The 144,179-nt window shown below is 35.1% G+C and overlaps 1 protein-coding gene across 6 annotated transcripts; it reads right to left on the reverse strand.

Moving 5' to 3' along the window:
- Positions 1–342: 342 nt before the first annotated feature.
- Positions 343–109,307, reverse strand: USP25 (ubiquitin specific peptidase 25). Of its 6 annotated transcripts, XM_037525084.2 has the most exons (26): positions 108,859–108,940; positions 89,618–89,695; positions 84,390–84,534; positions 66,969–67,092; positions 62,288–62,450; positions 60,088–60,174; positions 54,811–54,948; positions 51,540–51,616; positions 45,934–46,007; positions 41,549–41,697; positions 38,078–38,205; positions 37,589–37,684; positions 35,079–35,240; positions 34,227–34,453; positions 33,117–33,187; positions 32,116–32,344; positions 30,781–30,981; positions 24,909–25,048; positions 20,610–20,723; positions 18,563–18,658; positions 8,240–8,418; positions 6,444–6,522; positions 3,381–3,460; positions 2,118–2,241; positions 1,275–1,470; positions 343–959 (listed from the first exon to the last, which is right to left on the reverse strand). In XM_037525084.2, exons 1-26 carry the CDS (start codon positions 108,901–108,903, stop codon positions 787–789), a joined length of 3,375 nt encoding a protein of 1,124 aa, XP_037380981.1. In that variant the 5' UTR covers positions 108,904–108,940; the 3' UTR covers positions 343–786. The 6 variants fall into 6 exon arrangements, with proteins under 6 accessions (XP_037380981.1, XP_037380976.1, XP_037380977.1 ...); XM_037525079.2 differs by lacking the exons at positions 18,563–18,658; positions 20,610–20,723 and adding an exon at positions 79,625–79,708; XM_037525080.2 differs by lacking the exons at positions 18,563–18,658; positions 20,610–20,723 and having other exon boundaries at positions 108,859–109,307.
- Positions 109,308–144,179: the final 34,872 nt, after the last annotated feature.

Below are 144,179 nucleotides of genomic sequence, written 5' to 3' on the forward strand. Positions count from 1 at the left end.
ATATTGTTTGTAAATACATAAAAAAATAAAAGGTTAATCTAAGAAAAGGTTAAAAGTTTTCAGTGTGGTTTGACTTAAACATTAGCTGCTTATTTCAGTGAAAACCTGATTTGAATTCAAAACAGGTTTAGGTGCCATACTAAGTTTAGCAACTTAGTAAAAAATATACATATATTTAAGTGTCAAATACTTAGCAAATTACAATATGCTAACATTATAGCAAAATTAAAGGATTTTATTAATCTATTCATCACCCATCATATACAATCCCCAGACAAAATTCATTTTATATAGCTAAAATAATACACTCATATACAATATACCTACTTACAAACACATAGGTAGCCATAAATAAAACTTTATTCTTTAATTTCATTTACAAGCTACCAAATATTATCTATCGTACACAGTGCTGAACACTTAAATGGCTGTAGTCATGGAAGGATCCAGACTGAATGGAAAGCTCAGATAAAGATAAAAGCAAAGTAATACTGGAACAGAAAGGTGGCAAAACACTGTTTTGCCAGCCATGGTAAAATTAATCAGATTTGTGACTATACATCAGTTCTCTGGTTAAAACAAAGTCTGAGCGCCATGCGATTCTCAGCTTTATTGTTTGCAGTCTGGCCAAAGTCTGTATATTCATTTTGTTTTTTTGTTTTTTTGCAGTTATTAAAATAAAAAAGTTAAAAACTATAGCAGCAACAAGCAAACCCTGTGACAGGAAGGCAAGGGTTAAGAACTAAAAAAAGTTTATACAGTGTGTTTAGGGAAAGTATGTGCAGTTTATCTTCCATCAGCAGGAGTTCGACTGAGGGACAACATGATTCGGGCAAATCGTTCACAGAGTTCATGTGTGGAATAGGAAGGTAACTTTGGTGGCTCCTGGAAACCTTTTATCTCTGTAGAACAATCGAGCAGTTTTGGCAGAAAGTCTGTCAGCTTTTCTTGGAGATTAGCTGTAAGTAAAAACAATCAGATATAAGTAAAGAGAAAGAGAGGGAGACAAACTACCAGATGATTGTTCTCACTAGGATTTATTAATTTGGAGCAGTCAGTTGATGTTTCATTTCAAAATATGTAAAGTAATTGTGATGGGGGAAAGATTAAATAGAAATGGTAATGGCAATGTGCACAGCTAAGTTATATAAGAAAACTATAATGATGTAACTGTGCATCTATTACAGAAATAACAGATAGAAATAAGTAACATTTAATTCTAAATGCTTTCAATCCTAACATCTCAGATGTCCACTAACACTGTTTAAACTTACCTTCCATTTCTTGTCCCAAATAGGAACACCATCGATTTCTCATATCTTCCACAGCAACTATATCTTTCTCTTCCATTTCATCCACCAATAACAAGGGCAAAAATGGTACAATAAACTCATTCATGATAATCAGGCCATTGTTTACTTCTCGATCCTCACCAGATTCAAACAGTTCTGCAGCCTGCTCATTTAATTTCTTAATGCAAGGGGGAAAAATAAGAATTTTTTACTCCTTTTTAATTAAATAAAAATACCTGTGTTGATACTGAAGACAACATATGTATGTCCCTAAACATATTGAAACAAACAGCAATCACGAAAAAGAATCTCAACTATTGTAGCACGAAAAGTCTCTTAGGAAAAAGTTATGCACATAACAGAAATAAAATCAAAAATTGTTAAAATATGTACAGTGATATTTCAACATATAGTAGAAATACATGAGGAAAAAAACTACCAATGAGTAAGTGAAAAGATACTGTATGACAATGAAACCTTTGATGACATGCATATCAAATATACTGTTGTTTTTAAAACTCAGAAAAAATTTATTATTTTTCAGGAATAGCAATAATAGTTCCTCATGCTTTACCCAGCTCCTCCTCTTCTACCAAACGTGAGTGGTAGAAAACAAGAAATCTGAGTTACTGTATTTCATTTTAAGAACATTTCTGTTTTAATACCTGCAATAGTTAGGATCCATAAGGAAGGGATAATGAGATGCAGATTACAGACATCACCATGACTCTTACCTGAAAAGAGCTTATGAAGTCCATCATTTACATATGGGCATGGAAAATTTACCCAGTATAAGACTGATAAAATAATGTGCATTAAACTTACTAGTAAACACTCTCTTCTATAATGTGATAGCAACTCTTCATCATGTCCTCTGTATGGGCCTTTGGACAAGAGTTCTTTGTTGTTCTGATAAGCGCAGATAAGGAACAGCAAGGAATCTATATAACTTAAACATTAAAAGAAACATATAGCATTAGTATTTCATTTTCATAAAAGTCAACTACATTGACAAAACATTTTTAAGTATACACACACACACCTCTTTTCAGTTATCCAGAACATTACTGTAAAAATTATCATCTGAAAAATGTAAAAATGATAGCACTGTGTACCGATCAACAAACAGAGCAGCAATGTCTTACAAAACTTTGTGCAATGACGGAAGTGTTACATCTTTGCTGGCCAATATTATAGCCACTAGTCCCATGTGGCTACTGAACACTAGGAATGTGGCCAGTGTGACTGAGACACTAAATTTTAGCTCAATTTTTCATTGAAATTTAAATTGGCACATATGTTAGAAAACATGGTTCTAACAACAGAAAGAGGAAGAATTCAATATCCCTTTCACTGGGCTTCCTTATGACAAAACATGTAAAATACAGCAGTTTCTGGAAAGAGTCACTAGTCAAGAAATTTAATGTTAAAGAATATTAATTAATAAACACTTTGAAAAATAAGTAAATACAGACTGATGAATAATCTATAATGGTAAATAGATCAATATCAATTTGTTTTTAATAATAATTAAAATTATAATAGTTAAAAATATCAGTTAAAAATGCTAAGAAGAGAAGTGATCAAGTTTACTACAACTATATTTTTTACATGTTCAGAAAGACAAATTGGAAACACTGTCTCTGAGCTAAGGTCAGAATCAGACCCAGAAGGAATATGAAAAAGGCTGGTTCCTAAAGGTAAAGATATTAGCAAACGCAAGAAATTCCATGTGTTATGCTACAAGCTTCTTCATTGGTCCCCAGCAAACCCCTAGGTTTCAATCTAATCCTGTTTCATCCTAAGCATTAACTGTAGTCTTTGAGAGCTGATTAAAGTAGAGACACTAGTATTAGTTATATAGAATTAATTAAATTGGAAAATATATTGGATGTGGAGTATATAAAAAGTCACCATAATTAACTTCAATTTCTCTGTAAGCTCAACTGTTTTAAAATTAAAAGTTTACTGTAATATATAGTATAAATATAAAATAGAGGTCAAGTCATAGACAAATTTTTATTTTTTTACTTTTTAGTTAGAATTAAGTACAAAGATTAAGCTCTTTCATATGTCCACATGCCTTACCTTTCCCTCTGAAAATTTTCTAGCCCAATTATGAGATACATGGTTGTTTCCCTAAATTTCCTATAATCCTGATGCCAATCCTGTAGGTGAAAGAAAATTAAAAGAATAAAGAGTAAGATATTAAAACTACAATGCAAAATGTTCATAATAAAAAACAATATTGCCCTCATAATTATTTGAGTTAGCAGAAGCAGAGTTCAAAGTAAAGATTAACCAGACTTAATCATGATTTTAATGTTTGATACACAAAAGGCTATTTATTAGTATAATAATAAATGTAAAAATTATTGGACATTGATTAGGAATTAAACAAATATCTCACTAGAACAGAAGTACAAGCTATAATAATCAGGCTATCTCTCAAAAATTCTTTAGGATAAAAGTATTTTATTAAAATATTATTATAGATCTACGTCAAACTAAACTAAATCTGAGGGATGAATGAAGTTACAACTCTAGTATGAAACATAGCTTAGACAGTTATTTCATGCAAAATTTTAAGGAACTAAAAGAAAAAGAAAATGTGTAATAGATTCATTTAAACCTTTTAATTCTGCAAATCTGTATTACATTTTATTTTAAATACAGCTGCTCAACAGGCTATTGATCTGAGATACAGTGAAAAATTTACATTTTACTGCCCCTCCTTACATTAAATCCAGTTATTACAGCAGGTAATGAAGCTGTAACTAGGAAACAACATGATCAGCATGTTTTCTTAATTTTTTTTAAGATTTATTTTTTTATGCATACAAGAACTGGGCTGTAGGCCAGAGATGCAGGGAATGAGAGGATTCACCAGAGTTAGGGTAGGGAGCAGAACAGGTAGATCTTCTGCAATACACTGCTAAGGGGAGCAGCTGGCGAGACAGGAGAGGTCTGCTGTGCTATGTGGGTTGCTCTCTGGCCAGGATTGAACTAATGCCACAATGGCTGGCAATAGCTTGATAGCACTGAAACTTTTAATCCCTGTGCCACTGGGGAGGCCCAGAATTTTTTCTTAATTTAAAGAAAACTGATTCAGGGCCTCCCTGGTGGTGCAAGGGGTTAAGCAATGCACTATGAAGCAATCCGCAGACTATGCAGCATGAGTTCCATCCCCGGCCAGCCAGGGAGCAACCCATATGGCGCAGAAGACCTTTCCTGTCTCGCCCGCTGCTCCCCTCAGTGGTGTATTTCAGTAGATCTGCCTGTTCTGCTCCCTACTCTGTCTCTGGTGAATCCTCTCACCCCCCGCATCTCTGGCCTGTACCCCAGCTCTTGTATGTATAAATAAATAAATCTTTTAAAATAAACAAATAAAGGAAATTGATTCAAGGGAAACCATAACTGAAAATCAATACGGGATTAATCTAAAAGAAATATTGATGGATTTGTGTTAAAGCTTTTATATACACATTATCATAAGCAAATTAAAGTAGGAAACAACACATTTATTGGCCAACTATATTTCCCTTTAATATAAACAAAACCACTGTGTTTTTTATTTCAAAGTTTTAGTTGTAATGTTCATAATATTGCTAGGTATTAAAAAAGGTAAATTTTGTCTGCAAGTGTAAAGTGTTAAGTTTTCCTGGAGAAAGTACTCTAATTGCCACTCAACTGTTACTAGAACTGCCTTAGAAGTTGTGAGTAAACTTTTTCTGTAAAGGACAAGACAGTTTTAGCCTTTGTTTTAGCCTTTGCAGGCCATAAAGCTGCAATTTATAGTGTGAAAACACCTACATAAAATGTGTAAACAAATGGTTTGTGGACCAATAAAACTGTATAAAAACAGATGATGAGCTGGATTAAGTCTATAGGCCAAAGTAAGCTGACCCCTGACTAGAATCACAAATAAAAATAAATTCTTATGTAACACAAATCTTGAGGACATGGGTAGATTTAGCAACAAATTTACTTGCCAACTGTGAACTATATCATGTCCATTTATTTGCTATGATTTTGGGTTTTCTATTCTGCATTGTTCTAATTTATTCTTAACTATTCTTAACAATTATTATTGTGTCTTGATTTCTAGTAAATCTTGATCTTCTTCAAGAATGTCTGAGCTAGACTGAGACCTTTTGCATTTCCATAATACTTCAGGAAAATTTTTCCTGATAATTTGTTACAGGTATAATGAAATCAGTATTTGACATAGGCTTACATGTTGCAAAGCTCTAACAAATTTATCGATTATTATTTTTATAATTTTTAGTTATGAAGTTGCAAATAATAAATTTTTCCAATCTTTTATTTTGCTTATTTTTGTCCTCCTTGAACTTCCAGTACAATTCAGAATAGAAGTGGTTATAACAAACACCCTTGTTTTTTTCCTGATCATAAAAGGAAAGCGTTCAGTGTTCACAATTCTATACAATTAATTTGTTGTAGTTTTGTTTTCTTTCCCAGACTAAAGTTCTTAACCCACACTCCAGTTTAGGCAAGGGTGTTTTGTTTTGTTTTTTTAATCAGTAATGAGTTCTTTCTGTGTTTCTTTTATTTATAAATGTAGTAAATTACACTACTTGTCTAAGGAAATCTGAAGTAATTAAAGTTTGCAAATGGGAGCAAATATTAATCACATGCACTTATGAAAGCAACTTAAAATTTCCTAGATTTATAAATAAAAAAAGGCAGTATATAAAGTTAAATTTAAGTTTGAAGACATGCTAAGTATTTGAATTGTTAATTATTTAAAGCTAAGGTTAACACAAAGAGAGTTTTGTGTTCAAAAATCAATGTAAGTATGACCAAGTGCTCGTGTTTTCTTTCACATGCACAATAATGTTCAATAGTGGCAAATAAATATGGAATACAATGATTACACAAACTTCTATCTATCCCCCCAAAAAATAGGATGAAACAAAGAAAAAATACAGCATCGCTTCAGTGTAGAAAAACATAGAAGAATGCAGTTTCTATTAATGAAATCATAACTTTCTAACTGTAAAAATGTAAGACAGCTTATTTGATTCAGCCTTCTCTGCTTCATTTTCTCATGCATTTAGTATGCTGAAATAAAAGGAAGGTCAGTAAACTACATTATTCCTCAATCAACCTCTCAAAAGGGCACATTACCTCATATTCCTCCAAATTCACTTCTTCGGGTTTTATCATTTCAAGTTTGGCTTGAGCAACTTTCATTATATTGTGACACCTTCAAATAAAAGAAATGTATTCCCAAATCAAAGGCAAAATTCATAAAACTGAAAAATGTGTGTTACACAAAAGTAAACTACTCAACACGTGAAAATGAAATGCAATTGCACTGAGCAAAACTCTTAAGGAAACAACTCCAAAATACCAGTAAGGGAAAGATGTGTTTCTTAGTCCAGTGCCGGATTGTTATAATGTATACAAAGAAGCATCAGTAATTCTAATTCAAATATTGTATTTACATTTGGCTTTTAAATTACATTCTGTTAATAAAGACTACACAGGGGTAAAAATGAAGTAAGATTTTAAAATAACATGTACCTATTAAAGCTCAAGAGATACTACAGCTTATTTTTCCCCACAGTATAAAGAAAAATGACATCCACAATGTGCCTATCATTTCTGGTAAGAATGAAAATTTTTCCAATGGGTTTTTATGACCAGAATTGTTGGTTAAAAAATTCCTATAAAATTTATTTAGTTATCACACCCATCTTACTATCTTCCAAGCATAAGAGAAATTAGCTTATCAAACAATTGACTATTTGCAATTCCTAGGATAAATAATTGCAAAAGGTTGTAAAGTTAATGTGATTACTCCATAAAAACCTTCCCAAATTAAGCAGCATATGTGCGCCAGAAGACCACTGACACCCCAGACAATGGTGATTATAATTAGTAATATTTCTGGCGTCGCATTTCTATTTCTAGTCATGTACACAAAATAAGTGATGCTTATACTATTAATAAAAATAGTAATAGCCAACATTCATTGAGTCCTTACCATGTAGCACACATTGCTCAAAAACATTTATATTTATTATTTCACTTGACTCTACATTTCACAGCAATCTCGGTCTAAATGCTTTTTCCTCAGATTTTCCTCTGCTACACATACTTTGAATTACTTTTTAGACATTTATAAAAAGATAATCATTTATTGCAGAGTTAAGACATGATTACAATGAGTACAAAGATTGCATATAAATGTTTCTATATTCTAAAATAACTCTCACTAACTTGGATCTTTACCTAAGGCCTAAAATTTTTAAAATATTTTCTCTTAATTTTTAGCTTTTAATATTAGTAAATAATTTTATAGTCATTTCTAAGTAAAAACACTTGTTAAAATTAGTTTAATAATTTTGAGTCTTTTCTTTATGTCAGAGGATGATTTTATTTGTATATATGACTGACTACTTTTCTATAGTATTCTAAAACAGGGTTATTTTGCTCCCTCAGAAGGCACTGGGTGATATATGGAGACATTCTGGGTTGTTACCAATGGGGGCTGCTAATGGCATTTAGCAGGTAGAGTCTGCAAACAGCTAAATAGCCTTGAAATTATAAGTGAGCTTTCCATAACAGAGAATTATCTGACCTGAAATACCCATAGTGCAGAAGTGGAAAATTCTTTATTTCCTTAAAATCTTAAGTACCAAAAAGGTAGTATATTATATTATACTCATCTGCATATCCTTTTCTTGCTTAGTTCAGTATCTTGATTGACAATTGAAATTCAAACTTTTAAAGATAATGATTGTAAACTACAGAGAAAATGCAAAATATTCAAATCAAGTGAAGTAAAATAAAATTTTGTGGTTTATTCACTGTAGTAGTACTTTGTGTGTATATGAAATATTCACAAATTGCACAGGGAAAGCATAAAAAGACAATGACACATTTGAACACAAGAATATTTCATACTTTGAAAGTACCTTTCATCAAAACTCAAATTTCTATCTCCAAATTGTTCAAGCAATGTTTTCTCAATGATTTTCTTTGGAGCTTGGTTCTGGATAAAGTAGACCACTACATGATGTAAACGATAATCTGTTTCTGGGGGGGTATCTTCTTGGGCCAATTTTACCAACCTTGAATACTCCAACTTAATTGCCTAGAAAATGCAAAAAAATGACAGTCTTGGTTAATTAGAATTAACCAAATTAATTAACAATTAAAATCCATCAATAGTACAACTGATTATTCTTGCATTCAAATATATTTTCCTTTTGAAAGTATTACAAGTGAGATAGTACATTTAAGTTCCATTTGTTTTAATTAATTTTCTAAAAAACCCAACCACATGTGTCTCTTCCTTATCCCTTCACTATGTAAATGTTTATTTTGTTTTCACACTAGTAGTGGTAAATTAAACAATACATCTACACTTACTATGTGAGTAATTTTGTAAAAGTCAGAGCTCAATTTTAAATCTATTCAGAGGCATCATAAGACCCAGATACTAAAAATCCCCATCCTGTGTTCTCTAATACTTATTTGATGTATTTCTCTAACATCCAAATTCTACAATCAAAATGTAATTCCCTAGAATGCTCATATCTTAAAGAAAATGACTGGCTTATGAATACATAATCATTATAATTAATTTTCAGCTAAGAACCTACACTTAAAGGATGAAAAAGCAAGTCCTGTGACTGCAGCTCTCATAGAATGAATTCCTTATTGTTCAATAATATTTGAATTTTTAGTGTAATAATTTAATGAAAACCTACTGCTGCTTGAGCTTACTTTTTTTAAATAACTAGATATACCTCAGAAATAACAACTAATTTCTAGAATTTTTCAAATACAAAAAAACCCCACCTTTTACCAATTTAAATTCATTCCTATTTATGAATTTCCTTCTCATGAATTTTACGAACTTTTAAAATATAATGCAATCATACCTATTTCTTCACATTTTAACAAGACAGTCCATACTGCTATATCTAACAGAATTCTACACTATCTATTGTTATGAATAAAGTTAATATAGCTGAATTGTAAATCTGCTTCAAACTCTATGCTCAGAACCCTGTTCTAGAATTATGTTTGCCCTTTCCATAATTTTTGGCTGCCTATCAAGGTAAATATTTAAGTTAATTATCATAGATACTGCAATGAAACTACTGCACACTTATACAAAGTGAAATTTGATACTTGCCATCTTTAATATAACCCTACTAATCAGTTGCAATGTTACTGTTTCTCTTCAACAAAACTCCTTCCACTTATTGCAGGCTCATCTCCCCACAAATGTACACTTTCCTTTGTTTCTTGAGTTGTCCACATGCATGATGTCCTTTCTTGTTCATTACCCATCTATCTATAAATTTAATTTGACTAGTTTAACTCTCTCTTTTAAAGTCATATTCAGGTCTAAAGATTCAAATAATTTCTACCTAGACATTTTAGAATTTTCTAAGTCATGTTATATAGTCATATTTATATAACTTCTACAGACCTTATTTTGATAGAACTGTATTATACATTAGAAGATACCCATTAGAAGATACCAAATACACAAACATAAGTATACCATGGAGGCAATGATCTCTAAGACAAGGTTGACTAGAACCGATTCTGAAAGCTAGGTATACCATTTACTAATTGGAACATAAAACAAGTTAAATAATTCTCCAAGTCTTAATGGTCTTATCTCTAAAACAAGGTTGAGTTTAGAGAGAATATAAATAAGTATCTATATATACACACACACACAACAAACATACACATATACGTTTACGGGCTATTATTAAAAAATTGACAGTGAAAACCTACTTAAAAAAACTGACCAAGAAAACATACTTCAAATTCCAAAAGACCAGAGTCAAATAGGTTCTATTCTTTGACCATAATGTAAGCAAAAAATAGGAATTAAAAATAAAGATAACTCCCAAAATTATAAAGATAACTCCAAAATTATATTAACACTGAGAATATTAAGATATCAAAACATAGGTCACAGCTAGGCAGGAAGTCAAAGGAATATTCTGAGTTAACCATTAAACAGTAAAATTAATTTAAGAAATTAGGTAATAGTGTGTGTAAGGAACAAAGGTTATGACTACCCTTTACAAAAATGATAATTAACCAAAATAATAAGTAAAATGATGCAGCAGTTAGCTAAAGACTGAAAGACTATTTCTTTCCTAAAAGTTGGATAGAGTACCAAATAATGTGAGAAAACTCAACACCAGAAATAAGGAGGTAATACCAAAAATTCAGAAAAGCTAAAAAATTACTTAAAAAAAAAATAGGGCCTCCCCGGTGGCGCAGCAGTTGAGCGCTGGGTTGCGAAGCTGCCCGCAGCCTCTGCAGCGCCGGTTCGATCCCCGGCTGCTCCCCGGCAACCAGAGGAGAGTCCCACATGGCGCGCAGACCTCTCCTGCCACGCCCGCTGCTCCCCTCAGCAGTGTACTTCGGTCCTTCTGCCTACTCTACTCCCTGCTCTGGCTCTGGTGAATTCTCTCACCCTCCCGCGCTTCTGACTGTACCCAGTGCTTGTATAAATTAAATAAATATAAATAAATAAATAAATCTTAAAAAAAATACAACTTTATGCTAATATACTATAATATCTTAAGTAAATCATCACATAGGAAAATACAAATTATAAGGATTGCTTGAAGAGACAGAAAAACTGTAGGAAACCAGTAAACTACAGAAGAATTGAAAAGGCTGCCTAAGATCTGTGCCCAATAAAGGGTCTGGCCCACTTAGTTTAGAGCTGTGCTCCTATGTTAGATCTTGAAGGATGAGATGATTTCCATATCTAAACCTCTCCAGAGCCTGAAAAATGAAGACTCTGTAGTGATTACATAAGGTTGATATAATCTAAATAACAAAATTATAATCTAAATAACAAAGAAATAGACCATCCATGAATACATCAATTTATTTATAAAGTTAGATGCTATCATCCATAACCACTTTTACCAAACTACATGATATATATGAGCATAGTGTTGATAATAATTAATAAAAGACAGACCAATGTTATTATCTTTACATTAGGACTAAGGACAAAGTTGCTTAACATCTCAAATAGATGCTTTAAAAATAAACTCTAAATTCCAACAACAATCAACTAAAAAGAAAACTCTTAGTCATAAATATAAGGAATGATTTTCATTCATAAGGGGATCTATATAAAAATTCAGCACTGCACATCATACTTCATGGAACAAAAGAGAAATTCCTACTAAACTCAAGAACTAGATAAAGAGTTTGCTATCATTATTTTTATAATTAACTATATTCTGAAAAGTCTGGTACACAAATAAACTGAAATAGTATCAGGGAAACTATCCCCAAATTATTTGCATATAGTTTACTGAAATAATCAAGAGCACCAGTTGAAAGATTAGAAAACATAAACAGCTCAATAACAACTGGATGAAATGTAAGTAAAATGCATCAGCTTCCTATTATCTACCTTCCAATGACTTCTTAAAAAAAAAATACGAGTAATTAAACGGATAAAAATACACAGTTTTCATATATCTAGGAACAAATTAAAAAAGAAATCTGAAATAAAATTGTCAAATTGTACTAAAGGACACAACCAAAGAAGGCCAAACTAGTTAAGAAGTGTGAGCTAAAAGAAACTTGGAATTCTAAGCCCTGTCTCTGGAGAAAGTAAAGGGCTGTTAATGATTGAGCATAACTACTGACGAAGTGTCCATAAAAATCACACAAGTGTGGAGAGCTTCCAGGTGAGCAAAAACATCCACATACCATAAACATGACATATCTCAGCTCCACAGGGATAGAAGCTCCCACGCTTGGGACCTACGTGGAACTCACCCTAGGTCTCTCTTCATCTGGAGGTGCCTCTGTATCCCTTATCACAGCTTTAATAAACTGGTGAACACTAGTAAGTGTTTGAGTACTGTGAGCAACTCTAGAAAATTAGTAGAACCCAAGGTAGGGGTTATTGGAACTTCACCTACAAGCAGATGGTCAGAAGAGCAGATGAAAGAAAATCTGGGCTATGACTGGTGTCTGAAGCATGTGTGATGGGGAGGAGGGCAGTATGTCAAACTGAGAGCTTACCTTGTGGGATTGAAGCTATTTCCATGTAGAGTGGAACTGATTAAAATTATAGAATTGATTTAAATTACAGGACAGCTATCCAGTATCACTGAGAATTGCTTAGTGTGGGGGACACAGCCCTACAAATTCATTAACCAGTTAAGTGTTTTATGTGTGACACAGGAGGAAGAAAATTGGGTTTTCCTTATACAAGGAGGATAGACCAAATGTTTCTCCTTATTACTAGAGGCATACCATGTTCCTTTGGTGGAAGACTCAAAATACAAAAAAAATATGATTTTTTCATTTCATTTCAAACTGATGCATAAATATAAACATAATACAAGTACTACCAAATTTTGAAAGTCTTTGTGGAGAAAGATAACAATTGATTTTAAAAATCACAAAATACACTTTACAAAATACAGATAAATCAAATTTCTTAGACCAAATATTAAATTGGTCTAAACAAATTTTAAAAATATAAACAAATTTAAAAAAAAGACCTTTAAAAATTAAAAAAGAAAAAATACAGCAAAAACACTTTGACAGTTAACATGATAATACCAACTGCCAAAAAAGCTATGGTGATATTCACCCTCAGCCTAGATAAAAAGCAATACATAAAATAATGGAACTATATTTTTTATGTCATTATGTCAGATAACCACTAACAGAAATACAAACTATATAATCTTTTGAAAGCAATCAGACATCACTCTCAATATTTAAAATTTATACATTTGACCTGGAAATTTTACTTCACAATTTCCCTATGAGTTTTTAACTATATATATATATATATATATATATATATATATAAACAAACATATATATATATATATATATATATATATATATATATATATATATAAACAAACATACTTAAACACACACACACACACTGGCCACAAAAATATTGGAAATGACACAAATAGCCAGCAACAATAGTACTGATGAATTTAATAATAGCTAACAGTTTTTGAGTGTTCTTTATGTCCAATGATATACATGGATTATCTCATTAATTCTCAAGGTAACTTTTCATAAAATTGGCTCTGATAATGTAAACTGCATAAGATCACACAATTAAGTGATAAAAAGTTAGGATTTTAACCTAGGCATCTGGCATTACTGCTGCTACCAGCTATCCTTGGGCAGAAATTTCTAACCTTCACCATGAGTAAGTTATAGGCAGAGACAGTTATCCCATCAGCCTTATGGTGGCCCAGGTATCTTTATTCTATTACTGCTGCACAGGCATTATAATGTCTCCTGTTTGTCATAACAAGGAAAAAATATGCCTTGCTCTAAAAAATATTTAAAATGCATTTGGTATGCTCAATGAGAAAAAAGTAAAGTTATGAAAAATGAGAAAATCTTCAAAACTTTACAAGAACCATTCACATATTGCATAAAAACAGAACTAGAAACAAAAGAAGCTAACTGTGGAGTGAGAATTGGAAAATCTAAGAAAAAATGCTTTCAATCTATGTTGTGGTACATGAATATTTCACTAGTTTAAGTATCACTTTCTTCAAAAAGCCCTCCAGATAGTTCCAGATATATTCTCTAAGCAGCACTTTTGTTTCCCATTATATGTTCTAACCACTCAAGCTGCTGCTCCATCCATTGATTATAATTCTAGTTAGTTTGCTTTCCCACTAGAAAATAAACTTCATTAAGGCAAAAACCCCATCCATCATTTCCCCAGCTACAGCCATTGGATTTAGGAGAGTGCCTTGATATAAGTAGATAGCAAACACTGTTTGAATTTTCCCATCAAGAGTAGAATGCAAAAAGATATTATAGAGTAGTCATTCAATAGAATACTATGAGAATGAACAGCTACACCTATTACTTAACAACACGGATGAAGAGTTCAACATTTTCTGTGTAAAAAGCATCAAGACAAATAAGAACCAACAGAAGAAGATTCCAAGTATGTAAAGCTTAGCAAGAAAATGTATTTATGTTTTTTAGGAGTGCAAATAATGTCTACATTTGTTAGAAAGAGAATGTAGTGGTAAGAAGGAAAAACAAAGGTAGCTTCTGGAGTACAGTGATCCACTTCATGACTTGGTGAGCACTACACATGAGTGAGTTTACTGTGAAAAGTTTGTGAGGTACACATTCAGGAACTGCATGTTACAGCATGTTTTACATTTTAGTAAACTTTTCATCTATTAAAGAAACAAAAAAGTAGTAATAGTAGGCATTTCAAAAACAAAAAGAATGATAATTTTTTGTCACCTGGGAACAACTGTTTATGAAGCAATAAAAAACCTGGTAAGAAAGGTTTTAAAACATATGAGTGCTATTACTTCATTAAAATCCCAAGGGCATTTTAACAGATATAAACTTAAAATAAACAAAAAAGAAGAAACTTTAATGTCCTTCAAATTAAACAATATATGCTAACCCTATTGCTGCAATTACAACATGAGGCTCTCACTCCCAACCCTGTTCATACACAAACAAACAAAAAGTATTTAATATCATCTTATCTTTTATTTTTTGGGGTTTTTTGTTTGATTGTTTATTACAGTAGCCCTGTACTGCCTTTCCCTGAATTCCACTGCTATAAGACAGAGACTTCTCTCTTTAAGCCACTATTATCTGGGGTTCTGTTAAGAACAGAACTAATCTAACAAAGCCAACTTGAGAAAGTCTCTAGATAAGTGTAGCCCAGTGCCCTCCTCTCCCATTTATCCAGGTATCCTCCTATTAACTTTCCATTTAGTCTATAAGGGCTACTCCCATATGGGAGGGCCTGTGGTTGAAATAGTAATTCTTGATTACCTGAGCCTGAGTTGGTAACACTTCCTAGAGTTCAAATTAAACCAAAGTCAGTCTACTTATCCAGGTACAAATTTCATTTTCCAACTTATCTTTTAATCAGTAAAAAAGCAAAATTTTCATCACATGGCTTCTCCACTAATAAAGCATACGCAACTTTTTAAAAATAGGTCTAACAGTTATGTATAAGAAAAATCCAAACTTACAAACAGGAAGAGAGATGAAATGTTTCTTCTTATAGTCAAAAAAGCTAATGCAAAATAAACTCAATAAAGATATTTTTTGCTACTATGACAGGGCAGAAGAGATATTAAAAACTTCTTTCTCATTTATAATAAACTAAGCATTAAAAAAGAAAAGAAAAGCATTAAACTAAGCATTGAAAAAGTATACCATTATCTAATATGTAGGGAAAAAATGGACTGAAGCTGCCATTGTATAGATTCTATGCTATATAGATATTTTGCAAAAAAAAAGTAATTAATGTTGATAATAATTAAAATCATTGGCCAAAAAAATACAGAACATTTTAACAGAACAATGGCTGTAATGAACCAAAAATTTTGCTAAGAGATCTATCCATCCATAAGGGGCTAGGCTAATTTTTTGTCTTTGTGTTTTAAAAAAATACTCCAGAAAATTTATAGTATTTCAGGCTGAAGAGTTTTTATAGTAAATGTATAATGTTTTAACTTCACTATAGGAAAAGGTATTATAACAAATGCAAATAGAAATGGTAGAATAAAAAAATATATAGGACATATAACCATAAAGAGGGTAATATAAAATAAATGAGTGCATCTATGACCATGGAATAGTAAATGTAGATAGTAAAGATAATTTCATAAATACACTGGTTTTGCTTTAAGAATGTATATATGCATGATAGAGTTATAAAAGGATATGCTAGAAAAACTTATAGAAGAAAAAGAAAAATCCTCTACATAGGCAGGTTTGTCTAAACAAAAGGTAAAGACTTAAAAGGCTATACAAGGGCAATGGCAGAGATGTCACACTGATTTTATTTTAGATGACTCTATGTTGCCAAATATTGCAATTTGTATATTACTTTTGTTACAAATAGAAACAATTTGTTATATAAACAAATTTTCTAAAATTATTCATTATCAGCTAGAATTATCCAGATGCTATTTACCTATACCAAAATCACACATTAATTACAAACATCCAAGAATATTTACATATTACACACACACACACACACACACACACACAGTGTATTCCTCAACTATGGATGTGTGAAAATGTACATAGATACAAACTTTCAGAGATCTGATGCTGCATCAAAAGCAGAGGGTAAATCGAAACAAAAAAAAAATTCTTGAGATATGGAAAATAAGCAAGAGTCAGGTTGCAAAGAGAATTCTCAGGGTGATCATGAAGGAGCTTTCAAAATACTAGTTATATACCAAGAATAAAGGAAAGCCAGTGCAGATGGTGGCAGGGTAGAAAGCTCAAGAACAAACTTCCCCAAGAAGATGGAATGGGAAAAGAACAGAGTAAGAGATGTTTTAAGCAACTGATGGAGAATTTCAAAATGAATCAGTAATACACATAGAAAACTAAGCAAATCAAAAACAAACAAACAAACAAACAAAAAAAAAAAACCCACCAATCCAAGGAAAATGAAAGCTGAGAGAGCAAAAGTAAAAGTAGTAATATTTATGACTTAGCTCTATCCTGAGTCATACACAAAGTAATAATACAGAGGTATTTCTGGTTTAATAAACATAACAAAATTCTACACATACCTGCGTGTGTATGAGAGAGAGAGAGAGAAAGAGAGAGAAAAGGTACATCATTTAGATTACATAGTAGGAAAAAAACAATGTGGGTAATGTGTGAACTATGAATCTCAGAAACATAAGAAATGGAGTTACTTTAAGAAATGGAGCTAATGCAGAAGGATTACATAAAATAATTAAAAGCTGTTATGGGGGAAGAGAAAGGTTGATGGCTGTTGTCTGTAGTATGTACAATAGTTGGCTCTTTACACTGTATCCCGGCATTAATTTTTTTTTTTTTTTTTTGTGGGACCCTCGCTAGTGGCCGGGGATAGAACTGGTGCTGCAGAGGCTGCGGGCAGCCTAGCAACCCAGCGCTCAACCGCTGTGCCACCAGGGGAGGCCCCAGGCATTAATTTTAAAAAAGTGAGACTTCCTATTCAACAAAAAGATACCCAACTTCACAAAAAATAGCAATGGTACTATAAGCAATAAATAACTTTTCTAAAAAAAAAAAAAAAGGTGAAAATTTTTTAAGATAATAGATTCTGTGATTTTTAAGAAAATGCAGACTTCCTGAGAATAGGGATGCATTTTTAAACATAAAAGATATTCTTTTCTTTTTGATAAAAGTAGTTTTCAACATCTCTATGGAATTTTAACACGGAATTTTTTCAACTGATCCTAGGACCAGTCTGCTGGAGTTTCCAGTTTTAAGCACTTCCAGTGCCATATTGCAGTACCCCTCAGCACTGAGCACACTGGATAGTTGGTCACTCTAATCCAAAGAAGCTCAAAAATACTGATAGAAGATTCCTGTGCACAAACTTTTATACCACATACTAAAGGAAAACTGAAAATAAACAACCTTTTGGAGTATGAGTTGAATGAGAAAAGAAGCATTCATAGATTTTATTATCAAAAAAAAAAAGGAGCATGAAGCTTTTGTAGTGAGCTACAGCTCAATAAAACTATTCAAAAAAAACCAATAAAAATGGGAGAGGAGTAAAGAAAATATGAAGACTTTTGGTTAATCTAATGAAATAGCAAAATATATACAGTGCTTTCATCTTTAAAATATGTAAAAGTAAATAATACTATAATGAAAACACTGGAGAGATCTTATATTAGAGGGAAAACAAGCTGGTCATCGAATATGATGTCACCTTGTGGTCTCACAAGTTCTGAAATGACTGGGATACCAGGAATTAATCAAAGGGGAAACTAAGAGAACAAAAACATTAAAAGATAATAAAGGAACAAATAATTTTAGAAACAAAAGCATTTGATAATAATTTAGTAACCCTCCCCCAAAAAAATACTGTAACACTATTAGCCAATGAAGAAAAAATAAACTATTACCAGCAGGCATTCAGTTCCTATTTTTGCTCATCCATATCCTTTATTCCTTTCAAATTAAAACACAATTCAAATTTCTGCTAACAAACCAGAGGTGCATTATTAGGGCAACTCAGGCAAAATGATTTGTTTTTGCTTAATTATCTTAATTATAAAGAAAAAAAAATTTAGGCTTGAAATCCCCAGGAACATCAAGTGGCCAGAGTTAAGACAGGAAAGGGGAAATCATACAGGAAACCAAATTTAATTCAAGGAAAAAAAAAAAAAAACATTTTAACAAGTTTAATTTTAAAAATAAAATGAAAATGTTAATTGTACCTTAAAGAACCCTGCTTCAGGGCCACACCTGTCATATACATTCCTGGATTTACCTATTGCCATGATAATACCTTGCATGTTCGGTGTCATCATGATCTGCCACAGGGATTTAAAGTAAAAGTTTTTGAATGGTTAACATTTAAAAAAAAAAAATTAAGACCAAATAATTTCTTTACATGCAAATTTATAAAGTTCTTGTTCTCCACTATTGATAAATCAAACGTTGCACATTTCATAGCAAATGTGATCCAATGTGTATAGCTATTTCAAAATTATCCATACAGGGCTACAGCTAGCTAATATAGTGGTGCCTTTGTGCATACCTGCAAAAAGGCAACCTCTTTGAATAGAATAATTTAAAAGTGTACCCCTTTCTTGAGGAGCAAATTTGAAAAATGTTCTGCTCTCAAAGAACCATGTAGGAAAAATAACACTTATTTAAAAGGTATGTTTCTTCTTTAAGGTTTGGGAGCTCAGCAAGAGTTCAATTTCAACTCCACGTCCATCTGCTGGCTAGACGCGCCTGCAAAAAAGTACAACCTAAACATCCGTAAGCAGCAGCCCTGTATTCACATGACTGATTTTTAGAAGTTTCAAGGCACATGCACTGTTAAATTGTCACTCCAATAAAAATATAAAACACCACGCTGCCAATAGCATAAGCACCTGCATAAAAGTGTTACTTGATTAATCGCAATTCTAATTTTTTAAATGCCAGAATTCACCCTAAACAACGCATTTATTAAAAACATGCCAGTTTCCAAAATTTTCATGCACCAACATGGTAATAAAACAGTTAACTGGCACAATATACTACTATATAACATGAAATACTTAAGTGGCCATTTAGTTTTGTAATAGCTTATGACTCTTAGTAGTTTACATTTTTAAATATCTGCAAATTAAATAACTCGAGGACTATGAAGCTATTGTATGAGAACAATTTAGAGATTACATTAATTATCTCTGAGTCACTGAAACTACAGCTCTTTGTATTTATTCTACATCATACATGGAGAGCTGCAATATACCTAACATTGTCTACTTCCAAAAATCCTCTGACCAATTTCTATCTCACAAACTAGCTGCTTTATCTCTTTCTGGCCCATGAATTTTTACATTGTGGTGATAAACTTTTATATAATGATTTAATTAGAATCATGGAGTAAATCTTAAAGTGACTTGGAAAGTTATTTAATAAATTAACATATATTCAATGGGTAGTAAATATTTATCCACATAAATAAAAACAAGTGATAGAACCCAAGGTCTTCTATTGTTAATATTCAATAACAGTTTTACTGGTCCTCCCTCAAATATTAAAAATCAACTGTAAGAATCTTAAGAGAAGAATGAAAAAAGTAGGGGTCAAAGGGGAAGATAGATTTGATGGAACCAGAACAACAATGTATTTTCATCTAGATTTCCAAGAACCACATTATGAAAAGCAAAAATGCCTCAATACTGTTCGAAAACTACAAAGATGAGACTTAACAATGAAGATAAAGAATAAATAAGATGGAAGTGCCACAGTATTATAAAACACTGGAAGGCATTCAGAAATATTGATAAATCATTAATTCACAGTCACACAGAGATTTCAGAAGTAAAAATATCAATAATCGATTTGCAACCATGCTCCAGGTCTTCTGGTATGAAATGGCGGACAAAATATTATAAAATGTAATTCAGGTAAAACATAAAAGGAAAACAAAAACTATTTTTAAATACTCAAAACTTTACTATTTAAGCAAACCGTATAGCCTATCAACCTGAGAATAAACTGATACTATGTCTGCATGAAAGATTTAACTCTGTAAACACAAAATTATTTTGACAAATTCTTTCCATATTCTATTTAAATTTTCATTTGAAATTAAAAATCCTGTTAGCAATTGGTAGTGTAATTTCAGACCATGTGTGGCAAAGCTGTAAGTTATGCAACAATAGACAAAGGTGTGAGGGTGCAGACATGCCCAAGGTACTTGCTTGCTTTAAATAACAAAAAAATTAGTAGGAATAGTGCAGAGGGCTATAATAAAGGTACCTCGTCATCATAACCCCCCTCCTTTGACTCAATCATAAATTTCCCTACATGAGGAATCGCCACCTCTACAACTTGCTGGTTAGAAGGTGGTTGGCTTGTGGTATTTTCAGGTTTCTGCAGAAGAAAATCATTAGTATGAACATTAGAAAACAAGGGAAGCACCGAGTTTAAGTGTATACACTCAAGTCTTTTAAAAAATCTGCATTTGCTTAACTAAGAAATGAAGTCATCTAAAACAGAACATAAGAAGAAAATGCATTAACCAAGGAATAATACAAGACCTACGACTTCCCCTTTACATCTCAAATAGTAATTTTTTTTTTCTTTCCACAATGCACTCTGGGCTCCAAATCTTAAAAGGAATGAATACTGGTCTTCTATTCCTTATTGTTGCCTTTTTAGCAAAATTTTTTTAAAATATAAGTAACTCCATTAAACTTGATTTGGTATTTCCCTCAAAATAAGCTATGACTTAGTCTGAACCCAGATTTGTAAATTTTCTTACGTTTTTTAACTTTCTTTCCTGTCTAATAATCAACTGTATAGCCACTTATCCATACTCCATTATCTTTAGTTCACTCTGTACAGTTAAGAAAAGCTAGTAAAATATACAAGTGTTCAATGAATTCTTGTTTTGGGCAAAGCTGCTGGAAAATGTTATCAACTTTTGACAAGCTGATTTTTATTTTTCCTTGTTAACGGAAATCTACAATTTTCACCAATCCACTAACAGAATGGAAGACAGTGAGAAATTCAGAAAAGTCCACTCATTCAAAGCATTATTTGTATTTCACAATGACCTTATTTTACTGAATAGATTTATAACTGGCATTTTCACTAATAATCTATTAACAAATTTCAAGTCCTTAAGGTATATGGAGGTAGTCTGCTTAAGGAATTTCAGTTTGCGCCATACAAGTTCTCTTACGCAAATGCAGACTTTAGTTTTGACATAAAACAATCAGAAAATTCTAAAGAACATTAAGTGGTTTTATTTCAGTTTGAAATACAGGTAAATTCTGATGATGTGAACATTTTCTGACTTTCCAGAAGTAAATGTGCAAAAAGAATTTAAGCAATAAAACTAATTGCAAGACTGGCATTGTCACCCTTAAAATAACTGTACTTATTAACCATAACACTTTTAGAAATGGCTTTCTTATATCTGAGTCCTCAACTTTTCAGGAGGAAATAATGAAAATGCAAGTTTGTCATTCATCAGAGATAAAATTCACTAATCCCACCCTGGTATGAAATATTTATACCATTATGTTTATATATAACAGGTATTACAAATAATATTATAGTATCATTATGCTATTTTAAATTGCTTATATTAAATATAAGCAGTTTATTATCCCAATAAAACCCAGTTAAATGCTTATTAAAATTTCATTTTATGTCAAAACTGGAGCTTATCTTGCTTAGGAAGACTTGTACGTTACAAATTGAATTTGCTTTTAGCAAACTGATTTCAAGCACCTTAAATATTTTTTATTTCTTAACAGATAATTAGTGAACATAACTGTCATACATATCCTATAAAGACATGCTTAGTCCATGATATTAAGGATTTTTAATCCTTCTAGTATATAACAAGAATAATTTTGCTAGGTCTCCATGCAAATGAATGAAATATAAGCAGATAAATTAGAACACTGATCCTAACAAAAGGTGTTCCCTTTGACAAAAAAAACTACACTTAGGGAAAATTAATGTTTTCTAAATTTTTCTGGTTAGACAGAAGTTAACAGTAAAATACTGACAAATTATATGGGTCTCAGTTGAAAAAGGGGAAAAATGTTGATTGCATATAATTCTATTGTATTTATTCATCACCTTTAGGTATTCTAAAGTACTATCCAATTTTTTTCATATAAAGAATTTAAAGGTTTACTGAAGTTAAAGTACACATGTATTTTTCTTTTTCTATTATTGTCATGTTCTTCATAATGGCTAAACTTAAAAGGACATAAATATAAGATGTTCAATAAACTGAAAAAATGATTAAAATACAGGGTTTTTATCAATTGCCTGAGATCCGTTCAATATATTTTTTTTTTAAATGTGATCTCATAAAAGGGTAGAGTTCTATATAACTGTTGCCCTTTTTACCCCCCTTAAATTTTATATGCAACAGTAACTCAACTACAAAAATAAATCCCAAACCTGTAAATAAAAGAAAAAACACTGCATACTGTGTAGTGGAAGTAAGCAAGAGGTTTTTTTTGGAATTTTTTTTGTATTTTCAAATGTTCTAAATATTTCATTTAAAATTAAAGACATTCTTCTAAAAAGCATGTGGTCTAAACATTTAGAGTATCTGTCTCTAATTTCTGTAATTCTAAGTTTTCCTGGGAACTCTTTTTATACAAAGATTAGAATTTACAGCATTATATTACTTATGAAATTATAAGGATTTAAGTGACAGTAGAAAACCAACAGCTACTTGGTTTCGCTACATGTCAGGCACTTTAAACAAAAATGATCTTAATCCCACAATCACCTATATTTTTTTAAAACTGAGCTTTAGAGAAATTGAGCAATTTGTTCAAGTTTGCAAATCTAGAAAGAAGTAAAATACTCAAAACCTAGGCCACCTAACTCCAAAGTCTGAAGGTGCTTTTTATTTATGCAACTTAGTTCCTAAGGTATACATTTAAATGAGAAAACTTAATGAGAAAACCCAGTAAGTTTTCTCATTACCTAAGTAATCACGAGCCTAAGCAACTAATCATAGAATCACAGGCTACTTCAGATAGCCATAAAAACTTATTCTTTGATATGCTTCGAGAACGGGCCAGTACTGGTGCTAACCAGAAGCTAAGCAAAAGAGAAAAACAGTTGTACTTTTCTATCCTATTCCCTCAATATCATATTCCTTTCTAAAGTAAAGGTAAGCGACAGGTTGCTAGCTTTTCAAATGACATCCATATTAATAAAATAGGAAATCAAAATTTTAAGAGCTGATTTCTGCAAATTTAAATTATACATTAGCCACACTTAAAAAAAAAAAAAAACTTGATTCTATCTTACACAGTATTTTTGGTTTTCTAACACCAGTTAAAAGGATGATACCTGTTAACCATAATGGAGGTTTTAGAATTTAAAATCCTAATTAGTAATGGCCCTCACAAACTTTTTATATCAGACAAAAACTGTCTTTCTTGTATCTAATACTCTGCCCATTCTCTGTGCCCGGGCTTTTCTTTTCTATCAGCCAAAAGAAGTAGACTTCCCAGATCCATTAAAGGAAGCATTTTCAGCAAATTTTTAATAGCATGAGCAGATCTTCATGTGCGAGTCCTTCAGTCTTAGGTATTCACAAATTTTGAAACACTCAAAAAAACATATAGATATATTTATGATAACACATAATCAAAATTCAAACAGAATTAAATGAAAAAGTTTTTGAATATTATTTCATTCATTAAAACACATAGCTAACTGAACCCTAGTAACGGAACATTTTCATTAACTAAGGTCTTATATTAAAGATCTCATTGTAATTAACAGGTTATTGGTGGGATTAAGTTCACTTAGTAAGCAGACCATATTGAAAAATTTTATGTCCTGTTCAATGAAACACAAATACTAGGAGAGGAATCTTCAAATAAAATTAGCTATCATGAAACCTGCATAAGAAGCTGCTTGTGCTCACTTATAAAATAAAAAAAAAAAAAAAAGACTACAACAACTGAATGGTTTTGTAGTACCAAACTCTTGAAATAACATCTCTTCAAAGTCATATTCATTGAAACAGCACAATACCACTGTGCTTAACTTACTGTTGTAAAAAGACACACCTGAGAACTGTAATACAGGAGGATTATAAAAAACGACAATTTTTAGGACACCTACTAGTAATACTCTTAGAGTATCAAGTGTTTTATGGTTAAATGCATTCTATGGAACATGAAAATTATACCTTATAACCTTATATTCCCAGCCATTCCAGTGTAGTGGGACTAAAGATTGGGGGGGGGGGGTAGGACAGGAGGAATAATGCTAAGTTTTATACTTCTGTTTTTAAGTTCCAAACCAAATGACCAATTTAAACTAAGATTATGATTTTTCATAATGGTCTAACAGGAAGATACTTTAAAAAAAAAAAAAGAATTCTTAAAACTACAGCTGAGTAAACTATAGCCTGGGTGTTACATAGATACCCACAGATGCTGATCATGTTCTGCCCCCTGGCCACACCTCTCCTGACTTCCAGATGGTTTGCTCTCCATACACTGCTAGGAAAAGTTGTGAATGTGATTATGTTCTGAGAGCTAAAAGAAAAGTTCTTACCGACTGCAAAACTGTTTCAGGACTTTTATCTTCATGCTCATGTGATGCCTTGGTAATTACTCGAATAGTTTCTTCTTTCAAGTGCTTTGAGAAATCACTTCTTGATGGCTGCTCTAGATATTCTGGTTCTCCTGCTTGTGCTTCATGAGAAAAGAATCAATTGTATATCTAATATAAATCACAGAGTGTATACTAAGATGATTCTATTTATTTCTAATTTGAAGTTATAACAACCAATTTAACTCTTCTACTTAAAGTAATATCATCCTTCAACATAGAGCACTCCCCCCAGAATTTACCAAAAAAAAAAAAAAAAAAAAAATTCAGATCTAAGAAAAATAGTTATCAGTAATTACAGATGAAATATATTATAGTTTTTGACAAGGAATTAGAGAAAATTTTTCTGCTATGGTAATTACCAAAATCTCATTTTGGAATATCACTAGCATTTTACCAAAAAAAAAAAAAAAAGGTTTGTTCAACAATCCTGATCTGAGTTTCCAGAGTTTCCACAGAGCCAGTAGCTATTTTTCTGGCTTCATATTCTTTTTCACATCTACCTAAAACTCCTAACCCTAAATGAACTCAACCTTTTTTCTGAACTTTGCCCCTGCTAACTGAGTGTTGTCAGAGGGAAAACAATCATAGCTTGGCAAACTAGTACCAATATATAATTCAAAACTTCAAATTCATCCCTGTGAAGATCCCCCAAAGTTACGTCTAATGCAATGCTGTGATGGAACAATATATTCTGAATGTTTACTGGGTGCTTCACCCAGTAAAAATCCCTACACAAACTACAGGACTTTACATAACTGAGCCTTTCTCTCTCTCTCCAACATCAGCATGTGCGTGTTTTGTTGTTTGCTCAAAAGAGGAGGTATTTGACTTTATAAGGTTTCAGTTTGCCTAATACATCGAAGACAAGGATTACCTTTAAACATTCAGACCTTGAACATTCCAATTGTTCCTTGTTCTTCCCTCTATTAATACATTCACCTATTCTCACTGCCCCCCCAACACACATCTAGTAACTCCTACATATCTTATGTATCCAAATACCATTTCCTAGAAGTATTCTTATTATAAATCCTTCCAAAGTAGGGTTTCTCTGTCTCAGCACAATTGACATTTTGAATTATTCTTTGATATGGAGGGCTGTTCTGTGTACCTTCGTCTACTCACTAGATGCAAATAACACTGTTTCTTCAGATGTGACAGAAAAAATGCTGTTAGTATTCTTAAATGTTCTCTGCAGGATCAAAGTGAGATGAGAAGCACTGTGCCAGAGTAACTTAACACTTTCTTCTTCTTAGCATTTACCACACCTAAGACTTAATTACTGTTCTATTTGTTAAATCCTAGATCCCTTGCCAGATTATAAGGCTCTCAAGAGTAAGGATACCATCTCCCTCTTGCACCACTGTTTCTTTAACACCTCGCACAGAATATGCACATAATAACAACGGAAAAAAATGAATTAATAACTAAGCTAATGCAAGGATCTGAGGACTAAAAAAGTACACTTAAATGTTCTCCATTGGCATAGGGGTGAGTTAAGTCAGCCCTTGCCCACACACCTAGTGACACAAAACAGGGTTATTGCCATCCTCTCCAATATTTTACTCACTTAAACAATCTCTCAAAGTGAAATGTTATTCAAAAAATTTATTATAATCATAACATATATGTATGGTCATCCATTTCATACAATGAATTTTAATGAAGCATCTAAATATGTGCAAATCACTGGATCAGGCACTTGGACTTCCACATGTGAACAAAGTAGCCATTCAGTGCCCCCAGGAAGCTTACAGTTAGTTATGCATAAAGTGATGAACCCAAGAATCACACATGTGAATTGTGACATTATTACAATAATACTATGTAGGAATAAGATGAGGGAGGAGCAATTTAGATTAAGGGATGTAAAATAGTGACTTTTTAGTGGAAACATGATGGGTTAGATTTGTCAAGTGAAAGTATGAAAAGCCCCAAGTAGTGAGCGTGAGAGAAAACCAAAAGGAGGCCAGTGTGGCCAGTCTGCAGTACAAACAGGGCCCAAATCATTCAAGGCCTCTGACTCACATAAAAGTTTTGAGGTCAGAAGTTACTGAATAAGTGTTTTAAATACAGTGGCAACATGGCAAGTTCTAAAAAAAGAAATTATTATCCTGGGCATGTTGTGAAGGATAGACTAGAGAGAAAAGTAAAATTTTAAGTGGACAATAACAGAGAGCCATGCTGCGCTGGCTGCACAGAATCACCCTAGAAACTTTAAGGACTTCACATTCCTGGCACAACCACAAACAAATCTCAGGGATACTGGGGGTACGGACTTAGCAAACAGAGTTAAATATAAAATTTACCCAGGAAAATCATATACCACACCACACATTTTTAGACCTCTTCTCTAAGGAGATACTTTTAAAATGTTTATATTCTCCATACACTGGAATCACCCCTAGAAAATTCATTCCATATAGAATGAATTCTATTTAGAAAAAAGATTCAGGGGAGGGGGATCTACCATATGTTTTTCATTAAGCTCGTTTCTGGAGTTATAAAATAACATCACCCAGTCCCTGCTTTAAAGGAACTTGAGAAAACTGAGAACACTGTTTATTCTACCAAGTCTACTTTTAGGAACCAGTTGTACTTACTTAGAACATTGGTCTATTTTCAACTTGCAGACAGTATTTGCAGAGATCCCTAGGATACCTAGGAATGCATTTCATACCAATATTAACCATTTTTATGTGATTTTGTTTTTAATGTGGGTATGCTATGTATGTTAAAAGGACTTCGAATACTTGTAAGAGAGCTGAAACAGAAGTAACCCAATAATTCAGGAAAAGCTCTTTTCTCCTTCAAAATAACTTCCATTTCTTAAGCTTAGAGCCATGCTGCTTAACCAGAGCCATTTGAAGATCTTTCTTAAAAATACATATATTCTGGACCCTGGCAGAGATTTTGATCCTCATAAAGTCTTTGGTTGGTCTAAGGTAGGTGCATTGTTTATACTATACTCAGAAAAAATTCTTTAGACAATTTTGATGTAAACATCCAAAGTAAAGAACTGTTAGTTATATCTCCAAACGTTAAGTGTTCAGGTAAGTTTTCCTTTGCAGTAAGTAAGTTTAAAGAGTTACCATGAGCGAGAACAAGTGGTAAATTCCCATCATTTACTACTTAGTTCTAGTTAGGCAATACTTAATACTGGAGAAGTGATAATCTATGGATTTGCTGCTCATATATTAGCAAAAAAGAAACAAAGACTCATTTAATTTATACTATATAAATTAATATTCTCATTTGCAATACCACTCAAAATAAATTGGATTCTAATGATTTTCTGTAAACTAGCTTATTGTGGTGATTTGCAGGAAAGAAAAATAACTGATGGATGTTATGAACAAATTTCCTTGTATAACTTTCCACTAGCGACTCATAATCCTAGCACACTCCTGGGAAACCTAACACAGGTTCCCTGATATTCTGAAAGTATCAGACCAAGTTAAACAAATTACTTTGAAAACTGTGAAGAAAAATAGGAAGAAGGAGGTATAGGCATTAAAGTAAAATTTCTCTAATAATGACAGGGAATAACTGGTTGAAATAAACATTATACTAAGTTTCCTTATTATGCTATATTCCCCTGCGGCAGAAGATGGACTTTTTAATATAATATGTAAAGTAGTATAGTAATAGAACCTTTTAAACAATGATCTCATTCCTGAAATTTATAGTTATAACACACTATTTTTACTAACTCAAAGTATATATTTATAGCAATTCTATGGAGGAAATGATGCATCCTATACAAAAAGTACTTCCTTCACTTTCTAAAACTGATGGAAGATAATTATCGTGACAGTTCTCTGTGAACTGATCACATTCACCTCTTTATTTTTCAGTTATCAGGTTTCTTCTCAGAATTCTCTACAAGACATGTTTTATACTAAAAAAGAGGCATAAGAACACATGCCTTTTACTATTGAATTTTTCATTAATTATAAAACAGCATATAGAGTATAAAGTGGGAAGTACTGATCAAGAGGGAAGGATGCATGGACTTCATATACAAAAGAACGATGAGATGACATATAAGCAGCCAGCCAAAGTTGACTAGTTCTGTCGAGTAAGAGTATTAGTGGGCACAATGTAGTAGACTGACTAAATAAAAAGATATTATGTTAAGTCTATAAACTTGGAATTCTGTGAGAAACAGGCAAGGTACAGAGGACAGATTTCAATATTTTGGTACCATAAAATGTAAGTGTGCCAAGAACAGAGTTAGAGCTTAACTAACAATGGAGGATTCACCTCTGGGTGCTTTGGTTACCACTGCCTCTTACAACAGTTATGTAATCCCTCCTTCATCTAATAAGTTAAGAGTGACATTCAAATGAGATACATAAAAGTCAAGAGCAGAATAACACAATGCTCCATCTTGGGACAAATTCTGGGATGTGGTTTTGGAAGATCATGTACAGAAGACAAGTATGAGAACGAAGGAACAGACTGTCAAAATGAAAGGAACTATAATATAGGTACTATACTGACACTTGAATTCACAAAACTCTTACATCCACTGAGTTATTTCCGATTAATGTGAACAAAATCACTGTGATGAAACTGTATTGCTGTAAAACCACAGAGATTCATCTTCTCTACATAGTAGCCCTTGCTAGACAGGAAGAAAGTATAGTTCTGCCTAATGGTAGAGATCACCATGTATTCATATATACATACTGTTTTACATTTAAACATCAAAATGTTGGTATCTTTGTTGGTTTAATATATTGGTCTCATAAAAATTCTGAATCAAACACTTAAGATCATGATCAAGGACTCAACTATTGAATTTATATGAAAAGAAGGTACAAGTCTGGACAGATCTGTGCAAGTCTGCATCAGTCTCCATCCATATTGTATACTATCAATCCCCCATGAATGATTCCTTCAAATGACCATGCTGAAACTCACCTATGTAATGCTGACTAGGAAACTAAAATTAAACCCCTGAAATGCTTTAAAACCTGTAGAGTAAAATAAAGTCACTTGAAAACACCAACCCAAAGTTAAAAAAAGAGACAAAGGAATTTGAGGAAAGTATTTGTACTTAATTTATCTCTTCTCTTTTTCTTAATACCAAGAAATCTTTACAATTTAGCAATGATACATTAATCTTTTAAAGATCAAAAGACATATTTCCTATTTTGCTAGAATGTATTTTCTTTATTTATACAGTGTTTACTCTGGATATTTTATTTATCTCATCAGCTAATTATTTTACAATATTATTTTTTATATATTTATATTTGTTTTGCAAGTGTATATTTTTTACTTGGAACACATAAAATGTGTGGTTTCAGCTAATTTTGTTTTTAATTTTAAGAATTCTGAGAAAAGTCAAATAAAAATATATTAATACTGCTATTTTGTTATTGCACAATATATATGGATATGCCAATAATGTTATTGTGTGCAAATATGACATTACTGGAGCTCACTCTTTTGAGAGTGCTAGTGAACTGCTTTAGGGTACTTGGTTTCATGGCTTTTCCAAGCTTCTTCCAATATGAGTCAAGCTCAATGAAAAGAGACACAATACGTAGAGTTAAAGCAGAATCATTTCACTTAATTTAGAAAAGACACACACACACACACACAGTGGTGTTTGACAAACAGATAAACTAAATTGTTATATATCAGATGATTTTTACTGGTTTCTTCATATTTTCAGATGACTTTTACAGACTGCTTCATACATTAAGATAACTAAAATTTAAAAATTTAAATGAGCATATCTTATTTTTGTAATAAACTATACAGATAATAAAATAGAACTTAATAAAAATAGACTAACCTGCTGTTACAGAAGACTCTGACTCTCGTAATTTCTGAGATGCTAAAAGTTTTTCCTGCAACACTTTCTGGGCAAGTTGTGTATCCCATTCTTGTAGTTCTTTTTCAAATCGTTGGTTGTCTTCCTCAACAAAATCTCTTAAATCAGGTGGTAATGTTTCTATTCCAACAAGGGCCTGTCCAGTTTCTTTATTAAACTCTTCTGCAAATCATATTTCAAAAACTAATGTAAAATTAAGAATTAAGGGAAAAATACAAAGCTCAAAATAAAATACACTTCAAACAGGTTTAAAAGTATGAATTATAAACATTTACCAAATCAATATTACCAAAAAAACTCAAATTCTCAGAAAAACAATGATGCAAACATTTAATAATCCATTATAATGTTTTCAGCTTTAATTTTTAATGTGAAAAGTAAAAATGGAACAAGATATAATGTCAAAATTACTTGTGACTCAAACATTAACACAGTACCATTATTTTCTACTAAGAAAATACCAAATATTTGATAAATAATGAAGCAGAACTTACCACAAAATGAGAATAACCCAAAACCTTGTTAAGCTCAAAAAAGTAAGTAGAATGAATTTATAAAACAAGACTTTTATAAAATTAAATGGAATTTAAAGTAGTTTACCTCTACTATTAACACAAAAAATAAAGTTTAGCTTTCAGCCATAAGTGAACAGTCTAGCTAATATGGCTGAATGGTTTAACACAACAGTTGTTTTTATCAGTTTCAAAAAACCTTTAGTAAGTTTTCTATATACAAAGCCTAATTTCAAATACAGAAATAATAACAACACCACATAAAATGGCATGGTCTCTGGCTTTGAGTAGATCAGAGTAAAGTTGGAAAGACAAGTCAACACACAACACATTACCAGCAAAGGGATATGCCAGGAGAACATTTTCTGGTAGGTCAAGAAAAACTTGGCAGAGGACAGAACACGTAAATTGAACTTGACAGATGAACAGAAAGTAGGCAAAAGAAGAGAGAAATAAGAACATTGCTAACAAAAAATAAAAAGCATAACATGGGTATTTAAGTGTGTAAAATGGTTTGTTGTGAATAGAGTACACAAGAAGTTCAAGTAAAATATATAAGGGCTGAAATGGACTGCGGTGATAAATGAAGCTGCAGAGACAGTGAAAGACCAGCAAATGATGGCCTTATATGTTAGTCTAAGGAGCTTGTGTGACATAGACATGAAAGAAGATTTCAGCATACAGCAGTGGATCAGATTTATATTTTATAATCATACTAAATAGCTGACAAATGGTTCTTAGTCCTGGTCACAAAACATCCCAATTCCAGCTTTCATATTCTTACCTTGTATTAAGAATTGTGCCTTATCATTTATATACATTAAACAGTATGCACTGGCATTTCGATAACCACCAAAAGAGTCCCTCACTAGCTCTTCCCATGATGATTTTGTCACAGCAATATCATTGTACTTCATCCACCTGTTTTCATGATGATCAAAAATGTATGCCCAGTAGTGCCCAGCATTAGCTTGACCTTCATGAACTAAAACAGCATGTAAGCGATAAGGAACCTAAATATGAAAAAAAGAAGAGTTAAACTGCAGTTGCACAGTCCAGTACACTACATTCCCTGAAACCCAAAGTCTAGCTGGAAGATACCATGGACCGCATGCTTTTAAACAAGAGAAAATTGCCAAGAATTAAAATTTTGAAAAAATTAAACTATATATAGTTTAAATAAAATAAGGGAATGAAGGGAAGATAAGTAACCTAGAGATACATAAAGCAGACAAGTGTGTAAATTAAAGGATGATTTCCAAAACTTTGAAAATGTGTTATGTATAAATTCAGTGGCCTATTCATTCTTTCAAAGAACTTATGAACCTATTTATATGCAGAACATGATTTGTCTGAATTTTTTATATAAATTGATGAGTTTAGTAAAATGTTTATATAATGTATATGTATGATATATGTGTATATAATGCATACCAGAAGTCAAAATGTAAATGAATTCTAGAAATTCTTCCAGAATCTTAATATCCTTAATATCTTTCACCGACCATATGATTTATCATTAATATTTTAATACTTATATTAGAATATTTTAATTAATACTAATTTTAATTAGATTAAAAGTCTTTTAATAATCCTTAATTTTTTTTAAATATTAAGGTCTTAGGAAAAATTTCGATAAATTTTGTGGTAAAATACTAAAAAAGCATAAGCAATAAGTACAGTGTAAGAATACAACACAATGTGGGAAGTATGAAATGAGACAAATGATATAATGATAAAATTCTTTATAATTTTATTTTATTTACTAGCTCAAAATTAACTTACCTGGATCATAGATTTGTCAGAGTACATTAGATCAATTGTTCGATGGATTCTAGATATGCTTTCTTGCAAATCTAAGGATAGAAGATGTCATTTAATGATTAACATTATATATGTTTCCACTGAGACTTCCACTGAGGTAGGGACTAAAGGTTTTTCTCCCAGTGTTAAAGGAATAAGAAAAATTTCCTGAAACAGTTTTTAAAAACATCACTATTAGTAGTTTATATAAAAGGAATATAAAGATACAGAAATGCATAATTGAAAACCAAAACAAATGTGATTCTCACCTAGAAAATACACAGTCAATAAAGTTCATCTTTATTCAAATGTATAAAGGACGATATCAGGAAAAATTAAAGCTAAATCTCCTAACAAATAAACTCAATATGCCATGTTCAGTAGAGTTGAGTCTAACTCTTAGCATAATGTTTTGGAAATATGTAATTAATGTTTGTAATGGATTTAAATATATAAATTATCTTTATGTATGAGAAACACTAAGAGAAATCTTTACAGTTATTAATGCTGATTATCAGTCACCATGATACACTATTTACACTCAACGCCAACACACACACACACACACACACACACACAAACACGAGCATTGTTCCTATTTTTCTTATTTGGTTACATACCATTAAAACTCATTAAAAGTTAACACTGAGCTCACAGATCATATTTGCAACTCTCTGAGCAGACTAAAAATTAAAATTAATTTTTAAGCCTAAAGAAAATTTTTATCACACTAACTTCATTCGGTAAACATCAGGGGAAGTATATAATTGACATGTATAAAATTTGATGCTGTGTGATGTTTCACCAATGGCACAGCTGTGAAAACCAGTTAGATTTAAATTTAGAGCACTAAATTAAAAAGTCAGACCATCAGCTGTGTCATTAATCAGATAAGTAATCCTAGTGAAACCTTTTAGTTTTGGTGAAACTAATATTAAGAACACAAATCGACAAAGCTAGAACAGTTTAAAACTCCTTTCTGGAAAAAATAGCTTACAACGTATATGTATAAATCCAGAGGTTATTTCCCTATTCAATTGTAACATTATTCACATCCATCCAAGGTGACAGAAGTGTTAGAAGTTTTTTTACCTCTTGTGTCATTTTCTATTTCAGTCCTCCAGCGATGTAAACAGCTTTCTAGTACAGAAAGTTCTTCCTCTGTTATGTGCCTTGGTGCTGGATGCATAGGTAAATCTGGAGGTATCCGAGACTGAGTGAATGGTTTGTGTACTATGGATCTTGATGAAATGGCAGTTACTGATACAGGTGATGTGCTTGGCAATTCTGTAGTAGGAGTTCCTTGTTGTTCTGTTGTGCTGTGGTTTTAAAAGACAAAATCTTTATTATTAAACTTTCAACACTGCAATTCTGGATAAAGATTGTGCCAAACATATATCATCCATCATTTTAAAAACAAAAGATCTTTAAAAGAGAGAAATATTTGGATTAATCTAATATCCTACTGAGAGTCTTAATATATCAGGACAACATTATTATAAGAGTAAAACTGTAGATTTATAGTAGAAATGGCTTAAACATACTTACCTAAAAAAATCAAAAGCAAAACCAACAAACTGCATGTGTAACGAAATTATAAAGATCATCTCTGGCTAATATTTCCCAGCTTACATTACAGAAAAAATGTCTAATTTAACAGTATTATTCTCATGGATAAAGGCTGAAACATGTAACATGCCAAAACAATCTAAAAAAGTATTCCAAGAAGAAAAGAAAATGAAAATTTCACTCTATAATCAAAAAATTTATTAAACGATGAAAGAACCACCCAGGAAACACATAAGCTTCTAAGTGAATAACTTTTAAAGAGTTCACTAAAATAAATCCCAACACACATTTTATAAAACTTTTTAAAAGGCATCAATTACATTATTATGCAATATAGGCAACAATGCTGTCTCCTGTAAGAAGAAAACTTTTTACCTTGTTGAAGTCTGTGATGGTATGGAACCACTAGGTGGAGAACTAGCATCAATATCATCAACAGGAGAAGTGCAAACAGGTTTACTTGAGGCAAATTCCAATGCATATTGTAGAACATCTACCAAGGGGAATCGTTTGGGACCCGAACCATAGCTTAAATATCTGTTGACCATAACATGTGTGAATGCTTTTTTTGTACATAAAGCATATTTCTTTTTTTTTTCAATAATTGTTAGAAAACATGATAAAAAACACTTCAATAAATCTTCAACAATGAAGCTCCATTTGGTTTCAAATGAAGATGGTAAAAGTGAATATATATTCAAGAATTATTCTCCAAAGGAAGACAATCAAAGCTGATTAAGATTGAATATGTATAAACTCTTAATAAATTTTAAATGTTACTCTCAGTTGTATTCCAGTAGGAAAATGAAAACTGAAGTTACACCTCCTCCAGAGACTTTATTTTTAGCTCCGTCATCTGGTCTCATGATCAAGATGGTGGTTAATATTATATTATCCTCCTACCTCTGATTACTTTTCAATATGATTCTGAAATCTTTTAAGAATAAAGATTGTTGAAAAACTATATATTATTTTTGAATGAAAAATTCTAGACTTAGTTTTCAGATTAACACTAAGACATGGGAATAGATTAGACTAGACATGCAAACTACCATCTCTCAGGTTACATTTTAGCCTGTAGACAGAAAATTTGATAGTGTAGATTCTGGCTTCTCTGGAAACAATCTGAAGCTGTAGACAATACAGAGACCATTTTATGTGCTGCACCGCCCCATGAGCGTAAACAGCAGCTACTCCCTCTCCTTGGAAGTGTCCTCTAGGGGCCCTTCTTTGCCAGCTTAAACTTCACTTGGTTCCGTTGTTTTTATATTTCAGGTATGACATATTTTTAACATGTTTAATATATTTAATTTACTATATTTTAATATATAAATTCAATTTTAGTTACCATTTAACATGTATCAGTTTGAAGTGGATAACATACTTGTATTTATTGTGGAATGACAACCACAAAAAGACTAGTTAACATCTAACACCACATACACATAGTAGAAATGTTTTTCTTATGATGAGAAGATTTAAGATCTACTCTCTTACCCACTTTCAATTAAGCACAACAATATTACTAACTATAGTCACAAAGCTATACATACAGCCTCACTGCTTATTTATTTGGAAGTTTGTACCTTTAACTGTCTTCACCTGTTTTACCCATTTTGGCTGTTCAATTCAGGCAACTAGAAATCTGCTCTCACTTCCTTTCTTTATAAAACGTCATGAGTGCAGCACTACTTACAGTAAATAGGACATGGCAACAATGTAGGTGCCTACTGAAAGAGGATTAGATCAAGAAAATGTGGTCTATCTGTACAATGTAATGCAAATGAGCCATAAGATAAAAGGATGCCATTTACAGCCTAATGGAAGTTTGAGAGAATTATGTGTAGTAAGCAAGACAGAATGATAAAAACAAATATTGGATGTTTATGTAGCAATAAACATTTATTTATGTATGTATGTATTTATTTTGCATAGAAGAACTGGGGCAAATCAGAGGTATGGAGGGTGAGAGGAGACAGAATGGGGAGCAGAATACGCAGATAAAGGGAATCTGAGGGCGAGACAGGAGAGGTCTGCTATGCCATATGTGGGTTAGCTACCTGGCTGGGGATCAAACTCAGGCCACAGTGGTGATAGTGCTGACTTAAAACCCTAGGCCACCAGGAAAGCCTAATAGATAATTTGACAAACCAAAATATTTACAAAAACTATCAAGCTATAATAAACAAAGTGAGACTCTGAGGCTAAGAGGTAGATGGGAATAAGAACTGGTCAAACTATAAGGCAAAAAAATAAAATGAAATGGGAAAAAAAGCTCCTTTAGTGTGTACTAGTGATTAACCATAAATCAAACCATTTATCCAACATTTTTAAAGGTTTCTAAGAGTTTTTGTTTAATTTTAGCCTCTTGGCAAAACTGCTGGACTCACTGAGTAGATTAAAAAAAAAAATTCCTTTGTGTCATAATTGCAATCTATTAAATCCTGTGACAAGTATACCAAGCATCCTCCATTATTTTGCCAAGGGAAAAAAAATGCTTCCATGAGGCCCGGGTAGGCATTTGAGACTGTACCCTCTCTGTGAAGAAAAGCTTAGTGATCCTTCTTTTTAATGGAACTCAACAGCAGTATTAAATCTCACAGAAGAAACCTTAATTACAGATTAAGATTATATCTAATTTTTAACACCATGAGCATTACTTATCTACAGTGAAAAAATTTTATTTCAAATAATAAAATAATCTTCTAGTGCCAACTATGAATTTTTAAAATTTCTAACAAAACTCAAAACTATTCAAGCAAAATATCAACCCAGAATTGATTATCTACTCCTAGAACCATAAATCAAAGCAAATTTAAAGATCTAGTTACTCATTAAATACATGACATTTTATAATCATCTCAATTTCATAAATGTTAAAATACCTTTCTAGTCTTTGTTGCAATACTGTGAGGTAATCTTTAAGTCTCTTGATCTCTTCCCTCTTAATTCTTGTTATTTCTCTGTTTCTGTGCATGTATCTATCAATTAAATGAAAAACAGTAATCATTAATATCTTCAAATCTCATGAAGTAGATTCAATGTTAAGGCTAGCTTTGCCACAAGATGAATTCAAAATTCTCATAATAAAACATCATATAATACAAAGCCAAATTTTTTATAGCTTGACAGAATTATAATATGAATACAAAGAGAATCCTAGTCTTTTTCTTCCTTATAACTTTACTCCCACTATCTATAATTTTCTAAATATTGGGAGAATTCCTTTTTCCTTCACAAATGGTATTACATACATTGGGGATAGAATAAAAATGAATTATATGGAAATTCAGCAAAATCTCTCTAAACACAGTAATTCTTCACTTGATCACTAAATTATTTTAAAAATAAGTCATGTAGATATCAAAACATACCTGTCCAGATATAAAACTTGGGGAAATTCTAATTTGTTGTGAATTTTTTCTGGTCTTCCCAATGCCTGATTAAATTCAAATCTTGACAATTCAAATGTCAGCACGGGTGGTAGCTCAGTAAACCAATGCTAATAGAAAAGAAAACAACAAAAACCTTAAAAGCACCTATTTTCTTTCTGTGTTGCAATTTTAAGAAAAGATGAAAGAGTTATACAATCTGAAGAAATCAGAAGCCACTGCCATTTTAGGCACAGGATATTAGCACTGATATTTTTATATGTATCATCACAATGCTGATGTCACAAATAAATAGGTAAGCAACAAAACAATTTATCCCTACAAGTTTTCACACTTTTTGAAAGTTACAGGAAAGGGAACAACAGACAGCCAGGAAAGAGAAAAACCTTCTAACAATGTTCTTCTTAAAAGATAACATTTACATTAGAATTTGAATCAAAAAGTGAAGACACTGATTAAAATCAAGGCTTGGCAACTCCAGCTTTATCTCTTCTGCACTATTTTAAATTATCACTACTAAGTACAGAACTTAATACAAGCGACCACACTGTCAAAGATGTTACAAAGTAAAATGTAGCACAAAAAGAAAAAAAATACTTTTACAACATAAATGATCACACTAATAACTGGAAACTGGTAATTTCCATTTTTACATTTAATTTTCCTACTGGGATTTATACAATTTAAGAAAAAGATATGTTATATATACAGCTTTTACTTACAAATATATTTAAAAATCTTTTAAAATGATGAAGACTAAATGCCCTATTACTATGAACTCTGATAACCCTGCACAATTGAGCTTGAAATACAACAAACAGAATGTCAAAGTGATTTTCATAAAACAGTTTGAAGTTTTAGAAAAAGAAAAATGAACAAACTTCTGACTCAATTACAGAAGTAAAAAATAATATAATGCTTCCAGTTTACTTAAGACATGCAATGTACCACTGCAAAAAGAAATTGCTGCATACTAATATTATACACTATATTCAAGTTCTACAAAATGCCACCACACAGCTATTCAATAAGCTATGAATGTACTAAATTAATTCCAAAAATCAAAGAAAGTAGGAGCAGTACATACCAGTAAAACTGAATTTGACTAGGTTATTAAAAGTTGTTACTTCTATAAATGAAGCTAATACAAATAAATGGTCATTCAAAAGTATTTCTCCCTACCCAAATGATAATGATTACTAGAATTGAGATTTCTTGAGTAGAACTTGGCTTATCTTTACTGAAAGTGAAATTTAAGAAATTCATTTTATGTAGCTAATACCTGAAATGGACCGGATAAAGGTATGAACGATCTAATAATGGATCTATGTTGTAACATTGTTGAGTCAAGTTTGCTTATTTGTTTTGTTCTCGCTACAGCACTGGCCAAGAATGTTTTTAACTAGTTCTAAATCACAGCAAAATGGGTGTGGGGAAATAACATACAACTGAAGGATATGATCCTGCAACTTTAAATCACATACAGTGTTGTAAACCAATGTTAGCACAATTAAAAAAAAAAAAAAGTAAAAATAAAACATGGAATGAGCCTGCCAAAAAGAAAAAACAAACATATATGTATGTATGTATAATATTACATATATATACGTACACATATTTATATACCCCATATTTATCACATAGAAGACTTTTGGTACCTCAGAATAATATTCTTAGCTCCACTTTATGATACTCCAACAAGTAGATTTGAAGAACTATTACACTCATATTTTATTGTAATACTTTATAAATGTCACCATTAAAATTAAATAATTATGTATTTTTATTCATGCTAATCTACATTGGCAACAGAAATGAAATGACCCAAATTGGAGGTATATGTCTCTGTAAATCATGAAAAGTCCAGAAAATTGTTTCCATCCCTTATGAAAGGATGTCTCTGCTGTGAACGCATTTCTTCTAAAAGCAGGGAAAGACTGACTGAAATACACTGCCTGCTGAGGGGAGTAGTGGGCAAAACAGGAGAGGTCTGCTGCGCCATGTGGGTCAGCTCCCTGGTCTGGGATTGAACTTGTGCTGCAGTGGTTGCCGGTAGCTTCATAGTGCTGAGATTTAATCCCTTGTGCCACCAAGGAGGACCCCTTAATGTTATTTTTTAAAAATATCTAGGTCTGTCAATAATTATATATTATTTAATTCTATATGCTGTCACTATACTATCCACTACAGAAATGTAGTAAATGTAGTAAATGACAGATGAAGATCCCTATCTTCTTGCACACAGCTTACAAATAGACAAATATCGGGCCTCCCTGGTGGCATAAGTGGTTAAGTTGCAGCACTATGAAGCTATCTGAAGTTACTGCAGCACAGCACGAGTTCATCCTCGGCCAGGGAGGTAACCCACATAGCGCAGCAGACCTCTCCTGACTCACCCACTGCTCCCCTCAGCAGTGTACTTCAGTCAATCCACCTGTTCAGTTCCCCACTCTGTCTCTGGTGAATCCTCTCACCCCCTGCACCTCTGGCCTGTACCCCAGTTCCTGTATGCATAAATAAATAAACCTTTAAAAAAAAACAAATAGGCAACTATCAATAATTGCTTAACAAAGACTATTTTTGTATGTATCCTTTGCTTTCTATTACAGTGACATTCTTAGATGGATGAATATAAGGATAGTTGGATGGAAACCCAGAGATGGAGACAAGGGTGAGTGGACATAAGTAGGTTTATAAGGTATTTTTAAAATTGGGCATCCCTAGTGGTGCAAGGGGTTAAGATACAGCACTATGAAGCTATCCACAGCCACTGTATCATGAGTTCAATCCCTGACCAGAGAGCTGCCCCACATGGCAAGGCAGACCTCTCCTGTCTCAGCCGCTGCTCTCCTCAGCAGTGTATTTCAGTCAATCTGCCTGTTCTGTTTCCTACTCTGTCTCTAGTGAATCTTCTCACACACACACCCCCGCCACCGCCCAACACACACACCCCCCGCTGGTCTGTATCTCAGTTCTTGTATGCATAAATAAATCTTTTAAAAAAAAAAAGATATTTTTAAAATTATTTTTATTGAAAAAGCAAGTTCTTTCACCTGCTCTTCCGTGCAATCACAAAGCAATTTATACAAAAAGGAGCCTGAAGCTATTTAGGCCCTGACAATTCCACCCTAATATCAGTGTTTTTCTTCTTTCACGACTAGCATGTTACAGTGACTGAAAAGTCTAAAAAGACTGAACAATGTACTAAAGGAAAACTTTAACAAAATGTTTGGAGATAATCTGTTAAGTCTAGAATTTAACAAAGATTATGGACCATACTGACTGTGCTGGTTTCCTAAATATGTCTAAATGACCATAATTAAATGCAAACACATTTTCTGGGCACTATCTCAATTATTAGGTAGCTGTATAAATTAGAGCCTTGAAGTGTGCTTTACAGCACTGCAGAAAAGGCCTGGGGGGAAAGAGGAATAATGATGATGCTAAACTCACCTCTTGGCCTGATTTTCCTGAATTCTCTGAATGGAGAGATTCAATTTCTCCTTCAATCATAGCAGCTTCTAGGCACTCATGTAGATCTTTGAATCCATTGACCTGAAGAGGGTACTGACCAAACATTTCAGTATTTTCAAACTTTTTACCTATAGGAGGGGGGGAAAGTTCCTTTAGTAATCTACTGATAGCAAATGTATATACCAATATCTCCTGAACCTGGTAACTATTACCAGGTAATGTTCAGAGTACTGAACTCTGAACTACAATTTTTCTGTCGGCTGTGTGTGTGTGTGTTTGTGCATTTATTCTTTCAAAAAATACCTTCTAAAGGCAAGATACTATGCTAAACAATGAGAATATATACAGTAGTGAAGAAAAAAAAGCTGAGGAAACTTGTAGCCTTTTTTAGAAGATATTACACATTCAATGCACATAAAGTTATGACCAAATAAATGTTTACTAAGTGTTATAAAAGATGTGATGAGACAGAGTATAAAAAGGGGAGGTTACCCAGTCTTAGAGGTTGAAAACATCCATCGCAATTGACTTTGACATTGAGCCTTGAATGGTGAACACATGTAAGCTACATTAGTGGGGGTGGGAGGCAGGAAAGGGTGGGAGAGGCAGCACTGCGGACCTTGGCCAAGTATCAGCACATGCAAAGCCAGGTGCTAAGAATGTGGCCTGTTTGAGGAACTCAGGGAAGGACACTATAGCTTGGGGAAGCAGCAAAGAATAGATGACAGTGAAATCTCAGGCAGGGAGCAGAAATCTACAAAAACTTGTGGTCCATGTTAAGATTTGTTTATTAAGTATATTCCGAGTATAATGAAAAATCACTGCAGAGTTAAATACAGGAATAATATGGTCAGTTTTATGTCTCTGAAACAACCTTACAGCTTCTGTGATAAGTGGGTGGTAAGGTGGTAAATTGTTAAACCACTGCAGAGTCCACCTAATAATAAAGGTAACGACAAGTGGGGTGTTAACAATGAAAGCATACAAAAATAGGTGATGTTACACACACACACACACTACACAAAAGAGAAAGGACCAATAAGACTTGACTGACTCACAGACAGACTGGTGGATAGGATTAAGAAAGCTATCAAAGATGACACTGGCTTCTAACAAACAGTTGGATTAATTTTTATGTACTAAAAGAATAGCAGGAATTTTTTTTCTTCATTTCAACGTAACAGTGAGAGTCATTGATTTAAAATGGCCCATGGGATTGCAAGTTGAGAAGAAAGTTGTATATGAGTCTGTAAGATAAACCTTCTGGTCTGAAGCTAGTTATTAGAGAATTGCTAGTATATTGATAGCAGAAATCAAGGGAGTGAATGAGATTGCCTAGGGATTAGCAGACAAAATAAGCAAGAAGACCTAAGCTCAGTACTAAGATTTTTTAATTTTATATGAACGAGAAGAAACTATAAATATATTAAGAAGTAACCGCATAGGTATAAAAAATGGCACATGCCATAGAAGTCAAAGAAGCATTTTTAAGAATAGCAAGATGGAGGAGGAGGAAGAAGCGAGTCAACAGCATGAGCAATTGGTAAGAGTTCAGTATGAGAATGGAAGGGAACCCAAAATACTTGAACTCTAGTAGGAATCAACAGCCTTTAAAAATCCCTTCAATAAGAAGTGTAGGTAGAAGCAAAAAGTGGGGTGGACTAAAATAAATGGGAAGCAGCAGGTGAAAAAAATACCTCTCTTTAAAGGGAATTAACTCTGAATAAGATTAACTGGAAAAGAATATGTGTTAAAGATTTATTTATTTATGCATAAAGAGCTGGGGTGTAGGCCAGTGGGGGGGGGTTGTGAAACGATTCACCAGAGACAAAGTGGGGAGCAGAACAGGCAGACTAACTGAAATACACTGCTAAGGGAAGCAGCAGGTGAGACAAGAGGGGTCTGCTGCGCCATGTGGGTTAGCTCCCAGGCCAGGGATCAACCTCATGCTGCACTGGCTGGCAATAGCTTCGTAGTGCTGTGACTTAACCCCTTGCGCCACCAGGGAGGCCCAAAAATAGATTTGTTTTTATTGCTGTGAGACCATCTCTGAATACTGACAAGACTGAAGATACAGGAAAAAAGCAAAATCATGGATAAAGTTCTGAGTGAAAACATGAAGAGATGAGATCTGAGCACATATAGAGTAGTTTTTTTTCATATAAAGCTGAATAATTTATTATCTAAAAGGAAAACTGTAAGAATGTGGTAGGGGTAGGAATGCATCCAGATTATAGAGCCTGAGGTTTTAGATACAAATATCTGTATTTGAGGAAGTCATGTTAAGAAAACACAAAATCAGATGTAGGGCCTTAGGCCCATGGTTAGGTTCATTCATTTCATGGCAAAACCATGAACCCTGAGGTAATATCTTTCTCAGAGAATGAAGAGGCAAAAAAATTATATTTGAAATGAGTAGAAAAGATCGAAAGTGCTATTACAGAAAATAGGAGAGAGAACAGTGATTAAACAAAAATGCATGACTACCAGACAGGGTAACAAGTTTGGGACACTAAGCTTAGTGTCACTATAAATTCATGATCTGTAACAGTTAGCCCATTTTGTGTGACTTTCCCCAGGAACATTCAGATCCCCAGTACAAGCAGAGTGGAGAAGAGTAATTTCATGAGGTTTGTAAAACAGCCTTGGTGGAAGTGCTATATTTATAAGAGTCATCATAATGAACAAGGAAGAAAGCGAAGAAAAGGTTTGAGAGGAACAAAATGGAGGGGTCAATGAACTAAAAGTTTTGGAAAAGCTGAGGAACTTTTGCAATGGGAGTACTTTGATAACAAAGTCACCCCCAACTAAGAGACACTGGTGATTAGAAAACAGTAAGATATATGTAAAAGTGATTAAATGCTCTAAAGTCACTTTCTTTTACCAAAGTAAACATACAGTTCATGTTGAAATGTATTAAAATCCTATTTATGCAGCAGAATAGCTTTGAAACAATTTACACATACAAATACTTCAACACTAAGTGTTTTAATAACAATCATTTTTAAGAATCAAGATAATATAGGCAGAAATGTTCATGAAGGGCATTACAAATAGTGCCCAGTCACAATATGATTAGAGCTAATCTAATGCTTCAGATACAGTGTTCCATTCAAATAAAAATCAGTATGATAGTATGGATATCCCAAATTGAAATAGAATTTACTATGTATGAAATACTTCACTGTTTGTATTACAAATACTTAACATTTGAGGCAAACAAAAAATGTACTGACACTCAATTTAAACATCTAACTAAATCCTGAGTTAATAATGTCTGCCTTTTGTTCAACTCCAGCCTACAAAACTATATTCAAACAAAATTGCATGGGAATCCATTACTTAAGATCCTGAAGGAAAACCAATTTTCAAAATTCTATAATTTGGTGGGCCTCCCTGGTGGCGCAGCGGTTGAACACAAGGTTGCAAAGCTGCCCACAGCCTCTGCAGCGCAGGTTCGATACCCGGCTGCCCAGCAAGGGTCCCACATGGCGCGCCGACCTCTCCTGCCACCTGCTGCTCCCCTCAGCAGTGTACTTCATCGGTCTGCCTGTTCTGCTCTCTGCTCTGGCTCTGGTGAATTCTCTCACCCTCCCCCACTTCTGAGTGTACCCCATTGCTTGTAAAAATAAACAAATCTTTAAAAAAAAAATTCTATACTTTGGGTGACCTGGGTAAACGTTCAAAATTAACACATTGGGTAATTTGGGAAAAAAAAGTTAATTTATGCTCTGGGACTTAGCATTATATTATTATATGAAGCACACCTAGTCAATCAGTTCTCTTCCCTGGTTAAGAAAAACAAGAGTGTCTAGTTAGGGCCAGATTTGATGTTGTTTATAGATATTTAGGACAGGTAGATTAACATTACTCTTAATTGATTTTTCAAAAGATATAAAGTAAAACTTTCTTAATACTAGAGTCTAAAGAATTTTATAATCACAATAAAAAAAAAAAACAAAAAAACACCTGGGAACTGTACAATACCCTGACTATGCTAAATTGCCAAGCACAATTTTCAACCTATATACACTTGAAACCCTCAAAAAAAGTGAGTATCACACAAGCCCAATATTCAATTCCAATGTTATTTTCAAAGGGTCAACCAATTATTCTATTGATCCTTGTATCCCAATTACAAAAGCCTTCTCACAGAAAGGTCAGGGTAACATTAACTAAGCATCGATTAGCATGTGACAATGTACTCTACACCTTTCTTTTTGTTCAGTTCTGTGCTGTCAAATATAATGGATTAGTAGCAACAATGCAGCAGAAATTACCAGACAGAGTAAGTTAAATTAAAATTAGGAGTCACTCAACAAATAGTCACCATCAATGGAAGAAGTAAGCATGTGTAACTATACCTTCTAGCACTCCCACAGCCAGGAATCTTCCATAGAACAACTCTACCATTGGATTCTTTGGCTTCTCTTCATCCCTAAAGCATGTTAAAAAATACAAATGTGGTTATAATTTTGGACCTGTAAATAAAACTAGGAAAAACATGAAAAGAACAGTACATACCAAGATGATAATATTTATGTGGTTATCATGCACTGGGCTCTGCTACTTACGATATCATCTTGGGCAAATTTATTTTACTATTTTTTTCACCTGTCAATTGAGGACAATAAACAGTAATTGAACTCACAGGGTTGTTGTAAAGATTAAGATAAGTTACTCTGTGGTATGGCCTTGCAAATGGACCTGACACAGTCTGTTCTCACTTAGTGTCTACTCCTTCTACTATCATTATATATTCCAATCTCAGACATTTAGTCTGTTTACTACTTGCATATTTGGACTTATTGGGAAAGAGGAAAAGTCACTCTTAATCAAAATAAATTTACACAAAATGTTTTTTTTTGTCATTTCCCACATTTATGTAGAGGAGCTCATACCATCCAAAAATAGCAATCATCGTAAGTGAAGGAGCTTTGACTCAGATAAGCTAGTTACTCCATCCTTTTCTGAAGTTTCACACTGACGATAAAATTACCCAGTTGTGAATTTTCCAAATGGTTTAACATACAAGTTTTGCTTTTTCTTGAAGAAAACAAATTGAAAATTTTTTAATCTTTTCTTTTTATGTTTTGCACTCTGTGACCTGAAAACACAAAGTATATTTTGGGCTTATTATATAAAAGGGTGTTATATCCATAAGTGTGTGCAGAAATTTTCTTCATGAATTTTTGTATTTGAATTTATAAAACTGATTTTATTTTAAAAAGGGAAAGACACTATCTTTTGATAAATGTGTTACATGAATCATCATTTCATCATTAAAACAATTGGTGGGAAGTACCTCACTTAAATTTTTGCAACAACCCAGGAGATATAGTACGGTACTCTGTAGTGCCACTCAGAAAGATCTCTAGGCCTCCACTTTTAGGTATGTGTAAGATGCACTTACCCACCCGGTTTTTATTTAAATTAAAAAAAAAAACAAACCTGTGATAAAATACATGTAACATTTTCCATATCATTTTTAAGTGCACAGTTTGGCAGTACTAAGAATATTTACAGTGTTGTGCGACCAACCTCCAGAATTCTTTTCATTTTGCAAAACAAAAACTCTGCTCTTATTACAACTACATATCTCCACCCTAACCCCCACCTCCAACTATGCAACCTTCGCTATGAGAATAACAACTCTTGATAATTCATAAGTGACATACAATTCAAGTGTTTCTGTGAATGGTTATTTGTAGTAAATGTCAAAATTTTCTTCTTTTTAAAGCATGAATAATAGAAAAATATGCACAAGAAATGCATAAATTATATATAATATAAATATATACCATACTTTATCAAATTCATGGACATTTGGGTTGCTTCCATCTTTTCATAAATGTAATTAATGCTGTGAACATAGGTTGCAAATATCTCTTCAAGACTGTATTAGAAACAGACCAAACATAAATGCTCAATCACAGAGTTTCTTTTTTCTTTTTTGGTTTTGATGATTTATAAGTGACAAAACCATAAGATATTAAGGTGTACAATATGATGATCTCTCTACACACATGTTGTGAAAAGATTCCTTCCACTGAATGGTAATTGTTTTTAACCTTTTGAGGAACTACCATATGTTTTCCATATGGGTTGCACCATTTTTACATTTCCACCAATAATGCACAAAGGTTCCAATTTCTCCATGTCCTCTCCAACACTTGTAATTTTCTGTTTTATTTGTTTGTTTATGGCAACCATCTTAATGGGTGTGAGCTGTTGCCACTCACTTTAAACTTAAATGGACCACACGTTCCGCTTTCTCTAACAAAAAGTGAATGAGAGTTAAGTGTGCACTTCCAGACAGAAACCTGAGAGCCAGTGCACTTCTCACTGTCCGGTGGTCCCAGAGGCATGCGATGAGGTAAAGCTTCTGCCCCTTGTTCATACTCACTGGACAAACAGGTATGATATATGCCTCCAATATTCTGGGACTATTGCCACAGAATCACCTAGCCTACCATGACTTACAAGAGGAGATACTATCACTTCTATTTTACTGATAATAAAACTATTAAGTAGGTTTAGCCACTGCCCAAATCCATGCAACTCGTAAGTGCTCCAGCTGAAAAGAGAACTCAAATATGACTCCAAAACTCTGTGTTGTGGAAAGATTCCTTCAGTTGAATGGTAATTGTTTTTAATCTTTTGAGGAACCTGCTTTCTTAGGAATCTTAAAGAAATTGTTTACCTCATTCTTCACTGCAACCTTTCAGTGGTTCATTCATTTAATTTGTGAATCTCAGGAACCCAGACTATGGTTAAATCAAAGGTAACATGAGGAATACAAGTGAAAAGTAATTAAAAAGGCATGAGACTACTACACTTGGGTGAAAAAAAAAAAAAAAAGCTAGACTGATGTAAATATCAATGACAAAAAGAAATCACTAAAGTAAACTTGCATCAGTACAAAACCTAGTTTTGCAAATTGTATGGCACAGAAAGAATTCAAAAGCTTAGAGCAGCCAATAGAATAAAACTTAGGATGCTTAGGGTCAGTGTTTTCCAATCTTCACAACGCCACTAGTAGACAGTGCGTGAAGAAAATGCTGGCATATAAAGATGTGCTTTCCATGATCATAGAAGGGACAGTATTTTCACATACCAGTAATCTGGTCTGTCATGGCACAACTGGAAAGCTTTGCTACGGAGAGGCAGGGCACAGGGGTACAAAGACAGTTTTAGCACCACAAACAATAAAGAACAAACTAAAGTAAACAAATTGGGTATTATTTCAAATGGGCTTAAAAGTTCAGCTGAATAAGCCATCCCTGCCCAAAAAGATTTCAGATAAAATGACAAAATTTTAGCTTCTTTTAAGGTTTAGAAAAAGGAGAGATAATTTGTTAGTTACTAGATCAGAAAAAGATAACTAGAACCCAAGAAAACTAACAACAAAATAATGAGCAAGATCTCCAAAATCAAAACAGAATGGTCCCTTCAAAAGGACAAGAAATCAGGAAACAGTCAAGTGACACTCCTGTAAATCTACAGATAAAAAGCAACTGGACAGTCTTCTGATGAAGACAAGATGAAATGGTTATGAAAAATCTGGATGGATTTGGGAGGAAGAATAGGAACATTAGGTAAAAGAAAAAACTTCAAAGACACTCAGTTATCACAGATGGGAATACAGATACAGTTTACACTCTGAGAGAATATGCTCAATAAATGTTTAGCATCACAACACTAAGGTACAGAGAACTGGAGTTTTACTAGAGAGGAACCAGAATGGATAAGCCTAGATCAAGTCCACACACAGGTTTTCTGTTAGGACAGTAATCCTGATGGAAACTTCCAACCCAAGGAGATGACAGCAGGCAAGGCAGGTCAGAATTATAAATTACTTGAACATACTTTTAACAGATTTCACTAACTTTTATTTATAAGGGATGTATCAATACAGTATCAGAGTAACAAGTTGGATAAAGAAATACGGGCCAGAAAAAAAAAAAAAAGAACAGGAAGAGAAGAGAGCCATCCAACAAGTCTGGTCTTAAATGAGGCAGAGACCAAACAGGTTAAACTGCTAGAAATTCAGCCAACTCTTCCAAAGGCATTAACTGTATGTAAGAATGAAATATTTAAGTTCATGTAACTGAACCATAGCCGAATATCCCACCCAGAAAAAAAGATGTAGCAGGAAGGGATATTCTCAAGGTCCAGGACTTTCAGAAGCTGAAGAAAGGGCCTATCACAGAGAGGGAATCTCACAGCGTGAAGGGAGCTAAGGGTCAGAGAAGCACCAACAGCAGATTCAGCTCAGGAATCTGATGGGGGGATTGCCCCTATGAAACGAATATGAAGAGAAGATAGAAGTCAACATGAAGAGATTGTGACACAAAAATCTGTCATCAGCTTGATCCGACAAAGTCCAGGGACCCTAAACGGAACTTCATCAGAAAAATGCACCCAGTTTTTGGTGGACAGGAGAGGGTGGTGCCAGGGCTGTAAACAAATGTGTAAAGATGTCAAGAAAGTAGCAATTCTCAAATGCCACATTTTAAGACAGAGACAATTTACACAAAATGGAACACACATCCCTCCCCTTGATATTGTAGACTTAGTGTCCATAATTAACCTCGAGCGATTTCTCCCAACTTAGCATAAATTCACGGGTAGTCACATGCAACCAATGGCCCTTAATAACAGGCATCTTGTCAAGATTAAAACCAAAGGATTTCCCTGTTTACCACATTATCTTAAGCTTCTCATACAATCTTTGGCAACAACTACTTGAGTTTGGATTGTACTGGGTTCAGAATATAACAACTGCACAAAGGGGTTGAAGTTCTGCTTTTGTATCAGAATTTCAAAAGACTAAGGTCAATCATGTGTGTCCTAATAATCCTCTCAACATCTAAAGTGAAAGCATGTGAAATGCATACAGTTGAAGGCCTGAACTAATGAAACAATGAACAAACGAAACAATGCAGTCCTTAGGTGTAGAAGGCCAATTCTATTCAAGCACATAACCATCAGCCTTGTAAGCTGAGGATGAGCAAACTGAGAAACTTGGAAATGATTTCATTTTTGTTAGATTGCAACCACAGGGCAAAGAATTTGATTTTTAAGTTTTTTTTTTTTTTTTGGTTTGTACTTTACCTTGAAAGATCGAGAGGATTTAATTTTTCCTTGGGAAGAGGAGGTCTATATTAAAGTTTGGAGGCATCTAATGGTTAAGATTGTATAAGTAGAGATCTTTTACTTTAATCTCATTGCAGATCATATTATAATGATTTTTTACTAAACAATAAGGCTGACTATAATTTGAAAATAGAAAAATGAAAAGGTAGAGAATTTTTAGCCCTGGATTTCTACCAGTATTCTAGGTTTAAGTAGCACACCTTGTAGAATCATCTCAGAGACCATGGAAGCAAATCCTAAGTAGGCCAGCAATGACTTAAGACTACTCACAAAGGAACCAATGGTTGGTGTCAGGAGAGTGGCCTCATGAGAGCTGGAATATGACCCTCCTAGAAAGAGTATGGCTATCCTCCTCTAAGGAGACTAACTATATATTTTAAATAAGCAAGTCTAATGGAAAGAGAATAAAAAGGCAACACTGCAGAGGAATTGCATATCCCTGTCCTTAAGGGTCCATGCAAGAGGACTTCATCAGAATTAGCACTCTGTCATCCGTCCTCACCAACCACGCATGTCTCCTCATGAAAATGACTGCTGAATGTAAGAAAACAAGAACTAGGCACCTGGAACTAGCCCTTTCAGTAATCACTTCTTTCATCTTGTTAGCTAGATTCTAATCTTCGAGTGGAAATCTAAAGTTATCTAACATTTGTGGTCACAAGTCCCAAACAGCTTATCAACAATACAATAACATTTGAGCTCCCATATATTTACCCCAGTTTCCTATTTCTTTATTGAAATGAACACAGATGAAGACTGTATTATTTATTGGTCTCCTAAAACCCCATCACTAAATTTGACAGTAACTTACGTCTCCTCTTCAGCTTTCATTTGGAAGGCATCTTCTAACCAATCTAATAATTTGTGTGTAAATTCACTCACGTCTTGCTGTGGAAAGAAAAAGTTGTGTCAATATCTAAGTCTAATTATAAAAATACTAAATATTGCAACATAAAATTCATAGCCAATCATTCAAATGTATAATGACTGACTCCTCACAAAGTCATCATATGAAATGTTTCACATTTAATGAATATATATAATTTATCCAGAGTATAAAATCAGTATTTTACCAAAAAAGTATTATTTTGATAATCACTATGACTAGGTCTCACTTTATGGGGGAAAAAAAAACAAACAAACATGTAATTCAAATTTTTGGACTTTTGGACCCTAGAATTGTGAAAGAGTAACATTCTTTTCTTTTTTACATTTTAAAGGGACAGGTTTATTAGGAGAAAGAAAGAAAAAGAGAGGCACCTGCATAGTCACAAGCAGACAGGAGAGCTGCTGCAACTGGTTTGCAAAGGGAAAAGGTTTGACATAGAAAACACATAGAAAAGAAACACCTGTATAATCATAGCCAGACAGGAGAGCTACCTGCCAGAGAGAATAACTTTCTATCAAACTAACACCTTGAAGCAAGTTTCCACCCTTTTTTATAACTTTAGTTATTGTAGGGTAAAGAAAATGTCAGGCTTTTCTGCCCTCCGGCCATCAGGATAGATGATGGATCCTTGTCCTGAATGCATGCCTGATGGCGGGCACCTGGAATAGGGTGTGGGCATAGGTAGATGGGATTCACCTGGGCTAAGACTGTGCTTTTAAGGGCGGTGTCACGGGGACGCCAGCAGCAGCAATAGCAGCAATAGCAGCAGCAGCCGCCGCCGCCGCCGAAGCAGAAGCCGAAAGAGAAGCCGAGAAGCAGCAGAACGAGCGCTAGAGAGCCCAGATAGAGTGAAGACTTGCTGGGGGCTGGGAGGCCTGCCAGCCTCCCAGCCCCCCAGCCAGCACCCCTGCCTGCCATATACCCGCTGAACCCCAATAAAAGACCTGCGAAACCACTGAGGACTCTGACTCCTCCTTTACCCGGTCTGCATGGGATCAGAAAACCTGCACCGCGTCCATTCCTGCCTTTACAGTTATCTTTCAAGGTTATGTCTAATTAGAAACAAAAAGATTTCCTAGCTATCACAACACTCTTCGGAAGACAATAATTACTGTCATTTTTAGCAATCTAAAATTTGCAAGCACAAAAGAATTCTACCTACTTTCATTGAGAAAAAAAAAGAAACTACCAAACTACCAAATGCAATTAAAACAGAGATAATTAAAATTGACAACACTCTACCAAAGGGTATCCCAAAAGACTCACATATTACCAAATATGATATCTTTAGGAACAATATGAAATAAATTAACTTAAAAAAATAATGATTATTTCATTTGTGAAATCTACATCTGTCGTTAACATTCTTCAGATTTCAGTATTCAGGCACAGAAAAGCATCAAACCCTTATGATCCTGAATTGAGGGGCAACTACAATAAAAGAATCAACAAGGAGAAATCTAGTTGTTCTATACTACCAGCCCAAATCAAAGGCATTTGCATTCTGGCATTCTAGAATACATAACAACCTAAAAGAAGGTTGTCTCCTTGCTTTTCCTAACAAAACTAAAGTCCATCTATGTACATATAAGCCTCCCAGGGAAACCTGTGCTGCCTCATTTTTAAATAAGATACCCAAAGATCATTATACATCTACAGAAAGCTTCAGCACTAAAAAGTAACCAAAAAGTATAAAAAGGAGAAAAAAGAAAAAAGCAATTCCAGATGAAAATGTAAGGAACATAAATGTCTTTATTTTTTTCACCAAACACTGCAGTAATACATAAATTTCAGGTGTGCATCATTAAAAAGCAACATGTATATATGCTACATTAAGTCCACCATTAAAAGCCCAATTTTATCATTTTAACTTGTTTTACTTATTCCCATTTCCTCTTCCTTTCTGATAATGAATAAGCAGTCTTATCTAAAAGTTTATTTTTCCTTTATTTAGTTCATCTATTTGTTTTCTCTATACAGTACATGAGTGAGCTTAGGTAGGGTTTATTTTCATCATGACTTACTTCACTAAGAGTAATAGTTTCTAGGTCCTTTTAAAAATTTAATTGTATACACAAAACCAATAAAGATTATACACACTGAATACAATAACAAATGCTATTACCAAAAAAAAAAAAAACCTTAGAGGGACGAGCGTCTAATAATTGAGGTTTGGAATCATATGTAGGAGTATTTCTTTTGACTTTTGTTAAACATTGTTGTAACCAATAAGAGTATGAATAAAACCTTAGGGATGAATAAAACCTAACGGGCACTAAAACATAGATAGGGAAGCAAAAATGCAGACCACAAATAAAAATAATCCTTGTGTGAGAATCCCTTATGTTCATTTACTGTTGCCATATGGGGTAAATTAAAAAAAAAAACAGCAAAATTTACAGAATCAAACAGACATCTTTTAGTAGCCTCCTCTAAACATCACCTCCACTTACACACATTATGTTGACCCAAGCACTGAAAAAATATTTCACGGCAAGTGTAGTGGCTTTTAGAAAATATTCTGAAATGTTTCATCTTCTGTCCATTGTTTCTTATTTGCCACCTTTTCCAACATTCCTATTTATTCTCTGCTACTTTCATTGATTCTCTTCTGTTTTCTATTTTAAATCTCTGACGTCTCAAATTATATGTGAAACATTGTTTGGTTTACAGATATTTTCTATTTTAATAGAAAAATTCTCAATATTCTTTCTAAGAAATGAGTTAAAAAGTTACTAAATAACATTAGGTAACAGTGTTTGTGTTGGGGGGTGATCAGTAAGAGAGCAACAATAACAAAGGTAATGTAATTAAGAAAGCTTTTCCTGCTAGCAAAAAAATAGACATTATCAAACACAATTATACTATTTTGGCATTAGCTTATCACATATTTGAGATTTTTAATTACATTTGTCAACATTCTTAATTTTACTTACTTCTATTTGCAGTTTCAATTATAATAAAACTACAGCTTCAAGTATCTTAACACTTTCAAGATCACTATTACTTTTTCTGTACTTGAAAGTAAATCCTTCAAATGAGCAATGTTTTAAATGATGGCAGTTAATTTTTAATCACAATGAACAATAACATCCTCAATTGACATGTATCCTTGAAAAAGGGCTTAAGGAAGAAAAGATCAGATGAAATAAACTACAAATAGTTAATAAACAAGGAAGCTCAACAACACTACCTGCTGGGAATCATTTGATTTGAAAGCATCCTTAAGAATTTCAACTGCTCTTGATGGATCGACATACTTCCTTTTAGTACCAACAAGAAGTGCAAATAGATACCTTAGCTCACGCATAAAAGGCAAATTCCGATGCTCCTTTGAGGAAAAAAAGAAAGACCTTAAATGAAGATTAACAAAATCTTTACTGGCAAACAATCATTTTAAATTAACCAAAAATTAAACTAAGTGATATCGACTAGGGATGAGCCTAACACTTCTATATCACAATTAAATAAGGAAGAGTGTTATTTAATTTAAAAATAATCTATGAGACTCAAGAGCTGAGCTTGTAAACAGCATAGGACCTAGTCTAAACCCACAATTTCAGCATAAATGCCATATATTCATAGCAAATCATGTCATTACCCAGCCAAGAATATCCTCACTCAAGTCTGTTTATTATAGTCATTTCCATTCACCAACGCCCAGCTGCTGCTGAGGACAGCAATAACAACAGCCAACTCTCAGCGAATGTTAACTACGTGCCAGGCACTGTTGAAGTACTTTTCTTCAATAAACCATTTAAGCAAAAATCCCTCTTCCTCCATGAAGCCTTCCCAAACAAACTCCACATCTACTGAAATGAATGTATTTTACTCAGTAAGGAATTACCAACTGCCACTATCCTGTGATGATCCTAGTTATTAGCCTAACATTAGTTTAATAAGCAATTAGACTAAATCCTAACATTACACCAATGTACCACCCAGTGTACTTTAAAATCTTAACTTGCTTCTCAGTAAAACTGTAAGGTTTGCAAAGACAACAACTTCTGTCTCTTCCACACATTTTTACTAGACAGTGATTAATTCTAACCAGTTGATTAACAAGCCCTCCAGAAAGAGTAAAAACAACCCAATATTATCAGTCATAAACATTTTAAAACAAGGAAATATTTTTAAAACAATGTAACTCATATACCTTAATGAAATGCTTTAAGGAAAAAAAAAATCAGACAAGCAGTTCTTATTATAGGTAGCTCTTGCAATAACAATTTTAACAGATACAGTTTGTACAGAATTTAAATATTAGGAAGTTTTTCCAAGGTTACATAGTTGGCATTATCAAAACTATAAAACTAGTTTTATCAAAACTAGTCAATGCAGTTTTTGAGACATTCCTTGACAAATAAGGACAAAATAAATGATTTCTGTACATTAAATAAAACTCTTCTGAGAAGCATATTCCAAGAGTGAAATATTTTAACATAATAAACATTTTTGCTTTTAGCTAATTCTTATGGCTAGACAATCTTTTCAAATTTCAAAAGGCAAAATTGTAAATGATACTAACAGCATCTACTACACTAGGCTAAATTATCAAATATCACCACATATAGAATCTATTCAAACACTACCCTTTGTGTTTTTCTTAAATAGATTTATCAAGGTATAACATACACAATATAATGTACATTAAAAATTGCATTATAAAGTGTAACAATTCACAAGTTTCACATATTTATATATCCATGAAAACATTTCCACAATCAAGATAACACACCTATCCAACACCTTCAAGTCTTTTCATCCTTGACTCCCCTCCCTATTCATCCACAGGCAACCATAGTCATTTTATAGTTGTGGGAATTTATATAAAATAAATCAATCCCTATGTATTCATTTTCATCTGGTTTTTGTTTTTTTAGAGAGATTTATTTATTTATGCATAGAAGAACTGGGTGTAGGCCAGAGGTGCGGCGTGGGAGGTGGTGAGAGAATTCACCAGAGACAGAGCTGGGAACAGGACAGACAGATCTACCGAAATACACTGCTGAGGGGAGCAGCAGGCAAGAAAGGAGAGCTCTGCTTCACCATGTGGGTCAGCTCCCCGGCTGGGGATCAAACTTATGCCACAGTGACTGGTGATAGCTTGATAACGCTGAGACTTTAAACCCTGTGCCACCAGGGAGGCCCACATCTGGCTTCTTAAAATTGGCATGATTACTTTGCATTTCATCCATATAATTGTGTACATGAATAATTCTTTCTGTTTTATCATGATTGGTATGCCACTGTATAGATGCACCACAACTTGTTTATCCATTAAGCAATATGGATATTAGCATACATGTTTTTCTGTGAACATATTCTTTCACTTCTCTTGAGTAAAAACCTGGAGAAAATGTCTAGGTTGTATGGTAGATGTTTTTAAGAATTTTATATTCCCACAGGCAGTGTAATAAACAAAATTCAAGGTCCACATTCCTCAAACACTTAGATATGGGCTATATATATATATTTTTAGGGCCTCCCCGGTGGCACAGCGGTTGAGCGCTGGGTTGCGAAGCTGCCTGCAGCCTCTGCAGCGCCGGTTCGACCCCAGGCTGCTCCCCGGCCACCAGAGGAGGGTCCCACATGGCGCGCAGACCTCCCACTGCTCCCCTCAGCAGTGTATTTCGGTCCTTCTGCCTGCTCTGCTCCCCGCTCTGACTCTCGTGAATTCTCTCACCCTCTCAAGCTTCTGACCGTACCCAGTGCTTGCATGTATAAATAAATAAATAAATAAATAAATAAATAAATCTTTAAAAATATATATATATTTTAAAAATTTATTCATGCTTACAAGAACTGTGGTACAAGCCTGGGGGGTGTGGGGGTGGGGTGGGGGGGGCAGAGGATTCACCAGAGACAGTGGGGAACAGAGCAGGCAGATTGACTAAAATACACTACTGAGGGGAGCAGTAGGCTAGCCAAGAGAGGTCTGCTGCGCCATGTGGGTAGCTCCATAGGTAGGGACCGAACTCATGTGGATAGCTTCATAGGTTGCATCTTAACTCCTTGCACCACCAGGGAGGCCCAGATATGTACTGTATTTCTAACTTCAGTTCCTCCAGTGGGTACATAGTGGCATCCCTAGTTTTAATTTGTATTTTTCTAATGACTAATAATGTTGTAGCTATTTAAAATCTGTTTTTCTTTTTGGTGAACAGAGATGAAATAATTTCATGTAGTTACTTAAAATTTGTGTATCTTTTTGAGGAACAGAGATCAAATAATTTCCTCAATGTATTAATAAGTTATATATACCACAACAAACAATAATTGTATCATATAATTTCTTTATCTAATATAAATTTTTCTAATATTTTCTCCTAGTTCATGGCTAGTCTTTTAATTTGTATGAAATTTTCAAAAGATAACAAGTTTTCAGTTTTGATGAAATCCAATTAATCATGTTTTTAAGGCTTTTGCTTGCCTACTTGAGAAATCTTTTCTTAACCAAGGACAACAACATTTGCTCTTATTTTTTGTTCTCCCTTTTAGGTCTATAATGCATTATGGTTTTGTTTTTTTTTCTAATCATAGTGCTATGCATGAGTTGAAACTTATTTTTCTATCTATGATGCCAGTAGTTAAAAAGATTTTCCTTTGACTAAAATCAATTAACCCTAAATGTGTAGGTCTATTTCCAGACACTATTCTGTTCCATTGATCGACAGAACTATCTTTTTGCCAATAACACAGAGTCTTGATCATGTGGCATGAGAATTAATTCCTCTTTATAAAATGTCTATGGTCATTCTACATGCTTAAAATTTTACACATAAATTCTGGGACCAGTTTGTGAATTTTCATGAAAAAGTCTGAGATTATGACTGGATTATACTGAATCTCCCAACTTAATTGGAGATAACTGGTATTTTAATAATACTGACTTCTCTAATCCATGAATATAAGCTACTGAATTCTCTAATCCATGAATATAATCTATTTAAATTATTTCGGTGTTACAGTTTTTCATGTTATTTTTGTGTACTTTATCCATAGCAGTCCATATCTTATGCTATTATAGGTATTTTTAAATTAACTTTCCAATTATGTGTTTGGCAATATTTAGAAATACAAGTGATTTCCAATGCCACCTTGTATTGCGTAACCTTGTTGAACTCATTTCCTGGACCTAGGAATAATAAACAAATTTTATTTATTTCCTTGTACAGTACTTAAGGTTTTCTACTTAGACAAGTCATATACACAAAAGTTTATTTCATTCTTTCCAACTTCTATATTTCTTTCTTTTTCTTGTTTTTTTCTAACACAGATTAAGAACTCCAATCCAGTGTTTCACAAAGTGGTGAAGGCTGATACCTTAGCATTCTGTAAGTTTTAGATTTTTCATAAATGAGCTGAAAATCTAAAACTTTAATTTCTTTGTCTTTGTGACCAGTATTCTTTAGGGTTATAAATTCTTTATGACAAGATCATTATATAAAAACATATCAATTCTGTACTACATTTCTATTAAGTATAAATTTCTGCATGCAAATCATATCTGCTTTTTAAAAACTGAATATAAGCTATATAAACTCTAACAATAGATGACGCTGGTACTTACTATGTACCAGGCACTTGCAGGCACTTGATATATTTTATCTCACTTAATTTTTATAGAAACTCTATGAAATACCTGCCATTACTTCTTTTTCAGATAAAGAAAATGAGAGACAGATCAAGTAACTTGTTCTGGGTCCACAACCAGAACCCAGGCAATCTGGCCCTGATGTCTGTGCTGTCAAATTAGTCTGCCTAAGAATATTAAATTACAAAACAGAAGTCATAGATTTGTACTGTGAGGACACTGTAAAACTACTTTTTTAAAGGGCTCATATATAGAAACAATTTAAAAGTTTTTTTGATTTTCACACAATTTTTGAGACCATTGAGGAAAGCCTACTATCTATTATAACCTATGAAATTCGACAGTTCAAAAGAAGATAAAAATACAATTATTAAGTGACATTAAAACACTAGCATATTGGGCCTCCCCTGCGAGGCTGCCTGCAGCCTCAGCAGCCCCGGTTCGATCCCCAGCCGCTGGCGAGGGTCCCACATGACGCGCAGACCTCTCCTGACTCGCCCGCTGCTCCCCTCAGCAGTGTACTTCGTCAGTCTGACTGTTCTGTTTCCTGCTCTAGCTCTGGTGAATTCTCTCACCCTCCTGTGCTTCTGACTGTACCCAGTGCTTGTATAAATAAATAAACAAATCTTAAACATTTGTTTAAAATAATAATAATACTAATAAAACACTGGCATATTACTGACGTACAAGTGAAGGGAAAAAATCCTTTTTGCAATATACTGACAAAGAACAGGAACTTACTGTAGCAATTAACATCAATGGTTGACAAATCTGATAAAACATGAGATCTGATGAGGCAAACACCCAAAAGGCAAGCATAGATAAAAGAATATGAAGAACATACATACTCTTAAAAATCTTTTATAATTTTACCTTTTGGTTTCGGGGTAAATCTTGAGCATTGGAAGGAGGTTTGTAATTCAGAACTAATCTTCTAAATTCCAAAAGGTTGAATAATGACTGAAAAAGAGCAAACATTTAAGACAAAACCTTAAGGGAAATTCTATGAACAGAATTATAAAAATATGATTGGGCTTAGAGATTTATTTTTGACAACTATTTTTCTGCAGCATTTTTCCAATTACCACAAGAAGATGTATTTTTCCCTAAGAAAATGTCAAATTCCTTTTATTTTGACATACTGTGCTGGATCACTAACAATACTTACAATTATACATGGGCAGTTTATTAAGAAGATATAAGAGACTCTAAGGTAGAAAGTAAAATTTTAGATAGTCTTTGCATGTATGTGAACAATTAATGCATAATCAAGATTAGGCTCAAAGGTATTATTACAGATTAATGTTAATCCAGATATTCAACATTTTAACAACCTGGAAAAAATAATACTATACAGAGTATACCATAGCACATGGTATACAAGAGGCAAAAAATGGGGGAGGGTTAAAAACTGTAACACTAAAATATAAAAAAGTTAAAATTACAAATTAATAACTTAGAGAACACAAAGAACTTGTCAAAAATGAGCTAAATAATTAGCTAGTTGCTTCAATATCATATGAAAATTTATACTGTCAGAGAGATTTGGAAAGCTACAATAGAAAGAGATAAATTGAAAAAGAAATGATACACTTGCCCAATGATTTAAAAAGTTCTCATTGAGAACACTAAATTAGAATCCTACTGTATTAGGAAAATAAACACAAAATATTAATTTTCCTGAAGAATAGTAAAATCTAAGAGCATATTATTCATAAATTATTTTATTTATATTTTTGCAACCTGAAAGGGAACAATATCAATGTCTACTTGAGGATGTTAAGTATTTAAAGTAATAGTCATTTCACTAAAAGTGAAAAAAACAAAGAAAGAAAAGTAGTCCAAATTGAGACGATGGATACCTGTGCATAACAAGCATTTCTTATTTTAGAATAGGGATGTTAAAAACATTTCAATATGTATTCTTTACATCATTCTTATACACACATTGAAAACTGTCATTTTTTAACCATCTCAAACAAAATTCCTCCTCATATAAAAAATAGTATTAAAATAAATGTAATTCTGGGCCTCCCAGGTGGCACAGGTAAAGTCTCAATGCTATCAAGCTATCACCAGCCACTGCAGCATGAGTTAGATCACTGGCCAGGGAGCTGACCTACATGATGCAGCAGAACTCTCCTGTCTCGCCTGCTGCCCCCCTCAGCAGTGTATTTAGGGAGATCCGCCTGTTTTGCTCCCCACTCTGTCTCTGGTGAATCCTCTCACTCCCCGCACCTCTGCCCTACACCCCAGTTCTCATATGTATAAATAAAAATAAATCTTTAAAAAAATAAATTTATATGAATAACATTTTTCAATATATATAAAAAAATCTGATTTAATACACAACAGTTCTGGTTCATCTCTTGGACACATTCTTCCCTAAATTTGCAGAAAAATAAATATAAATTGTTTTTCCATCCTGCCAAAAACTCCTAACAGTAGGGGGAGAGGAAAAATTAATTTCAAATATATGAAAGGCGGGTCTCCCCGGTGGCGCAGCAGTTGAGCGCTGGGTTGCGAAGCTGCCCGCAGCCTCTACAGCACCGGCTTGATCCCCGGCTGCTCCCCGGCCACAGGAGGAGGGTCCCACATGGCGCGCAGACCTCTCCTACCGCCCGCTGCTCCCCTCAAGAGTGTACTTTGGTCCTTCTGCCTGCTCTGCTCCCAGCTCTGGCTCTGGTGAATTCTCTCACCCTCCCGCGCTTCTGACTGTACCCAGTGCTTGTATAAATAAATAAATAAATAAATCTTAATAAATAAATAAATAGATAGATAAATAAATAAATGGAAAAACAAAAAACAAAAAAAAAAAAACCCCAAATATATGAAAGGCATAGGTAGAGCTCTACTGTCAAAACTCCATACTGGGAGTGAAGAGTAGAGATGGAGGAGGAAAGCAATCCCCAAACAAGCAGATTAAATAGAAAGGCATAGGTAGATAGAAAGGCAAGGTTTTGACCTTGCCTGCACTGACATTTAGAGTACACAACTTAAAACATACACCACCAAACCCACTTTACATTACTATGATGCCTACACCAAACAAGATCTGCATGAAGATTCTTACCTGAATAACAGCACTAAACCAGCAAGTATTGCCAACATTCTTTAGCCCCACAGGAGCTTTGTCCTGCCTTTTTCTATCATAAGGGTTTCTGGAATCCCTCCAGACTTCTGTAGGTGTCCTCTTCAAACATGCTTTATTTTCTGCTATGCTGGCTTCAAGAACTCTTAGGAAATGGAGAAAAAAAAAATTAAGCTGTATCCTAGAACACAGAATACTATAAAACTAAGGATTTTAACTACTTAATCTCTGGACAATGAAAGGGGAAGAATACAGCAGTGGCAATGCTAAAAAGGGGGTACTATCTTTATCTCAGAGGAAAAAAGAAACTTCAAGCACTGAGAGTTATGTAACAGATGTTAAGTGATAATTCAACAAATTAGGTTTAGCACCAGTGATAAAGCACCTACAAGTGCTTCAGGTAAGTTTTCTGAATTAAAATACTTATGTACAATATAATACAGTAACTAGTTCTTACAACATTTTTTATCACTAAGAAAACATTAAAGGGCCTCCCTGGTGGCGCAGCGGTTGAGCGCTGGGTTGCAAAGCTGCCCGCGGCCTCTGCGGTGCCGGTTCGATCCCCGGCTGCTCCCCGGCCACCAGAGGAGGGTCCCACATGGCGCGCAGACCTCTCCTGCCGCCCGCTGCTCCCCTCAGCAGTGTACTTCGGTCCTTCTGCCTGCTCCACTCCCTGCTCTGGCTCTGGTGAATTCTCTCACCCTCCCAGCTTCTGACTGTACCCAGTGCTTGTATAAATAAATAAATAAATAATTCTTTAAAAAAAAAAAAAAAAAAAAAAAAGAAAACATTAAAAACTGAACTGTACTTAGACCATTTATTTCATTTTCTATAAAAAAAAGTTAAGTCAATTCTAGATTTCCTTCTGTTCTAAAGATCTGATTCCACGACATCTAAATAAAGTAGTAGAAGACATGTATGTTTACTTCTTCACACAAAAGTTTGCCTAGGCAGAAACCCAATAATATATATCTCTATGTGTCAAAATAAAAGATAAACCTCATCAAAATAAACTCACCTACAGAGTATCTGATACCTATCTAAACATGGCAAGAGTAATGTCACTTTACCAATGTTTTTCTTGCTCTTAAGTGTGCAACAATATGATGGAAAACCCCACTTCCCATGCAAAAACTAACAGCATTTTGCCTGCTAGAAACAAGTGCTACTCACTATCTAAATAAGTTTGCACAGTACTTAGACATCTTAACTCTTTTTGCCTTAAAATAGCCACAGCACGACTGTTTCCAATTTTTTGTAGTCTTGAGAAAATCTCATTCATGCTATATTATCTTTATCCTAAGAATTTTCCCTACTAAATTAATGTCGAAATAATGACCTATGGTTTTAATAGAGAAAAAGTAAATTATTTTCATCAATTAACAGCACTGTTTACAACATGACATTAGATAAAGTGTAAGATGATTCCAAACTATTATTACTAAATATGATATGGAAATAAAGGATAAAGTCTTTATTTGAGAATGAAAGAAAACATATTTTTAAAAAATCATGTAACAGCAATACATCTATTAAAATGTAAATATCAAAAAAACCCACATATTTTTTAAACATAGAAAGAATAAAAATGACAATAAATGTTTATACCTTTTACTTTCAAGAATGACCCAACATTGGTAGCAGTACTCTTTGCCCCAAAATGATTCTCTCACATGCAATCTCTTAAGTTGTTTGCCACTAAAAGGAACCAGAATTTCTTTTCTTTTTTTTTAAAGGGAGATAAATTCTTTTTTTTTTAAAGATTTATTTTTATTTATTTATACAAGCACTGAGTACAGTCAGAAGCACGGGAGGGTGGGAGAATTCACCAGAGGCAGAGAGGGAAGCAGAGCAAGCAGATGAAGTACACTGCTAAGGGGAGCAGCGGGAGGCAGGAGAGGTCTGCGCGCCATGTGGGACCCTCCTCCAGTGGCCGGGAATGAACCGGCGGCTGCAGAGGCTGCGGGCAGCTTCGCAACAAAGTGCTCAACGGCTGCACCACCAGGGGAGGCCCAAGAATTTCTTGAGTTATTTAGTTAAACGAATTGAGGCAGAAGAAAACCAGAATTTATCTGAAACATACCACACCTAGCAGATAGCAAATTTCCAGGAACATACGGAGCAATAAAAAGTAAAGGAATCAAACTGAAAGACCCTCAACTGTTCAGTTGTACAATTTAGTATAACTGAAATTAAATTTCACAAGGCAACTAAGCAGCTTATATTCAAAAACTGAAGATAATGCATAGTATACAAAAGGTAAATGTAATGCAAAATACATGTATAAGATGGTATATTTAATTTTTTATTGATTTTTATAAATGGGAGTATTTTCATTTGAGAATTATCCTTTTGTAATGCATACGCATATTTAGAAGTATACATGAAGAATCTTATCTAGCTTCATAATTAGAGATGAATGAACTAAAAAAAAGCAATGAGTTCTGGGAAAATAACTGACAGTACCACAAAGAGGAAAGAACAATGAGCAGCAGCAGTCTATATAAGAGATAGAAAAAGGCATCCACCAACTGACTAGCACTGGTGGATATGCACAATAACAATTTAAAAAGAGGTTCGACAGCTTATTTTGAAAGTATAAACTGATTAAACTAATAAAGAAGCCCCTTTAATTCTGAATTTTCTAGTGGGTAAAGCTCTACCATTATATATTTTCAAACTACTAATTGTAACAAAGAATTAGTAAGACACAAAGAATTAGTAAGACACAAACCCTTCTTAATAATGCTAATAAGAGCAGATCATATATACCATAATGACAAGTAATAGGTCCTATAGTTATTAGTTGCAGAAAACTTCTGAATTTCTACAAAATATAGTGTTGCTGTTCCAGTCTAATCAGCCAACTCTGATTACATCACTGTGGAACATGACACTAATTTGTTTCATATTTTCAACTTTACCAGACCACCTGTAATCTAACATGGTACACGTTTTATTATAAAAGTCTCTCAAAAAATGTGCTGATAGCCAAGGTATTCAATGGCCCCTACCATCTAGAGGCAACTGGCATTAGTCTTAGAATTCTTGTCACAAATTAACTTAAAGATTTATAACACCTAAATAGGAGTATCTAAAATAATACAAAACGTATACATTGAATTGTATATCAGAGTAGGAATGTCCTTAAATGCTTGAACATTTAACTTATTTTTTTACTTTTTATTATCTAATCAATGTGTTATTTTAATTAGAAAACATACAATATAAAACTACTGAGACTATGCTATGAAAGCATATAATTTTTTCCAATTTGCACACTAATATAAAATCATAAAACAAAAATACACAAGCACTTTTTAAAATAATACTTGAATCATAGTATACATTCTATTTTATGACTTTTTTCAATAACGAATGGCATAACGAATCACCTTTCCTCTTAATTATGAAATGAACTAATAAATTTCATGTTTAAAATATTTCACAAAGTGCAATATTTCCTTTTTTAAAGGAAAAAACTTAATTTTGTAATTTCTCCAAATTCTTCACAAAGTAAGCTTTATTAAAATGTCTAAAGATAGTCAATGTACTTTAGATTTTCATTTAAAATTACTAGCATTAAATGATATTAGTCACAACTAAAGAGGACAATGGATTTTAATTTTTTCCATCTTAATATAAATATGACCTTTTATAATTTCCAAAGTAACATTTAAAGACATTAAAAGGTATTACTAAGAAAAATTATGTGCCTTTGCTAAACATAGCATTTTGAGACATCTCCTTTTATACAGTAATCTGAAGATTACTCGGGAAGAAATACACTGTTGCTATTGTGCCTTGGGGATATTCGCTACTAAACTGCATTACAATGAGAAGAAAGCTGAAGTCGTAAGACCATCTTAGCTATGCACCCTTGGAAAAGCACTTAGCCTCTTAAAAGATAAATTTCATCTTCAGTAAGATAGTTACCACTGCCTCCAAAGAGCTATTTATAAAATTACAGTTGGAATCAACATTATTTAGTGATTAAAACAAATTTATTTATTTGATCCTTGATGGATCAAGTTGTTTCAAACTAACAAGTTTCAGTGAATAAATCAAAAAATGCTTTCTAACACACATCATGGAACCTTGCCTATTTCTTAAAAAAAAAAAAGTCCTATAAACATACTACTATATCATATATCAGAGGCTAGCAAAATGTGGTCCACAGGTCAAATCCAGTTAGCAACCTATTTTTTAAAATCAAGATTTATTAAAGCACAGACATCCTCATTGAATTATGTATTATCTAAGCCTACATTTGCACATCACCACCAGAATTGATTAACTGTAACAGAAACCATAGAGCCAACAAAGCTATATATATTTGCTATTAGTCATTTTTAGAAAGAGTTTACTGACTGCTTCTATAAATGATGAAAAAACTAAATTGGACAAGGTATTCAAAAGGGGTTAAGGAGAGAAAAAACAAATATTAAAATATACACCTAAATGTAATGCTCCATAATATCACTCCAAAATTCTAAAACTCAAAGTTTCAAATGCAATCAGAACTAGAATATAGAAAATTACAAAAAATATTTAAGCATATTAATTATTTAGAATATATGTTAAAGTCTCTTGAGATTAAAGCCAATTATTTTTGCTATTATCAACAGTGCATATACATATTTTATACAAATTATGTTTTTACCTGCTAATGGCTTGCTCCTCATCAGTTATTCCAGTCTCCCTGAATGCTCTGCTTGATTCCGCCAAACTCAAGGCAATTGCTCTCTGAAGATCATCTTTATCGTCTCCAGTGAGATCAATCACATCTGAAAAGCAAAATTTTCTCAAAATTAAAAGCCAAACAAAATTGATGGTAATTCTTATTATGGAGAATTTCAAAGCAAAGTCAACACCAACTTAATTCTGTATAAATTGGTTATAGTCAAAAACTTAATGTTCTTCTCTATAAAGTATACCTAAAAAGCAATAAGTGCATATTTTTTATTGCAGAGGAATCTCAATATTCACTAAGTCTCTGACCTAATAGCAAAAAAAAATTAAAATGTTTCTCTACAACAAACCACAAAATCAACATAACCATTTACATTTATGTTAACTCAAATACGCACTCCAGTTTATCCATACTACTACCTAGACATAAGCACCTGTAGAGATTATTTTTTGTATATACTTTTATTTTTAAAAGTCTGTGCCAAATTGTTAAACAATGGTGAAATTTGTTTAAAAGATTTATTTTTTATTTATACAAGAACCCAGGTACAGCCCAGATGTGTGGGAGAGTGAGAGGATTCACCAGAGACAGAGTGGGGTACAGAACAGGCAGACTAACAAAATACACTGCTGAGGGGAGCAGCGGCAAGACAGGAGAGGGCTGTTGCACCATGTAGGTTGCTCTGAAGCCGGCGGAGATCGAATAGGCACTGCAAAGGCTGTGGACAGCTTCACAGCGCCGCGCTCAACCGCCTGTGCCACCAGGGAGGCCCCAACAGTGCTGAATTTTAATGTGGAATGCTATGGGAGATGGCAGCAAATATACAAATGACATAACCAGTCATCAAACGAAAGAATAGTCTTGATGTTACTTTTTTTTTCCAAATAGGCTGCAATGATTACCACCTTCTGTAAGACCATTTTTTAATCTACTTTCCTAATATATATTGGTCAATTTCCTTAACCTGGAAGATGCCAACATTACTCTGATTTTCATTTATTTATTTATTTTTTTAAAAAGATTTATTTATTTATTTATTTATTTATACAAGCACTGGGTACAGTCGGAAGCGCGGGAGGGTGAGAGAATTCACAGAGCCAGAGAGGGGAGCAGAGCAGGCAGAAGGACCGAAGTACACTGCTGAGGGGAGCAGCGGGCGGCAGGAGAGGTCTGCGCGCCATGTGGGACCCTCCTCCGGTGGCCGGGGAGCAGCTGGGGATCGAACCAGTGCCGCCGAGGCTTCGGGCAGCTTCGCAATACAGCGCTCAACCGCTGCGCCACCGGGGAGGCCCTGATTTTCATTTAAACAACAATATAAACCAACATCTGTTACTTTGTATAGATGAAACTATGTTGAGAAAGTATATGTTACTACCATGTGTAATCAGCAAGGTAACTGAAATGATGGAACATGCCTGCAAAGATCAACAGGTCAAGAGCTTCCTAAATCTTACATACAAAATCCAAGTCCATCTATAATATCCAAGTCCAGCTATAGATGGGTGGAACCTGGGTGTAATCATCCAGTCCAGTTTTAATACTGATGAACTTAGGACTGGAACAGCATAGAATGACCTCACAAAAGTTAAGCTACCTTGATCATCAAATAATGACAAAAACTTGGATGAGTACAAGAAAATAACAAAAACAAAATAATTTGAAACAAAAAGAAGAAAAACAGGAACTAGCCCTCATGCTTCATTTTCTCATGTAAGTAGCATAGTTTTTTTCACTACAAAGGCTGAAAAGATTAAAACAAACCAACTAACCTATTTTCCCAATTCACTAGCAGTTAAAAAGTTCTGAGTAAAGTTTAAGTTACACCAGCTGAATGTACTAATGAAGCATAGTGACCTGAGATAAGCAGCGGGGGCGGGGGGGGGGGGGGGTGTCGTCTTAGTAATGACCTTTTGCACAGTTCCTGGTAAGCAACTTAGCCCCTGGTATGAATCTTGCTTCATGTTAGACCACGTACTGCCACGAGGCAGAAGAGACCTGGGGGCGGGGGTGTCCCATGACTATTGACCTTTTACTCACTCCTTGGTAGTCAACTATATAACTCACCTGTTGGTGTGTAGCCATGTCATATCTGTCCATGTCATAGCTGCCAATACAAACCCACCCAGAACCATTAAGTGTATATAAGCCCCTGACTTTCTACAGATGGGGCTCAGCCTTTGGATGAGAATCCGCTGAGTCAGCACCGGTGCAATTAAACATGCTTCTTGTTAGCCCTGGTGTCTAAGCTTCCTTTGTGCCACATGACACTAAGATGAAATCTGTAAGGCAGACATGAAGGAAAAGGCATAATCTTGCTGCTTTGGACAGATTCTTCAACATGATTAAATGGACATGGGTTCTTCCACAGTAGCATTCCAGTGTCCAATTTGCAATTGCAGGAATGTCAAAAGATAGAGTAGAAATGGCAACTAGAATCGGTACTCCAATGTCCAGGCATAGGTCAGAGGCAGTTACTTAATCCTAACCGCTTGTGCAAAGATTGCAGCAAAACAGGTATGCTCTTGAGCTCAGTAATCCCACATGGAGCCTCCTGTTTCACTACCTTTCGGATTGTTACAGAGAAAGTAGTTTTCTTAACTGGCCAGTCCTGCAAGACTTTGGGAGTCATTTCAGAATGCTGAGTTAAAGATCCTTCTTCCAGTCCTTGCAGTTATTTTTTAAGAACTTAAGCTCCAACACTAAATTTCTTCTTTGAAATCATCAAGTTTACTGATTCCTAACTGACAAGTAAACCAAACTGACCAGAGCAGAAACTCATTTACAAATAGCAACAACTCAAAATTAGAGGTTTTCATAATTTATTAATTGTAACTCTATCAACACAAAAGCAAAAAACCAAGCAACACGTTTTAAACCTAATTTCATAAATGAAATAACTGAAGTTGTGAGAAAGGACATCTAACATCACAAGAATAAAAATAGTGGAGAAACTTCAAATATAAGTCTTCTATTAAATCTTTCCTCCATATTAGCAGTTCTTCAAGTGTGGACCATGGAACCTTCAGATCCCCATGACCCTATGAGGGGAAAGGTTCCTTAAATAAAAAATTTCTCAAATAATATTAAGATATTATTTGCCTTTTTTACTGTGGTCACATTTTCACTGGTGATGCACATAAAACTGCACACAAAACTGCTGTATCTTAACACAAATCAAGCAATAGCTCCAAGTTGTGTGAATAATGGATTGTATATGCACATTCACTATTCAAAAAAAGAGAAAAAAGAGAGATTCTCTTAAGTTATTCATAAGGAAAAGATGAATTTAATTAAATCTCAACACTGACTTACATGTTCTTTTGTTCTTTTAGTTTGATGTAACAAAACACTAAACACGAGTTAGTCCTGTATATCCAAAATTCACTGTTGCTAAAGAAAATAAAAACACTAGTACAATGCTTGAAATGCAATATAAACTGTTTTTTCCCCCTGTAACACTATTTTTACTTAAAAAAAAGAAAATGACAAACTGATTGTGCAGACTTGAATCTTTGGCAGGCATTTTCTCAAAAATTAAAGTATATCTGTCACTTGCAAAATAACAAATGAGAGTATTCACAAGTGCTGTGATTAACATGGAATTTTCAAGCAAAAGCAACTTTGAAAACTTTGTTTCCATCATTATGAGCTTGATATCTTTCCAACACTGAAAGATATTTTGGGGAAAATCAAGTGATATTAATAATTTCAGTCTATTTTATAATGCAGAATAACCTTCCAACTTTTTTAAATAAATATTTTACAAATTAACAATGCATGGTGTTATAAAATCATAAATGGGTAAACATTCCTTACAAAGAAGGGGTAAATGATAAGGTTGATAGGAGCACCATTTATTCTCTGAATCTGGTTCCTGACACAGAGTTCCCAAATCATTTGAAATTTCCTGGATGACAGGCACATTTTTTGTTCCAATGAGATCATCTGTGTAGGATCCTGGCTAGCTTTAAGATGGGCACTGGTCATGAGAAAGACTAAGGCATGATTAGAACTTTGAGTTCCACCTCACATCATTCAAGGAGGAAAGAGGGGCTAGAGTTAATAATTGATCATGGCAAGGTGGTAGAAGCACACTCGGGCCCTGGTGAGACCGCCCCCCACCCAGTGTGGGTGGGAAGTACCACACCCAGCACAGAAGCCACCACTAATGAGCACCAAGGAGCAGCCAAATTCCCCAAGGAAGCAGTCCCCGTAAGACCAGGTACTAGCCCAAAGGGTATGAGAAGCCATGCCCTGCAGAAGTCCCATCATATCTATGGGGCCTCAAAAACAAACAAACCAAAAAAAGTGGGGCAGACAGAAATTACTAGAAATGAAAACATGAGTGCACAAGGAAATGCTACACCACAGAACAACTCCTCAGAACCCAAACACACACCAAAAAATGGAAGATCTATTCTTCCTATCAGAAACAGAATTCAAAATGCTATGAAAAAGAAATTCAAAGAAATGGAAGAAAATTCAGAAAAAAAACAAATGACTGTACTAAGGAATAAAATCAACAAATAAAAGATGTAAATTGAAGCTTTAAATAAGAAAACAATGGCAATTCAGGATATAAAAAGAGCAATAGAGAAGAAAAATTCAGAAGAAAGCTGTGCAAGCAGAATAGACCAACTAGAAGAATGAATCAGTGTACCTGAAAATGTGAATGAAAAAAGAATCAGATGGAAAAGGAAAAAGTTAAAAAAAAAAAAAAAATGAAGACAGAATTTTCCAACTCCGTAAAGAAAGGTAACACAAAAATAATGGGTATACCAGCAATCAAAAAGAGAGAAGGGCACAGAAAACCTATTTAAAGAAATAATAAAGGAAAATTCAGAAAGCTAAGAGAACCCTGGGGTACCTTAACAAATTAAGTCCTACACCAAGACATATAGTTGTCAAAATTTGCAAGAGTTAAGACAAAAAATGAATACTGAAGCTGGCAAGGGAGAAGAAGCAGATAACCAATTGGGCTAACATCAGACTTCTCTGAAGAAATACTGTGGGCAAAGAAAAAATGGAATGGCATGATCCAAATACTAAAAGATAAAAATTGCCAGTCAATAATACTCTATCCTATAAGGCTCTTCCTTATACATGAGGGAGAAATAAAGGTATTCTCAGACAGAGGACCCGAAGTTATTTGCATACACTAGACTTCCCTATAATAAATACTGAAAGGAACTCTCATATCTAAACTGATGAGAGGAATATATACACAGCACTGGAAAAGGAGTAGAACCACAAAAATTAAGGACAGAACAGCAGCAACAGATTTTCATGTATCAATAATCACTCATGTAAATGGCTGAACTCTCCAATAAAAAGGCACTGAGTATGTGGCTGAAACAGGAAACAGAATCTAAACTTTGTCGTCTCCAGGAAAGGCATCTAAGCTCCAAAGATAGACATAAACTCAGAGTAAAGGGGTGGAAAACAAACCTACAAGCAAATGGGACCCAAAGGAAGGCAGGCACAGACATACCTGTCTCAGACAAAATAAATTTCCAGGGCCTCCCTGGTGGCGCAAGGGGTTAAGAACGGCACTATGAAGCAATCAGCAGCCTCTGCAGCATGAGTTTGATCCCTGGCTGGCCAGGGAGCAACCCACATAGTGCAGCAGACCTCTCCTGTCTTGCCCGCTGCTCCCCTCAGAAGTCTATTTCAGTCAGTCTGCCTGTTCTGTTCCCTGCTCTGTCTCTGGTGAATCCTCTCACCACCACCACCACAGCCCCTGCATCTCTGGCCTGTACCCCAGCTCTTGTATGCATAAATAAATAAATCTTTAAAAAAAATAGATTTCCAGATAAAAGGTAAGAAGAGAAAGGGATAGGCACTATATAATACGGGAACAAGAAACCATGAAGACACAAGACTCATTAATGTATAATCACCAAACAAAGGAGCACCAAAATACTAGGCAATTACTATCAACTGAAATCATACATTGGAAAAAGCACATCTGTAGTAGAAGACTTCAACCCTCCACTTTAATGAATGGGCAGAAAAAGCAGACAGAAAATAATTAGCACACAATAAACTTAAAGAATCACACTATGTGGATCTAATAGAAAACTTATAGGGAACTAAAAAAAGTTTAATACATATTCGTATCAAGCACACATGGTCAAACTCAAGACTGATCATGTTTTGGGTAACAAGGCAAGCATCAACAATTTCATGAACTTCGATATCACACCAAATATCTTTATGACCATAAAGGTATCATTCTAGAGATCAACCGCAAAATGAAAGCAGGTAACACTTTCAATACATGGGCCTGCCTCCCTGGTAGCACAGGGTAAAGTCTCAGCACTATCAAGCTATCGCCAGCCACGGCAGTGCAAGTTCGATTCCTGGCCAGGAGCTAACCCACATGGCCTAACAGACCTCTCCTGTCTCACTCGCTGTTCCCCTCGGCAGTGTATTTCAGTAGATCCACCTGTTCTCCTCCCCATTCTGTCTCTGTGAATCCTCTCATCCTCCACACCTCTGGCCTACATCCCAGTTCTTGAATGCATAGGCAAAAAAAAAAAAAAATCTTAAAACTTTCAGTACATGAACAATGAGAAACACACTACTCAAAGATTACTGGGTTAACAATAAAAAAATGACTTCAGATAAGTGACAATGAGGACACAACCTTCCAGAACTTATGGAACACAGTAAAAGCAGTGTTAAGAACAAAGTATGTAGCAATACAAGCCCACATCAAGAAACAATAAATAGCTAAAATAACTTTTTATTCCACATCAAGGAACTAGAACAAGACAAACAAAACCTAAAGCCAGAATAAAAAACTGAAAATTAGAACATAAATAAATGAAACAGAAATCAAAGGACATTCCAAAATATTAATGAAAACAAAAGCTATCCTTTAAAAAAATAAGTAACAAGAGATTAAACGATAGTTAGGCTCACCAAGTAAATAAGGGAGAAAACTCATAATAGGATTGGAAATGAAAAAAAAGTAACTACAAATAATGCAGAGATTCAGAGAATTCAGGTGACTACTATGATCATTTATATTTTAGTAAGTCCAAAAACCGAGAAGAGCTAGAAAAATTCTTAGACTTGTACAACCATCCAAGATTGAATAGAGAAGAAACAGAAATCATCCTGAACAGAACAATCACAAGCAAGGAAATTGAAACAGTAATAAAAACTCTCCCAAAAACCAAAAGCTCAGGACCAGATGCCTTCACAAGTGAGTTCCACCCAACCTTCCAACTTGAACTAATACATATCCACCTCAAGCTCTTCTAAAAAACTGAGAAAGAAAATATTTTCAAACATTTTATGAAGTCAACATTACTCCAATACCAAAAACAATAAAGACAACACACAAAAAAAGAAAACAGACTAATTTCCCTAATGAACACAGATGCAAATATCCTCAATAAAATATTAGCAAACCAAAGCCAACACTACATTAAAGAATTATACATCATGACCAAGTGGGATTTACACCAGGTATACAGGATGGTTCAACATTCAAAAATCAATGTAATTCACCACACCAACAAAAGATAAAGACTACATGATCATATTATAGCTGCTGAGAAATCATCTGATAAGATTCAACATCCACTATAAAGAAAATCCTCAAAAAACTGGGGATAAATGAAACTTAACATATTAAAAGCCACATATCACAAACCTACTGCTAACATAAATCTCAATGGTGAAAACTGAAGGCTTTTCCACTAAGATGTAGTGTAAGACAAGATGGTGGACCATCTGGACCATCTCTCACCACTGATATTCAACATGGTATTGGAAGCCATAGCTAGAGCAATTAGGCCAGAAAAGGATATAAAAGGAATTAAAACTGAAAATAAAGATGTAAAACTATCATTATTGTCTAACAACCTGGTATTACACATAGAGAAGCCTAGACTCCACAGAAAAACTAACTGAAATCAGTTAAGTGGCAAGTCATAAAGTCAATACACAAAAATCAGTTGCCTTTCTATATACAAACAATGAGCTGGGAAAGGAAGAAATTTAGAAAACAATCCTATATGCAACCACACCAAAGAAATAATTTAAATACCTAGCAGTAGAATTAACAAAGGAGCTAAAGGACTTGTATAAAGAAAACTAAGATGCTGTTAAAAGAAACAGAAGATATAAAAAAAATGGAAAGCTATTCCCTGCTTATGGACTGAGGAATCAAGTCAAATGGCCATCTCACCCAAAGCAGCATACCGATTCAATGCAATCCCTATCAAAATTTCAATGACATTCTTTGAATAGTACAAACATTACCAAAATTCACTTGGAATCACAAAAGACTCCAAAAAGATGAAAAAATACTGACAAAAAAGAAGAAAAATTATAGTATTACACTTCTGGCTTCAAACTATACTATATAGTCATAATAATTAAAACAGCATAGTATTAGACCAAAACCAGTCACATTACTGATCACAAAACTCTGAAAAGAGCTGATGAGACTCAACAAAAACAAAGAAAATAATCCAGTCAAAAAATGGGCAGAAGAGCTAAAAAGAAACTTCTCTGAAGAGGAAATGCAAATGGCCAACAGGCATATGAAAAAATGTTCAACATCACTTGTAATCAGGGAAATGCAAATCAAAACTACCATGAGATACCATCTTACACCAGTGAGAATGGCACATATTAAAAAAACTAGCAACAACAAATGTTGGCGAGGATGTGGAGAAAAAGGAACTCTTCTGCACTGTTGGTGGGAGTGCAAACTGGTCCAACCACTATGGAGAGCTGTGTGGAGATTTCTGGACCTACTAAACATAGAGTTTCCATACGATCCAGCAATTCCACTCCTAGGTATTTACCCAAAGGACACAGAAACATCAATTCCAAAGAGCACCTGCACCCCTATGTTTATAGCAGCACTGTTTACAATAGCTAAGCTTTGGAAACAACCCAAATGCCCAAAAATAGATGACTGCATCAAGAAGATGTGGTACATATACACCATGGAATATTACTCAGCATTTAAAAAAGATAAACACATGCAATTTGCAGCAACATGGATGGTGCTGGAAGGGATCATGCTCAGCGAAATAAGCCAGAAAGAAAAAGAAAAATACCGGATGGTCTCACTCATAGCAGGAATCTAGAAAACTTAAATAAGGGACCAGGAAAATGAATAACTATAAGAAAGTGAAAATCAAAATCAACAAAAAACTATGAACCAGAGACACTCTATGGAGGGTGGGGGGCGGGGAGGGGAAGAATTGGGGTCAAAATAAGGGGGTTGCAATTGTATGGGGAATATAAAAATAAAATTTATTTATTTAAAAAAAAAACCTGAAATAACACTAACATGTTGTAAATGATATATAACATATATACCAAGCAGTAAAGCTATGATAAATACACAGCCTGTGTAAAGTAGAAAAAAAAAGAAAAAAGAAAAAAATTAAGACCTCAGAAATAAACCCATATCTATGTGAACAGTTAATAAAGAACAAAGGAGCCAAGAAATACACTGGAGCAAGGAAAGTCTCTTCAATAAATGGGACTGGGAAAACTAGATAACCACATGCAGAAGAATGCCACCAGCTCATTACCTCACACCATACACAAAAATCAACTCAAAATGCATAAAACACTTGTATATAAAACCTGAACCATAAAACACACAGATAAAAACATAGGCAAAACACTTCATGAATAAGCTTCAGTAATGTCTTTGCAGATACACATCCAATAACAAAGAAAACAAAAATAACTGGGGCTACATTAACCTAAAGAGATTCTGTGCAGGTGAAGAAAACATAAGCAAGACAAAAAGACACTTACTAAAGTGGACAAAATATTCGCACACCATACATCTTATATGGCTGATAGCAAAGATACACAAAGAACTCACAACTCAACAAAAGGAAAACAACCCAATCAAAAATGGACAGAAGAGCTAAAAAGGCAATTCGCAAAGAAGATATACAAATAGCCAACAGGCACAAGAAAAAACACTCATCAACACTTACCATTAGGAAAATTTTGTAAATCAAAACCACAATGAAACACCACCTCACTCTGGTGAGAATGGCCCATATCAAAAAGACCAAAACGAGTGTTGATATGGATGTGGGAAAAAAGAACTCTTTTAAACTGCTGTTGGGGATATATACTGGCCACCCTATATGGACAGTAGTATGGAAGTTTCTCAAAATATCAAAAATGGATATACCATATGATCTAGCAATTCCATTCCAAAGTATCTGTCTAAAGAATATGAATACACTAATTTGAAGGGAAAGCTGCACTCCCATGTTCACTGAAGCGCTATTTACAATAACCAAACTACAGAGACACCAAAATGCCCAAAGACAGAAGAGTGGACCAAGAAGATGTGGTTTATATACACAATGGAATGCTACTCAGCAATCAAAAAACATGAACTAATTCCATATGCAGCAACATGAATGGAGCTGGAAGAGATTATGCTAAATGAAAAAAAAGTCACAGAATGATAAATACTGGATGGCGTCACTTATATGTGGAATACAGAGAAATCAGACAAAGGGTAAGATAACGGCCAAACTCAAAAACTATTCCTTGAAAGCAGACTATAGAACTGAGACATTCAGAGGTGAGACAATCAGGGGAAGGGGGAGGGGTGACTACAGAGTGGGGAGGGAGCACAGTGGACTCTGGTGATAGACTATATGTGCTTTGGTGGTGGGAGTGCTATGGTAACCGCATTGGACAGGGTGGTGGGGGTGGAGCGTGGGGATCTAAGCTTCCAAAATACAAACTACAATGTAAACCAATGTACCACAATAAAAAAATCAATAAAAACACACACACAAAAAAAAATCAATCATGTCTATGTTATGAAGTCACTGTAAAAATACATAAAGTATGGGGGGTTCACAGAGCTTCTGGTGAACAAATCTATACTATGTTCATTAGGGTGAATGACTCAGCCCAATTTCAATTAAAGACAAAAGCTGTTGCACACTTAAGACCCTTCTATACCTTGTCTTATTTACCTTGTCTTCATCAGGTTACCTTTTAGTAACCTGTGTATCCTTTAGCATTACCTTTATAATAAAAAGACCTGGAAGTCTAAGGGTTTCCCTGAGTCCTGAGTCATGATAGCAATTTATAAAATCTGAGGAAGGGGTTATAAGAAAAGTATGAAACAGAGCAGGGGCACCTAAACGATAAAGTATGCACATAAAAACTGACAAACTACATGGTTGTTTTGGGAGATTAGAAAGAACTACCCTTAAAAAAACTGAATTTTTTTCTAATTTTAAAGATTTATTTATTTATACAATAGCTGGGGTACAGGCCAGAGGCTCGGGAGGGTGAGAGGATTCACCAGAGACAGAGCGGGGAACAAAACAGGCTGATTAATGAAAACACTGCTGAGGGGAGCAGTGGGCGAGACAGGAGAGGTCGGCTGCGCCATGTGGGAATCTCCCTGGCCGGCCAGGAATCTAACCCATGCTGCAGAGGCTGTGGACAGCTTCACAGTGCTGTGCTCAACCTGCTGTACCACCAGGAGGCCGCAAGTTTTAATAATACTTAGTTTACATTTATGTTGACAAATTGGTAACCATATTAAACAGCTCAGCTCTGTATGGTCTCTTTAATTTTAACTGCTTTTTAATTATAGTTGCTGTTTTTAATAGTAACTGCTAAAATTATAAAGGCAGGGCCTCTCTGGTGGCACAAGGGTTAAAGTCTCAGCACTCTCAAGCTATCACCAGCCACTGAGTTCCACCGTGGCCAGGGAACTGACCCACATGGCACAGCAGACCCCTCCTGTCTTGCCTGCTGCCCCCCTCAGCAGTGTCTTTCAGTAGATCTACCTATCTATTCTGCTCCCCAATCTGTTTCTGGTGAACCCTCTTACCTCCCCCCACCCCTGGACTACACCTCAGTTCTTGTATGCATAAATAAATCTTTAAAAATAAATAAAATTATAAAGGCAGCATGGCAAGGAAAGTAAATAGTAAAGGAGACATTCCTGAATCCCGTCATTAATTATACTATGGATTATGCATTTCCAACCTGCATTATGACATTCTATATTAAGTATAAAGGCCCATAGCTTACCACTCAACTCTAAAACAAATGAAAATTCATAGCTATACAAATCATTTTACATAATGTATGCCTAATAGATTTTACCCTATCAGCTAAATATCTTTCACACCAGGATGGCATCTTATTTTTAAATGGCATCCTAGTTTTAAACTTAAACTTGATTTTTGAGTAATCATCCAAGTACTTTATGTTTGAGAAATTTCTACCAAAAAAAAAAAATATTTAATCATCACTGTATTAACTTTTTTTTTAATCTGCAGTTACTTGTTTAAAAGTATTGGGAATAGGAAATGATCGGTGTTCAAGTAATAAGGCCCTAAACTGCTTAACATAATGATTTATCCTAAGTAGATGAGAACACTCGACTTGTCTTTATCACTTGTGCTTTAAATCATTTTTATGCAGGCCGAGTAAAATAATCAAGACCAGAGTTCTAACACAGACCTCAACATTTGGGTGTACCACTTAACACTCACTCTAATGTGCTTTACACTCATTCTATATCAATTTCTCTAAAATGTAAGTCAGGATGTGCCATTACTTTCTGGGTTAAATTTACCTACCCAAATCCCTCTTATCTTTTGATCCATACTTTGATTGCTCAATTGTAGCACATCTTGTTCTGGTGGGCATATATTGTTTTTTTCCTGTTTTGAAAAAGTTCAAAAGAATTTAATGATCACAGAAGAAAGAATATTACTATCAATTTCACATTGGGTAAATGCCTTGTATGGTCATGGTTATGTATCAAGGGTTTGCAGAAACTTTACAGAATCTCCCCTCAGATTATAAAGTTTATCTATATTATCTCAGTATCTTGCAATGCTCCCTAGTCCCATATGTATGGGTATTTTTTATTGCAAAACTCCAATATAATTATGTTTTAAATTTAGGCTGCAAGTAGGAAGCATTCATTTGATAATCCCCAATATCCAATTTGAAGAGGAGATTCTAAAAATGAAAAAAAGATGCCTAAAATTTTTGATAATAATACAAGTGACTTGGGCCTCTTCCCAGAATTCAACAGACTATTATAATCAGGATTATTACCGAAGCAAGCAATACATAGACAAAAGTATACATATATATTACTTCCTAATTCCTTAATATTCAGAATTTAAGGTATCTTTGAAATTTTTCCCTTCTCTCTGAAATATGAAAAAACGTACTTAAAAGGCCTAGCATTGTAATACTAATTATTCAAAATATAATTAATTTTTCAATATTAAATGAAGACTGACAAATACAGTCTTCAAATCAAGAGGCATAATAATTTTGTCTTCTTATATACCCAGGTACGCATGAGTGAAAATTTCCTTATAAGTCCCATATATGAATGATGTCTATGGAATATATTTTTTGGAGGGTGTGCTTTAAGGGTTTTGGTTTTTCTTTCTTTTTTTCTTTTTCTCTTTTATTGAGGTAACAATGGTAACAACATTGTATAGCGTACAGGACCACACTCATTTCCAAGGCACTAAACGTCTAACACCATAGAATGAAATTTTCAAACTAATTTTTTCTAGTCAACACTATATATGTATCTTATTTCTTCTGAAAGAGACGCTTCAATAGAAACAGCTATATTTTGGACCTCCCTGGTGGCGCAGTGGTTGAGCACTAGGCTGCGAAGCTGTCTGCAGCCTCTGCAGCACCGGTTCAATCCCCCGCTGCCGGCAAGGGTCCCACATAGCGCTCAGACTTCTCCTGCCGCACCCACTGCTCCCCTCAGCAATGTACTTCGGTCCTTCTGCCTGTTCTGCTCCCCGCTCTGGCTCTGGTGAATTCTCTCATACCCACTGCTTGTATGCATAAATAAATAAATCTTTAATAAAAAACAGAAACAGCTATATTTTGCCTACTATGAATAAAGAAGCCTATGAATTCAACATTAAAAGAGACTCTTATTCCAAGATATAGGTGGATACCTATCCTTAGAAATAGATAATGATACACTTAATATCAGCAAGGTTTTTTAATGCTTTACTCTGGTTGTAACAAACTTTATACTTAATAAAAAAAAAACTAAGAAAAGTTAACTGAAAATAAGTAACCTCTGCCATATTCAAAGAATTAAGTTTAACAATGATCAATTTTCAAATAACAATCTATTTCACATAAAATCGAAAAAATGCACAAAAATGGTTTTATATCTAGAACAATCCTTGGAAGACTTCCTCACAGTTTGAGCACCCCAGTATCTCCCACTCCTTCAAGCACCTGTGCAGTGTTTCTACAAATGACTTGCATTTCAATATTTTTTCATTTGCATTTAATTTCTATCTTTCCTTCCCACAAACTTTTTACCACTCCTTTTACCATATAAGAATTAAAAATACACAAAGGAGTTCCTTTATTTTCAGCAATAACAGCATGGTTAAAGAGAGTATTTCTCTTAATGTCTGCAAAAAGCATGACATCTTACTTTCTCAGTTTTTCACCATGCAATGCTGCTGTGAAACTATTCAATGTAAATGCTGAGTTAAGACTACTTCCTAAAGGCAGCGATACATATTCTTAGAAATTTATAAAATATGTTTTGATTAGAAAAGAATTATTGTTGCCACAGCAACTACTTTTTCCCAGTTTGATATTATTACAACACATTCAGCATATTAAATTACTACAACAGTTTTTCCTCAATAACCTCAAACCAATTCTATCCCAATTTGCATCCTTGTTAGAAGGATAGAACATTTTATATATAAAGATACTATAACGGCAAGTGATTTGTGCAATGACAGACATTCAATTGAGATGAAACCACAAATTCCATTTCTCTACCACTTCTTTCAAGTGGAATATGAAATTACATAGTATTTTTCAAGAACTACACACACCCCATATTTTTTTTTAAATTATGAACAAATGGGACACATCCTCTGAAATCAGCTTGCCTTTTCCTTAAAAACACTTATTCAAGTCTTTTTTGTCCACAGTATTTTCACGATTCCTTGTCTAAAGTTTTGAAAAGATGTTAACATCTGGTTTAAGCATATTTTCCCACAGCTAATAAGGTATCTTCTTCTGTTTATGACAGTCTTACAATTCTAATTCTCCCCTGCATACCTGTATTGCTTGCTCAGACTCTGCCACCTGTATTCAGCTTTCTAAAATCTTTTTATCCTTTTACCGAGAACACTAAAACCATGTTTAGTCAATTTCCAATATCCTTCAATTTAATTAGCTTCTTTCAGTCAAAATCATTTTTTCTTTGTCCACCTAACTATTCTTATTTCCCCATCAAGTCTTAGAACCTTGAAAGACAGGAGGTGATATTTTCACATACCAAGTCTTCCTGTATTTACATTACTTCTCTTTTTCCCACCTTTTTGCAACAAGCTTCTCAAACTTCTTCCCTTTCATTGGTTTTGAAACGAGTTTTTAAGACATATTATCAAACATAATTCAATAAACACTTCCTGAGAAACTATGGCATTCTAGTATGATGGCAGCAATGATCCCTTGCCTTGTTAAGCTTCCAATCTGTTGAGCCAGAAAAGCGAAAGCAACTAAAGTAACAGAATACTCATTAGGACAGTAGTAGGCTCTGAATGCTAGAGAAGCAATTGGCCAAACTGGAGGCCAGGTAAAATATTCTAGAGCAGGGCCTCCCTGGTGGCACAAGGGGTTAAGACGCAACCTATGAAGCAGTCCACAGCCACTGCAGCACGAGTTCGATCCCCTTGCCGGCTAGGGAGCAACCCACATGGCACAGCAGACCTCTCCTGACTCGCCCACTGCTCCCCTCAGCAGTGTACTTCAGTCAATCTGCCTGTTCTGTTCCCCATTCTGTCTCTGGTGAATCCTCTCACCCATGACACCTCTGGTCTGTACACCAGCTCTTGTATGCATAAATAAATCTTTTAAAAAAAAAACAGTGGGCCTCCCCGGGGGTGCAGCGGTTGAGCACTGGGTTGCAAGGCTGCCCTCAGCCTCTGCAGCGCCAGTCTGATCCCCAGCCGCCGGTCCCACATGGCGCGCAGACCTCTCCTGCTGCCCACTTCTCCCCTCAGCAGTGTACTTCATCAGTCTGCCTGCTCTGCTCCCCACTCTGGCTCTGGTGAATTCTCTCACCCTCCCGCACTTCTGACTGTACCCAGTGCTTGTATAAATAAATAAATAAATCTTTAAAACAAAAAACAAAACAAAAACAAAAAAAACCAAACGAACATTCTAGAGCAAGCAGCCGGAGCTAAATATTTCAAAACTAGTAAGGGGGCGAGACAAGAAAAATTTCCAGAGAAAAGGAACAGGAAATGAAAAGCCAGAGAAATAAAAGACCCCTAGGTGGATAAGAACTTGAATACATTCTTTATTTTTATCACAGAAGAAAAAGAGTGATAATAGACAGGGGCCAAGCACTCATGTCTTGAACTAGGACATGAGCAACTGGGTCTGTTTTACATGTATAAAATTTCTCCTATTACCTATTACATATGTGAGATAGGAATATTCCGGCTTTGGCTGACTTAAAATCATTTGCTGGACAAAATATTAAGATTACACTTCAAAATATTTATCAACATGTGTGTTTAGTGCCAATCAATTGCTGTAAAATCTACGTAAATGGGTTATTTCGGTTGCTTCCTAACTTTTAGAAGGTCTTAAATAAAATCAGAAACTCAATTCAAATAGAAATTAGTGACCAAACTTCTCAAAACCATAATGCATGATAAATATCTGAATTGTATATAATAATCATTTAACCATAATGAGACATGGAGGTAACTAAGCATGTTTTGAAAAATTCATACTACATAACAAAAAACATTCTTATCATGAAAAAAAAATTATAGTCCCATGTAAATTTTCCATAGGTATGTACGTGTTTAATACTTGTATCTGTTTCTTTTCTTGGAGGAGAAGGATTTTGTTACATGGTAATAAACCTTCCCAGGAAGAAGGGGACTGAGATGAGGGAAAATTCTGTGAAATGGTAAACCAAAAAGTAATTATCAAAAATAATACTAAGGTTTCTACCAAAACTTAAAATCCATAAAACAACTATATAAAGTTCAAAATACTTTTGTTTCTTTAACAAATGATACCTGTGGCTGTTTCATATTTCAAATCAATTGATTGTATATGGAATGTTCCATGAAAGGATATATGACTTTACTCCTGAACTGGAAAAAATTATATATTATTAATTATATATAAAAATATATAAAAACATATGCTCCTTTCAGCTACACTAAAATGAAATAAGGTTAAAGTAGAGCTTTTTATGTACTTCACCTCTGCTTAAACAAAATCAACATACTTCCGAAAGAAAGTTTTTCATTACATTCTTATTAAAATATTAAGGAAAAGAAGAAAACTTACTTGTATCTGCTTGACTTCCCACACTGATATATCTATCATTGCCAGGAAGTGCTGTCTGGTAGTAAGTTGTCTCCTCCTGCTGAGGTGTCTTGGCATTTTTTGCAGTAAGGAAAGCTACTGCTAATTCCAAATTTCCATTACTATCCTTCAAATAAATCAAGAATGGAAAATCAAATATTTTGGCATGACTTTATACATTCTCACATGACTTAATAATTTTCTCCACAACAACTAATACATGACAACAAAAATCATTTTCAGATTTGGAATTATTCTGTGATTCTAATTTTATAGCATAAATCCACTGTAAACAAAGTATAATATATCCACAGTAATTCCTTTTCCTGCTAGTTAAAACTAATGATGTAAAAATCAACCAAAAATCAGTAGTTAGAACCACTAATATAAAAATCAATCTATAATTTTAATTTCTCAGACTTTCATAACTGGTTAACAAAAATCAACCATGAATTTATACTTATAAAATATTGAGAACTAAAAAACTTTTCGTTGAACCAGCCATATGAAAGAGTGCAAAACGAACACTTGAAACAGTATTCCTGCAAACAATAACTATATGATATTCCCTTAATACGGATTCTGAATATACACCTAGAGGCAAACTTCACAAGTAAATGTCAAAGATTGGTAGGAAGAAATGTTCAGCAAAATGTTCTGAAACTTGAAAACATGGAGAGTCACACACAACTCTCAGACAAAAATACTCAACGCTGTTAAGATGACAATTCTATCCAAATACATAAATTTCATATATTTCTCATCAAGAACAAAATTATTCTAAAGTTAATTTAGAAGAAAGGAGAGGACAGAAAACTAAGAAATTTTAAAACATCAAAATAATGAGAAAAACTTGCCTAGTTACCGCAGTATAAGCTCTGTTCACTTAACAATAAAAATAACACAGGCTCTATACAACAAATTGAAACAATTCAGATAATCCAGATATCTTTACTGATAATGAAGTTATTCAGAACTGACAGTCCAGAAATAAAACCTCACATATATGCACAACTAACTTACAATGAAGGGGTCAAGAGCTTACAATGAAGCAAGGAAAGACTTTAACAAATGGTGCTTGCAAAACTGGGCAGTCACATGTAAAAGAATGAAATTAGACCACTAGCTCACACTAGACATAAAAATTAATTTAAAATGAATTAAAAACTTGATGTTAGTCCTGAAAACATAAATACATAGAAAAAAATATATGGGATATGTTCCTTGACATCAGCCTTAGAGATATGTTTGGGGATTGGACTCTAATTACAATGGAAACAAAAAGCAAAATTAAACAAATGGTACTACATCAAACTATAAGGTTTCCTTGTAGCAAGAGAAACTTGCATCAAAAAAAAAAAAAAAAACAAAAAACTTCCTACTGAATAAGAGAAGAGATCTGCATATCATGTGTCTGAAGAGTTAATATTCAAAATATACATAGAACTCAAAAACTCAACAATAAAAAAAAATTAAAAATGGGCAGAGGATATAAATAAAATACAGTTCTCCAAAGAAGACAGACAGATGGCCAACAGACATAAAAAAATTGTCATTATTATTATTATTTGCATTTTATTATTATTATTATTTGCATTTTTATTTTATTATTATTATTTGCAATTCCATAATAATAAAATAATAATTAAAATAATTCCTTATTATTAAGGAAATGCAAATCAGGTATCAGCTGACATCTGTAGGACTGGCTAGTACCTAAAAGAAAACAAACAAGAGCTAGAGAGGATATGGATAGAAGGGAAGTCTTGTATACCGCAGTGGGGATGTAAATTGGTACAATCATTATAGAGACTGCTTGAAAAATTAAAAATAGAAATTCCATACAAGCCACTATGCATATTTATCCAAAAATAATAAAACATTAATTTGAACAGATATTTGCATCCCCATATTCATTGCAGCATTATTTACAATAGCTAAGAACTAGAAACACCCTAAGTACCCACTGACTGATGAAGACATGGTACATATACACAACGGAACACTACTCACCTATCAGAGAAAAAAGAAAAAAAAAATGACATCTGCCCTTTGCAACAAATTGTATGGACTGACATGGTAATATAGAGAAATAAGCCAGACAGAGGAAGATAAACAGGGTATGATTTCATTTATGTGGTACAGAGAAAATAAATAAAACAGATGTACTAAATAAAACAAAAATAAACTTTCAAACAATAAGAACAATTAGTGCTTTCTAGAAGGGAAGGAGGAAAGGCAATGGGGTAAACGGGTGTACAAAAGGGATAATTATATCATGAAGGATAGGACTGGATTTTTAATGATGACTTTAATGTAGCATATACACATGTTGATTTTCAATGATGCATAATTAAAACTTACATAATATTGAAATGCAACGCTATTTTCCATTAAATAAAAAAAATGATGAAGCTATATTTGTAATTGAAAACCAGAACATATAAAACTTTGGAGTCCCTAAGAATGTTACCATACGCAGAATATATAATAAGAAGCCAATGGAAGGTTTTGGACAGAAATGACATGATTGTAAGTTACATTTGAAAAGGTTCGGTCTGGTTGTATGTTAAGCATAACTACAGGAGAGAAAGGGCAGAAGCAGAGAATTTAACATTATGTGCTATCATATTAAATGTGGGGGCTGACAGGAGGGGGAAGATCAGGATGATTCCAAGATTTGAAGCCTGAGCAACTGGCAGAATGAAGTCCCTACCACACCCTAACTACAATTCTAACAGCCAGTGCGGAGAGAAAAAAGCAAGAGAGCTATTTGTACTGCTTTAAACTTTGCTATCTGTCACTACCAAAATCAGGTTCTTATGATTATCTAAAACATAGATATACAGGGGCCTCCCATGGTGGCACAGACAGTTGAGCGCAGCACTGTGAAGCTGTCAGCAGCCTCTGCAGTGCAGGTTCAATCCCAGCTGGCCGGCAAGAATCCCACATGGCACAGCAGACTTCTGTCTCGCCCCTCACCAGTGTATTTTGTCAGTCTGCCTGTTCTGTTCCCTGCTCTGTCTCTGGTGAATCCTCTCACCCTCCCACGCATCTGGCCTGCCCCCACTTCTCGTATGCATGAATAATCAAAATCTTTAAAAAAATAAAATAAATAAAACATAGAAGATACACATATTCTATTAGATAAGCAAAATAATTTGCAATAATAATGACTAACATTTATGGAGCATTTATTACATGCCCAGAAATATGCTAAGTGCTTTTCATCTACTACTTCATATAACAGTAATAAACTGAATCCAAAAGGGATTTAGATAATTTGAAGGTCACATACTTTGGAAAGCTAAAAATAAATTCTCAAAATAAAATACAAATGCTGAAATTCATCAATGACATTGTGATTCTCAAAAGAAGATTCCTTGTCAGTATACTACTAGGAAAAGCAACTCTGACTGTCTCACAAATTTATACTAAGCAACAGTTAAGGTTTAAGTACACTGTCCCCACTCTCCCCATCCCTCTAGCTGCCAGTAACTGAAAAGAAAGTTAAAGAAAGCTATGGTAGGGCTTCCCCTGGTGGCAGGGCGGTTGAGCGCTGGGTGTCGAACTGCCCGCAGCCTCTGCAAAACGGGTTTGATCCCTGGCCACCAGTGAGGGTCCCACATGGCGCGCAGACCTCTCCTGTCTCACCCGCTGCTCCCCTCAGCAGTGTGTTTCATCAGTCTGCCTGTTCTGTTCCCTGCTCTGGCTCTGGTGAATTCTCTCACCCTCCCGCACTTCTGACTGTACCCAGTGCTTGTATAAATAAATAAATAAATCTTTAAAAAAAAAAAAGAAAGCAAGCTATGGTCACATAACTTACCTCAAAAGAAATGTGGACAAAAATAATTTGATTAATTCTTTATGTTTAGCATTGTATGTTCCCCAAGTTAAAAAAAAGTGAGTTCCCCAAATTTGTTCTGACAAAGTAATGGGTGTAGCCTCACACTCAGTGATAAAGAATGAGAAAGGCACTTTCTGAAAATAGACATGGAATGATTTAGTTATCAAAAGGAATGGCAATCTAAAAAATGTCATACTCAAAAATTAAGGCATTCCACTTTTGCTTCCTCTTCAAATACAATGACTTCGCAAACTGCACTAATGCTCTAAACAGAACTATTTTGCCATTTTCCTAATGAAAAAAAAAGGAGCTGAAAGTTTCTAGTAAAATCAATAATTAAGTGTGGTGCTCCAACTGCTTGGTTTCTACTTCCAGTTACTTCACATAAGAGTAGTATGATGGTGAGCAAGTCACTTTAATTTGTTTCTTGATCTTAAAAAAGGAAATAAAAATTTTACCTACCTCATACACTTTTTATGAGCATAAATTAGTCATATAAAATACTTAAAAAACAGTATCAATAAGTGCTTAATAAGTGTTAGTTATTTATCGCTACCATTATCATAATTATGATTACAATTATCTAAAAGATAAATTATTTCTTGAAACAAATGAACTTCTGGCTCAGATTCAAAAACTACGTCATTTTCTCTCACAGACCAAGTTTCAAAGAACTGAAACTGTGTGTATATGCCTACAGTGATAAAGATGCTGCATTGTTAACTTTTAGTTTAAATGCAGTTCTATTTCTTGAACACCCTTCATTCACTTTATCTTTTTCAATGTCCATTCCACGTGATTTGACATCTGGGTGCCTCTGTCTGTAAATGAGGGTACATTATAAGATGTAAACAAAATGATGTACTTTATATGCTGCACATACTACACACATTGTTGAATGTACTTCAGGTGTAATTACTTGAATATTAGCCAAATTAAATTTTCTACTCGGGGGAAAAAATATGTAAGCTTTTGACCCTCTATTTCTTTTCTACTCTTACCTCTTCTTCCTTTCTCAACCTCACCCCACCCTTCAACCCTTCATTTTATGTAAATTCTAAAATCATGGCTCCAGAATAACACCATCCACTAGCAATCAGAACCGCATCCCTCCACTTTGTATAAAGCGTTTCATAAGAAGAGAGGTTATCTGTCACTTCAAGGTATCCTGGAACTTAAGTTGCCGAATCTAACATGTTAGAAATTGCAGTATGCTAGGTGAGGTGCTACTTTATAGAGGTTCTTTTCGTCTAAGTCTACTACTACCACCACATGGTACAACTGAAAACTAAACTTTCAAATACAGTAGTCAGTAAAAGTGAGGGGGAAAGACAAACTGCATATCATAAAACAGAGGACATACCTTCAAGGCTTGCTGTAGTATTTGAGTGTCATTAATCCCAGTAATTTCTCTTAGTTGATTCAAAAATGTCTGCTGGTGCTAAAAAGGAGAAAAAAAAATCATTACATTCTGAAATCTGAATATATGCAAGGGCAAGAAAATTAATGCCCTTAGGATAAAGAAAAAAAGTAACAGAAAACAGTAAAAGGAAAAAATAGAACTTTAGAGCGACTGAACAAATTTCACTCTTTTAGGAAGAATGAACCATACTTTGGGGAAACCCTTAATGCATTCTCAGGTATCCAAAAAGTCTCACTGAATTAACAATTTCTGGCTCATTCTTCACTCCTTCATTTATTCCTCCCAACAAGAAAAGGAGTGATTTGCAAAGAGCTAACCCCCAAAAACAGGTATACACTGAGCTACTCTAACTAGAGGATGGGACTACCGACTGAGAATATCAGGTAGCTCTGTAATCTCTTCTCGTCCCTAGGATCAGTTAGCATCCAGGAACCTGAGACTTTTAAAAGAAACAAGCTTTTGGCAAGACATGCACTAGGTGGGTATATTATACCATGGGGATCCCAACATCTATTCAAGGAAAAAAGATTATCCTATTCTTCAATCTGTCATAGAGAAATTCTAATAGAACTGCTTATTTCTTGCTCCCTGATTCAGACTAATTTATATCCAATCAGTGTATAGAAGCTATTATAATCTTTTGGGGAGAAAAAGAAGTGGAAAGAGGATTCCACTATAACCCCTTCCCTAAATGTCGTGGTATTATTACAAAAATTAAAAACTAAGCCTCCACTTCTTGCCAAGCAGGCAAGTTTGGGAGACTTGAATGGGAGACTTGAGTGGATGAGACTGCCACGGGAACCAGGCCATTAAGCTGACGCTCTGATCCATTATGCTGCCTCAGGTCATTAGGCAGAACACTTGGAAGACTATTCATCCTAACCAATCCATAATGCCTGGAGCTTAAATAGAGCCTCCCCACCCTCTCTCAAGGCAGACAACCTCTCAAGTCTTGCCTGCTGCTTCTATGAGCAGTATGTTCCAATAAATTGTGCTTTTTCTATTCTCCATTCTGGCTCTGGTGAAGTCTTTCGCCCCTGTGCCTCTGGCCTATACCTTGATTCTTCCCTACTACACTAAACTTCCCTTATTAAGAACCATAGAACAACTTCCCAAAAACTGTAAGACAGAACCATGAAACAGAGTTTGATGATATATTTAAAAAAATAAAACCTTGTCACTAGAAAAAAATAGGGTCCTCTGAAATCTTTTTTGAAAATGTTTGACATTGATGTCAGTAATAATTTAGTCAAGAATCATTAACTTATGGGCCTCCCCTGGTGGCTACGAGGCTGCCTGCAGCCTCAGCAGCGCCGGTTCATTCCCTGGCCATCGGCGAAGGTCCCACCAAAAAAAAAAAAAATCATTAACTTATGTTAAAACTATTGGGTAAAAGTTTGATGAACAAGATAGTTGCTCAGTTCCAAACCCTCTTGCAACAAATTAAAAGGGAAAAGAGCAACTTTATTATATAAAATGAAGAAACCTAACAGACACCACCTGTAAAGAGTGGTGTAAAGTTAGTATTAATGGTATGTATATGTATGTATGCCTTTTGCTATGACACACCAAGAAGATAACATCAGCTGTGCTATTCCTGTGAAAAAATGCAAAACTTGAATCTAATATAAAGGAAACATCAGATAAATCCAAATTGAGGGACAATTTGTAAAATAATAATTATTAATAATTATTATTATTACTTTGTTATCTTCAAATATCTGTATCATTAAAGACAAAGGATGAGTTTTCAGATTAAAGGGGACCGATATGACATGAAAAGCAAATGCCAGATTGAATTTCATACTAAAGATATTATTGGGACAACTGAATAAGTACAAATATGTATTATTGACATTATTATGCTATATTAATTTCCTAAATTTGATAACTGTATGGTAGTTACATGAGAGAATATCTTTTGTCTTAGAAAATACACCATGCATTTAAGAAGTAAAAAAAAAAATTGCACTTTCTCTCAATAACTTGTTATGCAATTTCTTTGTACAGAATCTTGCAACTTTAAATTTGAATGCACTTCAAAAGAAAGTTTTAAGATTCTGCATACAGATTTTATGTCAGAACTGTAATATGTGCATTTCAAAACACGCATGACAACTTAAAGGTGTATATACATCCAGAGGAAAAGGCTCCTAAACAAATTACAAAAGGAAATGAGAAAATCATAAAAACAATTTAAAAGTTAAGTTTGAGACAACCTAATCTAAATACCTTTTACAGAAACTACATGTATAAATTAAAATTTATACTCAGCTCCACATAACAGAATCCCAACTAAATGGTAGCTTTAACATACTGCGGTCTTTTTTTTTAATCTAACATGAGACTAGAGGTGGACAGCCCAGACCTGTATGGACACTCCCGCTCCCCATGCACAACGTGATAACAAGGATTTAAAGTCCTGCTCTCTTTCCATTGAGTATTCTTATGTGTGACATTTATCAAAAGTTTGTCATGCCATGCCTCCTCCAGTATCCTGACCAAGTTCTAGGTGGGCTTAAGAAATGGCAAAGACAAAATATGTCTGCTAAACAATGCTGCTTCTTTAACAAGCTCCATCTAGTCATTTCTCATTGAGCAAAACAAAATCATATGGACACTCATCACTACAAAGGAGATTGGGAAATGTATTTTTCAACAAAAGGCCACTCTGAAGAAATCAGGGTTCTGTTAGTAGAGAAAAGGGAAAGAATGCATACTGAGGGGCACTGGCACTCTCCCAGGCCATCAATGAATTTTCATTTCCATAAAAATCTTATTAAGAAGTTGAGACAACCATGGCTATCTAACAATAAAGCACATAAACAATCATAAACAATGCCAAGAAGATTCAAAATAGTTGAGTAAAAGAATTGAGTTGCCAAACATACAGGGTTAAACAAAACAAGATTCCCTTTAAATCTGTCAACAGGGCCTCCCTGGTGGTGCAAGGGGTTAAGACGCAACCTATGAAGCTTACCACAGCCACTGCAGCACAAGTTTGATCCCGGACCAGGGAGCTACCCACGTGGCACAGCAGACCTCTCCTGACTCACCCACTACTCCTCTTAGCAGTGTATTTCAGTTGATCTGCCTGTTCTGTTCCCCTGTCTCTGGTGAATCCTCTCACCCCTTGCACCTCTGGCCTGTACCCCTCTTCTTGTATGGAAAAATAAATAAATCTTTAAAATTAAAAAAAAAAATCTGTCAACATTTCTACTTTCATTTAGAAAACTATTAATAACTAGCAGTGGAACCATGACTAAGTTATATAATAGCCTACATTACAAACTACAGATACATAAAAAAATTTACAGAAATTCTGCTTATCTAAATGTCAGAACATAAAATACTTAAAAGGTTTTATAAGTCTACTTGTAAATCTCACCACTACCAGCACACCCAACTCAATTCTTTATAGAGACTATTAAATTCCTCAAATTATTCAATCAGGGGTCAGGAAAAGACTGTTGACTGCCCCTAAAGAAATCAGTCACTTTTACAAATGTTGTTGGTTGTTATTTATAATGCTGGGAAAATAGGAACAAATCCAATGTCCCTCCAAAACAGGGATTCTTTTAATGTACCCAAGAATGACCTTATGAGTTTGTTAATAATTTAGGTTAATGCTAAAAGACCTGCAATTTTAATAAATATCTCAAATGACTTTGATACAGATGATCCTAGAAGTACAGTCTGAGCTAAGCAAACAGCTGTTTATTTTTAAATAATGATTATATGACCCATATAGAAGTTATCTTTAAAATATATTAAACTAAAGTGGAAGAATACAAAATAGTATATGAATATTTAATGAGTACAAGGTAAAAATGTAGACAGGGATACAAAACCCAGAAAAGATTACAGAGTAGGTATTAGATTTCAAATTTCTCTCCCATCTTTGTTATTCATATCCTTTGCCACTTTTGACTCCCCCCCCACCCCCCACAAGACGTATTTCCTTGCTGTGTTAATGATAGGCTTGACTATGTGACATGCTTTCAGTAATGTCTTAGAGCAGACAAGATGCAAGATGACTCGAAAATGTGTTTGCATGGTTGGGTTTGCTCTCTTAAATTTCTGAAGCTTACATCAGAACAAGTACTAGGTAGCCACTTGCCCTGAAACACTAAGATTCATGTGAAAAAGAGTCACCCAGCCAACCTGAAAATCTGCGATAATATTTTGGCATACCACTAACTTCTGGAGAGGTGTGTTAGGTCAAAGTTGACTGATAACAAAGTGCAATAAGAACACTGAATGTTTTATGGAAAAATATCAACATCTTTGGAATTATTACGGTGTGTTTGTTACTTAATAATTTTCTGTAAAGACAGCTAAATATCTGTAAAGACAGCTAGACATCTCTCTAACATGGTTTATAATCTCATTAATTTTGAATGAAAATAAAACAATGAAGAAAAAAGGATTGAGGTGGGGACAGAGGACTAAGTAGGAAGAAGAAAAGGTAAAAGAATTTCCTTAGCAAGTTAACAAGCAAATTAAAGAGTCCAAATAAGTGAGTGATGAAAAAAATCCTGTTTACGGCAGAGATGTCACCTCATTTGAAAAATCTCCCGTGTGTTATTAGCATCTTCCAGCTGTGCTCTTCCGGTCTTTAAAAGTCTGTGCCTTCATTTCTTGATTTCACTTTTTTGTTGCTATTTCTTGTTATGATTAGGACCCTGGACTCTTTTTAAGGTTTGTACCTTCCTATTCAACAAGTGTCTGGTCTGTGATACATGCACCCTGATCTTCCACTAACAATGTACTGTACATGCTGTCCTTGACTGGCAATTTCATATCAAAGGTAGATCCAATCTACTTCCATCTCTAGGAGCTCCTTTTCTGAGTTCTGAGGTCTTCCTAGTATGGATTTCTTACCTACTAAAGTACAAGGAGGTGGGTACAACTTATTTATACTAATGGATACTGACGAACCGAGAAGGACAAAATACAATTCCCAAAGAGATTCAGTGGTCTGCAAATACCACAAAAATCAATGCGCAAATAAGCCAACTCTATATATAAGCCTTCTGATTCCCTCCTCAATGTTATTTTTATTGCACAAAGATATCCTTAAGTGCCTACTTTGTTTAAAATATAGGACTATATACTTGAGGGAGAAGAAATTGGTAATTTCAATATAAATTATCGAATGACCCTATCAGATGTTGGGTCATTTCAAAATCTGTTTCAGTAAAGATGACAGCATATTAAACACTGGTATAACTTCTTCAAGATGCCAAAAAAGAAGAAAAAAAAAAAGAATCACTGACTTAAGTCAAGCAAAGGATATAAGCATTTGTTATGCTCTTGATGTATGCCAAGTTCTATAGTTTCCAGTTTATCATTTTATTTAAATACACATATACCCACATTTGTGCATACATATGTGTGTGCACACACACACAACACTCTAAAAAGTTACTCTCATTAATTTATATGTAACAGAGACATCCTAAGATTAACAAGTACAGAGACAGGAATGAAAACAATTTTTTCAAAATATGAAGCCTACGCCTTTTCCAACATTTTCTCTATGATATCTGATACTGGAGATTAAAGATACTGTGAATAATAGAATTAGGGCAAAAATCAGCTACTATGTTGACATAAATTACTTAGATTATAGTACAAGAAAACTGGAACCCTGCTGACAAGACTTTGTGTGTTACAAGTTTTTCTGACAAGGCAGAAAAGCTTTTTGTGTTAAGGGGTGAATGATCTGTAAGTTAGTCATTGGGCCCTTTTACTGAATTTTCAAACATAAAATTTGATTCAGTAAAAGGGTAAGAAAGTCAAAGGTTTCCACTTGCAGAGTGAAAATAAGACAACTCTTTAAAACCCACTATAAAAAAAAAAAACACATTTTCTAGTAAAAGGGAGAGGGGAGAAAATTAGGTAGAAAATCTCAAGGCCTTCCTTAAAGTTCATGCACTAAGGCACTGAGTAGAAAGCATTTCACATGCACTAAGGCACTGACAGGCACTGAGTAGAAAGCATTTCAAAGTTACCCATCAAAGGAAGAATTAATTTATACTACTGTCTTTAAAGTGTACAACTAAGGGCCTCCTTATGGCACAGGGGTTAAAGTCTCAGTGCTATCAAGCAAACACCATGAGTTCAATACCTGGCCAGGGAGCTAACCCACATGGTGCAGGAGACCTCTCCTAGCTCACCCGCTGCTCCCCTCAAAAGTGTATTTCAGTAGATCTGTCTGCTCTGCTCCCCACTCTGTCTTTGGTGAATCCTCTCACCCCCGTACCTCTATGGCCCACACCCCAATTCTTATATGCATAAACAAAGTCTTTTTTTAAAAAAGTGTACAACTAAAACACATCTATTTTTGCAAATACCTTCTGTATATACCTGATAACACTAAAATGCCACGCTTCAAGTTATATCTTACCAATACAGGAAAACCCCAAATTTCATTGGCAGATAATTTCAAGTACATACATCCATAGCTCTCTGCAAACCCTATACCTGCCTCTAACCAGATACACATACACACACACACACACACACACACACACACACACACAGAGGGCAATGTGACCTTTCATTTCCCTTCAAGTTTGATATTCCATGAATTCTCTGAGAAATTTTCCTATACGACAATCCTTATCATGGTTTAAAAAACCCTGTACATGCCACAGATATCTCTAGCTTCACCTTGCACTACTTTTCCCGTTTCTTCTTCTCTCTAGTTTTCATTTATGGTCTACAAAGTATCAATCCACTTCCTAACTGAAAGATCTTTGTATATTTGGTTGCCTTCTGTTAAGATTAGGGATTCTCCTGGCACTCACCACAGATTATAATGTACTAGAGCTAATCACCAGACTGTAATGCCCAAGAGAATACAGACTATTTCTCTCACCACTGTATTGCTGGTACTTAGCACAGTGTCCAGCACATGGTAGTCACTCAATAAATACTAACTAGATTTTCAGAGGTGATCTGGAGTAAGTTACATCATAGGGCTAGAAAATATCCACAAAAAAGAACTAACTAATTTTGTTGGAGATGAGAGCCAAAAAACACTGACCAACTTTCTATACACTACACAGAAATTCACAAAAAGCTTAATTTCCTAGTTGTGGTCACATCAATCCTGCTGAAAGTAAGCATATAGTTAAAAAATTTTGAAATTCCCAACTGCAAATAATCTATACAGTGATACCATGAATGGTTTGAATATACTGTATTTCTTATGGCCACAGAGTCAAGGCTTTGTCTTTTTTTGGGTTAACAGCACTTAAAGATTAAAATAATCACATACTTTTAAAAGGAAAATGTATCCATTGATAAAAATCTGAGAGCACCTTTTTATATTTCTCACTGTTTATATTTAGGTTTAGAAATGCCGGAAGTCTAGATTAAAGTATTTTCCTACCTTTTAACAGAATTTCAAAGCTACAGTATTAAACATTCATTTAATTCAAGAAAAGGTAGGGGGAGGGGAAAAAGAAATAAAGTAAAAAAGGAGATATTTTATAAGAAGTAGCAAAGAAAAATAGGTATATTTGGTCCTCAACAAATGTTTGTTTCCATCCTTCCTCACCTTATAGTTCATATTCATATCTACCAAACCTTCAGCCAATATAACATCTGCATGATGTCCATACCAAAAGAACTTCCCATCCTTATTAACTGGTAGATAAAAAGAAATACACCACAAGTAAAACTCTCAATACAATTTTCCCAAAAAATATTGCCACACAGCTCTATAAGCCAGGTTCATACAGACTTAAATACATGTCCAGGCCAAATAAGAACGCAGCACCACAAACATGCTTTTTCTATGGGAACATGCATGCACTGTGAATTCCAAGATCCAATTTGCAAAATCTTTTCGAACAGTATGTTTATAAATTAGATTGCCTATATCTAGGAAAAGATGTGGGTGGTAACCAAAACTTATGAATCATCAAGTTAGTTCCTTGAACTATGACCTCTGTAATTTAAACATGTATTTGATTTCATGGTAGTAATCTGATTCCTAGTACATATTTTGTCCAATTATGTGTCACAATTTCTTAAAGCAAATAGTTTTTAGTCATACTAATTACATATGTAATTCACTCTATTAGAAACGCAATCTGATATAATGTTAGGTTTAATATAGCAAATGCTCGATGCCACTTTCTTTCCTGGGTTCATAAAATGACTATCTGTAGAATTGTCCCAGGCTGAGGCACCTCAGCAAACTGTCCCACTATCCAGTGGGCTTCAATTATAGCCTCTCCAACAAGAAATGAATTTCCATTTCTTCTGGGGAGGACATTTCCCAATCTTACAATTACCTTTACTCTTTACAGTTACCTTTATGCTTTAGGAACCAATCATCTGTTAATTTCTTTATGTTAAACTTTCCTGTTCAATTATGTGGTTTCTGTGTCCGAATTAATCCTTACTGAATGAGGCAACTTCCTTAAAAGCAATTTTTGTATGCTAACAACATATTAATGATACAATGCCACACAATTTGAGAGAATAAATCTCAGAAAAAATTAGGAAGGGAAAATTAATCATATAACTATCTGAATCCTACAATTATGATGTGCTGAGCACTTAGAGGAAAAAGACAGTAAATAAAATCCACATTGGAAAAGAAATAGTAACACTATCAACTATTTGCATTATTATAATATATATAGAAAACCATAAAGATTCCACTAAAAAACTATTAGAGACACTAATCAATACAGTCCAGTGGAAAGCTACAGAATCAATATGAAAAATTTACTGTAGTGTTCCTACATGCAAACAACAAACTGGAAGAATAAAAAAAAAAAATCCCCCCAAATTAAAATCCAAAGAATACACTTACCAAAAGGGGAAACTACTGTATAACACAAACTATAACACTTTGTTAAAAGAAAGCAATGGCAAGATATTTCCTGCTCATGAATTCTAAGAGTTAATGTTGTTAAAGTGGCAATCTTTCCCAAAACAATACATTGATTCAATGCAATTCCTAACAAAGTTTCAATGGCATTCTTCAAAAAATAGAGTAAACACTCCTTAAACTTTTATGGAACTACAAAAGACCTACATAGCCAAAGCAATTCTGGCCAAAAAAATAAAATTAAATTAAAAAAAAACCCAAAGGTATAACACTACCAGTCTTCAAACCATACAACCAAAGTTACAGTAATCAAAATAGTATGGTATCAAAATAAAAAAAGACACACATCAGTGGAAGAGAATCGAGAACCCTGCAATAAACCCATTTATATACCAGAAAGACAACAAAATAGTTAAGAAATGCACAACAGGCAATTTAAAAACCTGAAACTAGAGATTATGAGGGTACAAAATTGAACTTATTTTAAATATACAAAACTAGGTAATAATGAACATATGTGACTAAAGCATTCTCTCTTAAGATAGCACTTACAAAAAGCAGAAAATCAAAAACTAAACTGTGGAAAACTCCCACTGTTGAATATATTGTGTTAGCAGTGAAATGTTACCACACTGTACACTCCAAATGTAAACAGTTTCAATAAATGTACTGAAAGTTCATATAGCAAAAGCAGACAAGCTCACAGAAAACTTGCCCAACAGCTAGGCCTACTTGTTACTGTCTATTTACCCAATAATTCTCAACTTCTTTTTATTATTGTAATATGCTTTCAAATACTAAAAATTTTGGCAGCACACTTGCAAAGGTTTAAAACCCTCAGCATAACAAAGTACAACCACCCTATGAGAGGTAGAAATAATTACAACACAATTATTCCTTCAGTATAATAATAATGTCGTGTTATCTACAAAGGCAGTTATCACACTGCACAGCAGTATCTCACCCTCCTGACTGCCCAGGCACTAACACAAGTTCACAAGGCAAATGTGCATATGTTCTAATAAATAATATTTGGCAGTAACTTAAAAGTAAGCTATGATTATTGCCTTTTATTCACATCAAGTGTATTTACACTAAATCATACAACCACTTCAATATTCTGCTTGAGAGACATTACAATAATTACATTGTATTTACTGAGTTACAGCAAAAAAAAAGTTTTAAATTATTATCAAAAGACTGGAAGCACATCTACAACTACAACAAAAGGCTGAAAACACTATCATAAGACAAAGGTTAGTTATCGCCTGAGTACCACAATACAAATATAATGTAGATGACAAAGGCAATGAAATTTACTCCCAAACTTTAATAATAACTTAACACAAGAATAACCTAATAGACATATATTCATTTCCTTGGATGAAGTTGCAAGTATGAAGTTAGCTTCTGTAAAACACCAGCATCCATCAAATTAAGTTAAACCTGTTATTTAGATGGTACTATTTTCACAGTTTTGGTTACTGATTTTGGTTTTATTATATACGAACTATACAAAAAAAAGTAAGCCTATTGTATACTTATGTAAACATCAATAAAACTATGATGAAAATACTAAACTTTGAAGGTGAGTCTCTGAAACCTGTTTTCCTTTAGGAAGTTCCCAATTCAAAGATTAAAAATACTGTCATCAGAATAATAATGGGGAGGAAGAACCTTTCAATAAAGTGGCTCCACATGGGAAAAATGAATTTGGAATCTACTCAAGCAATATGCAAAATTCAAAACCAAGTTGAATAAAATTTAAATACTGTAAGTAAAATAAGATAGATGGTAATAAAAGATATCTTGATAAAACATGGTGTGCATAGTTAAATAATAAAAGCAAACTAAATAAATGAAACTAAATTGAGTTTCTATTCATAAAACACCAGAAAGTGAGTAAAAAGATATACTGAAAATAGGAAAGATAATTACAAATTATGTAAGGAGGGAAAAATAGTATTTAGACAATAAGGAACTTCTTCAAATAAAAAAGAAAAAGAGGAAACAACTCAAAAGAAATATCAGACAAGAGAAGAAATTTCACAGAAAAATTCTCAATTGTCTGTAATATATAAAAAATTAATTAATTTGAATTCTACCAAACATTCAAAGATCTAATATCCATCCTCTTCAAACTTTTTCAAAACATAAAAAAAGGAAGCTTCCTAACTCCTTTCATGAGTCCAACATAACGCAGACACCAAAATGAGACAAAGATAAAACTAAAGCAAAAACAAAAACTACCAAACAACATCTCTGATGAAAGCTTAGCAAACACATTCAAACATATATTAAAAAGATGATACACCACAACCAAGTGGAATTTACTCCAGGATGCAAGGATGCTTCAACACACACAAATCCATCTATGTGATTTGATCAAATGAACAAAGTGAAATATAAAAAGCTTATGTTCATCTTAATAGGAGGAAAAATGATGAAAACAATACCACTTACAAGCACAGCAAAAAGAATTAAATACTTAGGAATAAAATTAACCAAGTGAAGGATCTGTACACTAAACAAGATACTACTGATAGAAATTGAAGAGACAAAGTAATGGAAGGACATTCTATGCTCAAAGATCTGAAGAATCATTATCAAAATGGCCATTTTACCTAAAGCGATGTACAGATTCAATACAATCCCTACAAAGATTCCAATGGCATTCTTCACAGGTATACAATAAAAAGTCCTAAATTTCTATGGAACCAAATAGAACATGCAAAGACAATCCTAAGGGAAAAAAAGGACAACAGAGAGAGCACATTCCCTGACTTCACACTATACTACAAAGCTACAATAATCAAACAGTATGGTATTGGGGGTGGGGGAAAATAGGCACACAACCTAAGTGCTCAAGGATGGATAAGTGATTAGAAGAAATGGTATACAGACACATTAGAATATTACTCATATGCTGCATTCACCGCTCCAGCCACAATCGCACATGCTCAGGTAAGTCAGTACCATCTTTCTGATGTCACCAGCAAAGATGGAAATATTGTCAATTCTTTTAATTTTGCAGTCTTACACTGAATGAAATCTGAGTCCCAATGGGGAAGGAACCAGGAAATCTGTAGGGTGAGACTAGGAACCTATTCGGTGGCACGAAGAGTATCCACTGGTCCAAGAGGCCTGTACAGAAAGCACTTTCCTTCAAAAACTGGAAATTTTAAACCTGAGGGCTGCCTTCAGTTTCCTTTCAATCCCCTTCCTTAGCCCTGATCTACCTTTAAAGTCTTTCACTAAGACCTTATGGAGAATCTTCCTGATGAATCACCCAGGCCAGCTCAGGGGCCTCTGTGAAGGGCACAGCAAGCGCCACAACTCCAGCCTGAACTTGCTTCTGAGCTCCACCTAAAAGAAATCATACATTTGATTCTGCATGTATTCCGGCATGAATTATGACACAAACTTACGCATATATGAGTATACAGTCGGTTTCCGCATCACTGTTACCATAGCAACAGTCCTGGCCACTAAAGATTCTTCATTCCTGGTCCTTCTCTCCTTCCCAACATCTCTCTGGCTTCATTAAGCACCACCGAGCTTTTGGCTCTGCAGTCACTCTCCACCTCAGGCATAGTGTTACTCTCAATCCCACCGACTTTCAGACTGAACAGCACTAACAAAACCCAACAAATACATATTTTTTTTCCTAGTCCAAAGCAGTGTCCTCTTTCCTGTCTTTAGAAGGACCAAAAACCTTAAGGAGACTCTTTCTCTGCACAGTTGCTTCCCTTCTCACAGTCCACCCCATCCTTGCCACTGGCTCTCCAACTTATTTCTGAACTTCGAAACCAACCAAACTCTAAACTGTGCAAGTATTTTTGTATCCTGTACAATAAAGTGTTAGTAATAAATATTTATCTGTGTGTGCAATTTATTATTCAATAGATAAATTTAATGCTAATCTGAGGCAAGGAGAAAAGGATTTTCATTTTTCAACAGTAAAGTCTTCTAATCAGGTGTTAGTTTAAAAACAATAAAAGGGAAAACTGTGTAATTTCACTTTATTTTATGAGCGTATAAGCACTTCTCCCTAAAATGTTCTACCACAAGAGACAACATCTTTGTTTTGCCTTTTCAGACTTGAGAGTATGCAGTTACTTTTCCTATTGATCTTGCAAGAATGTAAAGCTAGGTAATACATGAGAAACAATTATTTATAAACTATTCAAAAGCTGACTAATGAGCACATAAATGGACATTAAAAACCACTAATCATTAGGTAAAAAACAAGTTAATAATATACATGCACTACACACATACTCACTAAAATGGCCAAAAATAAAAACTGTCAATACCAAGTGAGGATAAAAATGCAGACCACCTAGAACTCTCACACATTCCACTGGGATTGTGCAATGTAACCACCACTTTGAATAACCATTTAACAATTTCTTACAATTCCAATCCTATGTATTTTGCCCAAGAGATTTGCAAACATGTCTAGTGAAAGACAAGCTGATATATGTGCATATAGCAACCTTTTTCATATTAGAAACTACAAAGAAGTTCACCAATAGGTAGGAACATGTTTACACATATTTTAGGATAGTTATATAACAAAATATTATTAGGCAATAAAGTATTGATATATGCAACATGGCTCAATCTCGCAAACATTTCACTGTGCAAAAAATGTGAGATGCAAAAAGTAAGAATGTTATGATTGCATTTATGTGAAAAGCTAAAACTGATCTATAGTGATAGAAATCAGATCGGCAGTTACCTACACCAGGCAGTAGGGGGGATACGGAATGGTATTTATGTTATAGTTTTACAGTGGAATTCTTATACATTGTTAATCCTAAATGACAATTTCTGAAAACATTATATGTGGTGTTTTAAAAAAATTGTTATTTCTTACTGGTATGCACAAATGTAATTGAATTTTTACACAAGCCAGCTATTTCCTATATATTCTATTTTAACACTTTTACAGTGATAATTCTGTATTTTCTATGTAAAAAAGTCATGATATAATCATGACAGTATCATTTCTAATTTTGGTGCCTGTTAATTTCATTTTTTTCTTGTTGTATTTGGTGAAACCTCTATTAAATGTTAATTGGAATTAAGAATAGTGGGTATTGTTATTTTATTGCTGATTTTATTTTTTTTTTTAAGATTTATTTATTTACGCAATCAAGAGCTGGGGTATAGGCCAGAGTTGCAGGCAGTGAAAGGATTCACCAGGGACAGAATGGGGAAGAGAACAGGCAGACTGACTAAAATACACTGCTGAGGGGAACAGCGGGTGAGTCAGGAGAGGCCTGCTGCACCATGTGGGTTGCTCACTGGCTGGCCAGGGATCGAACATGTGCTGCATAGACTGTGGATTGCTTCAGAGTGTGGTGCTTAACCCCTTGAGCCTCCAGGGGGGCCCTTTATTGCTGATTTTAAAGAACAGTTCCCTGTTTTGGGAACTAATGTGTTAATAAAGTTTGCCTGTGTTAGTTATACAAGCTAATATGTTAGTGTTTTTTCTCTAAAGAACTAAAACATATCACAAAATTTAAAATAATTATACTCGCAGCCCTCCCTGGTGGTGCAAGGGATTAAGTCTCAGCACTAGGAAGCTATCCACTGCAGCACTATTTCAATCCAGACCAGGGAACTGACCCACAGGGCGAAGCAGACCTTTCCTATCTCACTCACTGCTCCCCTCAGCAGTGTATTTCAGTCAATCCGCCTGTTCTGGTGCCCACTCTGTCTCTGGTGAGTCCCTGCACCTCTGGCCTACACCCTAGCTCTTGTATGCATAAATAAATAAAATAAATCTTTAAAAAAAAATCACGATGGGTGCATCAAACTTAGCAAAATTCCTAAACACAGTACCTAGTAACTGTATCATGTTATCTAATTATTTTTATTATTGTATTATTAAAACATAAAGTATCATATCAGTTTATTTAAAAAAGACATTTGATGAAGAGTCAACTGAAATATGACTTTCACATTTTAGGACTACAATGAAATGTCCACATTTTAATGAAACAATATATTATCAACACTAACATTCATTCTAGCATTATTCTGTAATCTTAGCTAAAGAAAACAGAGTGAAAAAAGAAATATCAATTGGCAATAAAGTGGTTGGAATAATTACTTGCAAATGATAAGGACTAGACACATAGACTATTGAAGAAAATCAACCAAGTATTTATCACAACTCATGAGACTTCATTAAGAAGGCCAGATACAATGTTCGTATATTCATCAAAATTAGGTGGAAAAGGGGAATCTGTAGCTGGATCCCTATCTCTGCCCAACCCAAATCTTATCCTATCATAAGCTACTTAGTAATAAAGAATGTTTTGTCAATTAAATCTCAATAAAAAAATTAAGATACATAAAGTATTTTATACAATGTTTACAGTAGCTTATATGTTGTCACTTGGAATATGATATTGTGTTTTTGTAACTTTAGATGAACCTAAACTAGAAAAATGCTACATTGTTTCAACTAAAATACTGTCCCAAAATATAGTCAGTATCATTTTTTTTTAAAGTTTATTTATTTATGCATACAAGAGCTGGGGTACAGACCAGAGGAGTGAGGGGTGAGAGGATTCACCAGAGACAGTGGGGAACAGAACAGGTATATTGACCAAAGTACACTGCTGAGGGGAGCAGCAGCCCAGTCAGGAGAGGTCTGCTGCGCCATGTGGGTTCTTCCTGGCTGGCCGGGAATCGAACTCGTGCTGCAGAGGCAGACAGCTTCATAGATTGCTTCTTAAACCTTGCACCACCACCACCAATAAGGCCCCGTGTATCACTTTTTAAATTTGGTTTTAACTCTTAATTTGACTAATCTGTGATATCCTTCCCACCTAAACCCCCACCATAGAAATTAAGTGAAAGCTGACTGTAGATCTGTAAGATTACTTCTGCCTCCACTCTTGTTATCCTCCTGTCCAGAATAAATTCATGTTTAGTTTGCTAATCACTTGGACCTAATACAGTTGTTCATGTCTAAGCATATGAACTTTAAGGTTTTAACAGAAAATTCAGAGGCATTTAGTCATTTGCCAAACATCATAGAAAGATGATTTAGTTCCAACCTATATCCTAAAAAGTCTTTTTTCATGACACTACCTGCTTTCCAACAGCAGTCTTGTTTCTCAATAATATTAAATCTTGACAGGGAATTAACATAACTACTGAACTAGCAATCCTTTTAGCAAAATGTTCACTCATTTCATTCATCAAATATTTACTGAAACCTACTAGGTGCAAGGGACCGTTACAAGTCTCAGGGAAAACAAAAGAGGTAAAGCACCAGCCTTTAGGAACTTTTTATTTTATTCAACTTAGAGGGATGCATTTAATGTAAACAGCATGTAGCTCACTTCAATCTATTAATTTGGTCCTTGGGAGGAAGCTTTCTGATGCTGCCTTAAAGAATCCTCATTTGGAACCTGCACTTATGTACCAAATGTCAGAGATCTAAGGATCCTACACTTAGGTAGGATAACAAAGAACAAAGGTTAAAGATACAGGTTGAAGACCACAATTAGGGAGGATTTAACTGTAGCTAATCCGCTGCCAATTCCACCTCACTTGAATCTTCTAAACCTCAGAACAGTAACTCTCTCCACAGCTGGTTTTTTGTTTTTTTTTTTTTAAGATTTATTTATTTAAGCATAGAAGAGCTGGGGTACAGGCCAGAGATGTAGTGGGGGGGAGGTGAGAGGATTCACCAGAGACAGAGTGGGGAACAGAACAGGCAGACTGACTGAAGTACACTGCTGAGGGGAGCAGTGGGAGAGACAGGAGAGGTCTGCCTCGCCATGTGGGTTGATCCCTGACCAGCCAGGGATGGAACTCTGCAGAGGCTGCAGATTGCTTCATAGTGTGGTACTTAACCCCTTGCGCCACCAGGGAGGCCCTCTCTCCACAGTTTTACTACATCTTGTAACTCCCTGCCAAACATGACCAATCAAGAAAAGACCTCATGAGAGGAGAAGATAGCCTGCTGCCTTATACTGTGACAAGCTACTTTGTAGGTACACAAAAAATAAAACCCATGAAAATTTTGTGGTGCACTGCTTTTAAAAAACAGGATTAATAGCAATCATACACTCTTGGGGGGGGAGGGAGACTTTCAATTGTCAGAAAATAGTTTATTCAAAATTGGTATTAGACATGGGCATACACACACTATTTTTAAGGAAAGCACAAAATAGGCTAAAATAGTGTTTATGAGATATACACTAGACGTCTCTAATTTTACTGATAATTCATAAATTTTCTAAGTGAAAACTGAGTTTCACTTTTGTTTCTACAGAAATATGACGTTCACTTCCTAGTCAGTAGTTTCAAAACTACTTCCTACTTACTCACTTGGGTAGATTTAAATCTATCAATTTGTTTCAAGTAGACGGTTCAAAGTATTTGTACTCACATACAAATTTTTCCAATAGTCCTAATATAGGTAAAAAAAAAAAAAAAGTAATAGTACAGTAATATGGAAAAAAAACATTTTAATTTCCTTTAAAGGCACATAAATAACATTGAAGTAAAAATGCATTATAGTCCTTAAAAACTTTCCTCAATATCAGGGAAATGATCTGACACACACACACACACAAAAAAAGCATCATAATGGTAATATTTTGGATACAACTACCCCCTTTATATAATGAGGTGAGTGGGCGTTATTAAACTAGGGAATTTGAAGATGAAACTAGGAATTTGGACTTGACTGCTACGATCACTGACAGTAATTTGATTTCTGAGCCTACACTTTATAAACTAGGCAGATCTGCATTATCTGATTCTACACTAAAGAAGTACTTCAGTCAAAAATCAATTTTAAAAAGCACACAAACTTGTTGCCTTTCTTTAAATTTGAAATGTGAAAAATACCAGCCATTTTTTCCACTTTCAAACAGACAGGCTTTATATTCAACACCGAAGAGAACTGCAAACACACACGACACCAAACCTATTAAATACTGCTTAGCATACATACACATGACTATGATAACCCTCTCTTAAGTATTAACACTTTATCACATACTCCATATCAAAAACTCGATGTTGCAGGTATTCAAAAAAGAATAGAGGGGATTAGGAGACAAACTGTTTTAAACGCTCATTATGAAATCTAAAATTATTTCACTGCAAAAAAATAAACTGCAATCTGTAATAACTTTCTAAAAGTCACCAGTAAGTTAACACACCAGTGTTCCAAACACAACTTTCCCAAAGTGCCTAAAATAAATGATGCACTATCCTTGCTTTCCAAAATTTTTGAGCATCTTCAGTTCCCCTCAAGTTGTATGATAAAATTCTAAAAATAATCTCAAAAAACAAAATTCAGCAGGTTGTGAGGATATACCTAGGACACTTAAGACCACAGCCCCATTCCAGAATCAAGACCAGGTAGGTAGTCTACAACTACAGCCAAGCTACCATAGGGCGGGGCATTCATTACTTCATCCAGATAGACCAAACAACAGCTCTGCATGCTGCTTACCCCATAATTCCCACACGAGCACGACCACCGCAATGTTTTCCTTTGGCCCAAAATGTTTTTCACGTAAATGACCAAAAAAAAAAAAAAAAAAAAAAAAACCACGAAAAACCTAAGTCATAGTCAACACTCTCCAGCCATCAAGCCATGATACTGCACTTGAGATTCTGAAATCAGAGTCCAGAATAAAAGACGCATCTCCCACTACGCACGATGCAAGATCTAAAGTTTCACCAACCTGCGGGGGTGATCGGAGCCGTGTCTGCTTACGAGCCACCCTCCGAAAGTGACTGAGGCAAGAGTAAAGGGTAAAGGATGGAACAAGGTCAAACTTAGGGGACAAAGATTCCTAGAATAAACGTGGCCAGGGAGGTTTCCTTCCTCGGGGCGCAGTTTCTATTTCCTGAAAAAGAAGCAGAAACAGCACCAGGAACCCGGCAATTCCACACCTTCCACAGAGCTCACCTGGGCACCTGCCCCAGGCCAGCTGTGGGCGTGCGGCGGAGCCCCTTCTGCAAACCTGCAGGCCTCGCACGCGCCTACCCCCCAAACGCAAAACGTGCTCAGAAGGGGTGACAACGGGCGACTCTTTCAAAGCGAGGACGCGAAGGAGAAAGTTGAAGGAGGATGCCGAGGAGAAGCGCCGGCATGTGAGCGTCGCTCCCACCCCGGGCACAGCCGGGCACCTGAAGACACTCGGCCAGAGGAAGCGGATCGCAACCCGCTAACTAACTACAGCCCGCGGCCGCCGGGCGAGGGGCGCGGGGCGCGCGCCCCCCGAGGGGCCCGGCGGGGGCGCGGGGGCGCGGGGGGCGCGGGCCGCCTCACCTTCTGCGCCGCGCTCTGCTGCAGCACGTTCTGCTCCACGGTCATGGCCCCCGCGGCGCCGGCGGCGACTCGGGCGCCGGCGTCCGGGTCCTCGCGCCTCCGCCGGCCCTGGCGGCCGCGCTCCGCCGAGCCCCAGGGGGCGGCGCGGGCTGCGGGGGAGGACGGCGCCCCCGCCAGCGAGGCGCGCGGGCGATGGCGGCCGCCGCGCTCGGGCGGCGCGGGCAGGCGGGCGGGCGCGGGCGCGGGCGCGGGCGGCGCGGGCCACGGCGGCGGCGGCCCCACGGCAACGCGCGGCCGCCTCAGCGGGGCTCGGCCGCCGCGGCCCGGGCCATGGGCGGGCGGGAGGGCGCGAGCGGGTCGGGCGGCGTCGCGCGCGCGCTCCTTCGCCGGCCGCCCGCGGGCCACTGCGGGGAAGGGAGAGGGGACGGAGGGAGCGGCCGGCCGAAATGGCGCTGTCCTCCTCCCGCCGCGACTCCTCCTCCGCCCCTCCCCGTCCCCAACCGCCGTCACGGCCCCCGCCCGGCGGCTCCGCCCCCGCCGGGCCCCGCCCGCCGGCCGTCCTAACCCTACATTGTGACCCGCGGGGCGGCGGGGCGGGGCGGGGCGGGGCGGGGCGGGGCGGGGCGGTGGGCGGGGCCTCCACAGAGCCCCGGCCCCGGCCCCGGCGGTCCCCGGGTGAGGCGAGGGCGCGCCGGCGGGCGGGGCCTATGAGCCACCCCGGAGGCCGGAGGCGCGAAGCCCGTCGCGGGCTCGCAGAGCCCCGAGTCCAGGCGGGGCGGGGCGGGGCGGGGCAGGGCGGGGCAGGGCTGGGCTGGGCTGGGGGCGTGGCCTCCGCGGAGCCCCGCCCCCGCCCCGGGCCCGGCGGTCCCCGGGTGGGGCGAGGGCGCGCCGGCGGGCGGGGCCTATGAGCCACCCCGGAGGCCGGAGGCGCGAAGCCGGTCGCGGACTCGCGGAGCCCCGAGTCCAGGCGGGACGGGGCCGGGGGGCAGCGCGCCTATCTGCTCCCGGGGCTTGTCCCAGCGCCCACTTTCCGAGCATCTCCGAAACTAACGTTTCCGTCCAGGCCCTGTCCGTGTCCCAAAATGACGCTGGTTCCGAACTCTGGCGCCTGTCTCTGTCAGGCGCGCTCCCCTCGACTTTCTAGGAATTTCACGAGTAATAAAGTTGTCCGAAGGGAACAGTCAAGTGTGATTTAAGAAAAGGGCTGTCGGAAGTTCTTATCCTGCCATGTGCTTTAGTCCTTAATCATTACATAGATGCGTATTGACATTTCCCCTCTTTGTTCATTCAAACATGTGCCAGTCACTGCTAGGCTTGGCAGAAAGGAGATTTATTTCTAGAAGACAATGTAAGTAAATGAAATATGACCTATGTAGCAAACAGCGTCAAAGTATCCCTGCTTCCGTGATACTTAACTGTAACATCTCTGTTGCCAAACAATTATTAGAAACTACCATGCATGGAATACTTGCCTAAATAATGAGATTGTACGGAACAGTTAACAATCAGGAGGCAATCTATAGCATCACACATACCTTGAGTTTCTTAAAATAATCCAGGAATAAGAGATGAGGGTGTTGGGGAATGAAGGGGCAGAATGATACGTGCATATTGTCATATACACAATAGGCTCATTCGAATCCGTGTGTAGTTTTAAATCCACTGACCAGAAAAGCAAGTTTGGTGAACGATAACTGAAATATCTGGCTTTTATTTTATAATCATGAATCATAGTTACTCAAGACTTTGTGATAAATCTCTGCACTTTGCAATCATGCACCTTATTAAATATGTTTTGCTGACTTTTCATTTTTTTTCCTTCAATCTTCGTATTTATTTGCTCATTTGATTTTGACAACTGACAAGTTTTTATTGCTAGCTTATGTTTTTGTCAAAAGATCTTTAAAAAGTTGTAAAATCTTTGGGAACCCAGAGTTTTAGGAACAATGCAACAGTTCTGATGAAATGCACAATTTTTATGAGAATACTGAGACCCAAAGAGGGTAACTTGTCAAAGATAACATAGTAGAGCTCATTTTATCTCAGTTATAGACCAAAGTTCTTTCCAACATAGCAACTTGATGTTTCTCTATTGTTATGGATTTTTTTTAATCTATCCCTTTTACAACATTTGAACTTAAATGGTTTTAAATTCAACTTAAAATTCTAGTATACACACACACACACACACACACACACACAAAGATACTAAAGTTTAGTTTCAAGAATTTGGCAATAAATATTTCTCTGAGTAAAATTTTTTAGTCCCACAAAAAATATATATCTTACTAACACCAGATAATTATCAAATGAAGATCTTTATAGGGTAGTAATGCTTGCCCACTTTTACCATTCCTGATGGTTCCCTATTTACTAAAAAAAATTAAAATTAAAAAAAAAAAAACTTGTTTTGTAGACTCTGAGAAGAAAATTTCAAGCTTCCTTATAGACATTCTTTTTTTAGAAAGCTTACAATTGGAATTAATAATTAGAGAATGCAAATTTGAGAATTTGAAATAAATTAGAAAACCCATTGCCAGATTCCCTAATTCTTTTCAAAAGCATGTTCCAGTGTCATTTCTCCTGCTGTCAATCAGCCCTAATATGAGAGAGTATTAGAATTAGACATCCTCAGGATATGATTTAAAAATTGCTTAACTGTTGCATTACTTTGTATAGAATCACTTGTTCCTTTTGCCTTGAACATTCACAAAGGCATCTTTGACCCTGAAGATGACTTAGAACCCCAAACCCTTTCTTATTTCTTAGCTTTCTTCTCTTTCTATAATAGTAGGAACATATTTCCCTGAAATCGTCCTATTAACAGAGAAAGCTACATATATACAAATTCCAAAAAATAACCCAAAGTTGGGGAATGCTTGCTTGGTGATTTAGGGCTAGTTATCTGAACTTCTGTATAATTCTTGCCTATGTGGTCAGGTACACTCCTTGACTTCTATTACTTGGCTCTCAATCCAGGGAAGACTACCCTTACATGTCCCATGCTCATAAGTCATCGGCTTCAGAATGGATTTGGCCAATGAGAGGCATAGGGGGGGTTTTGAAAGATGAGAGAGAGAAGCCAGGATATTTCTTTTTGTCTTTTTCCCTCTCCTCTTGGATGTCATCACCTTGAGCTCTATCTCTGTGATGGTTCCAGCTCACATCAGACTGGCCTACACTGTTTCACATGATCCCCCTGGTAAGGAAGATTCCTGACTCTGGAAATTTTGCCCTCTTCCATCCTTCCTCCAAACTAAGAGTCATAATTATTTCTTGCTATTGCCAAACTCTAAATTAACTCACTGTCCTCATCTGACCTTTCAGCTCTTTCATTACCTGTAAAACCAGTTGTTTTAATTAAGTATCACTTGACTTGAATATTTAGAGTATTCTGTTTTTCTGACATAAGCTTTACTGAGGTATATTCTATGGGTCAGTCTGTCATCTGTAAAATGAGAATAATAATATAGGATTATTTTGATGAGTAAACAATTAAACACATGTAAAATACTCGAACATTGTTAGGCATAAAGAAAGCAGAAATAGTTGTAGCAAGGTGTGTGCTACTACTGTAATTAGGGCTTTCTTGTGACCTGTAATTTGAGAAATAACCATTAGATGAATGCAGAGGACAATTAGTCAGTTGTTCTTGAATAATTCTGAATCTAGGAAAACACAAAAAGCAGAGCTAAGTGAGGTCAGTTTACAAAATGTGATGATTTGGGACTGTCCCATTGACATTTCTATAATAGCTCAATACATCAAATCATGTACAAAAGAACTTGTTTAGTCCTAGGCAGTCATTTTGCCTCCAGTTTCAGACCCTGGATGATTATTTGTGTTCTTACATAGATAGTAAAAAACGGGTGTCAATGTCGTTAAATGTCAATGTCTTTAAATCAGAAATTTATTTTGGGGCAAAGGATGCCAGTAGCCACTAGAAAAAAAAGGAAAACAATTTAAATATTAGGCACAAGTTCTACTTTTTATTGTATTCTGCAAAATGATGTTTATATTGAGTGTATGCTCATAAGTGTAATTAAAATGAATTTATATGCAACTTTTTAAAAAATCTCCTTTGCTACTTTCTAGACTTTCAGAAGGCCTTTCAGGGCTTTCAAAATAATTTTTCTCATAAAATAATGTGTGTATGTGCATAGATAGATAGAATAATCTACTATTATCTCAACATACTCTCTTGTTCTTCTTATCATCAGTAACAATGCATGAATTTTTTTCTATGTGGAGGTTAATTAAATATTTCTGTTCAGGGCCTCCCTGGTGGCACAACCTATGAAGCTATCCACAGTCACTGCATCATGAGTTCAATCCCCACCAGGGAGATACCCAGATGGCGTAGCAGACCTCTCCTGACTTACCCGCTGCTCCTCTCAGCGGTGTATTTCAGTTAGTTTGCCTGTTCTGTTCCCCACTCTGTCTCTGGTGAATCTTCTCATCCCCCGCATCTCTGGCCTGTACCCCAGCTCTTGTATGCATAAATAAATAAATCTTTTTAAAAAATTCTGTTCAAATCTATCATAGTCTTTATTTTGGGCAATCATATTATAAACATCCATAATGATAATGGGAATAATGACTGGTAATAAATCCTGTGTAAATGAAAAATAGAATAGTGTATTGAAATCCTACTGATTTCAATCTCAGAACCTCCCCTCTAAGACTGGCACTACTGCAAAGTGAGTTCTACCTTCCTATTGGGGGGCTAGGGAGGAGGTGAAAGGGGCTGTGATTTTTTTTTAGGGCCCAATACAAGTTTCTATACACTTACTGTGGGCCAAGACCTTTACCCTTCAAGCAATTTTGTCTTTACAATAGTCCCATGAAGTTGGAATTGTTATGCTTTTTTCACAGAAAAGGAAACTGTGACTCATTGTTTAATTAGTGTACCCAAGGACACACACCAAAACATATCAAATCATTTTAACCCAGGTAGGCTATCTGTTGGACTTCAGCACTTCTGCATTTAAACCCCCTACATTGTAGACCTGCAGTTTTCCTTTTCTTCTTCCTCCACTCCTCCTCCTTTCCATCGCTTCCTCTTTTTCTTTTCCTACTCCTCTTCCTTATTGAGGTAACATTGGCTACAACACTGTATATTTGAGAAGTACAGGATCACACACCCCTCAGGGGTATGTTACCACACCCCACCCAGCACCAGGACACCCATTGTTTTCCTGTGTAGCACATTTTGCTCCCTCTGAGCTTTGCCCTTTCCTCTTCCCCTCCCCTTCTTTATTTTTTTAAAGATTTATTTATTTATGCATACAAGAACTGGGGTACAGGCCAGAGGTGCCAGGGTTGAGAGGATTCACCAGAGACAGAGTGGGGAACAGAACAGGCAGATTGACTGAAGTACACTGCTGAGGGGAGCAGCGGGTAAGTCAGGAGAGGTCTGCTGCACCCTGTGGGTCACCTCCCCAGACAGGATAAAACAGTGGCTGCAGATAGCTTCATAGTGCTGTGTCTTAAGCCCTTGCACCACAAGGGAGGCCCTTTTGATAAGCTCAATTCTACTATCAGATTTCTAGGGTTTGTTATTTAGACCAGCAATTTTCTAAATGTGGCTGATGGATTATTCTTAGAGGTTCTCAAAACACCTGCATGGGCAAGATGCTGCTTTTTCCAATTATATGTTGGTGTGAGATGAGATTTTTCCTCATATACTTCAACTGAAAACAATATATTGTAACAGACAGATAGCAGAAGCAGGTTAGAAAATTCCACTGTCATCTGTTAAACAGACAGTAGAGAGCTGCAAAAGTGTATAGCAGTATAATTTTTCTCACTCTTCTTTTTCATACTGGAAGATATGGCTGTTTTAAATAGAAGTAATATTTACATTAAAGTATAATGACCTATTTGGTTTTTAAGGAAATAGTAAATATTTTTGAAATTTCTCAGCTTTAATTTCTAATACAATACAGTGATAGATATAACTTACAGATATAAAATCTTGTTGGCATCCTCAATTTTTAACAATGGAAAGCAGTCCTAGGATCAAAAAATGTTGAGAACCACCACTGTAGACTTATCCTGTCATCAGACATTTTGCAAGAACTGGAAATAAAACTGATCTGACAGCTCTTTATGTCTCTCAGGATCACTATTGTGATCCTATGGAAAATTGAAGTAGAAGTAGATTGAATCAAAATTTCTTCTTTATCCAAGCACCATCCAAAAGATGGTTTAACTCCAGCTTTGGAAATGATCATATACCTTGTAGAAAAATAAAGCACTAGAAATGTATGGATGACAAAATAAAGCAGAGAAGGTGGTTTCACCTTGCTGTTAAAAGATCAAGGATGAGGGCCTACCTGGTGGCGTAGGGTTAGTCTCAGTGTTTTCACTGCCATGACCTGAGTTCCATCCCCGGCTAGGGAACTAACCCACATATGGCGCAGCAGACCTCTCCTGTCTTGCCCGCTGCTCCCCTCATCAGCGTAGTTCAGAAAATCTGCCTCTTCTGCGTCCCACTCTGTCTCTGGTGAATCCTCTCATCCCCCCACACCTCTTGCCTACATCCCAGTTCTTATGCATAAATAAATAAATAAATCTTAAAAAAAACAAAGATTAAGGATGAATTATTTGGAAGTACCCTGAAAACAGGAAAGGACAATTCACATTATTCAAATGTATGATACTACTATAAATTATTATAATATTTTGGTAGTCATGAAATTGTGGAAGTTAGGACTTGGCTTTGAAAGATAAACTTAGTACTATCTAGTAAATATAATTTTACTGAACTAATATAGTATCACTCTATTATACATATTATAATTAATATAATAGTTTTATATTTATTTATGTGTGTTACTATATACAGATTACTTGAAAATGTAGTGCATCACCTTTGACTTTCACTAACCACTATATGAGACACGGTAGGGCATATTCTAGATCCATTCTGCAAATATGGAAACTAGGCTCAGAATGGTTGAGAGAATTGCCAACATCACACAGCAAGTATACAATTGTGTAAAAATTTGTAGCTACCATAATACCTTAGTAAATTTTTATTGAATAATATGAAAGAAGGATAGCTGTTCTTCTGACTCCTACTTTGGTGTTTTAGTTCTGGCATATGTTGGTTTAAGAGAGTAACAGATATAACAGTACTGCTTCATTTGCCAACATTATTCACCTCAATAAAAATAATACAGTTTTTTAAAAGTCACATTATGGCACTCATTTAGCATTCACTTATGAAGATCTTTGTCTGAAGATCAATAACAGATGAAGATGACTTGCATTCTTATATTAAAGGCTTTTACTCAATGCTCAAATTAATTTTTTTCCATCTTGAAAGAGTAAGTGATACAATGCTAACTCTTTTTGACATAACATATTAGATTAACTTCCAAAAGACACACACATACACACACACACACACACGCACACGAGTTTCATTGGAATTTCAAAAGTATGAAAATTTTGCCAAATGAGAATTTAGTGTACATCTTGAATATGACAAATCTACCTTAAACTGATGACCCCTACTCTGTTGGTTCTTTTGAATTTCAGAACCATGGATAAAAGGTAGAAATAAAAAATGATCTTTGTTGTTACAAGGTAAATAGAAAGATTGCAGTTATATATGTCCATTATCTTCATTAAAAGGAAGCATAAGATTCCCCCACCACACTGCACATGATTTTTTAGTTTGGAGAATAAAAGTTATATTCTCATGTGACCATATCTTGAGAGAAGTCAGCAAGTGCTCAAGGAGAGTTATAGCTATATGAGCTATAACCTTAGTCAGACCGCAGATGTTCTGATTCAGTAAGACTGGGCCTCTAGCACCTGTATAGGTTTTATTTTAGCAGATAATAAATGCACTTAAACCAAAATTTTAAGTTTTTCATCTCATCTGTAAGTAACAACATTTATTGCAGCCAATTTCCTTGTTTTCCTTTGTGGGGGTAATTATTCTTGTAGTTTCTTTTTATCTTCTGAAATATTTCCAATGCATATCTAAGTATACAGAAACCAGAAAAAAAGATAGCATCAATACACCCTATTTTTTACCTTGCTTTTCCTCATCGAATAGTGTGTATTGAAGATCATTTCATGCTCTTAAAAATACACATAGTCAAAACACTTCAATAGATTGAAGACACTGGTCAAAATCCCCAATGTACTCTAGACTGCCAATATTCTATGGGGGCATTTCTGTGCTACAACCACACTGATTTCAAAAGAGCTGCCTAATTCAAATTCTCTTTATCCTCAAGACCTAACTCTGACTTACCTGCCAATCTATGTTTGCAATTTTATTTGCTTTTGGCCATTTAGAATACAGAGTTCTTATAGGACTAGCTAGTACAATTGGATCTTTGTCCCAAAGGATCTAGGAAATAACTATATCTCATGAAAATCTATTCTTCTTTTTATTTGCACCTCTGATATTTGTCATGCAGACAGCTAGCAGATTTGCACAGCATTTTGTTAAAAAAAATATTTATAGTCTAAAGACTCTAATCTAATGACAAGATAATAACCTATTACCAGAGACAAGCAAAAGAGAAATAAAAGCACACTCATATACCAATGGCAAAGAACTTAGATTTGAAAGGGATTTTACTTCTCTCTTGAAATTTCTATCTTGTCCAAAGCTTACAGCTAAACAAAAATTTAAGAAGAGTCATTTTAATCTTCCGAGCAGTTTTATTGCCTTTCCAACTTACATCAGAATTAAACTGGAAATTACATTGAACAGACTAAAAATAATTACACACATGCACACAATCACATCAAAAAGCCTCATCTGGGAATCCCCAATTTATAGTTAGTAACATGGGAACTGTAAACTATTTCCATTTTACTTTAGTTAGAATTTACCCGGCATGAGTATTTTGCTGCTTAAATATTTATTAATGTGTTAAAATATTAAACAGAAAACCTCTCTCAACTAGACCTGTGCTACAACAAACTGGAATTGGTTTCTGAGTTTCAATATTGATATTCTCTTTGGGAACGACTGAGAAAAAGAAAACTGAATAACAAAAGGAGTTGCATTCAGGGAAATATTCAAAGGCAGAAACAAGATAGATATACAGTATATTGATAACCAAGAATCTAGGGAATTTAACATATTCTTATTTCCCAACCCAAGTAAATAAAAACTTAATAGTACAATTCCTTGTGGCATGGAAGTAAAATGTGCATAGTTGGGAATTACTCTCTCTCTCTTTGAGGTGAAAAGATTTTTTCCAGCTTTTTGGCTTTTTGGTTTTATTTTTTATATTTTGATCTTTCCTAAACATAAGGTTGGCATTTGAAAATAATATATTCTGCCTATAGTTTGTGGTGATTTAAAAGTTAGTTTTCTTTCATATTTTGGATAAATACCATTCTATTAGTTGCTCACTTTTTCACATCTTAATTTTTTGCTTTTACTAATTCTACTCTTAAGGGGATAAACATATTTTTTTCTCTTTACTTTATATCTAGATGAATATCAAACAGTGCCCCAAAGTTAATCATAAATGTGAGTCATGGAATGAATATGAATAAATCACAGGACTAGAAATAGACTTTCTCAGTGCAATTCAAAAAGAACTTTAATGTTCTCAAAGTTTTAATTCAAGTCTGTGCTAATTCCAGAATGTAAGTAGTCTGTTCTGCATTCATTTATTACCCTAACTCAGGCTATTCTTATTTTTTAAAATATAATGACAATTTTTCATAAAATTCTTGTGCTGTCAGGTATTCCATTTTATTGATAAACACAAATATAAGCCAAATATAAGCTCTAATTTTCAGATGGAAGTTTATCTCTCTCTCTCTATACACACACACACACACATATATGTATATACATATATAGCTTTCTGATAGCTTATCATTATTTCGTGTGTTTTTTTTAAGATTTATTTTTATATACAAACTGGGGTACAGGTCAGAGCCACGGGAGGGTGAGCTGATTCACCAGAGACAGAATAGGGAGCAGAACAGGCAGACAAACTGAAAGCACTGCTGAGGGGAGGAGCAGAGCGGGCGTGACAAGAGAGGTCTGCCTCACCATGTGGGAATCTCCCTGGCCAGCCAGGAATCAAACCTGCCTTGCAGAGGCTGCGGACAGCTTCACAGCGCTGTGCTCAACCCACTGCGCCACCGGGGAGGCCCTATTTTGTGTTTAAATTGATGTTTGTAACACAGAGAAAATATTGACATTCTGTTTTGGTAGCACATTAGAAATGATAATTAATGACAATTCTAGAACCAGTTAAATATCATGTAGGTTTCATACATATATATTATAGATATATACACACATATCTATACACACATGTGCATATATAAGCATTTATACTTATATGTACACATACACATTATGTATACATATATAAACATATACCCCAATATTGCAAACACTCTGAAAGTAGGGGAATAAATTTATTTTCTTAATAAGCAAACACTGTAGCTGGGGAATATGGAATTGCTCATAAATAAGAACAATTCTATTTGTCAACAAAACAGAGACTTTTAGGAAATTTTTGTAAACATTGAGATTCATCCCAGTTCTTTTCTGTTATACTTTAGAGAGCTTTCTCAGACTATTTGAAAAAATAACACTTTCACTCTGTACTGCACGATTGATACTAGTTCTAACTGATCTATTTTGTTGTATGCTTATGCAAGACACTTTATTTTTTTAATTTTTAAAAATTTTTTTTACATCATTGTTCATTTTCAAGCAATATTTGCTTCCCCCCACCCCCTCAGGTGTAGTCCCCATAGAATTTCCTTCACCAGTGCACCCATGCACATCACCTCAGTCCCTGGTGCTCCTACCTCCCTTCCTTTGATCCCTCTCCCTCCTCCTTCCCTGCAGTATGTCTCTGATTTATAATTGTCTGTTTTGCTTTGTTGTGTTTTGTACTGTAATTATTTTTTTACACTGATGTCTTATTTGGTTCCCCTATATTCCTGCTATAAGTGAAACCATCCAGTATTTTTCTTTTTCCTTCTGGCTTATTTCACTGATTTTTGTGTGTTGATTTTGTATCCTTATGCAAGGTACTTTAAAAATAGAATATAAGAGTCAAAGAAAAGCATCCACAACATAGTAACTCTTTTCTAGTACAGTTATACCTTAACGAGGACTGTACAATGTCATGATTTTCTTTCATCAACAGCTGTTTTTATTTAAAATAAATAAAATATTCAAAAAATATATACATTTGGAAATAACCATTCAATAGATATTCATTAAAGGATTCAGTAGAACAATGGGCTGTGGTTCAGGTCTATGAGTGCTTTGGTGACGGTGTGGTGTGATAACAACACCCAAAGGGGAGATACTATATCTCTAAATCATAAACAATGTTGTAAACCAATGTAATCACAATAAAAAAAAAAAGATTCAAAGGATATTTACATTAGGCAGGCACTGGTTTAAGAGTAAATAAGTAATAATCTGGGCTGTTGAAAATTTATTGTCTACTAGAGATAAATCACAAGTGACTTGGTATCATTGACTGTCTTTGAGTCAACTCTATAGAATTCTTATTAGGGCTCAAAATAAAAGAAGGGGGAAGGAAAGCCTCTGTAAAAGGTAACAAAAAGTCCTTGAGACAGAGAGAATTTGGACAAAACTATAGATGGGGAAGATAAATTTACGGACTATTAAATTAGGCCAGGAAACAGAGAAATAACTTGAGATTAGGGCAGTGGAAAGACTTGAGGAGGGAGGACAAGGCAAGCAGGGGTTGTTAAGACGTGGTGGGCACAGCTGGTGGGCACAGTTGATATTCAGGAAGCAGTAGGAGGCTCCTTGTTTTCTAGCTTAAATAAGAAGGTAGAAGATCTTGGGCCCATCTGCATAGATCAAAAGTAAGGGGAGAGGGAATAAGTCATACAGGGCATGAATAAAGCAGAAGCGGAATTGGGGGATAATAAAATTGATTTTGGACAAGTTGAAAGTGCCTGTGGAGCTGTAACCAGAGACAATAAGAAATCCAGAGCTAGAGCTAAGGAGACATATATGTTAACCATACAGATTTGAGAGTCATTAGTATTTGTGTTAAGGTCCTGGAAATGAATGCATCTATACAGGAAAGTGAGTTGTAAGAGAAGGTAGACACAAAATGAAGGTCATCAGGGGGACTGAGAAGGAACAATAGGAAGGGTGAAAACAAAGTCACAAGAGAGTTAGACAGAAGGCCAGGGAGGAGAGTGCTTCAAAAATGTGGGGGGACCAGGGGTGAGGTGGTCGACAGGGTCAGATTCCACAAACAACATCCACACTCCGTGAAAGCAGTTCTTAATGATTCATGGAGTCTGTCAGCACCACATTCTAATTCTAATTTCTCAGAACCAAAGCCCACTGACTATCTTTGTTCAACTCATCTCTGCTTCCTCATTCTCTATATTTAAAGCATTAAGATTTCATTTCCATTCCTTAATATCCATCTTTTTTCTCTATGTCCAATTTCCTATGCTTGTTCAATCACTCCCAGCCAACACAAGAAAATCCTGTATATTATAGTTGGGTTTGACTTCCCCAAATATTTTTCATTGTGCCATATTTATTTAGGAATGTCAGCACCTATGCATCTAAGTATTAAGAAATGCATGAAAATAATAAACTCTAAAGTCAAAATGATAATTGCCTCAGAAGAAGGCAGGGTAGTTCTGATCAGAGAAGAGAGCATGGGGATTTCATCTGCATTAATAATGTCTTTCCCCCCTCCAAATTATATCTATTAAGAAAAAGTAGATTCATATCTTTGTATCTGCTCCAGGGTTATAGTTTCAAATCTCTACACATGTAATATTTCATCCTCTGCCACCAATAGCACCCCAATAATCCACAAGGCATCTTGTTGGGTTCCTTCTCTATTAATATTTAATTATTAAACTGGGTAACAGGGTCATGGATTTAAATTTCTGAATATTTAATAATGCAAAAACCTTTGTGAGAAAAAACTTAAAATGACAGCACTATGAAATTCAAGGGTTATTTTTGCTTTGCTTATTTTTGTTATCCTTTTATTTTTTTATTTTTTGTATATTTAATATTGTATGTATTCTATTTTTTATGTATATATAGTTTACATCATTTTTCATTTTCTTAAAATGTTTGCTTTCTTTTCTCAGGTGTAGTCCCCATAGAAATTCAAGTTTTTAAGGTCTTTTCAATTTGAACCCTATTCCTCCTTGTCATATTATTTTCCACAATTCTATTCTGGGTCTGTCTCTTCTCCATATCACTTAAAAAGTTTTGTGTTAAATGCATTTCTTTGCCTTCCTTAAGTCATGATGTCCCCTGCCAGATACGCATCTCCACTCAGTCAGTTTGTCCTCTCCAAATTCTTCATATCCCTTTAAGCTCAGAAACATTTGCTGCTGATTTCTCCATTGGATATGAACTCCTTGTCCTCTGAAATCTCTTGAGTGTGTTTGTGTGTGTGTGTATGACCTTATCTGTCACTTCCAAATCTATCTGTATAATATTTTTCTTAGTTTAATAATAGTTTAGTACATCTGATTTTGATTCACATTAAAATTATCTGGGTAGATTTTAAAAGCTATTATCAATGCCTGGGTTGCATTGTAAACAGTCCCCACTTCAAACAAGCACTGATAACAGACTTTCAAAAAAAGCTTCCAAGGTAATTTTAAAATCACAATTTTAGGGAGATCATACCTTGAAGACAAGGGCCGTCTCTTCACAGCAGCCTCTATATCAACACATGTGAAATCTGAGTTCAATTTGAACATGTACTATACTAATTTCTGTCAATAAGAGAAGAAAGAGTTAATAATCTTAAGAAAAAACTACACTATTTTTATTACAGTGCAATGAAGAAAAAAGAAAAGTTCAGTTACTAGTAACTTGACCTTCAATAGCTCAGTGTCATGAATATTTGGAAGCAAGTACCTAAATGTGCAAACATGAACAGCTGGACTGAAATTGAACACTGAAATGACGTTAAATACTGGAGTCGTAGGAGCCAAGGCTGTAAATAAGAGCTTTTATTTCCAATGTTTGACAACTGATCCTTAATACCAGAACGGATCAAAGTAGAAGCAGATAACTTTAAAGTATTAGCATATAAGGCATGATGTTTAAAAAATCATAAAATAAAAATTGAATTTAAATATTGTTAACTGGTTACTTTTGATTAGTTCAAAGTGAATGACATAGCTTCAATTATTTCCTGCCCTTACCTCTTTACTGCACTGCCTTGTTCCCATACTCTTGAACAAAATTTTTCAAATCAAGTGCCATATTTGACAACTGAACAATACATCCATAACAGCAATGTGAGGCAAGATGTGGCTGGGGGCAAGTTTAAGCCATCATGTTTCTCATATTCTATTCCTTATAACGACTTATAATCTTTCTAGACTCCACTCTAATTATGTCAGTCCTCTCAAACATTTGTATATTTGAAGCAAACTTTTACAGGTTGAATCCTACTAGAGTGAATTCTAAGCTACACTTCAAATATTATTTAACCAGGAATCTCATTTGAATAAGCTTTTTTTTTTTTAAAGTATATGAATGAACACTAGAACATTGATTCTTGATGGAGAAGTGGAGTAAGGGGAAGGTGAAAATAAGATGCAGGCTTGATCACAGAGGAGGGAGATCAGCATCTAGCCATTCATGGAGAGAGGCAATAGTGCTCCTAAAAGGAAGTCAGACATGTTGTCAGAGTTGAGAAAGTTAATGACTGAAAAAGCATTCCAACAACAAAAAATTGGTAGCTTTTGGGAAAGTAATTTTAGGCAGGTTTTCAGATATCATATGAAAGTTAGAAAAGCAAAAAGCTGGAATTAAATTAGATGTTAACAAATAGAAAAATCTGGGACCTCACTGGTGGCGCAAGGGATTAAGATACAACCTATAAAGCAATCCGCAGCCACTGCAGCACGAGTTCAATCCCCGGCCAGGGAACTACCACATGGCACAGCAGACCTCTCTTGACTCACCCGCTGCTCCCCTCAGCAGTGTATTTCAGTCAGTCTGCCTGTTCTCTTCCCTGCTCTGTCTCTGGTGAATTCTCTTACCCCTCACACCTCTGGCATGTACCCCAGTTCTTGTAGGCATAAATAAATCCTTAAAAAAATAGAAAAATCTAACAGCATTCTTTTGAGAAGTATGGAGGGAAGGAAGGAGAGAGGAGGCAGTAGCAGACTGGAGATGAAGGGATGAGAGAAATTACAAAATTATTATACATGAAAGACATTAAAGAGTTTCTTTAAGTTCAGAAAATAAGTGTCTAGAAAGATTGAAGACTCAAGTAGAAATAAAGAATAAAACATCCAACAGAGAGACCCTAGGTGGCAGGAGTGGATTGGATCAGATAGGATTCATTTTTAAAGGAAGAGGAACCATATATTGTGATAGAAGTGAGAAAGCATAAATGGGTGACAAAAATAAAATTAGAGTATGTGTGTAGTATCTCTATTGGGACTACACATTTGTACATGTCAGTATTTGCTCTTTCTGAAAAGCACAATGTCCTCCCTTGATGTACACATATTCTCCTAGTCATGCATCCATACACAGCTTAAACATTGTTTCTGGAAGTCCTTTCTTGACATGTGCAGTTTGCTTTGGAAGTTTGTCCTCATGCTCTGAGATGCTCCTGGTGCATTGATCTGAGTGTATTTGATCCCATAATAGACATTTGTTAAACTTCTCCTTTAGAATGCAAGCACTTTGAAGATAGATGTTTATCTTATTTGCCTTTGATCCTCAGAGCCCAATCCATAGGCAGACATTTATTGTATTTGTTAAATCAATAATCACATCTGATTAGTTGAAACGAATTGTCACAGACATAGCACCTCTGAACATTGAGTGGTGGGGTGTGGGTATACATGTGAATTCCCTGCCTTTTCCTGCTGTGAATTTCTGCTCTGGGGTTGACTGCCTAGCCTTTCCATTCACCTTCACCTTGCAACTATTCTAAGTCTGTCTTTACCCCAGGCTCTGTAAACATAGCTTCACCCACCCTCTTTCCTCATCCCAAAGAGTCACACTAGATAACAGATTTTTCATTAACTGTTATGGCTTAATGCAGAGATGTGCAGAATGGGAATCAATACAAAGTGAGATAATAAAAACTATGATAAAAATCAATTTAAGTCTCATTGGCAGTCAATGCCCACTATTGGGAAGCTCTCATTGGGTGTCTTTCTCATGAGTACATAGACTGCAATCCTCAAAGATGCTGCCCTCTCCTTTTCTCCCTGGAATTCCTTCTCCACTTGCCTCCCATGTGGTGGTACCACCCTACAAACACTGTGGATGGCAGAATAATGGTCCCCTTACAATGTCCATGTCCTAATCTTCCAATTTAGAACCTGTAGATACACTATGGTACAAGGCAACAGGGAATTAAGGTAACAGATGGAATTAAGGTTGCTAATCAGCTGGCCTTAAAATAAAAAGATTATCTTGGATTATCCAGGTAGATCCAATGTAATCAAAGGGTCTTTACAAGGGAACAGGGAGGAACAATGTCACAGGTAAGAAATGCCCCCATTGTCCACTGTTGCCTTTGCAAATGGGAAGGGCCACAAGCAAGAAAAGCTACTGAGCTCTAGAAGCTGGAAAAGATGAGAAAATATATTCTCCCCTTGTGCTTCCAGAAAGGTTTTTAGGCCACCTGATGTCTTGACTTTATTCTCCTAAACCCCATTGGATTCTAAAGTACAGAACTGTAAGACAATAAATATACGTTGCATTAAGTAATTGAGTTTTTAATCATTTGTTACAACTGCAATAGAACCTTAACACAAGAACCAAGATAACAAACCTAAATTCATTTGGATGTGAAATGTCTTTTTTTTTTTTTTGATAAAGTATAATTGACATATATTATACTAGTTTCAGGGATAGAACTTAATGGTTTTGTATTTGTATACAATATCAATAAGAAAGATCTTAACTCTGCTTTACTCAAAATGTACCCTAGTCTAATGTCTGAGACATTCCTTTGCAAAATTAAAAGAACAATAACTACCTTCCTTTATAAAACAGCCATCTAACCTTAACATGAATGGAAAAGAGTCCTTCCACGCTCAAGTCCTCTTATCATTTCTACCACAAATACACTGTTAAAAGGTTTTAGAACTAGGCTGATTCCTCTTGCAAGAAAACATTAAAATATGCTTGTGTCCACTACATCATACATTTTGTATGCTGATGTATAAATGATGTGTCTTTTAAAGGAAGGAGAAAAGTTTGAAGAACAGGAATTTTTTTAAACATTGATTTGAGGCCTCCCTGGTGGCACAAGGGGTTAACCACAGCACTGTGAAGCTATCCACAGGCTCTGCAGCACTAGTTCAATCCCAGCCAGCCAAGGAGTTAACTCACATGGCGCAACAGACCTCTCCTGTCTCGCCCGCTGCTCCCCTCAGCAGTGTGTTTCAGTCAGTCTGCCTGTTCTGTTCCCTGCTCTGTCTCTGGTGAATCCTCTCACCCTCCCGCACCTCTGGCCTGTACCCCAGTTCTTGTATGCATAAATAAATAAATCTTTAAAACAAAAGTTGATTTGGCAAACTCTCGCAATTTAACTTATAACTCAGTACTAAATAGCTACATATCTAAGGAGCAGGGAAAGTACACTTAATAAAGCTGAACAAAATCATGACACAACTTAAAAATATTTCAATTATTCAAATAGAGCTTCCCACACTGGACTTAAATAAAGTTCTAAAGTAATCTTTCTCAAATTTTAATGTGCAAATAAATCACAGACCTTATTAAAATACAGATTCTAATTCTAAGAGTCTGGGTAGTACCTGAAATTCTGAAGTTCTGACATTTTAATACACTATTAGATAATGCTGATGCTGCCGGTGCCTGGGCCACATTTCAAGTAGCAAAGTCACAGGGAAACTTGAGGAGCGTATAATCTAATGCTTGTGTTTTACACTTCTTTAAAGAACATGTCAAAATAAATACTGGCTATTTATGTAGCAAAGAGAATTTTTTTTTAAATTTTTATTTGCAATTAAAATCATTTTATGACAAGCTCTTAAGGTTATACATTTCACTTGTAATTGCTGATGACGTCGTTGAACCAATTCTATTTCAGTGACATGTAATCACAACAAACTCTGTGTTCTGTAATCATGTCAAACTCTGTGTTCCCTGAGTGTGTTCATTAAGCATATGTTTCAAAATAGGTTTCCACTAGCTTATTATGAGAGTTTGTTCATCTGTGAACCAGGAAAAGCTAGGATCAAGAGTTCAGATACTATTAACTAGCTTCCTTTCCCACTATTGTCATTGCCAACAGAAGTCCTGCATTTGGTTAGTTTCCACACCCACATGCGGCAAGACAACAATGCAGCAAATATGATGCTGTTCTCTAGACTGAAAGTATCAGTGCTCTTTTAACTATGACCGTAAGACCCAACCCCCAAGGTCTGTCTCCTGCCTTGCTCTCCAGTCCCATCTTGTGCCATTCGCTCTCCTTCATTGCTTCATTTGCACCCACACTGATATTCTTTCAGCATTCTATTCTCTCTCCCTATTCAGACATGTGCTCACGTAACTCTTTTCTCCCCATTCACGTAACTCTTCCCAACTCCCTACTTTATTTAATTCCAAATTGTTTTTCCAGTCTTAATTCAGAAGTCTCATCTTGTCAAAGTCTTCTTTGGCTCCTTGGACTAAATCACTTGTCCTTGCTACACACTCTCACTAGTTCTTTCAATGTACTTATCACAGTTCATAATTATATACTTGGGTGACTTTCTGATCACCTTCTGTCTTCCTAGATGACCACGTGTTCCATGAGGACAGCATCTATGTCTATACCTTCTCCCCCCATGCCTTTATTGCCTAGCACAGGAGAAAGCATTTGATAAAGATTGATAAAATAATGAGTGCAAATTTACTTTTTAATGGGTTGATTAGATAGCTAATGTTAGAATCAGGGACAGAAAAATAATAGGCATGGAAATGAAACTTTAGGATAAATCTTTTTAATTCATTGATAACCAATAATAATGTTAGGCTGATCAATTCTCACCTAGACATCTGTTCATTGGCCCATTGATCATCACCAGGTACTGTCATCACCAGGTACAGCTGTTGGGAATATGGACGGGACCTAGCTTCATCCTCTCCTTGGGCAGCTGAACCTAGTGTGTAGCCCCTATTTCATGTGCAGTTCTCAGGTGACCTGAGAGAGGTTGGTGCAGTTTTCATTTGTGTCAAAATCTGCAATTACAATGGAGAATGTGCAGTCAGGGCATAGTTAGAATCTGACTCGTGTTGTTTCTAGGACAAAGCCCAATGTGGTCTTTATGTTTTAAATACTAAGATGGAAAAAAATATTTTAAATACTAAGATGGATAAAAATATTCAAGTGCAATGAGTAAGAAAGACTTAGCTGTTTGCCACCTCCTCTTCTCAAATAAGTGTTTGCAAATTCAGCAATGATGAGAATCTGCATTATGTAAAGGCTTAAAGAAAAATAATATCTACACACTTCATAACCCAAAGCAGTAACATATCCATGGTAGTTAGGTTTGAACACAAAGCATTTTGATGTTTTCCCTAAACCTACCAAACAGAATTTTACACACACACACATACACACCTAGATGTATATATATATTATTTTTAAAAGAATGAAAACATAGACATTAAAAACAGGCGACTTCTGTCTTAGTTTTAGAGAAATACTCTGTTAAGATACAGTCAAGAGGTGGTAATTTTCAAATTGTACTTTCCACTGAAGTGTAATTGTGCATGAAATAACTGTTTTTATATGTAAGAAAATGTCATTTATATTCAAAACCATAGCCATACAGTTTCAAATAATATATCTATACATTTTCAAAATATCTTATGTTAAAATTTATACTCTTCCTCTTTAAATAACAAATTCTACATTCCTGAAAATATTTCCACTTTAACCTTTGTTACTTTTTGGTTTCTGAGAGAGTCATTTTCAAAATGTGTAGCTTACAGATACAGAGTGCTTTAATTAACAAAACAGAACAAATAAAATTTCTGTTTTGCATTTTCCACATCAGAACCAGGAATGAACACTGAAACTAATATTTTAAAGAATGAATTATTTCTCCCCATTGTTTTCTGAGTTTTACTACATATAAAAGGAGTTTTTAATGAAATAAGTGGGTGGAATAATAAGGGCTCTTCACTTTCTGTTGTTCTTATAACTGAAAATATTCCTAAGTGTATCTATATCATAATTACCTTTTGGAGGAGTCTTGCTCTCTTTTCTATATTAAAGCCCAACATATGCAGTGCTGATTTTAATTAAAAATGGTTGGTAGTGTTGAAAATAGTTCATGAGCATTAAGAGTGATAGTATTTGTTTGAGTAAAACTGGGTTAATTTACATATATAAAAATAGAACGCCTACCTTTAGGTTAGCCTAGTTCCCTAATTCTGCACACTTTCAATTAATTTTGTGCTGCTTTGTGATTTGCAGCAATTTGAAACCTGAAAATCATAGGTTTCATAGTAGTCAAAATATCAAATGAAAATTTAAATGTGGGGAAAAGAGCTCCCAAGTTCCTCAAAGAATTTAACTGGGAGGCCACATTGATCTAAGACTCTAAAAGAGGACTTACAGAAATAATGTTTTCAGTGCAAAAAAATCCATTTTCAAAGAACATAAACTGTCAATATTATAATAAACAAGTCTTAAACATTTTGGAATCTATTGGTTTAATTTCAAACAGTGAAAAGTTATAAGAATGATACAAATAACTGTAGTATATTACTGACTCAGATTAACTGTTTATATTTGGTCCTATTTGTTTTATCAATTCATATCTATCAACTTTCTCCGAAACATTTGAGAGCATGTCAGCTTGCTGGTTCACCCCTAAATACCAGGTTTAGAGCCTCCCCGGTGGCACAGCGGTTGAGCGCTGGTTTGCGAAGATGCCCGCAGCCTCTGCATCACCAGTTTGATCCCCAGCCACTGGGGGAGGGTCCTACATGGCACGCAGACCTCTCCTGCCGCCTGCTGCTCCCCTCAGCAGTGTACTTCGTTGGTCTGCCTGTTCTGTTCCCCTGTCTGGCTTTGGTGAATTCTCTCACCCTCCCATGCTTCTGACTGTACTCAGTGCTTGTATAAATAAATAAATAAATCTTTTAAAAAAAATACCAGGTTTATTTTCTTAGAACAAGGATACGTAATTATTAAAATCAGGAAAATGAAAATGAATTACTGGTGTCCTTGTAAGAAGGAGAAAAGAGACACACGAGGAAGATGGTTATGTGAGGACAGAGGCAGAGATTGGAATTAGGCTGCCATAAACCAAGGATTATATGGGTTTGCCAGAATCTAGAAGAGACAAGGAAGAGTTTGTTTCTAGAGGCCTCACAAGGGCCAGGGTCTTACCTTGATTTCAGGCTTCCTATCTCAAGACTGAGAGAGAACAAATTTCCATTGTCCTAAAGTATCCAATTTGTGGTAATTTGTTAAGAAAGTCCAAGGAAACAAAGCCACATCCCCCTCCCTTAGGTACCTACATGTATAAGACCTGAATCAACTAATTAATATTGAATTTACTTTCTCCTTCTCATATCCAGTTGGAAAAATAATTGTTGAAAGTCTTCATTTATGTTCCAGACAAAATTACTTTCATAATATGGCACTGCATACAGATTTGAATGCTACAGAGTAAAAAGAGATATATACATAAATTTATAAGTGAGTAACCCTTAGGAATAATTACTAATTTAGGCCTCCATGGTGCCTCAAGGGGTTAAACACAGCACTATGAAGTCTTCCATAGCCTCTGAAGCACAAGTTCGATCCCCGGGCAGGGAGATACCCATGTGGCGCAGCAGACCTCTCCTGTCTCGCCTGCTGCTCCCCTCAGCAGTGTATTTCAGTCAGTCTGCCTGTTCTGTTCCCCACTCTGTCTCTGGTGAATTCTCTCACCACACCATCCCCCTGCCCACAACTCTGGCTTGCACCCCAGTTCTTGTATGCATAAATAAATCTTTTAAAAAAAGAAATAAATACTAATTTTATACTATTCTGCTGATGAGAAAATAATAAAATGAAATGTTATGGTCTCCCTCGCACTCACTCACCCTCTCCCTGCCCAGGATTTTTTCTTTAAGGACAAGTTGTCTTGAACTAATAAATTATTTTGAGATTCCTTTTTGGCATAATTATTCAATTCCTTCCTGAATGACTTTTAAACATACATCACTTCCCCCCACGATATAAACATTTCTTCTTTTAAGGAAAATTCTGTACAGCATTCCTTATCACTCATACCAGTAGACATGAAATTCAACCTTCTCCAAGTTTCCTTAGGTATGTCATACAACTTTAGAGATGTGGAAAGTTATATATGGGCAAGTAAGGGCGCATAATAGTTCTCTTGCAAACACCTCAGCCTTATCTCTTCATCTGGTAGCAAGCTTCCAAATGGTGTTGGACGAGGGCAGGGAGACAAAATATAAAATCTGGCAGTCAGAGCTGCAGCTACCCTTACTTCTGCCCTAGTCCTCCATCACTACCAGCCATATAAAAGGCAGGACTGAAGGATTCGGTCACCAAAGGAAAGTGCTAGATTCTAGGCATACAGTTCACTCAAGGAGTTGGGAGGAGGACAGGAGAGGTAGTGACCAGAGGTTAAGCTGTTTGAACTTGAAAAGAGTTTGCAAGCAACTATAAAGGAAGACATCTTTTAGTGTATATACTTTAGCACTATTTGAGCTTTTTAAATGACCATGTGTTATTTTGAAGCATTTTGATATCACATATATTTCAATAATCCCAGAATTGATAAATGTCCTTCAATATTGATGAATACGACACAGTGCAATATATTGGCTGATGTACTTTTTTTTTTAAAGTGTATAAAATTTGCAAATTTTATTTGTCAAATGATAGCTCAGTGCTATTATATTATGGATAAAAGTAATCATTCTATTCACAATGCATTTTCTTTTTTTTTTTTTTTACTTTCTAATAATAAATTTTATTTTTATATTCCCCAAACAATTGCAACCCCCCCATTCTGACCCCAATCCCTCCCCTCCTGCCCCCACCCCCAAAAAGTATCTCTGGTTCATAGTTTTTTGTTGGTTTTGATTTTCACTTTCTTATAGTTATTCATTTTCCTGGTTCCTTAATTAAGTTTTCTAGATTCCTGCTATGAGTGAGAACATCTGGTATTTTTCTTTTTCTTTCTGGCTTATTTCGCTGAGCATGATCCCTTCCATAGGCAGGAGTACCTACATTTTTAAACTTGGTTTCACATAAAAATGTTTTGGAAAATTAAGTCTTTTTGCAAATACATATATACAACCAGATGAGAATCGATACCACTGAAAGCATTTAACAGTTTGTTTTGTGTTTAATGAAACATGGTTACTACTAGATCTCAAAGATATAATATGTATGTCTTTGAAACTGTTGTGCTTTCCCCAAAGGTAGTGACAACCTTTAAATCTTTGACCAAGTTAAATGGTCAATCACAAGCCAGGTTGTGACTTAGATTTGTTTGCAGGAAATATTAATTTTGTAAAGCTTATTCTTAGTCATTTGTGAACATAAAAAAGCCAACAGAATCTCATTAATTAAAATCTATTTAATGTTTCTACTAGTATGCTAAAGAAATCTACAACTGTTCTTACAAGTTATCTCTCAGTCTGTTAAATAAACTGAGAAGATAGTTATTATTCACTATCTAGGTTTTTGTGTTCCTATTTATTTGATTTTAAATTTGTATACAAAAGAAAGAAAAATATTTTGTCCTCAACTTTCACTCTAAATTCTACTTCCAAATGTTTTCTTCTATTTCTCAAATTAATCTCACTAACTCCTTTTAAGTAAGAGTGATAACAATTTTTTTATTGTCAGCTTTACTATAAATTCATATTAAAAAAATTTAAAGTGCAGTCTATTTAAAAGTCTTTAGGACTTCCTACAACTTTTATCCAAATAGAAGTCCTCAACTGTCATTTTTCCTCATAATTGTATTTTTGGTTGGCAGGACTATAAGTAAAGGAAATCAGCTTATTTATATCAACAACTATAACCAGTGCAGAAATGTGTTGTCTTGGCAGAACATTTATTAATTAAATATTACTTTGTTCTTTTGTAATTATTCAACATTCCATTATAAGCATAATTAACACCCTCATCATATTCAGATTTAATATTTAATAGCCAACAATGAAACTTGAATTGGCAATGACTAAAAAGAGAGTGATAAATTTTATTATGACACAAATGAAGTGAATGTCATAGCTGAATTTTCTATGTTCTCTATGATTTTTTTTCTATGTACCCCCTATAAGCAGCTCTCACAATAACACGAGCATATCAAAGACACGATTGGGAAAAATTTTCCATCATGGCATGAAGGTTTATATTTTCCCCCAATGTTTTTGCATATCTCTGCTATTTGTTGGATGACTAATCACCACCCAGTCCCAATATTTTATATATATATATTTTTTTTTGTGTGTGTGTGTGATGTTGATGAGTGGTGAAGATAATCCGTTTGGTAGCATATGGTTCTACGAAAGGTAAAGAAAAGTTCTTGGTATAGAGTATGTGATCTAGGCTCTCCAATCAGTTGATTCCACACCCCTAGGTACAAGATGTGGTTCAGGAAGTACACATGAGGCATCAGTCAGTGGAAAGAGAGTTAATCCTGAGACATTGACAATAAACATACTTTCCGCCTTAGTACAAATGAGGAAGATTGCATCCCAGGGAACTGCTTGATGTTATCATGGTAATACAAGGAGAGTCATCTCTAGAATGAAACCAGCTCTGCAGAAGGCAGTTTGGAAACACAAAGAGGTCAGACCTTGGGAAGTACTGATACGGTAATTCAAGTCTCTCCTACACGGTTTACTTTTGGGATTTTTAGTTACACAAGCCAATACATTCCCTTTAATTTTTAAACCACATTGAAGTGGATATGCTATCATTCGTAAGCCAGCTATTCCAACAGATATTAATGCTCACTGTAAGTAAAACCCTGTGATATCATATTCTTTCACACCAACCCACCCCATGGCAAGGCGATCTTTTTCACATGATCTTTGCTTTGTTCAGATTACTATTTCTGTCTTAGATGAGGAAGAGTTTTGTTCTGACTTTTAGTCCATTTGCTATCTCTTTTTCTATTTTACTTTGGTTTCTTCTTAAAGTTCTCAAAAACAATTCAGCATTATTTCTATTTTTATCTTTTAAAATTTAAATCACAAAAAAAAATGCTGAAGTAGGCATAAAACTTTCAGCCACAATTTTATGCATGTTGTTAAGGTCAAAATAGTATTTAATACAACAATGTGTGAAATTCAAAGCTTGATTTCAAAAAGATTCTGTTAGCATTAAAAATTATACAGCTTTTATAGTTATTTATCTACTTGTTACCTGACACTGTTATTTAGTAAATGGATAGATATGTTTTTTTTAACATGATCATGTTACAGGGCCTCTGGAACCTGGTCCTTGTTTGTTACCTTTCTGTAGTTGAGTCACAGGTGAATAGGAAAATCACAAAACCCTGACCAGCCAATCATCAGTGAGAAACATATCCTCCCTGCCCTCGTGATCAACCCCATAAAAACAGGAACCCCTCTGGTCTCAGGTCAAGTGTAGCTCTGGGCAATTACCTCACTCTCCTATTGAGTGATTAACAATAAACACTCCTTGCTTGAGTCCTTGATTGAATCTCTCTCTGTTTCTTTTGTTTTATCAATAAAGACGAACAAGGGTGGGCAGCACTCACTGTGTTGAACAGTAAATTAGCTGGATTAATCACATAAAACCCACACCTCATTGAACCTGAGAAAGCATATCTAAACATTTTACATATGCAGAATAAGACATATGTAAAGTAAGCTAAGAATTGGAACTTTTACTACCAATATTCTTTACAAGTTTAAACTTTATTTTGACCTATGTCCTTTATTGGTAAATTTTGGTGCAGACCCCTGCTGTGGAATTTGCTTTTAGCTAAACACTGAAGGACATTTGTTGAACTATTTCATTATTTCACACATTATTACCCTTGACTCATATAGTAACCAAACTCTTAGAAATTTTGTGAAAAGCAACAGAATTTGTTTTGACATTATTTCCATAGGAATCAAAGTTTCTGGTAAATAAACTATAACTAGCCAATGTTAACTTGCTAAATGATTGAAGTATAATAAAATAGGTGTATAGCAATGATGCAAAATTATGTGCCACTGTGACAAAGTAAGTTGCTAGCCAGAACATAGTAGTTAAATTATATGAATAGTTAAATGATCAATAGTTAAATTATATCATGGTTGGCTGAAATTGAATAGAATATACATTGTTAATCTGTGCAGACTGTTAAAGTAATAAAGTACATATTGATGGTCACCCCAGTCCTTCCTCTGATCCCCCAAATCTTATAGGGTCCTTTTTGTGCTTTTAAACTGGTTGCTCTAACTGGTCCGTGCTGTACCATTTGTTAAATATTTTTATACCATCCTTTGATCAAAGCACTAACATTTTTAGGTTGGTATATTCTGGTTTTCTCAATAAAAAATTCACACTGTTAATAAGCAAATAAAATTGCAATTTCAGGCTCATATTTGACTTCAGTAATATCTTATATTTTTGACAACTCTGCCACAATGTTGATACAAATATTGTTTTTTCTGTCTTTAAAAGGTGTGGGGAGGGAGGTGTCAAGCAACTTTCCCCAAAACCTCAATAAGAATACTACCCCTTTCATGGTAATAGAAAATAATGGGAGATGTCCCAAAATACTTTGGCAACCATCACACAAACAGGTAGAGTAACTCTCTGAGGATTGCAGTTGGGCAATTCTGTCCTTTATATAAACAGTTACGTATTACTTCTTTGGAAAGAGCTGTGTTATGGCTGCCTTTGAAATGAAATCACCAGTTACTCAACTCACTGCAGGAGTTCCCTCTGACTTTGCCAGTGACAGAAAAAACTTGAGTCTTTCAGCCTCTCTTCAAAATCCTCAAAATTGTGTCCTCTACTCCCTTTTCCCTTACCTCCCGCATTTCACTGTTCCTGGTGTATCCAGACCCCATAAAAGGTCTTTATTTTATTTTATTTTTTTGAAGATTTATTTATTTATTTATATAAGCACTGGGTATAGTCAGAAGCGCTGGAGGGTGAGAGAATTCACCAGAGCCAGAGCAGGGAGCAGAACAGGCAGAAGGACTGAAGTACACTGCTGAGGGGAGCAGCAGGCAGCAGGAGAGGTCTGCGCGCCATGTGGGACCCTCACCCGGTGGTGGCCCGGGATTGAACTGGTGCTGCAGAGGCTGCGGGCAGTTTCGCAGCCTAGTGCTCAATTGCTGCGCCACCGGGGAGGCCCCATAAAAGGGTCTTTAAAGCAGCAGAATGTAAATGAATGGAAACAAAAACCATGTGAGTAAGGAAACTGTGCTTAGTGAGCTCCATCGAGGCATATATCTTTGCTTTTATGCTTTACTAAAACTGAATTCTTTGCACACATCCACCCACTCTCTCCATCTAATTCAAATTCACATGTGCATGTCTGTGTCCCAATCCCTTTGTATTTCTTGGTTATTACCAAGAAGGAGCAGCATTCTTACAATTAAAAAATTTGTGATTCTAGGAGAATACAACATTTCCCCCAAATCATGAGTAAATGAATACCTATATTTTCTAGGTAGGTCTTGATATGATTTTATAGGTTAACCATATACTATTTATTTGGGAAAATAACCAGATCTGCTTGTTTTCTCTAACTATACAAGGACAACTGGATGGGGAGAGAGAGCAAAAAATAAGTCTTAGAGGTTAAGCAAAATGAATGAGCCACATGGGCATGATACAGTGTTGACTACAGTGTGACACCATGGGTGTGCCTTCTGCACCCATCTAGGTTTTCAATGCTGTAATGGTAGTAATGGAGATTACAAATCATCTACTGAGAATGCTTGGACTAATATCCATATCTGAATACAAAAGTCAGAGAGGAGACTGCTGAGCTTCAGATCAGAATATATTTGGGGTGGGGGGAAGTGAGCAATTAGGAAACATAAATGAAAATGGCATGCTATAGGAATATCTTAGGCTATTGAAGTGACAATGATAAACATGAAATTTGTTGAGCTAGAATATCTGAGTTAAGAACTCTAGCAGTCTAACATTCCACAGACCGGAGATTCCAGAACAGTAGCAGCTAATCCCCATTCAGTCCCCTTGAAATATTATCCCTGCTCAATCCACCTCTATTCTCAAATGCTTTCCATCAACATTTGACGCAGGAAACTATAAATTATCCATGAATATACATATTTGCATTTATGTATAGTATTCCAATCTTAATTTCTTCAAGATATTTTAACTCCTTAAAGTGGAGTTTCAATTCAGTACCAGGGTGTCAATAATAGGGTGTGGAGGTAAAGTCTGAAAGGGCATTTGAGGGATAACATTATTAATTTCAGTATACTCATGAAGGAAATAAATGACTGACTAATTTTATCTGATTGGTGTAGTAATTCACAGTTAAGTTGACAGGTTTTAAAAATTGTTTATTTGAACAAGAGCTTCGTGTGTGTGTGTGTGTGTGTGTGTGTGTGTGTGTGTTTATAGTTTCTCAAGTTCCCATAAAGAAAAATGTTAGAACCTCATTCTAGTTTATTGGCATAAAAAATAAAGTTATACATTTCTAAGTTTAAGATAATCTGTTTCAAATATATTTATAATTTTACTTTCATTAAATACAGAAATTTAGCATTTAAGGTTTTATTTCAACAATAATATTTAAAGCTAGAGGGAGAAACATATAATGGCCCCTTGTAACTAGATCATACATAAATCATATCCACTGGCAATTTAGAGGCATGTTAATTCAATAATAATTATTTTAAAGTCCACTTGTACAGTTACACAATTATCAACAACTTTAAAAATTAAAATGGCAAAGAAGTCAGTAATTCATCTTTGAATGCTTTACAACATCAAATTTCTGAAAATAGACTTACTACTAACAATTTTAAATATTTCAAAATCATATATACTTTACTATGTAATCTTACCCAGACAGCTAAATTAAAAATAATCAAAACCTTTTTGAGTAGCTAATCTTGTCAATCATTTTCAAATTTAGCAATACTGATTACTCTTTAGAGTTATTTTGAGGTCCTTTAAAAAATTTTATTGACTAAATTTCAATGGTTTGGGAATGGAGCAAAAAGAAACTGAATTAGACTTTCCATTCCCATTAGATATTTTTAAAATTACTCCATTATGTAGGACCTTTCGAAAATAGAAAACCTTTCTATTTGTTTATTCATCCCATTAGTTGAAATATAGATTATGATCTGTGTTAAAATGTTGGTGTTACAAATAATTCTTTAAATTAAAATAAGAAACTCAATCATACCTATACACATACACACAATTTTATAATTTGAAAGCTCATTTCTATATATTCTATTACTTTAGTCTCACATAACCTCTAAATTAAGCAGGAAATTATTATGTAGACTAAATAAGAAATTACAGGCACTAGATTCCAGGTTTTGTATCTCCTATCATCATTTTCTTCTAATTAAGTGAATTGACTTGCCTGAAGATTATTTTCTACTTTATAGTAGATTGGGATAGGCAAATTCTTATTTTTAAAATTACTATGAGTCTTACATAATAGTCATTTTCTTATTAAAGTAGCAATTTAAAGGAAAAGTGAAATTCATTGAGAGGCTATGTTGAATAAGACAAAATACTAAGATTTAAAAACTGCTTGAATGATTATTTAACAATTAAGTTAAGACAATAATAAGTAAGTTACTCAAGATAATCAGACATGGCACTAAGAAAACAATGCTAACTATTGCTGATGTATAGTTTTAGTTTTATTAATTATCAAAGCATGTGCTTATAAAAATATTTCAAAATAAAATATTTTTATTAAAAAGAAAATAAATTAATTTAAAACATAATCTACCTCTCCCCTGTCTACCCAGAATCTCTAATATTCTTAATATTTTCCTTAAAAATATGGGAAGAGTTGAAAAATTTTTTGTTTTTCCTTCTCACTATGAACTACACATTTAAAAACTTGGAGAAACTGAAATTTAGGCCTCTGCCAGGGCCTCCTGGTGGCGCAAAGGGTTAAGGCACCGCACTATAAAGCTATCCACAGCTACTGCAGTAGAAGTTTGATCCCTGGCCAGAGAGCTACCCACATAGCACAGCAGACCTCTCCTGTCTCACCTGCTGCTCCCCTCAGCAGTGTATTTCAGTAGATCCACCTGTTCTGTAGATCCACCTGTTTTGCTCCCCACTGTTCCTGGTGAATCCTCTCACCCCCCACATCTCTGGCTTGCACCCCAGCTCTTGCATACATAAATAAATAAATCTTAAAAAAAAAAAAGCTTACTTTCCATATGTGATCTAAGATGGGTGACTAGCCATAGCCTGAAATCCTTTTTCTGCATGAATAGTTCCAACTGCTCTTGGAAGGGAACTAAGGAATTAATGATCATAATCTTCACAAGGAAGTGAGACACAGGACAGAAAGCCTGAGAAATTGTCTCACAAGAAATGATATTGCGGCAGAGGAGAGACAACTGTCCCTCCCCTGCCTGGGCTTCCTACTCTCTGCAGACTGGCAAGTGATGTGCATCATAAAGAACACTAACTGCTGGGCAGGAATTAAGCTGATGGACCTGGGATGGCTGGCAACTCACTCAGTGGTCCCTAAAAGCACCAGCCCCACTCCTATCAGAAATTGGTAGATATCTGAGCAGCCTACCCACTCTGCAGTCTGAAACTTAGCATGGTGTCTGCCTGTGACTCAAGCCCACAGCCCTGGGGCCATGCTGCTCAGGCAATGCCAGCAAAAATGCTGAAATCAGCACTAGGCTGCAGCTGAATGGTCAGTTGTAGCTTGGGGTTTCTGGAAGAACACCACCAGTGGACTTTGCCCCAACCTCCCCCAACCAGACAGTGATTGCAGATCCCTCCCTTGGCTTAAGTGGCTGCAGCACCAAGGGGGATTTATGTTCTTGGAAGTCTACTACAGTAGCCTCTATACACTTCAACTCTTCAGACCTCATCTTGTAGACTGGGTTCTTGGACCATCACCCCTTTCTGGCTCTTGAACTCCAGTCATCCTGATTAGTGATGAAGTTTCAACCAACACAACAACAGAGAACACAGCATCTAAGCCCAATACAGCAGGTCAATACCTGCCATCTGCAATTCTAATGCAAGACCATCACACCAGGATAGCAATCTAACTTTTTCCATAGAAATAATCACAGAGCATCAAATAGACAAGGAGGCGGTAGATTCACCCTAGCCAATGGGTCAAGGCATAACCCTGGGAAAAATCCTTAGTATAACAGAATTAACCATATTAATTCAGAGAAGCAGTTTAATGTTTACTGAAATTAGAAGAGCAGTGGATGAAGAAATGAGAAGTACAAGAATATATATATAATATATATAAAACTATATATAGTATATATAATATATATAAAACACATATATAACATATATAAAAAAGCTCCAAACAGAATTTACAGAGATAAGGAATATAGTAGTTGAGTTAAAAAATACAATGGAAGGGCTAAACAGAGTAGAATCAGTGAGGCCAAAGATAAAAATAAAAATCTGAAAAGACCAAATGAGAAAGAAAAGAGAATAAGAAAAATAAGAGACTATGGGATAGCATCAAAAGAAACGTTTGCATCATAGGTGTTCTAGGAGAATTAAGAGAGAAGGGAGCAGAAAACCCATTTGAAGAAATAATAGCTGAGAAATTCTCCAAGCTGGGGAGGCAGGAGACACCCAGATGCAAGAATCTTAGTGTTCCAAATAAAATAAACCCAAGTAGGTGCACACCAAGACACATTATAATTAAAATAGCAAAAATTAAAGAGAAAATCTTAAAAGCAGCTAGAAAAACAGTAGTCACACATGAAGAAAATCCCATAAGACTATTAGCATATTTCTGAGCAGAAATTTTACCGCAAGGGACTGACATGATATATTCAAAGTGATGAGAAAACTAAGAAACCTATACTTAGCTAGGTAACACTTGGAATTGAAGAAGTGGCCTGTAAAAAAATTAATAGACTTCTGTCAAATGAAAGAAAACCTCGCTTAGAAGCAACAAGATTCCAAAAACACATTGGGGGTGGGGCGGGGAGGGGGGGTGAAAATGAGACTATTTTATTTTGATTACTTTACCCGTGTGCCATTGTTTTTTCTTCCTTTGCTATATATGAATTGTTAATGCTTTTAGAGTGTTAGAAGTGTTGTTTTGCCCAAATGCCCCCAAATAGATGACTGTATTAAGAAGATGTGGTACATATACACAATGGAATATTACTCAGCAATCAAAAAAGATAAACTCATACCATTTGCAACAACATGGATGGAGCTGGAAGGGATCAAGCTCAGCGAAATAAGCCAGAAAGAAAAAATTCCAGATGGTCTCACGCATAGCAGGAATTTAGAAAACCTAAATAAGGGACCAGGAAAAAGACTAATTATAATAAAGTAAAAATCAAAATCAATAAGCAACTATAAACCAGAGACATACTACAGGGGGGAGAGAAGGGAGCAGGATCAAAACAAAGGGGGGTGGGAATTGTATGGGGACTATAACCAAGATGAAAATGCATACATTGTATGAAAATGAAAAATGATGTAAAAAATATATAAAATTAAATTAAATTTTAAAAAGTGTTGTTTTGTCTTCCAGCTTTTTAAATTTAAAATATAAGGTTGGAAAAGGGAGAAAAATCTAAAAGAAATAAATAAGACACTCATCCCACCACTATCCAGAGAAATTTACTTAATTTTGATGTAGCCTTCGTATATATTTTTCTAAGTTGAGCTAATACTTTCCAGTGTTTCATAATTTTTACCTATCATTAGAAACTATTAAATAGTGACCATTTTCCACATATCAGGATTTTTTATATACAACTATTGCATTGAGCAAACTTTAATCCAATAAATATATTTTGTTATTTAACTTCAGTGCAGTTTCTTCAAATTTATTGTAAATGTGTGTGTTATTTTTCATTGGAAGGTCTTTTCTCTTAGGTTTTAGCTAAATGAATCTTCCACAGATATTTGATAATCAAGACAGAGAATATGGTTTTACTTCACAAACCAGCCGAAACAATGTGGTATTAATGGGGAGAATTTGACAAGCAAACCTGGGTTATCCACACATGTTTATCAAGATCTTATTCCATCTGTAATTTTAGACGTGGTGCAACTTCAAACTATAAATTCCCTCCTTTGTTCAAAGAGGATGGCACCACCACATATGTCACTCTGCAATAAAAATACTTTGTAAATATACTAAATATAGTTTAATTGGCAAAAATATCCACACCCACTTTTTTAGTGAGTTTCTCTGCAATGCAGAGGCTAGGTGGCCATAATCACAGTACCCATGTTCTCTTCCATCGATGCATCTGTATTTAAAATAAGTTCCCCCAACATAGATGGCAGATCTGAAGAGGGTGGGAGTGAGCTGAAGACATCTGCTTGCTTTGTGCTGTGTTCTGCTAACAGGCATGCTAAGGAAGTGGAGTTAAAGATGTCAGTAGGGAAATGCTTACAGGAGGCAGCTGGTCTCAGGGGCCAGCGTTCCAGCGCTAGTCTTGCAGCTGGGGGAGTTGCATGGCCGTGGACTTTATTCCTTGGAGCACAGCAACCATCAGTCGTTTTTTTTTTTTTTTTTTTTTTTTTGTAACTCAGAAGTTTCATTAGTGATTCATGATTCCTGCCTTCTTGATTCTGCCAGAGGTCAGATCTGAAGGTTCTGCCTTCAATCCTTACCTCCTGTTCTCCCCAGGATTTTATATAATTTTTGGTTCTAATTTCTTTCCTGCTTAAAGTACCTAGAGTGATGTCCAATTTCTGAACTGAACTGATCTGAATTAATACTGCTGATTACAATGCCACACCAAAATGCCAGCGATCCGATATTGTGTACATGTTTGTATTTTCTTTTGAATCTTTAAGCTTATGTATCCATAATTAAGCAGTAGAGTTATTTTCCCACATGATTCATAAGTCACCTTCGTTTATGTTTTAATTAGTTATTTATTAATTATATCTGCAATCTCTCGCCTGCTTCATCATCCACACTTGGACTACAAACCTTTTTATGCTTAACAAGTTGTTTTTAATTTCTGCTAATGATTGCTGTTAATACCAGTGCCACTTAAGAACGTGTTTGGGAGTTACTGACGAGTTTGATTTTAATGACTTATGGAATAATTCTCACATTTTTAAACTGTAACCCCCACTTTACCCTCATTCATGTTAGTAAATCCAAGCAATAAAACAGAGAGGCTGGTGTCTAAATAATGGTTGACTTTCAAGTGGATTGACCTTTTTTTAGCTTGTACAGTCTTAGCAGGGTAAGAATTCTCAGATGACAGCCCACAAGGACAATGAAGACAAGAAAGACTATTAACCTTCCCATTTGTGAGATGGATTGAAAGACACACCAGCATGTATAAATGAAGCACAGAACAAACCAAAATATATTATTTAAAGTATTAGCTGCTTCACAGATGTAAAAGACCTCTGGATAATTTAAGCTGGATATGTTTCAAAGCACCTTGGCATGTTTCTTGTCATTAGGCTATGGCTAGTGGTTATGTCAATATGTATCATTTATTAAAGGAGAATTCATCAACATCTCCATTATGTACGCTCAATAAACCAGCAGATGGTGTATGACAATTTCTTCAAGGTGATATCAAAAACTTTCTATGGAATGCCTTCTGGTTTCCTTTAGCACCAATATATTAGAAATACTTTCATTTCCAAAATAAAAATGATGCCAGACTTTTGATTGACTTTTGTGTGCAGAGAAAAGTGAATATTCAGGACACATCTATGTTTGCCTGGATGATCTTGTGTGAAATGTATTGAAAATCATACAGCAGAGTTCGAAAAACAGGGAAAAAAAGATTAGTACAGAAAAAAAACTGCTGATTATCATTACTTCACCTGGCATCTTTTTAACATGTTTCCTGCTTAACCAGAAATGAAGTGAGGCAAGTTGAGTCTGAAGATAAATTGAAGATGGATTTTAAATTCCTTCTTTCTGAACATCTAGGACAGCATGCATATATGACTATAATACCTGAATCTTGAGGCAGCTCAATTTATTTGAGAAATGCTGAGATTAATTTTGCATTTAATTAATTCATTTTGTAATTAAGAATTATTAGAACTAATAAAACACAAGTACTAGATATTTAATACATTTTATCTATAGTAATGAAAAAATTTATAGATAGGTAGGTATTTACTTTT

Source organism: Talpa occidentalis, unplaced genomic scaffold, assembly GCF_014898055.3.
Source record: "Talpa occidentalis isolate TD23 unplaced genomic scaffold, MPIMG_talOcc4v2.1 talOcc4.4, whole genome shotgun sequence".
Taxonomy (NCBI): domain Eukaryota; kingdom Metazoa; phylum Chordata; class Mammalia; order Eulipotyphla; family Talpidae; genus Talpa; species Talpa occidentalis.

Bases quoted from the DNA above. Each gene is read 5' to 3' on its own strand.
- USP25 (XM_037525084.2), bottom strand. From the start codon at position 108,903: ATGACCGTGGAGCAGAACGTGCTGCAGCAGAGCGCGGCGCAGAAG. The intron at 84,535-89,617 runs GTATGTCCTCTG...ATTTATTTGAAG, and splicing joins TACTACAGCAAGCCTTGAAG to GATAGTAATGGAAATTTGGA. The intron at 8,419-18,562 runs GTACAATTAACA...TGCATTTTCTAG, and splicing joins CTGAAGCAGGGTTCTTTAAG to GCAATTAAGTTGGAGTATTC.